The sequence below is a fragment of the Melitaea cinxia genome, chromosome 27 (genome assembly GCF_905220565.1).
Source record: "Melitaea cinxia chromosome 27, ilMelCinx1.1, whole genome shotgun sequence".
NCBI lineage: Eukaryota > Metazoa > Arthropoda > Insecta > Lepidoptera > Nymphalidae > Melitaea > Melitaea cinxia.
In genome coordinates this window covers 98,493-216,923 of record NC_059420.1, presented here as the reverse complement: position 1 = coordinate 216,923, position 118,431 = coordinate 98,493, and the positions used below count along the sequence as shown (strand labels likewise).

Below are 118,431 nucleotides of genomic sequence, written 5' to 3'. Positions count from 1 at the left end.
AATATTGACTTCAGTGCAGCCGTACAGAAGTTACGCCCGTTTAAACAATTTGACGACTCGGGCGTTTCATTTTTGACGTAAATGCACCCTTGACTCGGGGGACCTGATGAATTCGTGACAAGAGCGTTATGAAAAGTATAATCGGGCGAGGCGATCGAAAGTTGAGAGGCAGAATTAAGATGATGAAGATAGAAAGAGAGAGATTTACGTTTCGTAAGTTTTACTTACGTCGTGTGGTCTAACCGGGTGGAGCGATTTCGACAATTTTTTTTTTTTAATCGAAAGGTGGTATGTGTCAATTGGTCCCATTTAAATTTATTTGAGATCTAACAACTACTTTTCGAGTTATATCTAGTAATGCGTTTTTATTTGACGCTTTTTTCGTCAACCTACGTTGTATTATACCGCATAACTTTCTACTGGATGTACTGATTTTGATAATTCTTTTTGTGTTGGAAAGAGGATATCCCTCATGGAAACCGGGATATGATGATGGGATCATAGAGAAATCGAGCGAAACTCTCGAAAATCCGCATAACTTTTTACTGGGTGTACCGATTTTGATAATTTTTAATTTAATCGTAAGCTGATGTTTATCGTGTGGTCACATTTAAATTTCATCGAGATCTCATTACAACTTTTAGAGTAATCTTTGATAATGCGTAATTACTTGACTATTTTTTCGTCTACCTCCGTTGTATTACTTGACGATATAATTTAAGTCTGTTTTTCTTCGTTTGCCTGCAAACACAATTATATTATTTGACACCTATACGTGACGATAACGAACGTTTCGGCGATTTATTTTTGAAGTTAAGTTCTATAGGAGTAAACTACTAGCTATGTAGAAAACTCTTAAACTATATACATAGATTTCGATGACACGGGCATGGTATGTAAATACGTATGTAATTATAAATTTCTCAAGAGAAATAATCTGAATTCCCTCCGAGGCAGTTATTCAAGTATTCACGGCATTTGTCTCGTTGAATAATGAAGTGAAAGTGTCCGCCTCACCTCGCGAATAAGCTGCCCATTAGCTGCGGTAACAACGCGAACATTATTTAACATGGGTTGCCGAGCCTAATTGTACAATCAGGTCATAACGCTTTCGACTGCGTTTTGAAGACTACTAAATATAACAAATTATTTTACTTATTACTAGCTGCTCGAACAGACTTCGTAGTGTCAAAAGTTAATGGTAAAAAAAAAATTGTTGTTTGTGTTTCTGTATTAAAACCTTCCGTGGGTCTTAAGGAACATACAAAAAAAAAAAAAAAAAAAAAATAACTAATTGTCAAATTGGTCGAGCCATTCTCGAGTTATTCGCTTAGCAACATTCACTTTTATTTATATAGATTTATAGAGATTAATCGTAGGTACTTCTACCGTACATTACAAAGATGTAATTTTTAGTGTAATTAGTACAAGCTTTTTTAAAAATAATATTACAGTAATCTTCTAAGAATTATTCAAAATAGGTATAATAATTGTTTGCTCGTAAACGAAAGAAAACCGACTTCAATTACAAAATACAACGTAGGTAGACGAAAAAATATTCAAGTGAATACGGGTTATCAAAGATTACTCAAAAAGTAGTCATAAGATCTCGATTAAATGGGACGAGACAAGAATCAGTTTTCGATTAAAACAAGAATCATCAAAATCGGTACACCCGGTGAAAAATTATGCGGTATAATACAACGTAGGTCGACGAAAAAATAGTCAAGTAAATGCGCGTTATCAAAGTGATCATATCTCGATCAAATTTTAATCTTTTAAAGTTCTGAGGTACCATACTTTAAAAAAATACAGTCGAATTGAGAACCTTCTCCTTTTTGGAAGTCAGTTAGAAAATAAATCGTACATAATATTATGCATTTTAACATTTCAAAACCAAAACGCAATTTTACTAGAATATTTATAAATAATGAAACATCGCCTTTCTTGCGTTGTGCAAATAAAATTCATTTATATTGCAAACACTCCGCATCGTTAACTTTTATTTTTAAACAAATTTGTTTTTGAATACAAAGTCGCAAATTAGCCGCCATTTTACTCGATTATGTTGTAGTCAATTTGTGCAACTGGGTTATATTAAAAGTGTCAAATTATAAGAAAAACTAGCTGCTGCCCACGACGTCGTCTGCGTGAACGCTATACAACACCAAAAATACCTTTTTTTCTTCTTTTTTTTTAATTATGATATGGGCTTACTCTTGACCTCAGTCTAACTCTAGAGCACAGACGAGGTCGAAGATGAAGCGAGTTCGCCCAGAAGAAGCCTGTTCATTCGCGCTTTAAACATGTTCGGGTTGTATGAACTCGGAAATACAGACGCCGGCAGGGAATTCCATTCCTTGGCTGTGCGCATTAAAAAAGATGATTCGAAGCGCTTTGTACGTATTGTTACGAACACACAAAGAAACTAGCGCCATCTAGTTTCTACCATTGAAACCACACAAAGACAGCGATAGCATAAAACTCTACTCAATACTAGATGGCGTTAGAGGAACTACTGTGGAACTCTATAGAAGTATAGTCTCGAAAACCGGGTACATGCGCGAACTTTCCAGAATGGTCTGGGCCTCGTGTCGGCCGATATAAATAGCCGCAGGTAGGCGAGCGAGTTCAGTTCAGTTTGAGCGATCTTCAAGGCGACTTCAAAGTGAAAACTCATAGATGGCGCTGCTTTAAAATTGTCTTTTCTACTTATATTAGTTTTAGTTTAGGCTTAGTTACTTATATTGCGTGATTTTTATAGTGTAAAGCTAGCTTATATAGCATGATTATCAACATAATAACAACAACATTCAAATAATTATGCGTCTTTAGATTACACGTTGTTACAGAATGCGTTGAGGAAATAAAGGTTCACTGCTCGTTCCCGGTAGGCGGTGCGTGATAATATGTAGCCTATATGTTGACCCGACTTCTTAATAATATTCGTGCCAAATTTGAAGTAAATCCGTGCAGTACTTTTTGAGTTTATCCCGGACATACATACAGACAAACAGACAAAAATTCTAAAAACTATATTTTTGGCTTCGGTATCAATTGTAGATCACACCCCAAGTATTCTTTTAAAAAAATATTCAATGTACAGTTTTGACTTTCCTACCATTTTATTATATGTATAGATAATGTAACATTTTTTGTCTATATTTTTATATAGGTAAAAACTAGCGGTACCCACAACTTTCTGTGCCTGGAATTTCGATCTTGTAGCTTTTATCTTAAGCTGAATAAAACAATAAGTATGAAAATTCATCTTTCTAGCGATGGGATGAAGATCTATAGGAATTTCAGTTGGAGTCCAGTTCTGAAAAATATGAGACCGAGATGCTTTAGCATCCAATTTTTTTGTTGACCTTTTACAACTTAAAACCAATTTAGGGGTTAAATAAAAATTATAACTAAAGATTTTTTTAATATTCTTTTTTTCATAAGCGGGATCTACCTTTCGACCACTCTTACGACTCTGCGGTCACCAACTCGCCTGCCCAGCGTGGTGACCATGTGGTGACTATAGGTAACACATATGAGTACATGCCATTTTTTGACGCGAACTTGTGGAGGCCTATGTTCAGCAGTGGACTGCGGTAGGCTGAAGTGATGATGATGATGATGATTGTATGTTCTTAAAAGCTTTATAGAAAAGTAACAATAAAAGCGCGAATCTTCGTTCCATCCATGAATAAATATATCTTTTATTATACTCTAGATAATTTGACAATGACTTCGTTGAATTAACTGACTGCAACTATAATGATTTACTACAAAAAAACGAATACTCTCCTCTCTGTCGTATTCATTAGTTAAAGCGAGAAAACTTGAAAGTGACATTTTTAGTATAGCTATCTTCACACTACACTTCATGCGTCATGTTGGCAGCATTATAATAACAATGGGTGGGGCATTGGCTCTTAACAGCGCTACATCGCTTTGGAATAAAACTGGTATCTTACTTCGAAACTTTGCTTGATAAAATGAAGCACTGACAGCGTTGAAATACCGAATGAAGACAAGTTGTGTAAAGTTTTTTTATAAAGCTTACGTATTGTATAGTATTGTGGCCCGGATGAGGCACTTCGTTGCCTTTTATATTATACAAATTGCAATATTTAGTCATTTTCGGTAGTGTTAGTTAGATTGCAGTTAAATGTAAAAAGTTCTGATTCGTTTATGAAGTGAAATCCAAGTAAAGTTTAAATGCTCGGTAGTGCGTAACACCGCAACGAGATAATCGCTGATTCACATTAATTATGTGAACATCTGAAGTGCGCGATAACACGCCCTGCCTTTTACGCTCGGTCACCTTAAGCTAATCCGTGTCGAATCGTGAAAAATAAATGAGATTGTACATGTGTCTAATATAAAATCAATACTCGGAACGACACGAGATTTAAATTTGCCATTTTCTGTTTGCCATCGCTCTTTAGTTTCCCGGGAGATATTGTTTTATAGCCCACTAATTACTCATAGCGAGTTTTGAGTAATCATAAAATAATTCTCATTTGAAATTCACCTCGGTTTGGCGGTCGTTTTTGAAATCGAGACGTAAAGGTTCCGCTAGGGCGCGCTTCCTCCTTCCGTGACGTTGGCGCGCTTGCGTCGCGCTCAGTCCGCGCGAGCTTCGCGTCGTTGCAGTCGTCTCCAAAACAATAGTGCAGGGCTCCATCCGGAGTCCCTGAATCACATTTTAAAGAGTATATCGCGGAGTGACAGTGACGCAGTGCAGTGATTTTGTGGTTTTGTGGTGCGTTCGAGGTGCAAGGAAGCGGGCGATACGGCCCGCAGCGGCGCGGATCGATACGGTGTGGTATGGCGCAGCAAGTATGAGCCAGGGGGGCTCGAGACGGCCCTACTCGCGCGGGGGCCCGCGCTGGCACCCGCGCTACAAGGACTACTGGGATTACGAACAAAACTACAGGTTCGTGGTCGTAACGAAATTTTTTCACATTTTTCTTAAATGACGTGAGCGAACGTGACTTAGAAGCTGCTTCGTTATAGTTATTTTCTGACTCAGTCGCTGTTATCAAGTCGAACCGTCGCATACTGAACGCTGATACACGTGATGGCATGTCTCACCATGGACGCCCGCGGACGTGTTTTATCTTTCATGCCTACCTCCTATCTCGAGAGCTGGCAAATAGCACAACTGTATACATGTTTACAAGTCATGTTCGTGTTTTGTGTTTGCTTCGTAGCCTCTTGCAAGAAATGACGTGCAAATATTCCCATATTCATCAACGTGTATAGGAAACATACATATATGTAACTGTGCACTGTTATCAATGCCTAATAAATACTAAATATTCTTAATGTGTCCAGTCCAATATAATATAATCATTATTTGATAGTTAAATAATCAAAATTTCTATTCAATTCTAGTTAGGTATGTCAAAAACTATATAATTGTCGTAAAATCCTTATTTGTCTGAAAGAGTTCTTGTAAGCAATCTCATTTGTATCTCTCAAACACTCGTAATGATTACTTCGTAACATTTCTACTTTGTAATGATAAAAAACAAATGAATGTAAACATGTTGTGCCTTTAAAATTTAAATCAATGATTTAAAATGTTACTGACAATGATTTTGCATGCTTTATGAAATAAAATAAAATAGTGTTAAAAATAAAAACCCTTCCTCTTGTTAACTGTTCAAATTATAGAGGAAAGATAATATATTTTTACCCGACTGCCAAGGAAGGGTTATGTTTTTCGCGCGTATCTTGTATGTATGTATGTTTGTATGTAATATTCTTTACTACCTCATATTTCCAGAACCACTGAACGGATTTACATAATTGAGGTATCGTTAGGTTCGTCTTAGCTGCCCATGTGTTCTTAGATAGGTGGCATTAAAAAAAATCAAACATGGCGGCTGCGCGAAGCCATTGTAGTTAATGAAAAAAAAATTTTTTTTCTTGAATACTCCAATATGGGTATCAAATTGAAGGGCACAATACAAGGATTTTAAAAATGTATATCATGATTATTATTACCGTAATACTAATAAAGAAATACAATATTAAAGTTTAAAAAATGTGGATTTTGCTCTTTCCCATGCCTATGCCATGCCAAACTCGCCTCCTAGGCGACGATCAACTTCGGATTGTAGCCTTTCTAATAAAATACAATGGTTAAAAAAAACATACAATTAAAATTACAAATAAAAATTAATAAATGTCACACCAATTTACAATTACATTAATAAAATCAATAACAAATACATAATACCAAATACAAACAAATAATTTTAATAATAACTTCATTATATTAAAACTAATAGTTGTTGACTTAAGCAGTCACCTATTTGCTAAAGGTCAGGCTTACGTTGCTTTGAGCAGAGTGAGATCTTTCTCCGGGCTTGCTATCAGTTCTCTTGACCCTAAAAAATTACTTAATCAACCACATGATGTTAAACTGTTTTAATGAATTGAACCGATTACGTAATTTGTCTGACTAAAAACATAAATAAATTTTTTTTTAATTATTATTTTATAATTTAAAAAAACTGTGTAATTAATTAAAAAAAAATATGAATTATGTTTTGCATGTAATTTTGTCGATTATGTAAAACTATTGTACCTAATTAGTGGAAACTTTTTTGTATGCATTTAATATTATTTAAATAAAAAAGAAACTAAAAAAAAGGAAAATAAATAATTAAAAAAAAACCTATCCTAAAATCTCTTTAATTTCTGAATCAAACATCATCTTATACACGTGTCCACAAAAATATGATTTTCAACAGATTTGAGTATGTGTATGTAGAGGGGTCTGATAATAAAAAAAAAATCTTTTACTTAAATATATAAAATATCTCTCTAAAAATAAATTATTTAGTCATATAAAATAATCTTACTATATAAATAAGAATATGTGTACACAATACATATGTGTACACATGTACATATGTGTACACATGTACATATGTGTACACATGTACTAAGTTACTGTATTAAATTTAATAATTGTTATAAGAGTAAAGAATTACACTATGGTCACCTAATTTTTTTTGTCTATAATTGTTACAACAAGGAAAACTAAAAAAAAATCTTAGTATTCTGGAAAAATATTGGCTTCTATTTAAAATACTTGTGGCAAGGCGTGACACTGCATTCAGGATATGAATTGTGCTACAAATCTGATCATAGCAAACGGCTGATCACATACAGATAAAACTAAAAAGTTAATATGACCTGTGAAGTTTACAGGGTCAGTTTGTAATTTCAAATTTTATAGTAATTATCACCCGAAACAGTAGCTTAGGCGTGTAGCTGTTGAACTGATTACATAAAAATAAAATGTGTAATAGTGGATGGAGTGAGAGGCTATTATCATGAGGAAAAAATTAAAATTTCAAATTGAGCAACTCTTCCGCGGCTTTATTATTTGACTCATTCAAATGTGGAGCTCCGTTATGTAAATCTGTTTTGTGATATGACTTTAAAATGTTAATGTTTTGGTGTATTAAGGGTACCTAATTTTGGTCGTTGAATTTTGTGCTAATTAAATGGTAAATGTTTAGTCTCTCTATCAACTGCATTAACAAGTTCATTGTCAATTATGTGACATCGCACGTTAGCTGTGATCTTCAATTTGACAACTACTTGCTGTATTTACGTCTCTTCTTTTTACTGTTTGATTACTGCAGGGGTGTGTTTTCCACATCTAAACTCTAAAGCAAAGATTGAGCGATTATAAACATAGAAACAATATTTGATGTGCATATGAGTAAATTATTGAAAAAAAGTGTGGGGGGGGGCACACACTGAAAACTTAAATTTTTGGGTTGACAATGAACATGTCAAACACCTCTATATAAATTATAAAAGAACCTTCACTACTACTATTCAGTTGTCTGTTACCTAAAATAAAGGCAAGTCCCTTACCTTAGGAGCAGATGACCTTTAGTGTATCAATCACGTTTTAGCTTGTAACAGCCCACCGTTGGAAGGATTAGTGTATGTTAAAAGTATTTATTTGTAAGCAATGTGGTCTTTGTAGGTCTCCCCACCGTGCCTCGGAGAGCACATTGAGCCGTAGGTCCCGGTTGTTATCATGTACACCCGATAGCGATCGTTACTCATAGTAGGGAATATATCCGCCGACCCGCATTGGAGCAGCGTGGTGGATTAAGCTTTGACCCTTCTCCTACATGGGGACGGCAACTTTTGTTGTCAATGCTGTTTTAACTACAATACAATAACAGTATTTTTTTTTTTGTTTATGGTAAGCGATTACCGTAGCTTATAGACACCTGCAACACCAGAAGCATCGCAAGTGCGTTGCTGACCCAATCCCCAATCCCCCCAGGAGCTCCGGTCACCTTACTCACCAACAGGAACACAATACTGCTTGAAAACAGTATTATTTAGCTGTGATCTTCTGTAAGGTCGAGGAACTTTCCCAGCCGGGTTGCTCCATATTTCGAACTGGAAATTTTTTGTCACAAATTGTATGGTACTGACGTCAAAATTGTATCTATATTGATACTGGCCGTGATGCTGTATTCCACAAAGGAATGGTTTGTAAGTGAACATTATTTTAAAACAAATTGATGATTAATTTTGGAAAGTCGCCGTTTTGGACTCCCGAATCCTTTACCTGATTCAAATAAACTGTAACGCCTGAAAATTCATGCATTGTTGCTATGATGACTAGTAGGTACTTTAAATTGTATGAGTATGGCTTCCCATATAAAATGAAATGTTTCATTAGTATTACAAAATATTATGCAATAATAAATACAATAAACTATTACGAACTTTTCCTGTTCAATTTCAACTCGCGCTTAGTTTATGTCAATATTCACAATTAATTCGATTCCAGTAATTTTTTTTTATTTACGGCATTTCAAGATCTTGGAATCTCGAGACAAATAGGTCACCAAAAATCGTAGACTTCGATTTTGCGGGATGATACTTTTGAAAACAACCGATTTTAATTACATCGACAAGTAATACAACGTAAGTAGACGAAAAAAGTTAACAAACGCACTAGTCGTCACTACGATTTATATATATATATATATATTCTATTTTTTTGGAAGAGTCCTAAATAGTAAACAAATATGGCGTACTTCCGACCACAGACAATAAAGTAATATTGTAAGTATAGTAAAGTGACATAAAGAGCAAATGAATGAACAATATTAATAAGCCATAGACGAAAGTAAAATAAATTTCATGTTCAAATATTTAACGCTAACATATTGCTAAAATTGTTTCAAAACCTAATAATATATTGAATATTTTTCTAAGAATTAGTAGAGGTACAGAATTACGAAAAAAAAAAAAAAATATTAATCCAGCATCGAGCTTAAAAGGCAACAAATTTATTTTTCGTTTATGTAAAATGGTCGGTAAAAAAGACGTCAAAAAATAAACAACAAATTAAAATTCACAATTTTTCTCATACTAAAGTCCCACAAAATTTTCCTGTGAACTACAATAAACTTTTATGCCACTGCTATGTGCTTTTATATTATACGAGCTGCTGCCCGCGACGTCGTCTGCGTGAATGCTATACAGCACCAAAAAATGCTTACGATTATACCTTTTAAAATAACTACTTTACCCGTTTCTTCTTTACATTTCATATCTACAGAAAAATCTCATAGATGGCGCTGCTTTGAAATTGTCTTTATACTACTTATATTCATTTAATTATGTTTATCGGCCTAAGTTATTTATATTGCGTGATTTATATACTGTGAAGCTAGCTTATAGCATGTTTATCAACATAATAACAACATTCAAATATGCGTCGTTAGATTACACGTTGTTACAGAATGCGTTGAGGAAATAAAGGTTCACTGCTCGTTTCCCGTAGGTGATAGCATGATAATTTGTAGCCTATATGCTGACCCGACTTCTTAATAATATTCGTGCCAAATTTGAAGTAAATCCATGCGGTACTTTTTGAGTTTATCCCGGACATACATACAGACAAACAGACAAAAATTCTAAAAACTATATTTTTGGCTTCGGTATCGATTGTAGATCACACCCCAAGTATTCTTATAAAAAATATTCAATGTTCAGTTTTGACTTTCCTACCATTTTATTATATGTATAGATGGAATAGCGTTAAAAATGTTCAGAGTGAAATTGATATTCAGAAATATTCATAATATAAAATAAAACCTTTACAATAAACAATTTACTATAAAAAATTGACATTTATTATATTTTGTCAGCATTTCTTACGCTCAACATAAATAAATAAAAAAACAATATCTAAAACATATTAACAAATCGCTTTACATTGTTTTATAACTTACTATCAAATTATGATTCGTGAAAATTTAAAATATAAGTAAAAAACACGGCCCATTTTATCGCTCATACCGTTCATTCTCTTATACTCATTCACCTCTAAAAATATTATGACCACATCCCTATTTGCGTCACAAAAAAGATATTAAAATGTCGTTTTCGAAAATATTAATTATCTGTACGCTCGAAATCCGTATTTTAATAATTTTTATGTGCTTAAAATGATAAATTGATATTTGTTTTTAGTGAAATAAACAGTAAATGGAGTTTTACAAGTGTCCGTAAGTTAATGTGCTGTGAAAGTGAGTGATAAATGCGGAAAAAACGTGAATTACGATTGACAGGGGTTTGTTTACCAAATAAGACTTTTCCAAAAAAAAAACGGAAAATATATATATATATATATATATGTATATATATACGGTTGAATTGAGTAACCTCCTCTTTTTTTGGAGTCGGTTAAAAGGCATCTTCGCATTGCCAGAGCAAAATACAAGAATATTTGTCTACCCTCGGTTACAACACGTGGCTGCAACTCCAGTGTAATACACTAGCAGTGCAAAGCCGTGCGATTTAGCTAGTATGTGACATGTGGAGAGTACGCAGCGTCCCAATATAATCCAATTAATTCGCTCAAGAAAATCACCGAGTAGGGCCGTGGCTCGGTCCTCGCACATCCGCGTGCCACTATATTTAGGACGGGGCGTTGAACCCAAAGGTTGTTACCTGCGCGCGCGCGGACTCGGTACACTCGGAAAAAACGTTACCTGAGTCACCACCTTCGCTGCTTTTTTCTTTTTTTAAATCGGCGATATTTTCATTTTACACATGAACTCGTTCGCCTGCTACTCTCCTAGTTTTATGGAATCGTATGTCTTGTGATAGAATCTCGTTAAACTCTATTGTCTTCATCAAACTCACATTCCTTTAGTCAATTAAGAAAATAACAACAATCATATAAATTTTTCATTAGAAATTCACGATTTGAAGAAAGTCAGAAATTCTGAGATACTTGTATACTTGTCTATAAATAATTTTTGTTATTTTAGATTCAAATTAATCCACCGCTTTACGGAAAAATAACGAACTATCTTTCAAAATTTTAAATCATGTTTTATTCTCTTTATTGTGATATTCTAAAAATAAAACAGTGTACGGTGTAAAAGTAATCCTACGTGCCGAGCTTAATGAGTCAAGCTCCAATAGTTTAGACTCAGACAGGCAGCAACCCAGAACAAGTTATCATGACACATCAAACCTATGGAAATCTACTGCTGAGCGTACCCTTCCCCAAGCTCGCTCTAAACCCAGTTATCTCCAATCCTCAGTTAGCCTCTGACATCATCATCTTATATCGTCAGTCCATCGTTCCGGGGGCGTCTCTCGTGTGTTTGCCAACACGCGGTCTCTACTCCAGGACACCTCACCTCCAGCGGCCGTCGGTCTGGCGACTCACGTAATCAGCCACTTCAACTTGCTGATTCTACGGGCTATCTCGGTCACTTTCATTCTCTTGTGGATGATTATCCATCATTCCTGATTGTATCTGTAGGAGAATCACCGAGGATAGTCCTTTTTAGTATGTTGAGTGACTGATTTTGTATACTACCCAAACCTAGTATTAACATCATGTATTTATTAATATAGACAGTGCACAGACGTGTAGGTACGTGGAGGCATTCCGTGATGGTTGCAGTTTATTTTGAAATCATAAAACTTGTTCAACGTTTTGTTCTGGCACATCTTCAGAACTATTAAAATGGTTTTCGACGAATTCTAAAACAAGCAAATAGTGTGTTATAGGAAAGCGAGATATCCCTCGTGGTTCTACTTCGTTAAATGATGCTGGTGCTGGAATTGTCAGTTTTTCGTCTTGTTGTTGCCTATAGTGTCCGTGTAAATTTAGGAATAAGATACACCTACCTACCCTACGTTTAATTCAAGATTATTACTTATTTACATACGAAGTTTAAGCGCAATCGTTTCCGTATTTTTTGTATCTTTGTCGATCATAAAGTCAAAAGCATTGTATTGATTGGAATTAAATTGTTTTTTTTTTTGTTATGCATTTTATGTCCACATCTGGTAGACTCAATTGTACATACATACTTTACACTTTGTACTTTCATCATCATCATTACAGCCTATACAGTCCACTGCTGGACATAGGCCTCCACAAGTTTACGCCAAAAATAACGTGAACTCATGTGTTTTACCATTACCATAATCATCACGCTGGGCAGGCGGGTTGGTGACCGCAGTACTGGCTTTGTCGCACCGAAGACGCTGCTGCCCGTGTTCGGCCTGTGTATTTCAAAGCCAGCAGTTAGATGGTTATCCCGTCATCGCGTCGGCCGGCTTTTTAAGTTCCAAGGTGGTAGCGGAACTGTGTTATCCCTTAGTCGCCTCTTACGACGCCCACGGGAAGAGAGGGGGTGGCTATATTCTTTTTTATTCGTAGCCACACAGTACACTGTGTACTTACTTTATCTAATATATAAAATTCTCGTTTCGCGGTGTTTGTAGTAAAACTCCTCCGAAATGGCTTGACCGATTTTCATGAAATTTTATGTGCATATCGGGTAGGTCTGAGAATCGAACAACATCTATTTTTCATTACCCTAAGTTATAGGGGGGGGGATTGGAGGGGTTAATAAAATATATGGCAAAACAACGTTTGCGGGGTCAGCTAGTATATCTATATTAAACTATTGTGGTCGGTATTGTGGACTAATATTAAAAAAAAAGAAAAAAAAATTGCCTTGATTTGAGTATCTATATGTGTGCAACCAATGAGTGGAAATTTTATATGTGTCGGTTTTTTAAACTCATTTTTTTTACTACTTTGCGTTCAGTTTCTACAGAGTAAACCAGCTTATTGGGGGGCTAATCTTTCACCTCTCAGACTCCTCCACAAACTCGTTCAACACGCTTAACCCCTTCGGTGTTCAAAAAATCATAAAAAAATTAAAAATTATGGTTAGGTGATCCCTCGATGGAAGTCATAATAAAGTTAGTTACTTAAAGGATAAGGGCTGCCCGTACGCTTGTAGAGTTTCCTGTGTGTGTGTGTGCCCGTGTGTCGTCGGCCAGGTGTCGCCAGGCGCAGACACCTCGCGGGTTCAGTGACACCTCTTTTTTTATTGTATTCTTTTAATTAAACACTCGACGAGATCTAGTCTATTTTCGTTCTCATCGCTTTTTGCTGCGATTCGCGAGTTTTGCATTTATATTGCTAATTTTTTATGACGCCAGATAGCTATACATATATAAGACATTAGTTGACTACTTAAAATTGGAACCGGAAAATTATACAATGTGTTGTTCTGAAACAACAAAGATTTTATAATATATAATATATGATAACGTGAACTCATGTGTTTTGCCCATAGTCACCACGCTGGGCAGGCGGGTTGGTGACCGCAGGGCTGGCTTTGTCGCACCGAAGACGCTGATGCCCATCTTCGGCCTGTGTATTTCAAAACTAGCAGTTAGATGGTTATCCCGCCACCGGTCGGCTTTTTAAGTTCCAAGGTGGTAGCGGAACTGTGTTATCCCTTAGTCGCCTCTTACGACACCCACGGGAAGAGAGGGGGTGGCTATATTCTTTAGTACCGTAGCCACACAGTACAGTTAAGAATTATATTCCTTACTAAACTATCTATCTATACTATTATGGCCTTTTGTACCTTATGATATTTTGTTACAATCAATCTGATATGTATTATTTCTGTATTAGTGTGCAATAAAGTATTGTTATGTTATAAAGCTGAAAAGTCCTTTTTGTGTTGGATAGTCCATTTACCGAGGTAGGTTACAGACTATGTCATATTTATTATCGCCTTATAATAACTACAACACACGCTTGACTTGTGGAATAAGCTGGTGAATGCGTGACGAGATACAAAAGTTAAGAACGGGCGAGGTGCACTTGACAGGGAGATATTTATTTTATTTTATTTATTAACTTTATTAAGATGCATGTAAGAATATAAAATACAATTACTAATAATAAGACGCCACATGAACTCATTCGAGTTTTACAGGACATCAGTATTGTCGACATTATCACCAGGTAATTAGGTACATAATATATTCGACTTAATGTTCAAGTACAAATATATAAAATATAAGTTGTTATACAATATAATTGTAAGTTAGTGAATATAGAAAGAGCCACCCCCTCTCTTCCCGTGGGTGTCGTAAGAGGCGACTAAGGGATAACACAGTTCCACTACCACCTTGGAACTAATAAAGCCGACCGATGGCGGGATAACCATCCAACTGCTGGCTTTGAAATACACAGGCCGAAGATGGGCAGCAGCGTCTTCGGTGCGACAAAGCCAGCCCGCCTGCCAGCGTGGTGACTATGGGCAAAACACATGAGTTCGCGCTATTTTTGGTGTGAACTTGTGGAGGTCTGTGTCCAGCAGTGTCCGGCAGTGGTGTGATAGGCTGAAATAATGAATATAGAAAGAGAGAGTTACGTTTCGTTAGTTTTACTTCAGTCGTGTGGTCTAAAGCACACGACTTTTATTTTTAATATTGATAAAGGATGTAAGTAACCGCAAAAAGCGTCTATGTGGGTAAAAGTATCAATTTATAGTCTGTAGGGGTTGACCACCTGCGTCCCACAGGTGGTGTGCGGTGTGCGGTGAGCCAGGCGGTGTTACGTAGGTGGTACCTTTGTAGTAATAACGTGTGGTATCTTCCTTCCTTTTAAGTTGAATAGTTTTCACGAAAAAAAACCCCTGTACTTATCATGCTGAGTAAAAAGAGAGGATGTGAGGTATACGACTACGACTATTAACTTAACGTGGCTATGAATATTATATATTGTTGGGCTTGTTAATTGAAAGACTTCACTTTTACGTTTTCAGCCTGTAATATCCCACTACTGGGCATAGGCCTCTTTCCCCATGTAGGAGAAGGATCAGAGCTTAATCCACCACGCTGCTCCAATGCGGGTTGGCGGATATATTCCCTACTGTGAGTAACGATCGCTATCAGGTGTACATGATAACAACCGGGACTGACGGCTTAACGTGCTCTCCGAGGCACGGTGGGGAGACCCACAAGGACTGCACAAACACCCAGACCACGGCAAACACCTGTATGGCCAATACAAATGTTTGTCATGTGCGGGGATCGAACCCGCAACCGCTAGCGCAACAGGTATAATCCATGGCTGTAACCGCTGCGCCAACGCGGCGTCTTCACTTTTAAATAATTTAATTTAAATACGAAGAAGTTACGAAATGTAATGATAACAATGAGACGTAGGTATGAACTGAACAATTATTACTAAAATCCTCTTCTAAAATAGTCATAGTCACAGGTATTTTTTAGCAAGGAGCTAATTCTTGTACATGACATTCATATATACCAACATTGTACGAAGCAAGTCGCTCATTAACCTATTTGCGAATTAGCGAATTTATTAAATAAATTGGTTATTAAATATAATAATTATTCAGTACGTTTCGATCTATCAAGGCGATCGCGCGTGCTCGCACACCGGGTCATTTGATCATAATCAAGAGATCAATAAATTAATTTATTTTAATTAATTGTGATTCGGGTTTATTTCCTATTAGCAAGTGAAAAGTTGTAGAGTCAATCAAGGACGCTACAAACATATATTTAAATTTATTAATGAGTAGAATATTTGTTATACGATAAACGTTAAACAATTAGTACATTGATTGTAAATGAGAACTATATCCTAACACCAAATACATACAAAACAAAAATTGTATACAACTAGGTCGGCAAACGAGCGTACAGCTCACCTGATGGTAAGCGATCACTACCGTAGCCTATAGACGCGTTGCCGGCTTAAATGCGACTCTTTCCAGCAGTTCTGGCTATTTACTCACCACAGGAACACAACACTGCTTGAAACCAGTATTATTTAGCTGTGATCTTCTGTAAGGTCGCGGCATTTCTGCTGCAGCTCATTTGGAGCAGGATATTTTCTGCTGTGGCCTGCCTGAGTTATTAGATTGTTAACTTTTCATATTACTTATATATGATTACTTATTAACAAGTTTTAGACTTTTTTATAACCGAAATATTAAGATTAGAGGCAATAAACGAAAAAAATAAATAAAGTATAAATAAATAAAAAATACTCTGTATTGTATTAAATATTTAAATTACCTTTTTCCTAAGAGACTGTAGCACATGGGGAGATTGCTGGCTAGTAGACCCTTTTTATAGTCAAATTCAAATGATAGTCTGTAATATACGACTGCTAGGCATAGGTTTCTTTCCCCATGTAGGAGAAGGATCAGAGCTTAATCCACTACACTGCTCCAATGCAAGTTGGCGGATGTGTTCCTTACTATGAGTAACGAGTGCTATTACGTATTTATGATAACAATTGGGACCGACGACTTAACGAGCTCTTTGAGACAAAAATCCAAACCGGTAAGAAATATTTGTACAAATACTAAATATCCATCGCGAGCGGGAATTGAAGTCCCGAACCGTTGGTGTTTAGGCGACACTGTTACACCAGAGCGGTTGTTATAATTGTGTTTGCTCGCAAACGAAAAAAAAACCGACTTCAATTACATCGACATGTAATACAACGTAGATCGACGAAAAAATAGTCAAGCAACTACGCGTTATTAAAGATTACTCAAAAAATAGTTATCAGATCTCGATGAAATTTATATGTGACCACATGATAAACATCAGCTTTCGATTAAATTAAAAATTATCAAAATCGGTACACCCAGTAAAAAGTTATTAGGGATTTTCGAGAGTTTCCCTCGATTCCTCTGGGATCCCATCATCAGATCCTAGTTTCCTTATCACGGTACCAAACTAGCGATATCCCCTTTCCAACAAAAAAAGAATTATCAAAATCGGTACATCCAGTAGAAAGTTATGCGGAATAATACAACGTAGGTCGACGAAAAAAGCGTCAAGTAAAAACACATTATTAGATATAACTCGAAAAGTAGTTGTTAGATCTCAAATAAATTTAAATGGGACCAATTGGCACACACCACCTTTCGATTAAAACAAAATTTGTCGAAATCGGTCCACGCGGGCAAAAGTTCTGATGTAACATACATAAAAAAAAAAAAAAAAAAAAAATACAGTCGAATTGAGAACCTCCTCCTTTTTTGGAAGTCGGTTAAAAAAACGAATTGAGCGGTTGGAAAATATTTAATTATATCTAACATTGCCAAAAGTTGTGCAACAAAAATGTCTGAGTATTAAGATTTCTGAAATTGTAAAAACCTCCGGGCTAATGTGCTTTCCAAACAGGGACATATCCCATGTCCCATCCATCCCATGGTAACCCGACGGCAACCCTATTTGAGTGGTTTCTGTGATTTTACTTGAGGTTGGAAGGAAATTTCGTTGCTTTAGCGACTAGACTACCTCTTGGGCTCTTGTATATCTTCTCTTTTAATTTATCAGTTATCTCATATTAAATCATACTGCGAGTGTAAGTAATAACATGTATGCTCAGAAGCCAGAACAAGTGCTTATTTCAAAGTACGCGGTATTGTTTCTAATATGAAACTGTTGATTACTGTTTTTGTTGTTTTGTGTTTGTAATTGTGCAAGGAGTCGTCGGTTCGGTTGTTATCATTGCATCTGATAGCGATCATTATTCACAGAAGGTAAAATATTTGCCATCACCCAGTTGAGCAGCGTGATGGATTAATTCTCAGCCTTCGTCTATATGGAGAAAAATTCTTTGCCCAACTCTGGGACGTCTGCATTCTGTCCCATTCAATCATTTTAATATGTACCTACTATATCTAGCAGTGTCTTCGTCACAGTTATTTGGCGACTCATCTTGGAAGTAGCCAATAAATTCCCTAATATATCCCTAATATAGCCAAGTTCCCCACACCGCCATAACCAATCACAGAGCATCACACCTAAGCGTGACTCAAGCGATTGTCTATCTGACACTCCCATAAGAATTCGTCACCGCCACAAAAGCACCATAATAATATTTTTTCCCATGCTTCACGTTAATCCCTACGGCAGAAGTGTTAGAGGCGAAATCGTGTAACAAAATATGAACGTCGCAATACGGTAGAAACTCGAAGTGATGCAAAAAACCAGATCCACAGGGTACCTTCACTGGGCGTGTTAGAATTTAGACTTTATTCTCTTGAGGTAAAGCTGATTTCTCTTCAGCTGATTCGCGAGTGAGATAGGAATGTTTTTTGTCTCGCTCGCACAGCAGGTAACTCAAGCTCGCGAGCGAAGGGACCAAATCGTTGTTCTTGAGACAGATCGACACTTTTGGGCAATGTCTGCAGTTTTGGACTTGATTTTTATATTTATATTGCTTACTAGGTTTCTGCTGGCAGCTTCGTTTGCGTGGATTATACGGTTTTGGTAACATTTTCCCCTACTAAAATAATATTCTCGTAAAACGTTTTTAAAATCGATTCAGTACATTTTGAGTTAATTGAAAGACGAAAGTTATTTTCCGTGGTATAAGTAAAATACGGCTGATAAAAATATTTTAAATGCTGGTATTGTCTACATTTCAGCCATCTCAAATGACTCAAACAAAGAACGAGTGGAAAAATAAACTATTAATGAATTTCATTGAAGAAAAAAAAAACAGAGTGGCCCAAAACTTTTCTACGCCACTGTATATATAATATGTAGATAGTATCTTTCACCTAATCGTTTTATTTCTTAGCCATTAAACTTCCATAAACAGACCACTCAAATCCTTACTGGATGACTAGCCCGTTGGCGCAGTTTGTAGTGACCCTGCTTTCTGCTCCGAGGGTTGTGGGTTCGATTCCCACCCCGAGCCTGGGTGTAATATAAATATTTATTTATATATTTATATATGTATTATTTATAAGTATGTTTATCGAAAAAAAATGTAGCTATATACCAGTCGGCTGTAACCTATAACACAAGCATTAAGTTGCTTACTTTAGGAACAGACGACCGTGTGTTTATTGTGTAAATATTTATTTATTTATTTATTTAGAATATATTCCAACAAGAGTGACACTCATTGGAATCGTAATCCAATTGTTTATCAGTGACATTTTTTAAAAAGTTTGTAATTTCATTAGTACACTTTAGCATCATCGGATCATTATGATACTGTTGAATTATTAGTGTAATAAAGCTTATCAAAAATATTAGGCAATATATTCAAAAGTAAATATAAATCTCTGAAATCATATCTATGGCAAAAAATAAAAATAAAAAATAAATATCTTACACACACACACACATACACAGTCGTCTGTTCCTAGGTAAGCAACTTAATGCTTGTGTTACAGGTAACGGCAGACTGCTATAGCTAAATATTTTTTGATAACTATACATGGAAATAATACATATATGTATATAGATATATAAATACAAATATTACACCCAGACTCAGGAGGGATCGATTCCCGTAAATCTAGTTAGTGCAGTAACAGATGACTGATATAGCTACATTTTCTTTTACGATATATACACGGCCGGGCAGAAATCGAAATCACAACCCGCGGAGCAGAAAGCAGGTCCACTACAAACTGCGCCACCGGTCTAGTCGTCAATCACTTGAATATTGATCTTTCTTTGATTAATTCAATCACGAAAACTTCAACAGATGAACGAAAGACAAAATCATTCAAAAATTATTTTGAGACCAATCTATTATATAATATCAATACCACTATCGATCGATATGATGAAGTACAAAATTTATATATTTTAGTTTTTTTTTCCTATTTGCATGATTGTACATTTGTACTACGTCAAAAAAAAAAAAAGTTAAACTGAACTTCGATAAACACTAATTACAGCCTATTTTTGCTCGTAATTTAGGCTATAAGCCATCACGTTATCATACAAACGGAGCAGCGGTCAGACCGGTCGGGGTGGTTTTTTTTAAAAAATACAATTCGGTTCAGAATGTAAATTTTTCTCGTCGACAGACCGTTACCGTTTCTGGGAAGCGGGTTCGCGGTTCATTTAGTAATGCTCTCGAATCGGCTCCCTTCACCGACTCGATGACTTTCGTCGAAATTTATAAACGGAATCACGGTAAATGGGAGATTATTAAAATACTAGCTGCGTCATGCGGTTTCGTCCACGTAATTTCCGATCCCGTGGTAATTGTCGCGATAAAAAGACTATCTCCAGCTATCGACGTACCAAGTTACATTAAAATCGGTCTGGAGTTTTTGCATATTTATAATAGTAGTTATTAAAATATATGTACACATTTTTGGTTAATTTATATATATACATATATGTATATGTATATATATGATGACAATTTTAAAGTAAGAGTTTTGAAATCATGTTCAAGGCGCGATGGGACAGACTCCCCAGGGTCTACACTCAGTTCAAAAGCTTTTAATATACATATGAAATATGAATTGATATAAACACAAACATCTTCCACGAGTGGGTACTCCGTTCATTATTACACCAGACACACACGGTTGTCTGTTTCTAAGGATACATGATGCCTGCGAAATCGTATCAAAAAAAAAAGTGCCAAGTGCGAGACGGACTCGCGCACCGAGGGTTCCGTACGAAAATTATTAAATTATTTTTATTACACGATATAACTAAAAATTTACGCTTTTCGCAATTTTTCCTTTATCTGTGATGTAAGACGTTGCATCGTACCAAATTTTAACATTATGAGTTCGCGGGAAGTAGGTACCTTTTAGGTTTTAATTCTCTTGCGAGTGTCGAAAATTTGCAACATAAACGGCGGTATCTTTTGATTGCGGTGACTTAGAAGTTTGATATTTTCACAGCATAGCAGTAGACTTGAGTATTTGATGTGAATTTCAGCTTGATACCTCCACGTGTTCCTGAATAAAAGGGTCTTGATCCTAGAGGGGTTCCGTTGTTAACCTGATGAGGTACGGAACTCTAAAAATAATGGTGAGCAGTGACGCCGAGAGTGAGGTTTTACCGCTAAACGTCTCTTAAGAGATAGGCGTAAATATATTGTAAATGTTACGGTAATCTCTTAAAGGGGTGAAACCAGTCGCTTGTCAAAACTGATACGCACACTTTTTTTATATACAACTAGGTCGGCAAACAAGCGTACGGCTCACCTGATGGTAAGTGATTACTGTAGCTCATAGACGTCTGCAACACCAGAAGTATCGCAAGCACGTTGCCGACCCTATCCCCCTCCCAGGAGCTCTATTATTTAAATTGAATAATATACATTGAACAGTATTATTTATCTGTGGTCTTCTGTGAGGTCGATGTACTTCCTACGAATGAATCCTATGTTAATCGAACGAATGTGCACCTTCGTACCGATACTCGGGTTGAGAAAAGAATCCATAATCCTAAAGCATAAATCAGTAGAAGAAACCTTTGACAACTGCGCCATTCGGTCAACCATTTGGTAATATAGAAATATCAAATTGATATTCAGTCAGTGTAGAGTCACATGAATTCCCTTTTACTAAAGACACGTGGGATTCATGGGTTCGCCTGAATTTGATTCATGAAACGTTTCATTTCGCTTACGAACTCCTCAATTTAGAACGTCATTTCAGAATATCAACCAGTCGTAACCGAAACCAACCGTTTTCTTAATAATTAAAAATTAGTGACAACCATTTAAAATTGGGACGAAGTTCCTTATGGGGCGTTGCGGAAGGGTACACCCTAGCCGGCAAAAAATGTCCGTAACGTTAAAATAAACGTAAGATTTTTATGTATAGTCTATGTATGATGGCTATACAGTGTCTAATAGTGTACATGGTGACTGATAATATTATTGCAGTTATAAGATAATAACAGTGAGTAAGATAGTAACAGTGTTAAGATAATTTTGTAAAGTAGTTTTTTGATTTTTATCTATACAAAAAAACCATAATAAAAAATGTTTACCCCAATAATTATTTCCCTTACTTCGAATAGAACTTGAATTTTTTTTTATATGTCACTAGGTCGGCATACATGCGTACGGCTCACCTGATGGTAAGCGATTACCGTAGCTTATAGACGCCTGCAACACCAGAAGCATCGTGAGCGCGTTGCCGACCCCATCCCCAATCCCCCCAGGAGCTCTGGTCACCTTACTCACCAACAGGAACACAACACTGCTTGAAAGCAGTATTATTTATCTGTGATCTTCTGTAAGGTCGAGGTACTACCCCCGTCGGGCTGCTTCATATTTTTATATTATAATAAGGAACTTCGTTCCTATCTGCTGTCCCACGACACCACGAGGTTTTTCGTTGAATTACAGCGATGGTGTCATTTCGCGAAAGGATTGTGTGCGATTGCAAATTTGAAAGTTTCAAGTTTGTGATCCGCAGTGAAAGTATCGGTCGGTGTCTACTTGAGTGTGAAGTGGCGCTGCTGTTTCAATAAGTAGATGGGACTCATACGATACTGGTACTGCCCCGCGGTTTCGTTCGCTTCATTTACGATGCGATATATCGTACACCAGGAACGTCAAAGATCAATTGAGACTTGAGTATGAATGATGAATGAATCTTTGTCTCTGTAGTGGTTTTCACCGCCATGACCTGCTTTGGGTTGTGGGTTCGATTCCCGCCCCGCCCCGTACCTGTATATTTATCGAAAAAAAAATTATGTAGCTATACCAGCCAGCTGTTAGTGTATTAACCAGCTTACTTTAGGAACAGATGACCGTGTGTGTATGTTAAAGATAAATTATTATTTTTTGTGTGAAAAGCGACAAGCAACTCTCATTGATATATACATATATCACTAGACGACCTTCGCGGTTCCACCCGCGATAATTTTTATGGCGAAATAAATAACTACACCATAATCAGGTCAGCTGATAGCTCTTATCAACTGAATACCAAACTATGATTACAGATGCAGATTTAGAAGGTAATTTTCAAAACTAGTCCAATTAACTTCTTGCCAATTACGATATACGATAACATTGAAACCTAAACGCGTTTGTATTAGACTACTTATATGCTAATTATGCCCCCTTACTGTACATGTAAATTTACATTGACATGTGCAGTAAGGGGGCATCCATTAATTGCGTGAGCTCAGAATGGGGGGGGGGTCCAATGAAATCTCACCAACTCATAACAAATCAGATATCGCTTGAAATTTAAACGAGACAACCCTGCAAGCACTAACTTTGAAATAAATAAATAAACTGTGCTTGACCACACGACTCAAGTAAAACTTACAAAACTTACAAACTCTCTCTTTCTATCTTCACTAACTTATATCTCCAGACTTGCTTTTCTGGACGAATATATATATATATATACTAGCTGACCCCGCAAACGTTTTGCCATATATTTTATTAACCTTTGCAATCCCCCCCCCCCCCCCTATAACTTAGGGGAATGAAAAATAGATGTTGGCTAATTCTCAGACCTACCCAATTTGCACACTAAATTTCATAATATTTTATTAACCCTCTTAACCCCCCCTCCTTATAACTTGGGGGTAGGAAAAATAGATGTTGTTCGATTCTCACACCTACCCGATATGCACACAAAATTTCATGAGAATCGGTCAAGCCATTTTAGAGGAGTTTAACTACAAACACCGCGACACGAGAACTTTATATATATATATATATATATATATATATATATACATACATATATATATATACAGGGTGGTCCAATGGGTGACGTCCAAAAATTTTTTTTGGATTGCTGACATCTGGAGGTATTCGAAAATACCCCATGTATGTTCTGCGATTTTTCGTAGTTTAGGAGATATGATTTTTTTTCATATTTTTAAAAAATTTCGACCTAACTATTAAAAAAAATTTTTTTCGTTATGAATTAAGCCATTTTCTTTATTTTTATTTTTTGTGTCTTAGTCCTTATGAGTTGTACTCTCATAGATAAAATACCTAGCTTCCTACTATTAATAAAAAATATTAAAAATTCGGATCGAAAATAAATAATTTGGGTTTGAGCGAGTCGGAGTTCAATTTTGAACTTTTAATAAAAAAAAACGAAAAAGTTTTATGACTTTTTAGTAATTTCAAAAACTGCCTGAGACCTTCAGCTTTGATTATAATACAAAAAAAGTGGTACTTAATGGGCCTATTTTAGCCGTAAACTGCCTTTAAATGTACAGGGCCGTAAAATATCCGAAATTAATCAATTATTTTAAAAGCACCTATTGTTCATTTCTAAGGTAAATTAGGTTGGTTGTGTTTGATATAATTACCATTCAGTGATACTATCCAAGGCGAGTGGCTTTCTGCCGAACAATGTTGGAAAGAACTGAGTGGGATCCTAATTTTTTCAAAAAAATTCTATGGACAGACGAATCGCGATTCGAAAGGACTGGAGTCTTTAATATCCATAATTACCATAGTTGGGCCATTGAAAACCCACACATGACAAGATCAACAAACTTCCAAGTACGATTTAGTCTAAATTTGTGGTTGGGAATTGTAAACGGGACACTTATAGGACCTTTCGAATTGCCAAGTAAATTAAATGGAGCCCAATATTTAGAGTTCTTACAAAACAATTTAGACGATTTGTTGTAGGATGTAGACTTGCAAACTAGAAGGAGAATAATTTTTCAGAATGATGGGGCTCCTTGCCACTATACAAGAACAGTACGAGACCACCTGAATCAACGATTCCCCAGAAGGTGGATTGGGCGTGGCGGGCCGATTCCGTGGCCTGCACGCTCACCAGACCTTAACCCCATTGACTTTTTTCTCTGGGGATATTATAAAGAGGTGGTTTACGGACGCGAAATAAACACGGAAGCAGAGCTGCGCGATAATAGTAGTTTTAGTAGACTACAACAAAATTTTTTAGAACGTTGTAGATTGTGTATTGAAGCTGAAGGAAAACATTTTGAAAATTTGCTTTAAATAAAAATCAGTCACAACTGTTTTAATTGTTTTATTTATTATGAATAGTAATTATATCAAACACAACCAACCTAATTTACCTTAGAAATGAACAATAGGTGCTTTTAAAATAATTGATTAATTTTGGATATTTTACGGCCCTGTTCATTTAAAGGCAGTTTACGGCTAAAATAGGCCCATTAAGTACCACTTTTTTTGTATTATAATCAAAGCTGAAGGTCTCAGGCAGTTTTTGAAATTACTAAAAAGTCATGAAACTTTTTCGTTTTTTTTATTAAAAGTTCAAAATTGAACTCCGACTCGCTCAAACCCAAATTATTTATTTTCGATCTGAATTTTTAATAACTTTTATTAATAGTAGGAAGCTAGGTATTTTATCTATGAGAGTACAACTCATAAGGACTAAGACACAAAAAATAAAAATAAAGAAAATGGCTTAATTCATAACGAAAAAAATTTTTTTTAATAGTTAGGTCGAAAATTTTTAAAAATATGAAAAAAAATCATATCTCCTAAACTACGAAAAATCGCAGAACATACATGGGGTATTTTCGAATACCTCCAGATGTCAGCAATCCAAAAAAAATTTTTGGACGTCACCCGTTGGACCACCCTGTATATACTTATATGAAGACTTATGTCAAACAAATATTTCCACAGGGATTAAATTAAGAAATTACCACACAATAAAGGCCTAACACCTATAAGGCCCCCGGTATGGAAAAAAAAAATGTAGCTATTTGATTCGTCTATTTACCATTTGATATGGTATTAATCTTTATCTTAGACTAGTGAGCCTTTTTTGTGTCTATTTAGACAGTCGATCTGAAGGAGTAAACTTCAGTCGTGCGTCGGAGCTGACACACACACACTTTTTTTCTGTTCCTGAATTATTTGATATGGATTTTGATTTGGTATAATTTGTTTTATCAGAATTCTTAAAACTGACATAGTTTAGGAAAAAATAAGTTGTAACAAAAATATGGACATGTCTGAATTAAATTATTGTTATTATTATTATTTATAATCGTCAGACGTCACCATATGACGTCAGCACATGATAGCAGGCAAAAGCAGTCTCGTGCTCGATTTCCTAAACATGTTTCGCGTGTGTGATGTTTATATGTACCGGATGACATACGGCATATCTATCTGTGCTTGCAATTAACTGATACCCGTTCTGGCTTAGTGGCGTGTATAGAAGTGTCGACGGTCGCGGGCTCGATCCCACTCGAGACATTTGTATTTGTATAAATATCTTTTTCTAGTCTTAAGTGTATGACCTTGCAACACCACCGTGCCTCGGCGAGAACGTAAAACTGTCGATCGCGGTTGTTTTCATAGAAATTACTACACCTAAGCTAGGTCCATATAGTCCAAAAACAACTCGCAAGCAAAACGAATCGTTTTTGAATATACGAACGGTAGTTTATAGGTATGACTAGTATACTCTGTGGTACGTTATTACTCATAGATTACGCTTCAGCCTGTAATATCCCACTGCTGGGCATTGGCCTTTTTCCCCATGTAGGAGAAGGATCAGAGCTTAATCCACCACGCTGCTCCACACCATACATCATGAGTCATAGATTTATCACTGTAAAAATAAAAGCCTTTACTTTCCTAGTATTGCCGACCAGTCATGCGGTAATTCCGTCATGTAAATATATACTTAATAATTAAATAATAAATAAATATCCTATAACATATATACACACACGGTCGTCTGTTCCTATGGTAAGCAACTTAATGCTTGTTATAGCTAACAGCCGTCTGACCGACTTATATGTAGCTTTTTTTGATTAATATAAATAATACATATTAATTATATAAATAAATAAATACAAATATGACACCTATTACATATTTATTATTATTGACGACGCGTTGGCGCAAAGGTCACAGTACTGGATTGTGGCTGTTGTGCTGGCGGTTGCGGGTTTGATCCCCGCACATGACAAATATTTGTACGAGTATGTGGGTCTCCCCACCGTGCCTCGGAGAGGACGTTAAGCCGCCAGTCCCGGTTGTTATCATGTACACCTGATAGCGATCGTTACTCATAGTAGGGAACATATCCGCCAACCCGCATTGGAACAGCGTGGTAGATTCAGCTCTGATCCTTCTCCTACATAGGGAAAGAGGCCTATGCCCAGCTGTGGGATATTACAGGCTGAAGCGAAACAGCCAGAGATCCTGGGAAGGGTCGGGGGTGGGGTCGGCAACGGGATGCGATGCGATGGTGTTGCAATCGCTTACCATCAGCTGGGCAATGCGCTCGTTTGCCGACCTAGTCCTATAATAAAAAAATAATACTCAAGTAGCTAATCATTGACGAATGCCACCATATCTCTGCGATTAATTCGATGGTCTATCTCTCGCTTGTGATCGTACCGGAAGTGCTGACGAGGCCGCGGCCGCGAATTTAATTCCTATTTTCCGCGAATATTATCTTGTATCGTGTACTCTAATGATGTTCGTGATTCTTACTTCATGGAAACTTTGTTCTAGGAGTGAAAGAGGCGGGGAGGTAACATGGACTTTGAAGGTTACTTTAAGGTCTGTATTGAGATGCTTTTTGTTTCTTGAAATAAGAGGAGGTTCTCAATGAGATTGTAATTTTTATGTGCCTTACCTCATAACTTTTTACTGGGTATACGTACTTACCAATTTTGATGATCGATGTCGGATAAGTGAAAGTGTTACGCAAAGGCGAGGTATATCTAATAACGCGTATTTAACTTGACTATTTTTTAGTCTACTTACGTCGTATTACTGGTCGATGTAATTGAAGTAGTTTTTTTTCGTTTTTGAGCAATAAATATATATTATACATATACTAGCTGACTCGGCAAACGTTGTCTTGCCGCTGAACGCTATTTAAAAATAGGGGTTGGTGGTAGAAGGGTGAAAATTTAGGGTTGTATGTATTTTTTAACGCCAAATCATAATAAAATAAAAAAAATAATTTATCTAAAAATAAAAAAATAAAATTTTGGGGTGGACTACCTTTAACATTTAGGGGCATGAAAAATAGATGTTGTTCGATTCTCAGACCTACCCAATATGCACACAAAATGTCATGACAATTGGTCAAGCCAAACACCGCGACACGAGCATTTTACATATTAGATTGAATTTTTAGTTTATATATTTGTCTTATATTATGTTTTATTTGTTGCTGAGAACCAGAATGTGTGGCGTGATTGAGGAGCCCTATTCCCAGCAGTGGACTGCGATAGGCTAATGCAATACTTTGTCTCATAAGAGCGAAAGAATAACTATAGACGTAGGTATATAAGTGCGGCGTAATATTTTTTAAAATGGATACGAACACAATTTTGTCTTCCAAGAAATATGTATCAGAGATTTTCTGTAAATGTACGTGTGATTCAAAACCATATAATTAGATATAATTAGAGCTTATCAATTTCGTTTTAAAATTACCTTGAGCTTAACCTTAACCTAAAGAAAGAGTGGGTTAAGGCGCTCAGCAGATAACTCGACCAATTACAAATGTAAGAATATCGACTTGAAGTTATACAATTTGTAGCTGTGACTCGCTATTTTAGCATTTTAAATAATCTACGTTTTTCTGAGAACAGTTTCTAAGAAACACATTTTTAACAATTATATAAAAAAACTTAAATTTATGCATTTTTTTTATAAATTGGGTCGATTTTCAGGATTCCTCTAAGTCCTAAGGGTTGTAGCTTTGATTCCGACTCTGGTTGTAATATTCATATATGTGAGATGTATATTTAGACCAATTTGTGTATCAGTCAGATGTCACTTTTTTTATGTCACTAGGTCGGCAAACAAGCGTACGGCTCACCTGATGGTAAGCGATTACCGTAGCTTATAGACACCTGCAACACCAGAAGCATCGCAAGCGCGTTGCCGACCCAATCGCCAATCCCCCCCGGGAGCTCTGGTCACCTTACTCACTAACAAGAACACAATACTGCTTGAAAACAGTATTATTTTGCTGTAATCTCCTGTAAGGTCGAGGTACTACCCCAGTCGGGCTGCTCCATATTTTGAGCTGGAAATTCCTGCTGTGCCCTACAAACATTAAACACAGGCCTTAAGTTCCCCAACTTAGCAACAGACGACCGTCTTTATATGTTTGAGATATATTTATATATCAGTCCTCTGATAGTTTCCTGCGCCGAACATTCACCGTGGCACGTTGCGTGTTGCCAGCGACGCGCAGACAAAGCGCCGGCCTTGTAACACTTGCGGCTACCTGCGACACGGTTACCGCAGCCTCCGAGCCACGGCCCGAAATGTGGCCGACGATAATGATATACTAATGGTGGTTTTTATGGAGAAGGGACCCGTGTATTTCAAAATTATTCAAGTAGGCCTCGAAGGGCCTGTTTATTTATATTGGAATGTAACACTTCTTTTTGCATGTGGGAAAGTATTTATTAAGATTAAGTTTACGTTATTGTGTAATTACTAGTTAGTGTTAACAATTACTGGTGATCCTAATTAAATAAATAAATAAATAAAGCATGTTTCTTTCGTCAATTTACAAATTATAATTATATTATTACTAGCTGACCTCGCACACGTTGTTTTGCCCCCCCCCCCCCCCATATCTTAGGGGTATGAAACATAGATGTTGAACGATTCTCAGACCTACCCGATATGCTCACAAAATTTAATAAAAACCGGTCCAACCGTTTCGGAGGAGTATTGTAACTAACATTTTGACACGAGAATTTCATATGTAAGATTAAAAAAAAAGTAATTGTGACATTATTTTAATTTATCCCTGCAAAAATATTATCAAGCTACTACTTGATACTTAAGTATAACTACATATTCAAAAAACAGATATAAATATGTACGAATTTTAATTTTTGTGTTACCCACACATTAGGAATTCTAAACATTTCCGCCAATCCCCGCTGGAGCGGTCAATTTTTGATATGATATTTAAAAAAAAAAACATAAATCTTAGGGTGGTCCTGAAAACCAGTGTTAGGACTAACAGTCCTAACTTAAACTGAGGTCACACCTTTTTGTGAGGCATGCTGCGAACTTATATAAATAATGTCTTAGTTAAATACTTTTAATCGATAAGTTTATATTGTATTTTTTTTTGTTTTGTTTTACTTTTGCATCCTCTTTTGTTTTTAGTCCTTGTTGCAAATTATGTACAATGTGTTTTATTTTATATCATTTTAAGCTGATGCAGTGTGTTTCACAAATAAATTTATTATTATTATTATTATTATTATTATAAAAATAAAAAATAAAATGTAGGGGGTCGTCTATTAATAGCCCCCCTACACCTCTCTTGATATGTGGTGAGGTCGTAGACTATAAACATCACATTTATTAAGTATTTTTTGGTTATGTACTTTATATTGAAATTTTCAGAATCTTATCTATCGACATATCCGCCAACCCGCATTTGAGTAGCGTGATGGATTAAGCTCTGATCCTTCTCCCACATGGAGAAAGAGGCCTATGCCTAGCAGTGGGGCGTTACAGGCGGAATTGTATATTGTATATCGGAATCAGATGATGAAGAGTAAACCTTACACGCTTACCCTTCGTCATCTTGTTCATGATTGACTAGCCCGTTGGCGCATTTTGTAGTGACCCTGCTCTCTGCTCTGAGGGTTGTGGGTTCGATTCCCACCCCAAGTCTGGGTGTAATATAAATATTTATTTATATATTTATATATGCATTATTTATAAGTATGTTTATCAAAAAAAAAAAAATGTAGCTGCTATAGGTCGGCTGTTACCTATAACACAAGCATTAAGTTGCTTACTTTAGGAACAGACGACCGTGTGTGTATTTGTGTATATTTATTTATTATTTATTTATTTATATTGGCGTATGTTATATTCTGATTTAATTTAGGAAAATTATGCATCGTGATAAAAACGTCCAGACAGACATTAATCATCATCATCTTCCTGCCCTTATACCACTTATGTAGGGTCGGCACAACATGTTTTCCTCATCCATTCCTCTCTATTATTCGTCACTTCAGACATTAATTATGTTGGTTATTCGTTTGGTTTAGGAATAGTGACAAATAAACTCACGTGATATCACATTACAGAAGATACACCTGCTTGTATTATTTCGTTTTGGAGTAAAACTTTTTTATAATAAAAGATCTTGATCAAATTTAAAAGGAACAATTGGCAAGCAGCAAATTTTGATTAAAAAAAAAGGATCATGGAAAGTTATGAGGTAACAAGCATAAAAGGAGACAATCAGAATAAGAGCCTTCTACTTCTTTTTAAGTTAAACTTTGGAATCGTGATTTGAAATTCGATGAAACGAAAATGCGTCACGATAAAGAAAGAAACGCATAAATGCATAAGAGAGATAAAGATAGAATACGTTAATGCACAAAACGCGTAAGTGACGCGTTTTGCATCGCGCTTGCGACCTTCGCGATACCGTGATTATCGTCTATAGAACGAATCGAAACGACCTACCTTCCTACGACTTTTCAGAGGTTTCACTTCTGCTGTGTGTGCATTCCACACACACACGCACACACACACACACACACACACCTTTTTCCTTTCAAGCTTCACGTATGCATATAGACAACCCCTACTTACTATTATTAGGGCCTTATTTGAAATTTTAATTTTGATTACACGTACAGATAAGCATTAGTAGTAGTCGTAGCCAAATAACGGAAGCGACTCGTACGCTCCGACCCAACTATAAAGTGACGCAAGCGGAATTTCCTGCTGCGCGGACGCCGGTACAAAGGCTCGGAGCGTTTCGTTTCAAAAACGTTGATTGTTCCATTGAGGCCGCTTGTGAAACGGACCTTCACCGACTTGGGTACCCTTGACCGTGCCGGAGACTTGCGACGGTTCGATTGTGATTAACTGCAGCCTCAATGTTTTCTTTGTGTGTCGTGGTGGTTCTATTGAGGACTGGTATCTCTGAGTTTCTCATCGGCTTAATTTGTTAAAATTTCAGGGAAACTAACCAGTATTTCTGTGCTTCTCGTGAATCGTAATCGAAATTTATTAGGTGCTCGATTGTGAAGAGAGTGTGAGACTAGTTACATGTATCAGTGCAAAATTTTGCGACATATACCTATATAATATATATACATCCCTTCGATTTTTATTCTTCTTAAAAGAAAAAGTCAATGTCATAGTGGGGTGCTTAGACACTTTTATATTATAATTTTAACTTGCTACAACTTGTAGTATTGACCATCACTTATGATAAACAATTTTATTTATATCGATATACGATTGTGTTAATCTAACTAGTACCGCTAATTCCTAAATATTCGAACGAAGGAAAAGGCTTTGAAATGAAACTTTTTCAGGCGAATGAGGGTAAAATTTTTACAGATGAAACGACGGTGGAACGGCAATCGAAAGCTTTAGATTTGTACAAATATAAAAGAGACTTAAAAATTAGTTTGCCAAATAAGTTTCACTTCTGACATGTGCACTTTGTACGCACGCACTTTTTTTTATAACATTAGTATAGAAAAGATACAATTTCTGCTTATTCGACAACTTAGCGACCTTCGACCTGAGGCGCGTCACCTTGCCCTTAATAACTCACCGGCCGCCCTTAATATTCAAACAGCGAAATCGTAGCGAAGTCAATTGTTTACAACGGGTATGTATTTAAAACAATATTTTAAGAATTTTAGTTTATTTATATGAAGTATCTTATCTCAGAAACTAATCAGATGTCCTAATATCCAAATGACCAAGACACAATTTCCGCTTAATGGAATCGCTATGTGTGTGAACATTTACGTTATTTATTCTAAGTTTTCTAATGCATTCTGTAAGGTTCTTCGGAGCTAAAAATTGAGAATTCTCCCCAGTAAAAATTCGATTTCTCAGCAAAAACTTGATGGTTATTCTAACTTCACGAGAACAATTCGCAAAACAAAATTAAGTCAGTCTGTCGTCTGTCGGGTCAGTTAGAAGTAGGTGAAGTAGCGGGGATTTCACAGTCGTATGTTCCACTTTCCCGTAATTCTGTGTTCTGAAGCCCATTTTCGTCGATCAGATTTCTCAATATGTACGGAACAATGGTGTTGTTGCAACAGATGGACGTATGAATGGAATGGCTTACACAGTTAAGGCTTTTCAAGGTTCGGCAGCCAGTTGGAGTAAATAAATATATAGACGCCTTACACTCAACGGACCCCACTAAGTTTTACTTCACTGTCAGGCATCAGGTGACACACAAAATAAATAAGCTTAAACGCAAGGATCTCTTGCCGATTGTTACATTAAAAAAAATGAAATATTTCCTATTTGAATACAACCTGTAAAAGTAAACTAAATTAAGACTAGGTGAATAGCATTCAGTAATATTATAATGTAACTACAATAATGTGTCTGTGCACCTCCTCTAATGTCTATGGACAACAGTAAATATTTAAACATTAGGCGGTGCTGTCTATTCACTTAACCCCATAACAAAGATACTAAACCCAAAATTTCTCAAATAAGAAAAACAAAACTCTAAAATCATAATACGACAAACTTGTCTTTCAACGTTTTAAAATACGGTATGATGAGGCTGTAAGTACCTTTTTGCTCACGTTTTCCAACTAGTACATGACCGGATTAAAAAAAAAGCACACGCTTACATCACTAATGCTACAAGATGCATTTTAAAGAAAATTGAAAAAAAAAACTACTTTCAAAATTCACAGAAGTTGCCAAGAATACCAAGCGTTGATTCGTATGCCAAGATTCACTCATTGTTGTCATTTGGATTTAAATAATTATACATTGTTGTTTACGGCTTATTACATGCAATAATATAGTGAGTTGTTGCAAGGAGACCAATCGAAGGTTAATCTGCAACGCTGTTTCATTGTGGGTTGACGGATACATATGAGACGGACTCAACTGTGTCTCAACTAGTAGGGATATTAGATGTCAAGCTCATTTATATGGGAAGATTGGATATTTGAATTATAGATGGGAAACTATATAGGATCATAAATAATTTGCTGTGTGGTTACGGCAGTAAAGAATACGAGTATAGCCACCCGTGGGTGTCGTAAAAGGCGACTGAGGGATAACACAGTTACACTACCACCTTGATACTTCTAAAGCTAATCGATGGCGGGATAACCATCACACTGGTGGCTTTGAAATACACAGGCCGAAAATGGGCAGCGTCTTCGGTGCGACAAAGCCAGCCCTGGGGTCGCCAACCCACCTGCCCAGCGTGGTGAATATGGGCAACACATATGAGTTAGCCCGTCGGGGAAGTACCTCAAAGTTATAGAAGATTACAAGCTAAATAATATTTCTCTTAAATAGTAATGTGATCCTGTAGTGAGTAAGGTGACTATAGCTCCTGGTTTGGAGTAGGGTCGGCAACGCCGGGCGACACGACCCCACATGCCTGAGAGGTGGCCTTGTTGTGAGCGAGGCCACCCCCACCATTGTGCCGGGGCCCGGAGGTATCTTACAGGCCTACCGCCGGGGCAAGGTGGCGAATGCTACCGCGACCCCATCTCGCCCCACCCAGGCGGACGACTGCTCACACGTGGTGATTTTTTTAGTCAGTAGGAGTCTGACGTAACCATCTGGCGTCCCCGCGCCGGAGGGTATCCATGATGGATTTTTCCCCACGTACAAAAAAGGGTCGGCAATAACGCGCCCGCGATGCTTACCGCGTGTCATCAGAAAGGCCGTATGCTTGTTTGCCAACCTAATCATATATAAAAAAGCGTCGTTCACGCATTACCATATGTAATACTTTTCAATGTTCTTCACAGTAGTGAATGATAACGAAAGCGACGAATTTGCATCAATTTTAATAAAAACTTTCTCCGCGCATTCGATGGAACCGCGCCGTGCGCTCCATCAACGAATAACACCAGTGACCCACTTTGAGCCATGTGCTATTAAATTCCTCAGGCCTCTGGTGTTAGTCTGTATAATATTTGGAATTTATATAAAAATATCCATTTAAACATTCTAAGGAAAACCTTAAAATGCCGTATTATTGTTTTCTGTGTTTCTGTAATATCAAAGAGTCTGATATTGTTACTGATTGCGTAATCTTTTTGACAGAATGTAGTGAAGTTAACAGTTATACGTTTTATGTGGAATAGGTTCCAGCGGCAGGACCATTTTTAGCAAATAATTAGCAATAATTTGGCTACAAATTGTCTTACATAATTGTGTTTGCTCGCAAACGAAAAAACTGACTTCAATTACATCGACAAGTAATGCAACGTAAGTAGACGAAAAAAAAATTAACAAACGCACTAGTCGTCGTCACTACGATTTTTGAGGAGTCCCCTCGATTTCTCTAGGATTCCATCATCAGACCCTGGTTTCCTTATCATGTTACCACCATTGGGATATCTACTTTCCAACAACAACAAAAAAAGAATTATCAAAAATCGGTTCATAAACGACGAAGTTATCCCCGAACATACATAAAAATATATTTATACGGTCAAATTGAGTAACCTCCCCTTTTTTTGAAGTTGGTTAAAATTTAGTTCTTTCTTTTGACTTTATGCTGCTAGCTTAATGAGCTGCTAGCTTACTCCTCCCACTTGTGTACATGGACCTTAAACGAACTGAAGAATGAACATGGAACTTAGAAAAACTGGCCCAATCGCCCGAGTAGCCTCGAAGATATCGCTGTACACAGTAAAAAACAAATTTCCTCCATTTATACCCAACCTTGATGTTTAAATGGTTAAAATTATGCATAAAAATGTTAGCGTGATTGTGGATCGTCGATCAAAGATGTCGGTGTCGGTGCACTGACGTGTTTGTGAACGTCAGAACACAGTTTGAATGAAAGAGAAATTTTCATTTGTGATACACGTAAGTACTAGTAAAAAATTATGAGGTTGCACACATAAAAAATACAGTCGAATTAGATATTTCTCCTTTTTTTGACCGCCTATCATCTTTGCACAGGTATTAAGTTGCCATCCATAGGAACACGTGGGAGGACAGTGTGTGTGTTACATATATAAACATATACGCGCTTCAGCTTGTAATATCCCATTGCTGGGCATATGCCTCTTTCCCCATGTAGGAGAATCCGCCTTAATCCACCACGCTGCTCCAATGCGGGTTGGCGGATATATTCCCTACTATGAGTAACGATCGCAAGCAGGTATACATACATACACACGGCGTGGAGACCCACAAGGTAAAATACATATATAATACATATATAAGATATGTATATCTTTATGTATTTTACCTTGTGTGTACACATAGGTGGTATATTAAGATAAACGATAATCGTTTTCAATAGATGTAATTACTCGCGCACTCGGCAGTGGGCGGCCGCATCCGAGGCGTCAGCTATAGTGTGTGATTATTGCTCAATTGAGTGAATCACCCGCTCTTTAGTAGGTGCTAATGTGGCGAGCGGCGCTCGTACAGCTTAGCACTTATGCTTTTCAATGCACTATAGACGAGTCGCCTTTCATTCTCATTGACAAGGAAACGGTGTAACTAAATTTATAGTAAAAGATTTTTTTTAAAGTGTAACTGCGCTGTTTCTTTACGATTCTTTACTGTAGAAAATATCTTCTGAATCGGTTGTACCATTTTAACCGTAATTAATTTATTAAGACGAATACCTAATTATCTAGGTATATTACATATAATAAAATGGTAGGAAAGTCAAAACTGTACATTGAATATTTTTTTAAAAGAATATTTGGGGTGTGATCGACAATCGATACCAAAGCCAAAATATAGTTTTTAGAATTTTTGTTTGTTTGTCTGTTAGTCTGTATGTATATCCGGAATAAACTCAAAAAGTACTGCATGGACTTACTTCAAATTTGGCACGAATATTATTAGGAAGTCGGGTCAACATATAGGCTACATATTATCACGTGAGCAGTGAACCTTTATTTCCTCAACGCATTCTGTAACAACGTGTAATCTAACGACGCATATTTGAATGTCGTTGTTATTATGTTAATAACCATGCTATATAAGCTAACTTCACACTATAAATAAAGATATTCTGTAGTAGGTATATTTAGTATCAGCATTGCACCCGTGCGAAGCCGGGGCGGGTCGCTAGTAATTTGTAAAATGAAGATTCAAAAGCGCTTTCGAAGCCTACTTGAATACCTATAGTAATGTTTTTTCAAGTATTTGAATTGATCAAATACAGATTAGATTAGTTAGCAGTTTTACACTTCAGTCATTAATAGTAATAGAAGCCTATGACTCAATGGTTTCACTGAAATGGTTTCACTCACTCCTAGCGTGTCGATGTTATACAACGCTGTTATAATTGACATCGATTGCGCGATGACTGCGCTGTTATCGCTAATTACTACCAGGCTCGCAGAACTTGCGTCTCGATGAAAGTAGTTTTAGCGTATCACTTTATTAACCGACTTCAAAAAATGGGGAGTTTCTTAATTTGACTGTGTTTTTGTGTGTTTCCTCATAACTGTTTACTGGGTGTAGTTTCGACTACCCTGTTATTTTTCGATCTAAATTGATGTCTGATCATTTTCGTCTGTGAGCAAGCACAATAATAATTATCGGCCTATTTATATAATCAGAATTATTCACTTTAATTGTTCGAGTGAGTTGCATTTATCTCTGTGAGGGGTGTAAACACTGCGACCTCCATTTAACGATAATCTCGTAAAGTCCTCGTTATAAATAACGCAAGGTGAGGGAAGAGACGTAGTGGCATAGTGGCTAAGATATAGGGGTCTTGAATGTTACTGGATTAAATATCATCATCATCATTTCATCATTTAAGCCTATTACAGTCCACTGCTGGATATAGGCCTTCTCAAGTTCGCGCCAAAAATGGAGTGAACTCATGTGTTTTGCCCATGGTTTTAAATACCGGTAGATTATTTTGAATATATAACTAGGCCGGCAAACAAGCGTACGGTTCACCTGGTGGTAAGCGATTAACGTAGTGTATAGACGTCTGCAACACCAGAAGCATCGCAGGCGCGTTGCTGACCCTATCTCCTATTCCCCCCAGGAGCTCGTGTTACCTTACTCACCAATAGGAACACAACACTGCTTGAAGACAGTATTATTTAGCTGCGATCTTCAGTAAGGTCGATGTACTAGCCCAGCCGGGGTGTTCCATGTTATGAGCAGGAAGTTTCCTGCTGTGGGAGGCCATCATTAGATTTTTAAATGTTAAATTTTGTTATAAATTCATAGTCATGACATTTAGGCATCAGGAAATGTCATAATTTGAAAGTAATCTTCTGAACTTTTTTCCGCTAAAAGCAATAGTGCTGTATGATAAATTAATTTTTCCCAAATTCTCCAAAACTTCTTACTTAATATACGATATTAATCCATCATTAAATTTGATTGATTTTTGGTTTAAAATCTCAATATTTAAATTGACCATACCTTTGGTGTTTTATTTTTAAAAATGGTATTGTGGCGTATCCACATACATATATAGACTTTTTGTTCCTACGATTTATTTTTGTGTTACCCACACATTAGGAAATTCTAAACAATTTTTTAATATCATATCAAAAATCGACCGTTCCAGCGGGGATCGAACCTGCATCTCCGACATACCGTGTCGGTGCTTTAGCCAATTAAGCTATGGAACGATGTACCCGCTAGATCTAAATTTTTGATATGATGATTTTATATTCAGTCTAAGCGACCGTGGCGCCGTGTTGGACGTGCCATATGCATCGTTAAAAATTGTTTAGACTTTTTGTATGGAAATAATAATAAAACCTCATTTCTTGTTTCTATTTTTTTTATAAACATATTTTTCGATCGATGTCAAGAATTGGTATTTCGAATTCTTCTTTATAATTTATTTTGTACAATTTATCAATTCTATTTTATATTTTACGTTGTTTTGGTATTATATTGTCTAGTTTGCTATTTGAACATTGTTTTTTATATTATTATAAAGAGTCGGTGGAGATAGCGAAGATCTTATCATTACTTCAATTCAACTTCAACCGTTAATTAGCTTATTTGCTAAACTATGAACTGAACTAAGTATGGACAAATTAGTCACTATTTAAATTAATAATTACTATTGAATATTAAGTGTTACAATCCATGGATTGTACCTGTTGCGCTGGCGGTTGAGGGTTCGATCCCCGCACATGACAAATATTTGTATTGGCCATACAGGTGTTTGCCTTGGTCTGGGTGTTTGTGCAGTCCTTGTGGGTCTGTTGGTCCCGGTTATGTACACCTGATAGTGATCGTTACTCATAGTCGGGAATATATCCGCCAACCCGCATTGGAGCAGCGATTGGATTAAGTTCTGATCCTTCTCCTACATGGGGAAAGAGGCCTATGCCTAGTAATGGGATATTACAGGCTGAAGCGAATATTAAGTGTTGTGTTAACTATCAGGAGTAGAACCTTGAAAATAAAAATTTCGCATCTGAAAATAATGGTGAAAATGTCGGCAGACAATCAGCTCGCTCCGTGAGAGCGGGGCGGGAGACAAAGGCGTTGTTTCAGCGTCCGCTTCCGACGGCATTGTCTGCCCGATATTAAAACTGACGTCTTGCTAGAGAGCGCCGCGGTTTTGTCTTTTTCGATCTTCCGGGGATAATTTAGCGGAAAGCTCTTTTCTAAGCATTAAAATGTTTTTGGTGGTACAATAAATTACTAAATTAAAATAAATAATTAAACATGAATGATATATGTATAATAGTTTGAATTGGTAAATAATTGTGAAAATGTATATGTTCACTACGCACGTTGTCTGTTCCTAAGCTATACAATTTAATATCGTGTCACTGATATGCTTTTTTTTAAACCATTGTACATATACGTAAAAGTAGTAAGTTTGTCCGCGACTTGTAAATCTTTGTAACTTGGTAACGGATTTTGATGCGGTTTTCTTTAGTAAATAGAGTGATTCCGGAGAAAGATTTATATGTATCACACACACACATCAGTCTATCGCAGTCCACTGCTGGATATACGCCCCCACAAGTTCGGGCCAAAAATGGCGTGAACTCAAGTTTTGCCCATAGTCACCACGCTGGGCAGACGGGTTGGTGACCGCAGGGCTGGCTTTGTCGCACCGAAGACGCCGCTGCCTGCTTTCGGTCTGTGTATCTCAAAGCCAGCAGTTTGATGGTTATCCCGCCATCGCGTCGGTCGGCTTTTTAAGTTCCAAGGTGGTAGTGGAATCGTGTTATCCCTTAGTCGCCTCTTACGACACCCACGGAACCACGTATTAATTAATAATAATATAACAATATAGATTAAAAAGGTAAAAAATTGCGTCACTTCACTGTCATTGTTACAACTGTTATGGTGTAGTACTACGAGCAGTTGTCCTAATTTAGGACACCTAAAGCTGCCGATCGCGGGATCGATACGATTTTTGCTCGACAAATAAAAAATATCTATCAGACAAAGTTTTACTTACTATAACTTTACGTTACCAGTAAAATCTACTCTCATTAGCTCCAGTATAACAAAGCTGGAAAAACTAATCACAATTAATATATTCATCAACGAGATGCGAAGGGACTCAACAATGCTGTACCGTCTCCAGAGGCGCTCGTAAAGTAGCATCTATTATTGTTTACGATTCAAACACTCATTCGACCAATCTTAACGTCCTACATATAAGAGCTAAAATCGTTTAACCACTCCCCAGTACCAATGACTCATGATATGATATTCTTCTAACGTTTTACTTCAAGCAAAAATATACCTTATTATTATATGGTACTAGAGCTCAATTTTCTTTACAACTATTTTGTGGAATTGTTGTCAAGGCTAACATACAAGTCTGAACCGTATTTCTGAAGAAATAAGGTAGGTTTTGTGTAATGAGGTTTCGTATGTATTTGTCGGTAGTTTGCAAACATTGTGACGTCACGCACACACGTGCAAGCCTTACACGTGCCCACGTATAATTAGCTCGGGCGCGTGTGTGTGTAGGTTATCTCGTTTTCGTTGGAGCGCGGAAATTGATTGATAGAAACGTTGAGTGGATGTGTGTGTTGGGTATGGAGTTCGGTGGCTGAGTGTGGTTGGGAGTGTTAAGAGGCAGTTGGTTCTAGGAAGTAATGTTGATATGGTTTCACTTCTTATCTATCTTAAATATAATTAATTAATGTGTGATATGCGGGTACTTTTAAATTCGTTTTTAACCAACTTCCAAAAAAGTTTTTCAGTTCGATTGTATTTTTTAATGTTACCTCAATTTTTTTACTGGGTGTACCGATTTTGATTATTTTTTTTTATTCGAAAGTTGGAGATTGTCATGTGATCCTATATTTAAATGTGAGTGAGATTTGATGAGAATTTATTTACGTTATCTCGACTAATGTGTTGGACTTTACTTCTAATATATAAAATTGTCGTGTCGCGGTGTTTGTAGTTAAACTCCTCCGAAACGGCTAGACCAATTCTTATAAAATTTTGTGTGCAGATTGGGTAGGTCTGAGAATCGAACAACATCTATTTTTGATCCCTCTAATTTATAGGGGGGGGGGGGATAAGGGAGTTAATAACATATATGGCAAAACAACGTTTGCGGGGTCAGCTGGTGTCAATATAAATTGGAATTGGTTCTTTCTTTAAGAGCAAACAAAAATATATGTAAAATGTTTATGGTAACGTTTACATGATGTTTATAACCCTATTAAAGAAACTTTACCTACCTTTATGTCTACTTAATCTGTCGTAGATCTAACGCGATGTTTGTAGCCTTTCCAAGTAAACTATATAGTTACTAGCTGACTCGGCAAACGTCGTCTTGTCGCTGAACGCTATTTAAATTTATTTTTAATTTAGGGTGAAAATTTAGGGTTGTATGTATTTTTCGACGCTAAATCATAATAAAATAAAAAATAAATAATTTATCTAAAAATTGAAAAAAAATTGTTTTGGGGTGGACTACCCTTAACATTTAGGAGGATGAAAAATAGATGTTGTTCGATTCTCAGACCTACCCGATATGCACGCAAAATTTCATGAGAATCGGTCAAGCCGTTTCGGAGGACTTTAACTACAAACACCGCGACACGAGAATTTTATATATTAGGTACCTACTTCAAGGTGTACAGAGAATAAGTCACGTTCTAATGAATAAATCTGATGAACGTTATAAAAATATGGACAAATGCAGGCCGAATTCCCATTTGGTCTGGATTGGTCCATATTTTTATAAGGTTTACGGGATTTATTCCATAGGGCGGTACCTTAATCTTCCTTTACCATACACCTCCCCCTTGTCATAACTTCTACCTCCCTGTGAGCATCACGTCACGGATGCGTCACACTCCCCGTTCGAGTAAAAAGTAAAACTGGGACTAAACCCGGTCCATATTTGTCACATTAAGATGACTCAACTTGTAGGAATTCGAAGATTTGTTTATTCAATTAGACTTCTTAACTATTGAATATTATTTTTACAAAGTAATTATTCATATTCTCGTTAATCGCGTTTGAACTTAAACTATCAACAATGATAATATCTCCAGTCAGTAACTCAACATAACTCGTAATATAAATAAATAAATAGCTTATAAAATACACACACGGTCGTCTGTGTCTAAGGTAAGCAACTTAATGCTTGTGTTTATAGGTAACAGCCGACTGTTATAGGTAAATATTTCTTTTGATAAACATAAATGAAATACAAATATTACACCCAGATCCAGGCGGAAGTCGAATCCGCAACCCGCGGAACAGAAAGCAGGGCCACTACAAACTGCGCCAAAGGGCTAGTCTAAATGTATTATTTATGAAATTTATATGAAGTAATATCTCTAAAACTTTATTAACTTTGGATTCTCGACCTCACCGAACGATTGTTCACATTTCGGCGTGTCTTCTTCATTCCACATGATATTGACGAAATTATTTGTTTCTAACTGATAGTTACAACTACAAACCATACAACAAATAATTGAAGAAACTCATCAGTTACTCTTTTTACAAACTGTCAAAACATTACCCAAGCATTACTAACTCAGTCATATGTCCTGTTTGAACGACGGAATCGCTAAATGCGGAGTTATTTTGTAAACGTCCATATATATACCTAAGTATATATATATATATATATATATATATATATATATATATATATATATATCAGGTGTCCAAGTAAATAGCGAATGACGTCAGCGTAACTGAGGATAAAGCATTATACACATTCGTCACGACGTAAACAACCCGTGCGTGTTCTGTTGAGACGCAACACATACAAACGTAATACGGATACGCGAAGTAAAATTAATATTAAAAATTAATGTATTCAAGTAGGCTTTAAAAGTACTTCTGTATTGCCATTTTACAAATTATATTTTTGAAGTTATACTTCTTTTATCGTATTAGAGGAAAACGATGAGAATAAATTATTACGATGCGCGCGCACACCGTCACAAAAAACCGACACACTGAAGTTAGATATACAACGAAAAAGAAGTTAGCAACATGAAGTTGGCAGTATAACTTCGTACGTGCGTACATTGTACACAATCTTTTTTTAATAAAATAGCAGTATAACTTCGTCATCATTCATCATCATTACAACCTATACAGTCCACTGCTAGACATAGGCCTCCACAAGTTTACGCCAAAAATAACGTGAACTCATGTATTTTGCCCATAGTCACCACGCTGGGCAGGTGGGTTGGTGACCGCAGGGCTGGCTTTGTCGCACTTAAGACGCTGCTGCCCGTCTTCGGCCTGTGTCTTTCAAAGCCAGCGGTTAGATGGTTATCCCGTCATCGGTCGGCTTCTTAAGTTCCAATGTGGTAGTAGAACCTTGTTATCCCTTAGTCGCCTCTTACGACACCCACGGGAAGAGAGGGGGTGGCTATATTCTTTGGTACCGTAGCCACACAGCACAACTTCGTACGTGTGTACATTAGCACCCAATCTTTTTTTATATAAAATTAATCACGTTTGATGAGAAGCTATCACTGATTGGGAATGTGAATTCTGGTGAGAAGAATCGATAAAAAACTCCGCAGTTACTCTTTAAAAAAAAACAGTCATGTTTTAAAAATAGTCATGTATTTGCATGAAACTACTATAAGTAAGTTAAAATAATTCGAGACATATCAGACGAGCTTAAACAGAATGACTTTATCCCGTTGTCTTGGTGACCTTCAATCCTCATCTGATCAGCTGGCAGGTAGCTAAATTTAAGCATTATAGAAATTACTTAGTGCCTGTTTTCTGGATAAAGTTATCGGACATATAACGGTATTTAGGAGATAAAATGTATGTAATGTATTATTGTTAATGGTCTAAGTTTCGAACCTAAATCCATCTTCAACGAACTGATAATAGAAAGAAACATACTTTATAATAAATTTAGTGTGTTAGATAATATATTAAAAATGGGTTGCCTAAAAATCCTAAACTATTATTAATAATAAAAAAAAAAATTGTATCGAAATTTCATAAGGCGCGTGAGGGTAAAATTTTTACGGATGAAACGCGATAATAATAATAATAATAGCGTCACGAAGATGTGCAACGTTTTTGTCGAACAACAGAGCCACCTAGCGTGTACTATAGAAACTACAAAGGTTGTTACATTCATATCGATAGTATTACGGAACGGAAATCTAAAGCTTTAGATCTGTACAAATATAAACGAGACTTAAAAATTAGTTCGCCAAAGAAGTTTCACTTCTGACATGTGCACTTTGTACGCACGCACTTTTTAACCGACTTCCAAAAAAGGAGGAGATTCTCAATTCGACTGTATTTTTTTTTTTTTATGTATGTTACATCAGAACTTTTGACCGGGTAGACCGATTTCGACAAATTTTGTTTTAATCGAAAGGTGGTGTGTGCCAATTGGTCCTATTTAAATTTATTTGAGATCTAACAACAACTTTTCGAGTTATATCGAATAATGCGTTTTTACTTGACGCTTTTTTCGTCGACCTACGTTGTATTATACCGCATAACTTTCTACTGGATGTACCGATTTTGATAATGCTTTTTTTTTAGAAAGGAGACATCCCTAGTTTGATAAGGAAACCAGGATCTGATGATGGGATCCCAGATAAATCGAGGGAAACTCTCGAAAATCCGCAATAACTTTTTACTGGGTGTACCGATTTTGATAATTTTTAATTAAATCGAAAGCTGATGTTTATCATGTGGTCACATATACATTTTATTGAGATCTGATAACTACTTTTTGAATAATCTTTGATAACGCGTAGTTGCTTGACTATTTTTTCGTCGATCTACGTTGTATTACTTGTCGATGTAATTGAAGTCGTTTTTTTTTTCGTTTGCGAGCAAACACAATTATTTAAATTGAAAATTGCAACATTAAGATAATAAGAAAATTTTAATCTATGAAACGTACAGATTGGGTGCGTTCCACTGATCTTCTACTATATCTCTACTATGAAGTAATATTGAATGCTCGCTTATTTACAAAGTTTCGCGATTTATGTAATTAATGTATTATTACCCGCAAATTATTTTGTTGGAACGTAACAAACGCGCTTTTTGTCAAGTTCATCGACCACTATTAATTATCACAATATTCAATGAAAGTTAATTACAATTTCAGACTTTATCACCCTCGACAGAAGACATGTATTCGTCTACCTGAATCTTCTTTTGTTTTTCTAGTGGTCGTTACGGTTGAAACTCCATGGACATAATGAGTATTAAATCTCTCAACCTCATCATATGACGCTAAAAACAAGAAAACGGTCAAGTGCGAGACGGTTTATAATTATTTAATGAATATTTTTATATATTATTCGCGTTAAGAAAAAAAATAACTAATCAATGTGACACAGATTGCCATTGGCCAAGCATCGTGACTTATAACATATTAGTAAATAAGAACGCCTGTCTGAAAGGCTTACTTCGACTGGTCAGTGTGGACACGGCATTGTGATTTACTACGATTTAAATTGTCAAGGGGCGTGACTAGGCTGGGTGACAGCGATGAGTCACTATTTCCTTAACGCGAATGTACTATAATGAAAGTTTGGACTGTCTACCTACTAGTTACTAAGGGCATGTTGCACCGTTACTGTTGCTGATAGAGGCTACCTTTCTAATACGTTGATGATGATGTTATACATGTAACTTATAAAAGACTAGCGACCCACCCCGGCTTCGCACGGTTGCAAAAACTATCAGTATTCCTCTACTATATTATGCATGTATTATATACTAGCTGGTGCCCTCGACGTCGTCTGCGTGAACGCTATAAAGCACCAAAAATACCTACGATTATACCTTTTAAAATAACATTCATTTACCCGTTTCTTCTTTACATTTCATATCTATAGAAAAATCTCATAGATGGCGCTGCTTTAAAATTGTCTTGTCTACTCATATTCATTTAATTATCTTTATCGGCTTAGTTACTTATATTGCGTGATTTTTATAGTGTGAAGCTTTTGTTTTGTTTAGCTTATATAGCATGGTTATTAACATAATAACAACAACATTTAAATATGCGTCGTTACATTACACGTCGTTACAGAATGCGTTGAGGAAATAAAGGTTCACTGCTCGTTCCCGGTAGGTGATACATGATAATATGTAGCCTATATGTTGACCCGACTTCTTAATAATATACGAGCCAAATTTGAAGAAAATCCATGCGGTACTTTTCGAGTTTATCTCGGACATACATACTGTAAGGTTATGTCATCGGAGATATGAAAACGACTGGATCTATTCTAATCTGATTTATTACTGCACTCCCTCTCAAACATTACACATTATTATATAAGTACTTATTAAGGCACTCTTACGCTACTACTACATATAACATCTATATAACATTTACTTACACACTACACGCCCACCGGCAAAAAAAATAAAAATAATGGATTACATTTATTTTTATTTGAGTAAAAAGGTATATTAATTTATATAAGTATATGAATTAAAACAAAATAATTAATAATTAAAAGATATTAAACATATTAATAGGATTACATTAGTATTACAATATTGATTACATTTTTATCATTCTAAACATATGATAGTTAATTTGAAATAAAATTTAACACATTTACTTAGGTATTAAATTACATAGGTACATTTTCAATGGCAAAAGAATAAAATAAACAAATACAATAAAACAAATCATTTGGTATAATATGGTCTGGTTCTATTTTTATGTACTATTAATTCTTTACCTTTATATTGTATTTTTACATTAGGATTACAATCTTCTATTACACTATATGGTCCAATGTACAAAGGATCCAATTTGTTTACATTTTGTTCATTCTTAAGTAGTATCATGTCACCTGTATTATATGTTATAGGATTAGTATAGGAATCATATTTACATTTTCTAATTTGTTTACTGCTAATTAAATTTTTTCTTGCATCATACTGAGATTTTTGAAGTCTATATCTAAGTTGTTGCGGATAGTCTTCTGGATTATACAGAGGCGCAACATCTGATGTTAAATTACTTGGTAAATTACATATTTTTCCGAAAACGAGTTCATATGGAGTATATTTAGTTGATGTGTGTACGGTCGTGTTAAAAGCGAAGCACCAATATGGTAACCATGAACTCCAATTTTGTGGTTCATTGTCTGTTTGTATGCGAAGGAATGACATTAAATTTTTATGGGTATTTTCTAAGCTTCCTATTGACTGATGATGATACGCTGTCGAAGATATTTGATTGATTTTAAGAATTTTACACACTTCATTCATTACATTCGAAATGAACTCCGTGCCCCGATCAGATATAATGTTTCTCGGAATTCCATAGCGTAAAATAAAGTTATTAATGAAAGCTGTTGCCACTGAAATTGTATCCTTATTTCTTAACGGATAAGCTTCTACGTACTTACTAAGATCACACTGTAATGTGAGAATATATTTATAATTATCACTATCCTTACTTAAGGGCCCAACTAAATCTAAGTATATCCTATCGAAAGCCGAATGTCCCGTATCGGTAAGGACCATTGGCTCTTTAATATATTTAAAATGTTTCTGACGTTTACATTTATCGCAGCGATTTACGAAATCCGCGACATCTTTTTCCAATTTCGGCCAAAAGTAACGACGTTTTATGTTACTTATCATACGACGTATACCGGCGTGACCACTACTCGGTAGTAAGTGGTAATCATTTAATATTACACGTTTCGTATCGTGATCACTTATCACTTTTACACCTTTTAAAATATATAAACGCGGTCCGGACCAGTTAGGTGCAATGTCTATACTCTGACTTAAGTCTTTTATCAATGTGCTGTTCTCATCATTTTGTATTACATACACATTATTAATTTTTATTTTTCTACAGTAATCCGCCAACTTCCTTACAAAGGCATCTCGTGCGCATTGTAATCGGAAATATGGGTTTACTATTAAAATACCATTTGATGCATCATAATTAAATAAATTTTTATTTTGTTCTTTTAAGAACTTTAAGCTTTTCCATTGTTTTTCATTTAAAAATCTTAACTCAGTACACTCCTCTGGTTTTTTAAGCAACTCCATAACTCTTGGGTGATCAGTCCAATCGTTAGCAGTTCGCTCGGAAACCTCGGGGTTGTAACTGACATTCTCTAAACTCTTTTCATTCATTTTCTTCCTTTGAGCTCTCGTCAACACTGACACAACATGTTGATTTATTTCCTTCAATTCCTCACTAGTTATTCGGATACGTGACAACGCATCTGCAGCTACATTGTCAGTACCTTTAACATATTCTATTATATAGTCATACTCCTCTAAGAGTAAACGAAATTTTGTCAAACGACTAGATGGATTTGTTTGATTGAATAAATAAATCAACGGTTTGTGATCAGTTCTTATAATAAATTTTCTTCCGAACAGATATGGCCTAAAATACTTTACGGACCACACGATAGCGAGCAACTCTTTTTCTATCGTAGGATACCTAATTTCCGCTTTATTGAGACTACGGCTAGCAAACGCTACGGGTCTGTTGTCATTATTGCATAATACGGATCCGATTGCATATCCAGACGCATCTGTTTGTAAAATAAACGTGTTGTCGTCATCAAAATTCGGATATTGTAATATAGGTGGAGACATTAATGACTTTTTTAAAAATTCAAAAGATTTTTTACATTCATCTGACCATTCAAAGTGAACATACTTTCGACACAACCTATTAAGAGGTAAACATATTTCCGCACAATTTGGTATAAATTTTCTATAAAAATTAACGAACGCTACAAATCTTTTTGTTTCTTCAGCATTTTTTGGAACGGGATAATTTTTTATTATATTTATTTTTTCTAAATCTGGTTTTATTCCTTCAGAAGAAACAACGTGACCTAATAATTGTATTTCTTTTCTTAAGAAATCGCATTTACTCGGATTAAGTTTTAAATTAACTTTTCGCAGTCTAATTAAAATATCTATCAAATTTTTGTTATGCATTTCTAAATTTCGTCCGAAACAAATTAAATTATCTAAATAAACAAACAATTTGTCGTAAGTAAGACCTGACATAGCAATTGTCATTAACCGGGAAAAAGCACTAGGGCTAATTTTTAAACCCATAGGTAAGCGCGTCATCTGATATTGTCCAGAAGGTGTAGTAAATGCTGTGTATTTTCTACTTTCTGGTTTTAATTTTACCTGATAATAAGCTTGTGACAAATCTAACTGTGAAAAATACATTGAGCCTGACAAAGAATCCAAAATATCGTTAATATTAGGCAGAGGAAATTTATCGTCTAAAGTTCTAGAATTTAATTTTCGAAAATCTATAACAAATCTCCACTTCTTTGAATTATCATCCGATTTTTTCGGAACCAGTAAGACAGGACTCGACCACTCGCTTTTTGTTGGTTCAATTATATTTTCAGAAAGCATTTTCTTAACTTGTGTTTCAATTTCCTCACGTTGAGAAAATGGTAACCTGTACTGCTTAGTATAAACTGGGTCTGCACCTGGCTTTAGCTGTATGCTTTGATCGTAAAGGTTAGTGGTAGATAATTTATCTTTAGGCAAGTGAAAAACATCTGAAAATTTTGCACATATGTTTTGAATTGATGACGTTTCCTCGCTATTTAAATGGTCAAAATTTATAAGGTTCAATAAAATGCGCACCCTGTCTCCATCAATATTACAATCTCGTTCAAAGTTACAAATATTATAATCCGATAATAAATGTACCTCTGGTCTAAAATAATTAATATCTACTTGTGTTTCGCGTGTATTTAATATCTGTATATTAACTTGTCCATTATTCGGCCTACAAATGCTTCCAGCTATAAAAACTCCATCGCATAATTGATACGGTAAAATTACACAATCCTCGTTAAAACTAGTCTCCAATGTAAATATCTTTTCGCATCTCGGTGGAATGCTCAAAAAAAAGCTTTTATTTCCTATACAATTATTTATCATAGGTAAGTTTATAATATTGTTATTATTACTAATAGTAATCGTATTATTTTCGAAATTTAAAATAGCGTTATACTTGTTCATAAAATCTCTACCTATTATACCATCTCTAATACCAGGCAAAGTTTTCATAACATAAAACTTGTGTACGAATTCCTGATCATTTATGGTCAACGTAACGAAAACATAGCCTAACGTTTGCACTTTGCCTCCTATGCCATTTATGTAACTGCATTCCTTATGAATTGGAATGTTCCACTGTGCTACCGTGTTGTATTTCAATACGGATAATGATGCTCCGGAATCTATAAGCAAACTATATTTGGCACCTTGTATTAAAAATTCTACCGAGCTATTATTGTTACACGCATAAATGAAATGATTATCGAAAAAAACTGCAACGAATTATCTCTACGTTCTTCCGAATTAGTCTTGGTACGATGTTCGTCGTTAAAGTTCATATTATTCATGCCTGTTTCGATTACGTGTACATTATTAGTACGCGTATATGTACGTCCAGGCCTGCCGCGAATTGAACGAGTCGATCCGCGCTGCATATTAGTTTTACGATAATTTCCAGACTGATTCTGACAATAATTTTGTGGTGGCCTATTAAAAGATACTCTATTATTACCCCCATGTATATATCTATTGTTCGTACGATTTGGGCGTCCATTATCAAATTTACGGTAATTATCGCGATTTTTAAAAGAATAACCTTGGTAACCAATAAAAGCTATATCGTGCGATTGAGGACGATTGTATGACAACTCCTCGTCCTGCGCAGCTCTGATAGTATCTTTCAATGTGTCATAATTACGCGCCGATAGAATAGTACGGATTTCACGGTTTCGTAACCCGTCTATAAAACTTTTTATAGCGATTTTCTCATTTTGAGGACGTAGTATTTTATACGTATTTTGATCGCCATCCGCTTGTGCGACCGTCAAATCCACAAAAAGTTGTTCAACTTTAGACCCATACTTGTCTAAAGTCAAACCATTTTGGCTAATAAACGACAATTCTTTATGTATAGCTGTACTCGACTTTTTGGTGAGCAGATGCTGACGCATGTCTCTAATAAGCGAGTCACAACTATCATACGAAGTAGACATTCGTAGTTTTGCATTTTCGTGTAATCTCGTCTTTAAAATAAATTTAACGAGCATTTGCTTGCTTTCTATAGTGAGTGACGAGCTATACAATTCTATGGCATCTATCAAGGATTTGGTGACGTTTTCATCCCCGTTCATAATTGGTAATAAAGCGACTGCAGTTCGATAATCAAAAGACTCCATAGTTGCTTCGTTTTGAATTTCGACCGTACACTCAGCACTATAAGACTGAGAACTATATGACTTTCTACAAAATGTTTCTATCTCTATAAAAATATTTTGAATCAAATCACAGTATGATTGAATTTCTTGTAAAATATTACCACTAAATTGTTTATTTTCAATTTGTTCTGACAAAATGTTAATACATTCATCAAATTGACATTTTAATAACGTAGCTTCATTTAACTTTCGTTTTAAAATATTTGACGTTCTTCTAGCATAACTTAGCTTTGTTAAATTATCTTTAATAATTTTTAACTTGTCATATATATATTTAAGTTCATTTGCCATATCATATAAAAAAAAAAAAAAAAATATTTATATAAAATTAAAATATTACTTAATTATAAACATAAAATTAAAATAAAATCAGGCTAAAATTAGGTCCCCTCTTAATTAATTAATTTAACGATAGAACTCTCATCACTGCACTTTTCACTCAATGCTTTTTGGTTTTTATGATAACAAATCACTTACTGCTCGGGTGTCTCATACCGGCTTCCTGGTGGTGGTGCTCGGGCTCCTGGCGTTGCTGGCGGCACTCGTAGCAAACACGAGCCTCCGGCGTAAATCGTCGGAATGACCTTCTGAGGTTTTGGGCTAAAACCTCACTACGAATCCACGAATAATGGCATCTTTGGTATAGTCTATAAATAGCGTAGAGTCCCACGATACATAGTATCGTGCAAATGATGAACATTACAATGCTAATGTTCGATAAATGAAAGTCCGTCACCGAAGCCGAATTTGAAGCGCCACTGTTTTGTGTAATAAAAACGTCTTCTTTCTGAATATCTGACCGGCACATCGCGAAAATTTAATAAAACTATTAATTTTTTAAGAATTTAAAATTTCGCGACCGGACTAGGCAGCCCGTCTCGGATGGCAGGGTCGCCATGTAAGGTTATGTCATCGGAGATATGAAAACGACTGGATCTATTCTAATCTGATTTATTACTGCACTCCCTCTCAAACATTACACATTATTATATAAGTACTTATTAAGGCACTCTTACGCTACTACTACATATAACATCTATATAACATTTACTTACACACTACAATACAGACATACAGACAAAAATTCTAAAAACTATATTATTGGCTTCGATATCGATTGACGATTGTCAGTCGCTCGCTAACAGTGAAACAGTCTACGCGTACGCAAAAAAATTTCAAACTACCTACATAATTTCGATTAATTGCACAAAATGGTTAAATGTTATAAATGCAACAAAATTATTAACAAAAAAGTGCCTGGCATTCAATGTGGGGCGTGTAGTAAATGGATACACGGTTCATGTGCCGATCTCTCAAATGAACAGCTAAACGTTCTGATCACGACGGAATCAGTTGATTGGAAGTGTAAGGTTTGTAGCGGTACCAAGCCTAGGCGGTTATCTGGAATCATTCCTGATGACGACAATGATTACGTGGGGGAAAACTCGGCATTTAACCAAACACAGGAAGCCTTACGAATCATTAGGATGGAAGTTAAAGAAGTGATCAAAGATGAGCTTCAACGAACCTTGGAGTTCTATTCTGATAAGATCGATGAATACGAATGTAAGATGATTGCATACGAAAAGAATATGAAAACATTAGAGAATCATTGTACGGAACTACGCAATAATTTAAAAAATATTAACCTAAAATATGAAGTTATGGAAAATAAATTAAATCAAATCCAACAAAATCAATTAGCAAATCAACTGGATCTGTGTGGAATAGAAGAAAAAGATGATGAAAATATAAAAAATATAATACAATTAATCGCAACAAATATACATCGGAATCCAGATGATGTCATACAAGCATATAGAAAGAAGTCACGTAATACTGGCAATAGTGGCACAATGAAGAGGGATACACCAGTGATTAATGTTATTCTGAAGGACGGAACCCGAAATCTGTGGATAGAAGCCTCAAGAAAAATAAATATAACTCCTGCAGACATCGGAATGGCAGGCAGTAGAAAAATTTACTTACGGGAATCATTAACCCCCTCAACCGCATTCTTATTATGGAAGACTAAAGAAGAGCTAAGGGATTCCTTCAAATATATTTGGTGCAAAAATGGTTCTATCCTAGTGCGTAAAAATGATACAGGTAAAATAATAATGGTTAAAAATCAACAGGACATAGAAAAAATGAAAAACCAGCTTATATCAGGTACTCACTAATATCCTTTTTATTATTTTCCCTTCTTAATTGAACTTTTCAACACCTTTATTGGCTGTTTATAATTTTTCATATGTTCTAAGTTACGCTTTATTACTATGTATAACAAAAATTAAGTATACATAAAAATCCGTTTTTTATTATGGATGATGTAAATAATACCTTAATTGAATGTAACTATGATACATGGAATGATTTCGTTTACAATGTGCCTATGCACCAAAACCCTTTATTAATACTTCATGTCAATATTAGGTCTATGATTAAAAATTTTGATCAAGTAGAATATGTTATAAATAATTCTAAGTCGATAATACATTTGGTTATTTTCACCGAAGCGAATATTAAATCTCAGTTGACCCAATTATTTCAATTACCTAACTATTACTTATACTCCGAGTTACGATCTAATAAAAGGGGTGGTGGAGTGATTTTGTATGTACATCAATCCCTTACTTTTACAAGGTTCAATAATAATCCTTCGAAAGAAATGGAATACATAACGGGTGAATTAACTATAAATAAAATGAGTTGTATGGGCATATGCGCCGTGTATAGACCACCTCACACATGTAAATCTCGATTTATAGGAGAATTAACAAATATAATTAAGAACTACACACATAAAAATAATTACCTTGTAATTGGTGATATGAACATTGACTTGAAGCAGAGTAACCCTGTGACGACCTTATATCTTAATTCTTTGAGTAATTTGGGCTTTGAGTGTGCTATAAATCAATATACGCGTATAGAAAAACACGGCAGTATATTATGCAGATCGTGTATTGACCATCTATTCATCCGTAGTTATTGCAGTAACATAAATGTGTATAGCGCGGTAGTAAATATCGCACCAGCTGATCACTGCATTACCGCCTGTGCGTGGCCGATGACGTCATCCGTCGACGCGCCCGAGCACGGCCGCAGCCGATCGAGCGCTCGCGCATTTATAAATGTATTAGACAACAATAAATTGAAAAATGAACTTCGTAATATTGATTGGCGTGAATGTTTAAATACTCAGAATCCAAATGAAATCATTTCTTCAATAGAAAATAAATTTAAAAGTGCATATAACATGTGTACAACTTCAAAAAATATTAGTTTAAATAATAGGCGGAACTCGTGCAAGTGGGTTAACCAGCGATTAAAATATATGTGTTATAAGCGGGACCAATTGTATAATGTGTGGCGAAAAGATGAAAATAATTCTGCTAAAAGGTTATATTATAATATATATCGTAATAAAACCAATAAATACATTAAAAAGTTAAAAAATAAATATATTATGTCAGAGGTGTGTAGTAATTTTAAAAATCCAAGAATAATGTGGGGAATAATTAATAGGATATCCGGAAAAATCACTAGATGCATTGATGATACCTTATTAAAGTTCTTTAAATTAACCCCTTTAATATTAGCGAACAACTTTGCGAAAGAGTTCGACCTTTCAGTAAATAAAATAAAAATTAACTGTGACACTAAACTTTTAGATCCAAATTTGTACGAAATAAAACCCACTATGACCTTAAGAGTAAAACGCGCTAATCACGAAGCTGTTGCCCAAATCTTAAAACGTATCAACTTAAATAAAAGTCCAGGTTATGACGGAATCCGTGCACGCGAAATTAAATATTTATCTGATGTGCTAGTACCTGTTATATGTCACCTAATAAACCGCTGTCTGGATACAGGATTATATCCTCGCAGTCTCAAGGTCGGATTTATAAGACCCATATTCAAAAAGGGCAAGCATAATGATTACAGTAACTACCGACCCATCACTATACTGTCTTGTATCGATAAAATTATTGAAAGATTTCTAGGGGATCAAATAACATCTTTTCTGAGAAACAATCATATCATTAACCACAAACAGTATGGCTTTCAGAAAAACAGAAGCACTACTGACTTGTTAAGGGAATTTACAGATGAAATAAACTTCTATCTTAATGAAAAATATCATGTAATTACTTTATTTATAGACTTTTCAAAAGCCTTTGATATGCTAGATTTCAATACTTTATACAGTAAATTATCACAAAATGGGATTCAAGGCCCTTTACTAAATTTAATAAAAGATTATCATGCGAATCGCTTTACCACCGTTAAAGTTGCCAATTGCTATAGTAATATGTATCCAACCACAAATGGCACAGCACAGGGATCTGTAATTGGGCCAATTGAATATCTCCTCTATGTTAATGAAATGTGTAATTTGATAAAACAAGGCTCCATTTATCAATTTGCCGACGACACTTGTTTGATTGCGGCACATAGATCAGTATCTGAAGCTGAAAATATTATGCAAAACAACTATAATCTTATTTGTAAATGGGCCCACGATGTTGGGCTGGTGATTAACGCTCAAAAAACTAAATTTATACATATACATTCTTCCCATAATGTACCTATCACCTCCCCTGCTATCATGGCCCACACTCATGAATGTTTCCATAGTAGTCGCATTAGTTTGAATTGTCAATGTCCACTGTTAGAAAAAGTAAATCAACATACTTATCTCGGCATCGTTATTGATAACAGATTTAGCTGGAAGCCTCACATAGACCTCGTCTGCTCTAAATTAAGATCTCTACTTAGTAGATTGTTTATATTGAAACATAAGCTCCCATATAAAATTTGTAGAACACTGTATCTAGCCCTGGCTCAATCTGTTATCAGTTATGGACTAAGTAGCTACGGTAGGACCTATAAAACACATTTAAATAATATTTATGCTTTACAGTTACGTTTATTAAAAACCATTATTCCAAAATTTAGAAATAAATGTATCTTGAATGAAGGTGATATTTTTAAATATTGTAATGTCATGGATGTATTTACTTTGGTGAAATTCAATATCCTAAATGAAGTTAATGATCCTTCTTTATTAATCGAAAAATGTAGACCCAATACCCTAAGAAATATCCAAAACTCAAAAAAATTTGTTGTGCCGAATGCTAGGAATTTTTACGGAGCTAGAATGTTAAACACTATTATACCTGCATTTGTTAATGAACTTCCCGAAGACCTACAAGAGTTATACCTGGACAAACGCAAATATAGAAGATCACTAAAAGAACATTTACTAAAATCTTTAAGCGTTTAATAGTTACAAAATTTTGGTAATTACCTTAGTTTAAATTTAATGGCCTAACATGGTACGGTACGATAAAGATATTATATGATAATATGATATGCGACGCGGCGGCTTGTCCGGATAAGCTCTTGTGAGTTTTCGTGGCAGGCTTATGTATAAGTTTTAACTATGTGTTTTTTGTGTTTTGAACAAATAAAAAAAAAAAAAAAAAAAAAAAAGATCACATCCCAAGTATTCTTTTTAAAAAATATTCAATGTACAGTTTTGACTTTCCTACCATTTTATTATATGTATAGATATAAACCTTCCTCTGTGTTATTGTTTAGATAGGTTTCAGGATATCTTCCCCAAACTCTAAAGCAGTTCAAATGGCGAGGTACTTCAACGTTACAGCTTTCAATAAGTGGTGTATTATTGTGACGAGTAGTGTGGTCAGAGCTCCTGGTGAGTTAAATCAACTTATGTAGGCCATTTTAACCGCTTGCCATCGAGAAGGTTGCATCTTGCAGAATGCGTGCTTTGGAAGTGAATACTAATGTCCGCAGTAGCACGACCATTCTCTTTAAGGTTAGCAAAGTTATCGCTTCAGCCTGTAATATCCCACTACTGAGCACAGGCTTCTTTCCGCATGTAGGAGAAGGACCAGAGCTTAATCCACTACGCTGCTCCAATGCGGGTTGGTGGATATATTCCCTACTATGAGTACCTAACGATCGCTATCAGGTGTCCGTGTATCAGGTGTAGGTGTATGATAACAACCGGGATCGACGGCTTAACGTGCTCTCCAAGGCACGGTGGGGAGACCCACAAGGACTGCACAAACACCCAGACCACGGCAAACACCTGGCCGATGCAAATGTTTGTCATGTGCGGGGATCGAACCCGCAACCGCCAGCACAACAGGTACAATCCATGACTGTAACCGTTGCGCCAACGCGGCGCCTAGCAAAGTTATCTTCTAAATGAATTCAATGGTGGTCATCATGGGTTCCGCCCGTTGTCTGTGGGTGTGTGTCCGCCCGCTATAAGAACATTACGTCGCTATTCCTACCGTATGGGAAAGGACAAAAACACCATTATACGCACTATTCGTCGACACTTATAGTGCAATCATAATAGCAAAGTCCCACCCATTGTGACGACACCGTAGTCGGGCTTGGGTTTCGCCATATCGAACGAATTTTATGAAATAAGTACTTTGTAGAAGTTAAGAGTCAATGCAGAGAAGCCAAGTGAAGTCGGCTCCGTGTCGGCCTCGTGACGTGCACCCCTCCTCACGTGTAACCCCCACCCCCTTCGTTGTTGCTTAATAGCTGGGCGTGACGTACATAATAGTACTCCCAAGTCTCGCAACAATTAGATAACTACCCGCCATTTCTAAGTAGCTTCACTTTATTATTAACTAGATGTGCCTCTCGGTTTCACCCACGTTAATTTAAGAAAAAAGAGGAACTAAAATATTATACTTATAGTATTGAAAGAATTTTTCAAATCGGTCTAGTTCCTGAGATTAGCTCGTACAAGCAAACAAACAAACTCTTTAGGTTTATTTTATTAGTATAGATTTACCAAAAACAAATATGACTATAATTTGTAAAATCACGCGTGACGAATGATGAATCCGCCAACCCGCAGTGGGTCAGCGTGGTGGATTAAGCTCCAATCCTTCTCCTACATGGAGAAAGTGGCCTTTGTCCAGCTGTGGGATGTTACGGGTTGAATCGTGAATCGCGAAACAAAACGTAGAATCCCATATCCGTTTACTTACTTTATGTACTTGAATTTTTACATTTAGTAGTGTTCAATAGTATATAAATATTAATTGATATATAATTACGTCACAATGAAGCAGGAAAACCGCACGATAAGCGAAAGGATTAATCTAAAATCAGCCCAAAATACTCGGCCGAGCCGGTCGTGGCTTGTAGGTAAACACTGGGCCTTGCCTCTGCAGGAAGCATGCAGCCTTCCAGATAAGCTTGACACTCTGTTTACATGAAAACAGTTCCATCTACCCTACATCTAAGGCTCATTATACGATGGTGATGGCGTTCATATGCCATCTCTTTCTGACATAAAGAAATAGATGAGTGTGCGAAAGAGAGGGGTAATTGAATTGGTCGCGGTTGGGCTCATTTGGCTTTGTCACGTTTTAATACTGCAGGAGGGCTGTTGCTCTGAATTAAGACTTATTCGAAAGCTATAGGGCGTGTTTTGGGTTGAAGGTTTTTGCTAATTTATTAGTAATTTTTGTTCCGTTGCGTGATTACCAACTTTATGATCAAAATATTATGGCACAGAGTGCAGTGAAAAAATTTCTATGGTTTCGAATTCTGCTGTTATTTTTTTTTATGACTTTATGCTTAATTGTGTACGTTTTAAGGCCTATTGTTGCGTGTTTTTTTTAACAGCTCGTGGAGTTAGTAGCTGTAGTTCGATGCGATAGGGGTCCGTTTCGCCCGCAGGTGATTAGAGTTCTACCCCAAATCTAGGGTCGACGACCCTATCTCCCGTGCGAGGGTATGTCAGGCGTCGCGTTTTTGATGTTTCGTTAGACGATGTAGGCTTTATTGCAGCCAGTGTTCTTGGCGATTAATGACTAACGATGATGGTGAATACTTATGAGATGAGTGCTTAACAAGCTGTGCTTTTTGGTTTCATCTGCTTTTTTTATTAATACTTTTCTTCACACCGCTATCAACTAGATAATATTCAAAATAGTGAAATTGCATCTTGAATCCGTTGCAATAGGCAGCCTCATCGCTAACACAGGTATCTCTCCCAGGCAACTTTAAGCAAAATATTGGCGTTGCACGCGTGAACAAAGGCTTAAAATGATAATTATACAACGCGAAGGCATGTACATATCTCAAAAACATATGTGTATATTCATTTATACAAACACACATACATAAATACCTGTACATATACTTAGTACATAGGTTGAAAAAATACAGAATATAAATCTAGCCTCCGATCCTCTCCGATCCTTTACTTAATTGGAGACAGAGGCCCATGCCCAGCAGTGGGATGTTACAGGCTGAATTGTAAATCAAGCACCGGAAAATTAGTATATATATATATATACTACTCTGTAAACCTGATATATATCCAGTCATTCGAGGAACTACGATCTCTTTTTTTATTTCTGTTAAACTCCTTCACTTAACAAGGTAACAGGCTATGAAACAGCACGCTGTGACGTATGATATAAATACTACAATTGTGTTGCGTTGCGTACGTTTCACAAGGTCGAGACAGCCGCGAGGTCGCGCGGCTTCCGCGTACAGACGCCTAGCACCTTGTTATATATCTAGTTATCTACTAACTGTACGTCGCGGTTTCACCCGCGTGACTTAAAGTGCCGTGGGAATGGTGGGGTGGAATATATCCTATGTATTAGTTAAAGTTAGGAGACGTGAAGGAGTAACAAATACCATCTATTTAGTCTTACAAACTTCCGCTTTCGTAATATTGGTAGCACTGTCCTCTCAATAATTAATAACTGTATGGTGGAATTTCTGACCATAGTTTTGCGGTTTCGTTTTAACATACACTGTCAGCAGAAGTTCATTTACATTGCGTTGTGTGGCACAGGTAGATAAGAACGATTGATCGCACGTAGGTACAAGAGTACACGCATTGTTCGACTTTTTGTAGGTACCCACTTGTTTAGACGTTGTAGATACGATTAGCGGCCGGTGACTAGGCGCTATTATATGTTGGGTTATCTGTGGCTTATTAATTTTGCTAATTAAATAATAAAATACATAAATATCTTATAATAAGTTATACACATACACACACATACGGTCGTCTGTTCCTAAGGTAAGCAACTTAATGCTTGTGTTATAGATAACAGCCGACTGGTATAACTAAATATTATAAATATTTTTGGTTAGGTATACTTCTTTTTTACAATTTTATATAACTCATAATTATACTTATAATTTGTAAATAAATTTAATTTAGTTTCTATAGCTACAAATTGCTAGGAGACCATAAAAATCATCGAAATCAGTCCCAACCCAAAAGTTCTGAGAGAACACACATAGAACAAAAAAAAAAAAATACAGTCGCATTGAGAACCTCCTATTTTTTGGAGGTTGTTAAAGACGTGTTCTATCCTCCGTCACGCTGCATAACAATCCCTACCTTCAATTAAATCTTATGTCACGGAAATTGTCACAAAAAATGACGTTTTCCTCTTTCGAGACTATAAATAAAAGTGTGACGAATTCCGTCATATTTCATCAAGCTCCCCGGTCTCTTGTCACATCCTGTCTCCCACAGCGACAGTGCACACTCGTATGTACCTAACATATTTTATGATTGACGATTAGTTCGTGTTTATTCACATTGATACTTTATGATAGCTTGTCACTTGAACAGAGCCGGGAAACAGTTAGACAAACGCTCCGACGATGGCAAACATGGCCTCTGCTATTTGACATCAGCGGGCCTCAAACCTGCCACCGCCAGTCATAGTAAAACATAAGTGCATGTATTCCAGTCACGAGGATGACTAATGTCGTCAGTGACGCGTGGTGCAGTCACGTCATTTGTGTATTTTTAGTGTCGACTTTCAAAAATAAGTAAAATCGTCCTTGTTGTAATTTCGTATCGAGTTTCTAAAAGAGCCTTCGCTTTTGTATCTACATTCAGCAGCTAAATTAGATCGTTGGTGCAGTTTCTAGTGACCCCGCTTTTTGTTTTAGCGATTTTGAGTTCGATCCCGCCTCGATAATGGGTATATGTATTAAAGTATATGTATCATGAATAAGTGCATTTATTATATACAAAAAAATATGTATCTATATCGATCAGGTGCTACCTTAAAACACACGCAATAAATGGAAGATATTGTCCTCTCAGCGATAATACAGCGATACTTTAGCGATAGTTTTGTTCAATCTTTTTCTGTTCTTTTTAGCTGTATGTTTTATTATTTTGGTGTACGATGAAATTAAAGAAAATAAATAAATTTAGTATTATAAAACTACGGGATGTCGGGAGGGGAAGAGGAGTTATAATAGTTAAAAAAGGGGTCGTGATGTAGATGGGTATATTTTGTTAATACTTTTTTTTAAAAGAGATCGATGTTAGCTTCACATCACTACATAGTATAAAACAAAGTCTCTTACCGCTGTCTGTATGCCTAGATCTTTAAAACTACGCAACGGATTTTGATGCGGTTTTCTTAAGTAACTAGAGTGGTTCCAGAGGAAGGTTTATATGTATAATACATGCATAATATAGTAGAGGAACACTGTTAGTTTTAGAGGTTTCTAATGTGATGCCGTAAATAAACACATTTTTCGCGCTTAAATTGCAAATATTTATTTTTATATTTTGTATTTAGTATCAGCATTGCATCCGTGCGGAGCCGGGACGGATCGCTAGTTTAAATATAAACTTTTTTTTACTTTATTATAATTTGTAAAACGACGATTAAAAAGTGCTTGCAAGTTGGATGAAGTAATTATCGATTGTGATTATGATAGCGGCCTCACTTCAGAGGGTCAGTCCAGCTTTCACCGAGTTGCGTAACGGCGGGTCGCGCTCTCTCCGAACAGGATGCGATGGACTCTCACTTCGGTTAACTTAATTTGCCGAAATATTCTTTGTGCGTAGCGAATTATTACACACGCTGTTCCATAAACAAAAATACAAAAGACAAATTTTAAAAAGTAAAATTACTAGGTAATAATAAAAAAAATAATAAATTAAATAAAATTATTTATTAATTTGAGTCGTCAAATAATATTAATTAGACATTAGTTTGTATAACTCAAAAACTACTTGGCGAATCTAATTTAAATTAGATGGGATCACATAAGCACCATAAGCATAATAAAGGTGTTTGTGCAGTCCTTGTGGGTCTCCCCACCGTGTCTCGGAGAGCACGTTAAGCCGTCTGTCCCGGTTGTTATCATGTACACCTGATAGCGATCGTTACTCGTAGTAGGGAATATATCCGCCAACCCGCATTGGAGCAGCGTGGTAGATTAAGTTCTGATCCTTCTCCTACATGGGGAAAGATGCCTATGCCCAGTAGTGGGATATTACAGGCTGAAGCGACATAAGCACCAGCTTACAAATAAACAAATAATCATCAAAATTAGTGCATCCAGTAAAAAGTTTTAAGGTAACACTTAAAAAGATACAGCTTCCACATTTTTTTGAAGGCGTTTAATGCTAGGCCACTCATTTAGCAATGCATTGTCAACTCGTCCGCGCCTGTGGTCAATGTCATGACATTTGCTGGCGTGACGTAACACTGGTAACACTTGGCGACCGATGCGGTTTCTCCCGAGTCAGTTTCGCCTTCTAGTTGTCCTTGGAACAGGTTTATTGAATATGGTCTTCTTAGATTGAAGATCTAGAGACAATTTGATAGGATGTAGGTATACTTCAGCGGAAGGGAAAGCGGGTCTTTAAGGCCTGTTTGACCTTAATAAATAAACTAAGAAATTTTGATTTACAAGTTGAATAGAAATATCCGATAAAGTCGTAGTGGTGATCTATGATGGTGGCAGAGAAGAATATACAATACGCTATCAAAAATTCACAATTTATATATTAGAAATAATAAATAAATAAATAAATATTTATACAATACACACACGGTCGTCTGTTCCTAAAGTAAGCAACTTAATGCTTGTGTTATAGGTAACAGCCGACTGGTATAGTATATATATTTTTTCGATAAACATACTTATAAATAATACATATATAAATAAATATATATATTACACCCAGACTCGGGGTGGGAATCGAACCCACAACCTCCGGAGCAGAAAGCCCCTGCTTTCTGCTCCGAACTGCGCCAACGGGCTAGTCAAGTCAATATATATTAATACATGAAGCAAAAACTTTGTAACCCTTTTTACGAAAATTGCGCGGCGCGTTCGTTATTGATTTATTATAGGATTGAGATTTCATAATATTACCAACAATGAGAATTATGGCAAGGTATAATAACAAAAAATAAAAAATAAATATCATAAAGTATTACAAGTACCACCATACGAGTACAAGACAGGTTTATTTCAGATTTTCTCGTATTACTATAATACGTCATCATTATCATCATTACAGCCTATACAGTCCACTGCTGGACATAGGCCTCCACAAGTTTACGCCAAAAATAACCTGAACTCATGTGTTTTACTCATAATCATCACGCTGGGCAGGCGGGTTGGTGACCACAGTACTGGCTTTGTCGCACCGAAGACGCTGCTGCCCGTCTTCGGCCTGTGTATTTCAAAGCCTGAATGGTTATCCCGCCACGGGTCGGCTTTGTAAGTTCCAAGGTGGTAGCGGAACTGTGTTATCCCTTAGTCGCCTCTTACGACACCCACGGGTAGAGAGGGGGTGGCTATATTCTTTAGTACCGTAGCCACACAGTACGAGTATAATACGTATGTATAATACGTATCTAGCACGTATTAACGTGACGTCGTCATAAGGTTAACTAAACTCAAGGTCAACTTAGAGTATCGTGTTGACATTCGACCAGTTCTAATCACAAATATCGAAATTAAAAAATATATCTTTAAAAGCACTTTGAATGTTAATTTTGTAAATTAAAATTAGATTAGTGTAATAAATTACTAACTAATACCTAATTAAAAGTGAAGCCAGCACTGATTCAGAATGTAGATCCCGCAGAGAAGAATCGGCAAAAAATTAATCCGCAGTCACCCTTTAAGTAATTGTGTTTGCTCGCAAACGAAAAAAACCGACTACAATTACATCGACAAGTAATACAACGTAGACGAAAGAAATTAACAAAACGCACTAGTCGTCACTACGATCGATTTCTCTGGGATACCATCATTAGATCTTGGTTTCCTTATCATGGTACCACCTTTGGGATATCACCTTTCCAACAAAAAAAGAATTATCAAAATCGGTTCGTAAACGACGAAGTTATCCCCGAATATACATTAAAAAAAATATAGTAATAAGTAAAAGTCGGTGAAATAACTGTGTTTTAGTAGGTACAAAATTAGTAATATCTTGCATGAAATACAGCGCCACTTAGTCCACACATCTTTATCAACTATGTAATCCTGCACCGAATAATAAGCTTTATCTATTAAATTTTTTAAGAAAAACTTTATATCTATGTGGAGACAGTTGCAAAATTCTTTGTGAGATTTTATCTATACATATAATAAAATGGTAGGAAAGTCAAAACTGTACATTGAATATTTTTTTATAAGAATACTTGGGGTGTGACCGTGTGATCTACAGTCGATACCAAAGCCAAAATATAGTTTTTAGAATTTTTGTCTGTTTGTATGTCCGGGATAAACTCAAAAAGTACCGCATGGATTTACTTCAAATTTGGCACGAATATTATTAAGAAGTCGGGTCAACATATAAGCTACATAATATCATGCTATTACCTACCGGGAACGAGCAGTGAACCTTAATTTCTTCAACGCATTCTGTAACAACGCGTAATCTAACGACGCATATTTGAATGTTGTTGTTATTATGTTAATAACCATGCTATAAGCTAGCTTCACACTATCAATAAAGTCATTCTGTAGTATATTTAGTATCAGCATTGCACCCGTGCGAAGCCGGGGCGGGTCGCTAGTTATACATACGAATACCATAACCCAGAAAGGAAACAATTACTTTGCGCAGTCGGAAACATGGAGTTACAATTTTATCACTATTTCTCATGTTTATTGTTGTTCATGTCAGGGATATCACAGGCTGAATCATACAGTAAAGAATGCGAAGTAAACGAATATTGATACAAATCTAAAGCCTTAGATTTCCGTTTCAGCGCCATCGACAAAAACATTGCCGTTTCATCCGTAAAAATTTTAACCATATGCGCCTAAAGAAGTTACACTTCAAAAAATTGTAACAATTTTTATTGTTCAAATGAAAAGGGCATAATATTTTCTTGATAAAGTTATGTCTTTATTCCGTACACGCTCTTTGTTTCACATAGTTTCAACACAATGCAACGAACGCCTATTGCATCACAGTTGATATCGTGATGTTGGTAGAGTCGGTGCTACCAACGCAAACGAAATAAAACCGATGCAGCTCACATGAAAACTGCGTAATAAGTCACCGTTCTGTGAGTTCATAGTAGGATGTTATATAGCCTACGTTGCTACTGGATAGAAAATTGCAAGTCTTGTAATTTCAAAGTTGTACAGTTAAGTAATTCGAATACATATTTAACTGACTTAAATAATGAGGAGGTTCTCATTTGACTGTATATGTTTTTTATATGTTTGTTACGCGAATACTACGCCAATTGTGAATGGATTTTGATTATCTTGTTTTGTTTTGTAAGGTAGGTCTTGTTACACAAATTTTATGGTAATTGGTTTATCGCCTTTTGAATAAATCAACAAAAACAATAAACGTGTCGATGTAAATTGAAGTGAGTTTTATTCGTTTGCAAACAATCTCCATTATTACTTTACTTATCCTTTTGACCGAGTTCCGCTGACATATTACGTGTATTTCGCCAAGTTCGGTGAATTGGTCGGTTGCCAGCGACCGTGAGGAACAACCCACCGCAACCAGGCAACCAGTCGGGTCGCCGGCGGTGACGCAACTCGTGACGTCACCGCCCTCTGTGCCTTTGTCTCCGCCGAGAGATTAGGGCTGCGAGTGTTTCATTAGCGTTGCGTTGGTGTGTTGCTGGAAAATCGTTGAGTGGATGGGATGGGCTTCTAAATAGAGTTTTGGTTGTGATTGTAATTTATGGTATTCGTATTGTTTTTAGTAAACTTTTTTAACCCTTTTTTATATTACTAGGTCCGCGTTCCGCTTACCTGATGGCAAGTGGTAGTTTATAGACACCTGCAACACCAGAAGCATCACAAGCGTTGTCCTACCCCCACTCCCCCCATGAGTTCTAGTCATCACAGGAACACAGCACTACTTGACAATGTTATTTATCGTCGATCTTCTGTGAGGCACTTCCCCAGTCCGGCTGTTCCAGATTTTGAGCTGGATATTTCCCTTACTTAGTTATAATATTTTAGGCTATTAGTAGGGTTACTAAGTTTCTTAAAGAATCTTCGTAAGCCTGGCTTCTATAAAAAAAAACGATTAGTAATTTTCACGAACCGCTCTACGAAGGCAACGCGTTCAGAATTGATAGTAAAATTTAAAATGACACGGCTTTAGTTGACGTGACAACTAAATTAGTCACGGCGACTGAGAACTGAGAAGTTCAAACAGTTAATTTACATAAAATAATAGTTTTATTTAGAGCTACGAGTGTAAAATTATTACGTTCGCTCGTAAATGAAAAAAAAAACTGACTTCAATCACATCGACCGGGAGTATAACGCCGGTAGACGAAAAAATAGTCAAGTAAACACTCGTTATTATTTATAGTTCAAAAAGTACTCGTCAGGTGTCGATTAAACTAAAAAGGGACATTATAACGACATTAATCGAAAACGGTCCACCCAGTAAAAAGTTCAGAGGTAACACATAAAAAAGTACAGTCGAATTTTTTAAGGTTGGTTAAAGGGGTTGGAAAGCATTCATTAGGTCATTACTTTTTGCGGGGAAAGGTGTTGAATGCTAACGCGACGCTGCTGGTGGATACCAAGCCATGAGGACCTTCCCCACGCAAAAAAAGTCGATACTTTTTATTTTAAAGTTACTCCATGACAGTAGACAACAAAGAGACAAGGGTGCCTGTGACATCGCATTCCGTAAACCAATCAATGCATATATACATTTTTTTTTATGTCACTAGGTTGGCAAACAAGCGTACGGCTCACCTGATGGTAAGTGATTACCGTAGCTTATAGACGCCTGCAACACCAGAAGCATCGCAAGCGCGTTGCCGACCCAATCCCCAATCCCCCCAGGAGCTCTGGTCATCTTACTCACCAACAGGAACACAATACTGCTTGAAAACAGTATTATTTTGCTGTGATCTTCATATAAGATATATGAGAAAAAGTGTTATTGGGACTTTTATCAACGCAAATGGCACCCAAAACAATGATTGTCAGAATTTTTGTCTGTACGTTTGTGCACGATAATCTCAGAAACGGCTAATCCGATTGAGATGTGTTTTTTATTAATATATTGTGGCAAGCTTAGCTTAACATTTAGTGCTTGTTTCATACAAATCGATTCATAAATCAAAAAGTTATGCCAAGTTAAAGAATCACGTTGAACATGTAACGTCACTTTTCCACACGGACGAAGTTGCATGCACAGCTAGTTGCAAATAAATTTAGTTTATATGAATTTGCTTTGCTTTAAATATGAGTACTGGGCATACTGTGTAGTTTGAATGATTCAATGTCATATAATACTTTTTTTGTATGAATAATTAAGATTATAAGCTGATAGTTCCGTTTACCCACTTGGATCATATTATAAATATTTTCTCTGTCCTTTGAGGTTGTCCGTAGGAGATTGCTATAAGTAACAAGACCATCTTTGCACTTGATATTGTTAATTTCTTTAGTGTACTTCTTAAATTATCAATAATATTGTAAAGCTGAAGAGTTTGTTTGTTTGTTTGTTAAACGCGCTAATCTCAGGAACTACTGCTCCGATTTGAATAATTCTTTCAGTGTTGGATAGCCCATCATCTATACGCATATCATCACGTTATAATCAGGAGCGGAGTACTAATGAAGAATGTTTCAAAATCGGGTTTTTTTTCTAGTAACTATTCAACGTGGACGAAGTCGCGGACAATAGCTAGTCATCAATAAATCATTATATAAACAAACCTATTATTACCTTGTACTAAATAGAAAATCCGGATTTAGGAATACCCAACAACCAACTAGGAATCATCTAATTTAGGACGAATTAAACAAAATTAGGGCGAAAGGCAACCCTACGCTCTCTACACGAAACTTGTCGGGTTTCTGGTTTCATATAACCCAAGTTGTGCAGCTAAGTGTATATTTAACCGACTTAGAAAAAGATATTTTTTTTCAAGACGTTGTTTTTTTTAAAAATGTTATTTCAGAGATTTTTGGTTGTATTTTTAGTTGGTTTGGTTGTATTTTTAGTTGTATTTTTAGTTTATGAGACTGTATGTCATAATGGTAACTGCGGGGTTTCTTGCCGGTTTTCCGCTGTAAAATCTATTGTTACACAAATGGAAGTTGGCGGTTTCATTTTCAGCCTGCCTCACTTAATGATAGCGTAGCTTTCCACTGGACAAGAATGTTTAACATCGCTCCTGTGGTCGTTTGGTATCGTTCTAGCTTTTAAGTTTATTCATTAAATTATTAATTAAATTAAACAAATTTAATAATTAGAGAGTTATAATATTAATAGGCAGAAGCTCGAAGCTCCTTATCATAAAATATTAATATCAATAAATAATTCTATTCGAGAATCGAGATATAAAGAAAATAATTAATCGGGTTTTTATTTTTTATTATGATTATTTTATCGATAAAAAAAAAACTGCTTTACAAAATTATCTTAACACCTTTATTATATTTACAATGATTTATAAAAATACTAGCGACCCGCCCCGGCTTCGCACGTATGCAATGCTGATACTAAATATACTACAGAATGTCTTTATTTATAGTGTGAAGCTAGCTTATAGCATGGTTATTAACATAATAACAACAACATTCAAATATGCGTCGTTAGATTACGCGTTGTTACAGAATGCGTTGAAGAAGTAAAGGTTCACTGCTCGTTCCCCGTAGGTGATAGCGTGATAATATGTAGCCTATATGTTGACCCGACTTCTTAATAATATTCGTGCCAAATTTGAAGTAAATCCATGCGGTACTTTTTGAGTTTATCCCGGACATACATACAGACAAATAGACAAAAATTCTAAAAACTATATTTTTGGCTTCGGTATCGATTGTAGATCACAACCCAAGTATTTAAAAAAAATAATATTCAATGTACACTTTTGATTTTTCTACCATTTTTAACCGACTTCCAAAAAAGGAGGAGGTTTTAATTTCGACCGTTTTTTTTTTTTTTTTTTTTTTTTTTTTTTTTTTTTTTTTTTTATGTATGTTACATCAGAACTTTTGCCCGTGTGGACCGATTTCGACAAATTTTGTTTTAATCGAAAGGTGGTGTGTGCCAATTGGTCCCATTTAAATTTATTTGAGATCTAACAACTACTTTTCGAGTTATATCTAATAATGTGTTTTTACTTGACGCTTTTTTCGTCGACCTACGTTGTATTATACCGCATAACTTTCTACTGGATATACCGATTTTGATAATTCTTTTTTTGTTGGAAAGGGGATATCCCTAGTTTAGTACCGTGATAAGGAAACTAGGATCTGATGATGGGATCCCAGAGGAATCGAGGGAAACTCTCGAAAATCCGTAATAACTTTTTACTGGGTGTACCGATTATGATAATTTTTAATTTAATCGAAAGCTGATGTTTATCATGTGGTCACATATAAATTTTATCGAGATCTGATAACTACTTTTTGAGTAATCTTTAATAACGCGTAGTTGCTTGACTATTTTTTCGTCGATCTACGTTGTATTACTTGTCGATGTAATTGAAGTCGGTTTTTTTTTCGTTTGCGAGCAAACACAATTATATTATATGTATAGATATAATAACTATCGAATGATTTAATAATAATAGCAAACTGCAATAATAATAATAACAGTCATCACTTACACTATACATTAGACACTGTATAGCCATCATACATAGACTATACATAAAAATCTTACGCTTTTTTTAAACGTTATGGACGTTTTTCGCCGGCTAGGGCACCCCTCCGTAACGCCCTATAAGGAACTTTGTCCCAAAAATCATTCCAATAATAGAAGTATCGATAATATCAGTATATATGTGTTCCACTAGAGCAGCGATAACAGATCACGTTTAAAGAAAAGTTTTTCCGGATGCGACCGAAGCCAATTTCCGCGCGGCTGGCAACTTGTCAAGTGGGCTGTCCCCGGCTGCAGTGTCCGCAGTAGAGGGGGGGGGGATACTGCTAATTTGCTTTGTATGTAATAATATGGTGGGTGATTGTTCCCTATGAAAAAGTAGGAGCTTAAGTCATAACTCTGCCTCATCGCCGGCTGGTATATGTTTCAGGAACTTTTTCCTTTTGGAAGATTATTATCGATTTGTTTAACAGCTATTTTGAAAGATTTATGATTCTTTCATAGACCAATGTAATGGGAATTGAATGAGTTTTGGTTCTGGTTAAGATTGGTATTTGTGGCCGCTCTGAATCGATTACAATTAGTAGAACTACTTACAGGTTTTTAAGTTTTGATATTTTTGCAAATAAAAACTCTGAAAAGAATAATCTTCTCATTAGAATCTATATTTTGTTGACTCATCCTTCTGTAGCCTCACATCTGGCAGAATTAATACATTGTTATAAAATAACGGTTCATAAGTGCTTTTAATGCAAAACTACCAACGGAAATAAATAATAAAATAATATCTTATAGCTCGTTGGCGCAGTTTGTAGTGGCCCTGCTATCTGTTCCGCGGGTTGCGGATTCAATTCCCGCCTGAGTCTGGATCTAATATTTGTATTTATATATTTATATGTGAAACTATTTCTATGTATATTTATCAAAAAAAAGTCGCTTAGACCGAATATTAAATCATCATATGAAAAATTTCGATCTAGCGTTTACATCGTTCCATAGCTTAATTGACTAGAGCGCCGACACGGTAAGTCGGAGATGCAGGTTCGATCCCCGCTGGAACGGTCGATTTTTGATATGATATTAAAAAATGGTTTAAAAAAAAATAGTTATATCAGTCGGCTGTTAACTATAACACAAACATTAAGTTGCTTACCTTAGGATCAGGCGATCGTGTTTGTATGTTGTAAGGTACCAACATAAAGAATTCTAGTTTTATCTTATTTTTAAGTTTGAGTTGAAATCGACGGTTCCGCTTAAAGGCCTATGTATCGATGTTGATGATAAAAGGCCTATTGATTAACCAATGACGTTATAACCTGTTTATTTCCTATAAAGCCTATACATCAATGATGTAATGTCTTGTTGCAGCGATGGCAGCAGCGCCGGCAGCCCGAAGGAGGCGTGCGTGCAGTCGCCGCCGCCCGCGCCCGCCAAGCGACACCCGCTGCCCCACGAGCAGAGGAGGATGAGCGTCGGTGAGTCGCCATCACGTAGATACAAGCTGACCACACGCTGACCACTCACTGACCATATTGTGATATTTACCAGTAGCAGGGGGGGGAAGGATGTTGGTTAGCTGGGTCCTTGTTTTGCAGTCGTGCGTAGGCAACTGAGTTTTTTTGAAATATACATACGTAATATCTCGTGTACATTAAAAATAATTAATTTTGTTTCAACTGGTCTAGTAATGTAGCAATTGTCGACACTTTGTTAACCGACTTCAAAAAAGGAGAAGGTTTCTCAATTCGACCGTATATTATATATTTATTTATGTGTTCGCGGATAGCTTCGTCGTTTATGAACCGATTTTGAGAATTCTTTTTTTGTCGAAAAGAAGGTATCCCAAGGGTGGTACCATGATAAGGAAACCAAGATCTGATGATGGCATCCCAGAGAAATCGAGGAAACATTCGAAAATCGTAGTGAAGACGTGCGTTTGTTAATTTTGTTCGTCTACTTACGCTGTATTATTTGTCGATGTAATTGAAGTCGGTATTTCTTGTTTGCTAGCGAACACAATTTATTATTCTCAAGAAAGTCCTCTGTATGACTGCGATGTATTGAAGTGACTTAGTATTGTTGCACTTTTCGATAGATTCTTTAAAGGACTCGTGATTAAGTTTTAACCTCACGTAGATATACAATTGCTTATCATGTGCTTTTTTGAATGATAAGTAAATTAATAAAAATATAAATATAAAAATCGTGGTTTCAAGAAATAAACATTTCGTTAAAATCGCTTCCTAGACCCGGCGACTGGGAAGGTCGTTGAAATGTTACGAAAAAACTGGTTTAGCGGAAATATTGTACTTGCGTGCGGTACTGACGACTTCTGGAGACATGTGTCTCTAGGAGGATACAATAGTAGTAGAACTGTAAAGTGGGCCTGTATCGTTTAACTGAGGTAGGGCACAGCAGGAATTTCCTGCTCAAAATATGGAGCAGCCCGACTGGGGTAGTACCTCGACCTTACAGAAGATCACAGCAAAATAACACTGTTTTCAAGCAGTATTGTCTTCCTGCTGGTGAGTAAGGTGACCAGAGCTCCTGGGGGATTGGGGATTGGGTCGGCAACGCGCTTGCGATGCTTCTGGTGTTGCAGGCGTCTATAAGCTACGGTAATCGCTTACCATCAGGTGAGCCGTACGCTTGTTTGCCGACCTAGTGACAAAGAAAAAATCGTGGTGGGGTATCCTGGCAAGTTACTGATGCGCTATCATCTGTTAGCCGAAGGTTGCCGTGACCTGGATGTCATTAACATTTTACTGGTTGTACCGATGTTGATGATTTTTTTTTAATCGAAGGTTGGTGCTTGTCACGAGGTCCCATTTAAATTGAATCAAGATCTGGCGAGCACTTATCGAGTTATCTCTTATAATGCGTATTTAATTGTCTGTTCCACCGAATCTATCTCCCTATTACTTGTCGTCCTGTTGTGTGTTGATGGAATTAAAATCGGTTTTTAACCGACTTTAAAAAAGGAGGAGGTGGAGGTTACTCGATTCGACCGTATATATATTTTTATGTATTGTCGCAGATAACTTCGTCATTTATGAACCGATTTTCATAATTCTTTTTTTGTTGGAAAGCAGATGTTCCAAGGGTTGTGCCGTAATAAGGAAACCAGGGTCTGATGATGGAGTCCCAGAGAAATCGAGGAAACCCCTCGAAAATCGTAGTGACGACTAGTGCGTTTGTTAATTTTTTCGTCTACGTGATTACGTTGTATTACTTGTCAATGTAATTGAAGTCGGTTTTTTTCGTTTGCGAGCAAACATTTTAATGCTAAATGTGCCCCGCGGTTTCACCCACGTTAATTTAAGAAAAAAGAGAAACCAAAGTATTATATAGCCTATAGCCTTCCTCGATAAATGCTATCAGACAAAAAAATAAAAATTTTCTATTCGAACCAGTTGTTCCTTAGATTAGCGCGTGCAAACAAACAAACAGACAAACTCTTCAGCTTTATAATATTAGTATAGATATCTTAGCAGTGGTATGTTTTAATTGATCGTTTTTTTGTCTAACTACGTTGTATTACGACCAGCCCGTTGGCGCAGTTTGTTGTGGCCCTGCTTTCTGTGCCGCGGGTTGCGGGTATTTGTATTTGTATTTTTATATATGTTGTAAAAGGTCGATCTTGGACGGATAGATAACAATTGTGGTGAAGATATATTTATTGAGGATAGATGGAAGCTTTGACAAATTACTTAATTAAAACGTGCCGATCGCAGCGACGGGTACTGGACGACTACAATAACGACTTACAATATACCTTACACTATTATTTATAATATTACCAACATACAAATTTACATTTATATAAAAACATGACAGATTACTTATACATGGGTCACAAATAATATTGCGTTGCTTACATATGTATTTTTCTATGTATATTTATCAAAATGTATATATATATATATATATATATATATATATATATATATATATATATATATATATATATATAGTTATAACAGTCAGCTGTTACCTGCAACACAAGCATTAAGTTGCTCACCATAGGAACAGACGACCGTGTGTGTATTGTTACATGATATTTATTGATTTATTTATTATATATATTATTATTACTTGTCGATATTAATTGAAGTCAGTTTTATTCGTTTGCAAGCGAACACACTTGGTATATCTGGTTTTGTTGAACGCCTTGTATTAAGTAGTATAGCGAGTTGTCATCTGACGCGAGTGGGACAAAGTAGGGCTCCCGAGATAAACGACGTGATGGCCGGTCTCACAGTCGTCAGTCGGACCGAAATAGGCCGTTATCGGTTCTGAGTCTGACTCTGTGTTATCGCCGACGCGAGGAAGCGGACCGTTCGGGATTCTTGTACGCCTTTTTATTTGCTGCGGTTAAATAACCGGTGTTTTAAGTGTATTTATTTTGTAATTGCCTGTTTTACCGGTTACCGTTAAATCTATCTGATATGTGACGGTATCCAATAGATAAAAGTTCATAATTTCAGGCCATCACAGTCTACTACTGGACATAGGCCACCCCATGTGTTTTGCCCATAGTAACCAAGATGGGCAGGTGGGTTGGTGACTGCAGGACCGCTTTGTCGTACCGAAGACGCTGCTAGCCGGCTTCGGCTTGTATGTTTCAAAGCCAGCAGTTGGATGGTTATCCCGCTATCGGTCGGCTTTTTAAGTTCCGAGATGGTAGTGGAACTGTGTTATCCCTCAATCGCCTCTTACGACACCCATGAGAAGAGACGAGGTGGCTATATTCTTTACTACCTTATAACCACACAGCATACATAGATAAAAGTTAATGGGATATACCCGTTAATCTAATAAGTTAATTAGTCGGGGTGATACGGTACCTAATTGCCTTTTTGCCTCCCGTTGTTAAAATCTATCCGTAACTTATGTACAAGATAATTTTATTTACAACGGGCCCTTGGACTAATTGTAAACGTGACTTTTTTCGCGTTTAAACTTGTTTTGTTATGTCTGATAAATAAGGTGTAAGTGGTAGGTTGAAGGCGTGTTTTACTCGTTCTTGATGAAATTTAACCGTACGTAGATTACTATAGGCTTTATCAGCAAGTAAACATTATTTTCAGGGTTTTCATGCAGGAAAGTCACTAGACTACGTTTTTTTGATAATCTATATATATCATTACAGCCTATACAGTCCACTGCTGGACATAGGCCTCCACAAGTTTACGCCAAAAATAGCGTGAACTCATGTGTTTTGCCCATAGTCACCACGCTGGGCAGGCGGGTTGGTGACCGCAGGGCTGGCTTTGTCGCACCGAAGACGCTGCTGCCCGTCTTCGGCCTGTGTATTTTAAAGCCAGCAGTTGGATGGTTATCCCGCCGTCGTTCGGCTTTTTAAGTTCCAAGGTGTTAGCGGAACTGTGTTATCCCTTAGTCGCCGCTTACGACACCCACGGGAAGAGAGGGGGTGGCTATATTCTTTAGTACCGTCTTTATTGCACTTAAAAAAAAAACATAATTACAAGTCATTATTACCAAGAATGTTGGCAAGGGCGATCTTATAAGAGATCTCTACCAGTCTACCCATGGTGGTGAGAGATGGTGTTACAGCGGGACTCATGAGCGCATTTGTGATAAAGTGAAAAAAAAACTGAAAAAAAGGTAAAAAATAATAAAAAAAAGCCATATACTCATTTTGCAATATATACATACAAAAGTTACTGTCGAGTCCTGAAGTTTATATATAATCTTATTGTACAAGTTTTTAAATATAAACAGAGTTAGCAACGGTGGACTTATCTCTAAAAGAGATCTCTTCCAGCCAACCTGCGTTGGTGAGAAGTAATGTGATATAGCAGGCGAAGACAGTGCAGTGACACAGATGTAGCTGATATTCAGATACTTACAAATAAAAAGCTAATTAAATAATATTAATAACATTATACAAGACATACTACACATACATACGAATATAAACATCGCTACTTATATAACTATAACACGTATGTACTACACACATATTTATATAAAATACATACCTAATATAATATTATGTAATAGGAAGTAAATAATAATGAAAAATATATTACGAAATAATTTCTACTCGGTAACATCTGTGTTCGATCGTAACTTTACCTTTGGCTTCAACCGGTAATATCTCACTGCTGGACATAGGTCTCTTTCCCCACGTAGGAGAAGGATCAGAGCTTAATCCACCACGCTGATCCAATGCGGGTCGGCGGATATATTCCCTACTATGAGTAACGATCGCTATCTGGCGTACATGATAACAACCGGGACTGACGGCATAACGAGCTCTCTGAGGCACGTTGGGGAGACCCACAAAAACTGCACAAACACCCAGATCACGGCAAACATCTGTAGGTATGGCCAATAAAAATGTTTGTCCTGTTCGGGGATCGAACCCGCAACCGCCACCGCAACAGCCACAAACCAGTGCTGTGACCGTTGCGCCTGCCCTTACCTACTAGTAGGATTATTTGTATCCGTCAGTTAGCAGGCTTCGGTTTTTGTTCAAGTTACGATTTTTTTTCACCGTCAGGGTTGTTAACACGCATTTTATCGCGCTTGATTATGTTTTTTAGATGCCTGGCGTTTCGGATACTTTACGGCAACCATGGTCACGGGAGGACTTGTGTTATATATTTTGTAAAATGACGTTTCAAAACTGCTTTTGAAGGCTACTTTTTTGAAAAGAAACTTTTTTAGGCGCATATGGGTAAAATTTTTACGGATGAAAGGGCAATGTTTTGATGAAACGGCAACGTTTTGATGAAATGGCAACCTTTTTGTCGATGGCGCTGGAACGGAAATCGAAAGCTTTAGATTTGTACAAATATAAACGAGACTTCAAAATTAGTTTGCCAAAGAAGTTTCACTTCTGACATGTGCACTTTGTATGCACGCACTTTTTTGGATTGAAGTCGATTTGATTCTCTTTCTCTTTTATGTCATCTTACTACTTTAAAACGCATCAAAGGGGAGGGGGGGTGCCTAATGTATTTTAAAATGACAATAAAATCGGTAAAGCCATATAACTGAATGATATTTGTATTACATACGATGCGCGGGTCTTTGTCGAAAGTCTTACGTCGGTCGCATAACTAAACTATTATCCAATCTACGAATTACTCGGTCGATCTTTCTAGAAACGACCTACATTCATCTAACGAATAGATGTGAGGTCTGTGTCGCGAATTGCTAGTAAAGTTTATCTTGAGCATAAGTTGCTGATTGGTCTTGTCCGGAGGATTCAAAAATGTCACAGCAGCCTTTCGCAGTCCACTACTGGACATAGGCCTTCACAAGTTTACGCCAAAAATGGCGTGAACTCATGTGTTTTGCCCATAGTCACCACGCTGGGCAGGCGGGTTGGTGACCGCAGGGCTGGCTTTTTTCGCACCCAAGACGCTGCTGCCCGTCTTCGGCCTGTGTATTTCAAAGCCGCAGTTGGATGGTTATCCCGCTATCGATCGGCTTCCAAGGTGGTAGCTGTGGAATTGTATTATCCCTTAGTCTCCTCTTACGACACCCACGGGAAGAGAGGGGGTGGCTAAATTCTTTAGTGCCGTAACCACACAACATTAGAGCTTGCTTAAATTCAACTAGTAGTCATTTCGATCACTTGATGTTGGTAAAGAAAAGTATATCATAAAGTGTTATCTCTTGGATTGGAGTTGTTTGGAAAGTTGTCCTTGTTATGAAGTTGGCGCTTAGTTTCAAAGTTAGGAACTTTAAGTTTTAGCTAAGCTTAGGGTGGAGAGGAAGTTAATTGAGGCAGGGCACAGCAAGAAATACTCTGCTCAAAATTTGGAGCAGCTCGACTGGGGAAGTACCTCGGCTTTACAGAAGATCACAGCTAAATAATACTGCCCTCAAACAGTGCTGTGTTCCTGTTGGTGAGTAAGGTGACCAGACCTCCTGGGGGATTGGGGATAGGGTCAGCAACGCGCTTGAGATGCTCCTGGTGTCGCAGACATCTATACACTACGGTGTATAAAAAAAGCCCTCAAGTAGGCTTCAATAAGCTAAGAAGTAGTTTTTGATTTTATTTTGTACGCGTAGCTCACGTTAATATGTTCTGTGTCCAGGCGGCGGGGCGGGCGGTTCGCGGCGCGCTGAGCGTCGCGCCGCCGGGCCCTCGGAGCGCCGCAGAACAGGTACACTTAAGTCTTAGACCTTTCTGGTTATAGCTTGCTGAACCGAGTGGTACCTAGCCTACTGCTTTGTGCGCTTCTTTTGCATAATTAGGAAGGTTTTCGTCTGTTTAGCGTAGGGTTGTTGAATAGTGAATACTCTTAGTTGCTCTATACAATAAGTTTGTACACATCTATTGCGTTCAAAATTTATAAATAAAAGATAAGGAACTCTTTCAAACCCCTGTTGTGGTATCATCTTAAAACTTCATAAGCTACAAATTGTCAGCGCATGTGTCAAATATTTCTGTTCACAGCCTGTACCAAACCAAGAGTTTATTATCCGATGTCAAACAAGCCCTAAGGGCCTTTGTATGAAACTCATAGGTATTGATAATAATTTGTCAAGTCACCTTTATCTTTATTGACAACTCGCGCTTGAAATAAATTTAACATTTCATTCATTATTCTCGTAGTTACAAGTTATTCCTGTACCTGGTATGGAACATGATCTCTTGAAGCCTATAAATCCTTTTGAAAACAGCATTAACTTAATAAATCCTTCAATCAATACTGTGTGTACATGGGAGATATATGGAAAAAATATTATGGTGGTCTTTACGCATCCAAAACAATGATTTGTAGAATTGTGGTCTGTTTGTCAGTGCGTTTGTGCAAGCTAATCTCAGAAATGCCTTATTTAAATGTGGTTTTCACTAATATATTGTGGTAGAATTCACTTAACATTTAGTGTTTGTTCACACCCCACCGTACGTAGGACATGCGATCCTCAGTTGATATAGATATCGCAGCTTCGATCTCAGACTGCACTGCTGAGGCATTATTTTCTTTGCTGAATCTCGCAAGATCTCGAGATCGGCTAATATTTTCCGGATTTTGTTTTTCGCTTTTTAGTTCAGTTGGTTTGTTTTTAAAGTATGTTTATTAAAGAAGATCGAGTTATAGACGAACTTCACCCATCTGCTTAAAAGAAAAATAATCGCGAAAGGGGCTGCTCTAAAAATCTTGGCCAGGATATATTTAATTATCGCGTCTTCGGTGTGACAAAGCCAGCCCTGCGGTCATCAACCCGCCTGCCCAGTGTGGTGACTATGGGCAACACACATGAGTTCACGTTATTTTTGGCGTAAACTTGTGGAGGCCTATGTCCAGCAGTGGACTGTATAGGCTGTGATGATGATGATGATGATGATGATATATTTAATTTGAAATTGAAAAATTTATTTTTAAAATGCACGTACGAGCTTAAAGAATAATTTTACAATCTACCGACAGTATGAAACCTGGTACAACTACTGCGTGGCAGGTATAAACAGGTATATACGAGTATTAATTATATTGATACTAGTTACTTTCACCCAGAAGTTTAATAAATAAGTCTTACACCAAAATGAGCGCGGTTTCATTGCAAATACGATGACATAGAGTCGCCAGCTAGAAGCCTGGTTTGAATGGCTTCCGAATATACTAAAGAAGGAACTTTTTAATACAGTTGCTCAAAAAGTAGCGTATTGCAGGGACGTATAGCGTTCGGGATGTGGGCTATTACATACTCGTGCTTTTTTTTACCTTTCCCGAACTCGTGCGTTCTCTTTCCCAACTGTCAAAATAATGTCTATTAAAAAGAAAAACCAACCATGAAGTTTTTACTAAAAAAATGTATATTTCTAAAAAGAAGCTACTAATTTGTTTCAATATCAGATTTAATGATTTGATTGAATGAGTGTGGTTAGGTTTCATTTCATTTCATCTCATTAAATTTCATTTTCATTTCATATCAATAAAAAACTTCTACTGAAGACTTGCCCATACGGGCATAGTTCCCTTTGCCTACCAGAATTGGTGAAGAAAAAAAAATCTCTGCTTATATTCTACGGTTGGCGCCATTTTTCAGAAATTTTCTTTTTATTATTTTATTAAATTGCTTAATTTTTTCGCAACTGTATTAAAAATAGTCGTTCAGTACACGTGCGGAACCGTCATTGCAACTTGTTCCGACTGTTGTCGGAACTCTTTGCAATGACAGCCTTTCCACACTTGTAATGAAATATACTATTTCAGCAAGCTTTTATGTACGTGATTTATCTTTAACATACTAAAGAATATAATTATTTTATACTAAGCAGATGGGTGAAGATCCTAGCCTAGTTCGTATCTTAGCCTATTATGATTTCCTCGAATTTCGCATTCGAATAACTTTAAACTCTTCTTGCGACATGATTGCCTGGTACTCAGGTTTTATAATATGCTTACCATTTTCCCGTGGTTTCGCTTTCGTTGACTTATTTTTTTAATGGTTTTAAAATATATTTAGTAATCATGGTATTTTTCGTCTCTGCGTTTGGTATCTATTTTGAAATAAATAATTTGCTACACTGAGAAAAATCTGATCATTGATAATAAATTAATCTTTGAATTTCTTCCCATGTCTCAGTATTTTTTTTTGAATATATAAGACTAGCGCTTGACTGCGATCTCACCTGATGGTAAGTGAAGACGCAGCTTAAGATGGTGCGCGCCTCTTGATTTAAAGATACCCAAGTTATAGTTAGTTGGAAAAACGGAAGCCGGAAGGGTATTTCCAATTTTTGCGGTGCGTATTAGGAACGAGGAAGCAAAGCGTTTAGTGCGAGATCGTGGGATTTCAACCACGTAGCGGTGCAGATTCATGCGATGCCTTGCGGTTCGTTGGTAGAAAGGTGATGGTGGAACCAAATTGTTTCGTTCAAAAATATATAATAATATACGGCCTAGTTATACTCCAGAATAGAACGACGTACTTGTAGAAAACTACATAAAACGAAGCAATAACTTCTGGAAAAGCCGCAAACATACGCAATACGTAAAAATAAGCATTATTAAAAAAAAAAAACGAGTATGCTTTAGACCACACGACTGAAGTAAAACATCTTTAACAATAAGCCTGCACTGTGCCTTAGATATACGTATCTGGCTATGAGAGAAAGGGAGAAAGAAAATGTGTGCTCGCACCTCTCTCTTGCCCTGTTCGCCTCGCTCGATCACACTTTTCGTAACGCTGTCGCCGGGACTTTATCAGCTTACTCCCAAGTCAAGCGTTTGTTAAAAAGTTTCATATCAAAAAACTCGATAAAATATTTTCATTTTCATTAAATGTTTTACAGTTTAATACAATCGATATTTCTAATAACTCTTATAACTATGAGCAATAAATCTTCTAATATATAAAATTCTCGTGTCGCGGTGTTTGTAGTTAAACTCCTCCGAAACTGCTTGACCGATTCTCATGAAATTTCGTGTGCATATCGGGTAGATCTGAGAATCGAACAACATCTATTTTCATCCCCCTAAATGTTAAGGGTAGTCCACCCCTAATTTTTTTTGTAATTTTTGCATAATTTATTTATTCTTTATTTTATTATGATTTGGCGTTGAAAAATACATACAACCCTAAATTTTCACCCTTCTACGACGAACCCCTATATTTAAATAGCGTTTAGCGGCAAGACAACGTTTGCCGAGTCAGCTAGTAATTCTATTACATAATATATGTTGCTCAGCTGATTTACGTCACAGTGCCACATTATACCATACGTCCACGCCATTGTCTGCATCTTACAATGGCAGTAGAGTACAAGGCGACGCCTCAGCGCGGCGGTCCGCCTCAGTCTCACCGAGCGAGAACCACTCGTAGGATCCATGGTGCAGCGCAACTTTCGCTCTTGCGCAACGCTTATGCTAAAAGCGAGCTGGTTTCTATCGGTTCGTCGAACAACGAACCTCTCTCCTTGCGTTATGATCGCCTAGTACTTTGTTTTACATTTTTTCAAATGTTTTTCTAGATTTTCCTTACGTTTTCACCTCCTTTGATATTACAATGACTACGTATAAATATATTCTCGTGTCCACAATGTTAGTTACGATACTCGTCCGAAACGGATGGATCGATTTTTATGAAGTTTTGTGTGCATATCTATTTAAACTCCCTCATTGATTCATGATCGCCTGGTGTATTTTTAAGCTATTGCATAGCTTCCATCGCGGGCCTTGAGCGCGGGGACCGAATCCAGAAATTCCGTAACGAAAAAACCTCACGCTCCCCACTCCGACGGGCACGGAGGTGTGGCTTGAAGGCCGTGCATCGTCTAACGTCGTTTCAGTTCGGCAGTCTTCGACACGGCGTTGTGTGCGTGCGTTAAGTCGCAAACTTATGTTTCTTATTTCAGTTATCATAAACCTATAGTTTCAATGATAAATATTCCTGAATAACCAACAGCTACTGTAAGATAATAAAACCCACATCTATTGTAAAATAATAAAAATATTTTAAACAATATTAACTTTTTATTTATTTAATAAAAGAAAAAAAATTGTTTTCTTATCACCACGCTCAAAAAGTGTAACTTGAACTAATATCAAAGAAAAAGAAATACTGCAAAAATAAAATAAATAAATAATTATAATTGCATAAGTGGATACAAAATGCTATGCAATAGCTTTACCGCGGCAGTCCCCGAGTGCCACACGTCTTTTTTTTTTTGTATTTGAAAAAATTATGTCCATGGCTTTGTCATAACGACTAGTTTCGCCATAGTCGAATCGTAGTAAATTTTTGCATAAGATTTTTCCTTTTAAAATCGAAAAACGAACTGTTCATGCGTTATGATCGCCTAGTACCTACTATTTTTTTTGCATTCTCTTTAATAACCATTTTTACGTTAATAATACGAAATCTTCGTTTTGTTTTTGAGTCTATACTAAATCTTACCACTTGAACAATAAATATATAGACAGATTTATATGAAAATTTTAGAGCTATCATCAAAAATGACTATCTTATACCGAAAAAAAAAAACTAGTGTGCTTTTATACCACACGACTGAAGTAAAACTTTCTATCTTCACTAACTTATATCTCGATCTCAACTTCCGTTCGCGCCGTGTACCGCACCGAAAGTGCATCGTACCAAGAGCGTACAGACTAGAGCTTTAAATGTAGGTCTCATTCAAGACGCAAAGACCACTGACTAGCCCGTTGGCGCAGTTTGTAGTGACCCTGTTTTCTGCTCCGAGGGTTGTGGGTTCGATTCCCACCTGGAATCTGGGTGTAATATATAAATATTTATTTCTATATTTATATATGTATTATTTATAAGTATGTTTATCGAAAAAACAAAATATGTAATATGTACGATTTTATTTTTGTGTACCCACACATTAGGAATTCTAAACATTTTTGAATATCATATCAAAAACCGACACGGTCAGTCCGAGACGCGGGTTCGAATCCCGCTGGAGCGGTCAATTTTTGATATGATATTCAAAAATGTTTAAAAAAATATGTAGCTATATCAGTCGGCTGTTACCAATAACACAAGCATTAAGTTGCTTACTTTAGGAACAGACGACCGTGTGTGTATTGTGTAGATATTGATTTATTTACTTCTCCAGTCGGGCTGCTCCAGATTTCGGACAGTCATAAATAAAATCTTATAAAATCTTCATTTGGTTAAATGTTTTTCATTCGTTTCCAGAAATGCGAGTGAGTCCAGGCGCAGGCGCAGGACCCTCGGCAGAGTCGCCTCATCTGCACCACGCCGCACATCATCATCATATGGTAATGCTCTACTGACTTGACAGAAACATTCGCCACCCTCCCCTCCACAGGAAGATCAAATGTGTCAGGGGTCACACAACACACACAACTGTCCAGATACAATTAATATTTTAACCTGAAACGCTTAAATAAGTTAATCGTTCTTGATATAAGTTCGTTCGTAAGTATGTTGCAGAAGAAATTATGACTGAATTATGACTTATACACTAGTCAAAGCTCTGGTTTGTGGCCGTTGCGCTGGTGGTTGCGGGTTCAATCCCCGCACATAACAAGCATTTGCTTGGCCATACATTACATTGGCCATACAGATGTTTGCCGTGGTCTGGGTGCTTGTGCGGTCCCTATGGGTTTCCTCACCGGTTTCCGGTCCCGGTTTTCATCATTTACACCTGATGGTGATCGTTGCTCATAGTAGGGAATATATCCGCCAACCCGCATTGGAGCAGTGTGGTGGATTAAGCTCGGATCCTTCTCCTACATGGGGAAAGAGACCTATGCCCAGCAGTGGGATATTAGAGACTGAAGCGATGACTTATGGAAACTATTACCCAGATTATTTACTTATTGTAAGACCCTGGAAAAATTCCATACATCTCATAAAAATTTTGACAAATGGAGACCAAATTTTCATACCAAGTTGGGAAAGGGCTATAAGAATTTTGTCTGCATTTTTGGTGCGAACGTATGGAGGCCTATGTCCAGCAGTGGACTGCGATAGGCGGAAATAGTGATGATGATGCATGATAGGTTCGAGAAACGCAGGCAAAACCGCGCTCATCACGTAGTGTGTCTCCACGTGACACGCTCTCCTGTACACATTGTATAACTCAGATAGATGTAATTATGAACGCGTATGTGTGCTAATGTATGCAACTGTGTCGCCGACGACGGTGCAGTCTTGTGCAATTATTGTTTACGTGGTGTATCCTACTAATATACCTAATTTATAAGATTCTCGTGTCTCAATGTTAGTTACAATACTCCTCCGAAACGGCTGGACCGATTTTTATGTAATTTTCGTACCCCTAACCGTTATATAGGGTGGAGAGATTAAAGGGGTTGATAACATATGTGGCAAAACAACGTTTGCGGGGTCAGCTAGTAATATTATAAATGCGCGAGTTTGTGACTATGTATGTATGTTTGTTACTCTTTCACGCAAAAACTACTGGACCGATTTTAGTGAAACTTGGTACGTAGACAGCTGAAGATCTAGATTAACGCTTGCCACATTTTATCGCGACATTCCCATCGGAGCGGAAATTACGCAGGCGAAACCGCATGGCGCGGCTAGTGCCTTGTGTATTCATTAATATCTCTTGATGTTTATAAAATAGAGAGAAAAAGATACATGCCTCTCACTTGGAGTCTAGTTTAGAGTTAAGCTTTTACGATGCGCGCGCAAACCTTCACGAAAAACCGACACCCTGGAGTTAGCTCGTCAACGAAGAAGAAGTTAGCAATGTGAAGTCAGCTAGCCAATGAAATAATGTGCAATATATGTGAATTTGTAAAGACAGACCTTGACATATGTTGGTCATGTGTTTGACCACTGCATAAATGCGTTTTCAAATTTTATTTTGTCCTAAAGCCAGTGTTTCCCAATCTTTCAGGACACAAATCCCCTAGAGGGGGCGACGCCGCTAGAAGCGGTGGCGAGTGCTGGTTCGTCTGATGGCGAGCTGTCCAGCAAGCCAGGAGACAGTCCCACCAGGAAGAGAAGGAGGATCTCGCGCCATCTGTCCTCGGGTAAGATCTGATCTCATCATCTAGTACTCAGCTAAGGAGAGTTGATAGGTGATTATTATGCAAGCTATATACATAGATATTTGGTTATTATATTGATATTGCTATTTATAAGTTTTAGTGGCCATAGCATATAATTTGGTACATGGTTATAAATGTTGAAGATGTGTGGGCTTAGGACGTACGGCTGAGTTTGTGATAGTTGAGTAATGTATTGACTAGTGCTGAAAGCCGTGTGGTGTCGGCTGAGTAGAATAGCACCATCCCCATTCTTCCCGAGGGGGTCGTAAAAGGCGACCGAGGCATAAACCTGGCTCAAAATCATCAGGGTCCTGGAGAAGGAAAACTTCATTTGAAACCCGGAATGGGGTCTCCGTCAAGCATTCGTGGCATAGCTCTAAACTGCGAAAGACTCCTGCAGCCGAACTGGCTCCACACGTATCGACTCGTCGTTCCTGTGGGCCTAGCCAGTGAGGTCGAGAGAGTGACGCAGAGCTTAGGCAACTCTGCGTTTTCCTGAAGAGTGTCCTAGGCGACACAGTGTCTGTCTGACACTGTCTAAATCGTCTGTAATAGACGGACTAAGGCCAATGATGAGTGCTAAAATAGATTCTTTTTATTAAAATGTACATTCCGAATTTGTACAGCTTGTATTCAAAAGTGCCCTTAAAGCCTACAAATTAAAATAAAATTGATTTTGATTTTGTGAGTGCAGATCAGTATTGCTTTTGCAATTTTTCTATAGATTTTTCAAATAATACTCCTCATCCTGTCCTAACAAGTATAACCTTGTTCTCAAGTATCGACCTTCGGAACAAGCAAATGTTTTTTTATTTATATATGTCGCGTCAGCCTGTAATATTCCACTGCTGGGCATTGGCATCTTTCCCTATGTAGGAAAGGATTAGAGCTTAATCCACCACACTGCTCCATTGCGGGTTGGCGGATATATTCCCTACTATGAGTAACGATCGCTATCAGGTGTACATGATAACAGCCGGGACCGACGGCTTAACGTGCTCCGAGGCACAGTGGACAGACCCAGATGGACTTTTATAATAAATTTATATACTTATATGCATTATATTATTTCATTTGAATATATTTCAATATATAAAGCATGCAGTGAATATTTCCTCGCGCTGGTCTCTTTGTAAACAGGTTCTCATTTTAAATAGAATTATGTACATAAGCAATTGTTGTGTGGTGAATTTTAATATCAAATTTGATTTACCATTTATATAATACTAGCGACCTGCCCCGGCTTCGCACGGGTGCAGTGCTGATACTAAATATAAAATAAATATTTGCAATGTAAGTGCAGAAAAATGTGTTTACTTACGAGATTACATTAGATACCTCTAAAACTATTAGTATTCCTCTACAATGTTATGCATCTATTATACATGTAAACTTTTCTCTGGATTCACTCTATTTATTAAAGAAAACCGCATCAAAATCCTAGTTTCAAAGATCTAAGCATACAACACTATACTAATACATACAATATGATCAATATATTAATAATATTATAAAGAGGTAAAGTTTCTAACTCTGTTTGTTTGTAGGCGGTATTCTTCGAAAATACTGATCCAATCATGAAAATTCTTTCACTAACAGAAAGCTACACTATTCAGGAAAGATATAGGCTATATTTTATTGTTATTGAACAAAAAATTCAGTGAAAAATAATAGTATATGTAAATCAAGTCGGAGATGTGCGAGCGAGATGAAATCTTTTCTATATATTTGCATCACAAAAATAATTAACGCCCAACGAAGTGGAAACGGGTCGGCTAGTAGTGGGCAACTTTATGATTGTCAAAATAATCACTTATGGAGAATACAGAGAAAAATACAAATTGGTAATTTGTAGACAGGGTTTTATGATAGTTATATAAAATACAACTTGCGACCTTTGGCGGTAGTAAAACTTATGGCACAAATAAACCAGAAAGTCTAGAGTGCCTCCCAAAAGTTTTACTGTAAATAAATAGTAAGTTGGTTGCGCGTTGTTCCGAAACTGTAATATCTTACAAAAATTTATTTAAGTGACATATTTTAAAGGGCGAACTTTAATTTTCATTTTACGCCCACTCAGACATATTTTTCTAAATATTATTAATTAGAACATATCTTCTAGAATAAGTTAACGTTTTTATTGAATAAAATAGATATTTTTCCTTAGGAGATTATTTTTCTTAATGATTTTCGAAGAACGATGATTCTTCGGGATTTATTTTTTAATATTTATTTTACAAATACCCTCTTTATCCACTGGAATTTTTGTGCTAATGCCGAGGGTCTAGCCATCAATCAATCGATCAACTATAATATTGCCATCTATAAAAATACAACCTTACCCAAATTGAAGCTGATATAACAATGACTAGAATGAGATCATGGTTGCATTCATCATTACAGGACTATGTCTATACTTCGGAGGTAAAGCGCCAAAAATATATGGCCCTGTGCTTCTTCGCTTGCATCACGCAATACTATTTTTTATATTTGATTTAGTAAATTATGAGGTATTTATAATAACAAATTATTCAATTTTCGATTCCAATTTTACTGAGCCTTGGTTCTGAACTCAAAGTTTGTCTCCATGAGATGACTTTGTACTTTGTTACTATAGTTCTTTTTTCGTTGTTCGTAGTAGATTAACGAGTCTTTTGCTCTATCAGAACAATAGCCATAAACTTGTGTTATTATTACAGGCGAGAGTAACGTGTCAGTGACGGCGCCGGCGGTCGAGAGGCGGACGCCGCGACACCACTACCAGCCGCCGTGAGTACAAACATACACACACACACACAACACTAGGGAGTCTTGTCGTCAGAACTACTATGTTATTTGCAATGAAATTTTTAGTTACAATTTAATTGAGATTGGGCATAGTAGGATTTAACCTGTTAAAAATCTGGAGCGTTTCGTCTGATCACATAATACTGTTCTCGTGCTGTGTTGTGTTCCTATGGTGAATGAGGTGCCCTGGGCTGCGCCGTTAGGGTCCTGATGTTGATGGCATCCATAGGATACAACAGTCTACCATTTTGCAGCCTCAGCGGTATAAAATTTACATTTAATAAGTGTACTTAAAAGGGGAATGCCCATAGGTGGTTTCCTCCTTCCACGTCGTTGTGCCTAAACCAAATTAATATTAAAAACTAAGTTTTTAATTTTCACTAGCCATTGTAAAATACTTAGCCATAACTTCGACGGATAAGAATCCACATATTAAGCAGTAATTTATTCATTTCCGTTTTACTCGCAATTCCCAAGTATTTTTTGTTATTGACATTTGAATCTTCAGTATTGCAATTTTCGTACGAGCGAATCGACTCACCAAAATATAATCGATACACTTATATTTATTTTATTAAAATATCGAATTGGCAGTTCATAATAACATGTTAAATAATAAAGAAAATCAATTTTTATTTGATAATAATATGAGTTTATTTGATTAATCTATCTGAAAGTATCCTGTTTTAGTGTTTTGTCAATCATAATCGATTAATCAATAATCGATCTACAACTGGCAATAATGCGATATTCACTTAAAAGATATCAAATAAGTCAAATGTGTAACTATTTCGTTTTACTGTTACTGACGTACCTACTTTCGTGCTAATAAGTTCGTTTGTTATTGTGTCAGAGCTTTTTATTGTTTTCTTTCTATTTTCTTTGTCGAGTTGAGCTTCGTGTTCCTCCTAGAACTATAGAAATTGAAAATATATTTGAGACAGAGACTCTTTACTTTCGGTGTGTTTGTGAACCAAACCTATACCTATCTACGACAATGGATGTTACTCGCCGGTGTATCAATTGCTCTATGAGATTGGCGCACCAGCGCTGGCGCATGGTGGAAGATGCAACAGAGCCTATGGTGAATATTCTTCGTGTCTGGGTATCACCAACGCCGGTAAGTTAAAAGTATTAACATATTTTTATAACCTATTCAGCCTCGCAATTATTAAAAAACTCGTAGACTTTATGACTGAGGCAACTATTTCATTAGAAGAGGGAACTGAAACTACTAATTGGAGTTTACAAAGCCTTTATATTACAATATGGCGCATGCTTAGTGCTGTATTTATTTTGGACATAGTAAAAAACATTGATAATTATGCTGGGCTCCAATCCATCCAATTAATATCAGTGAGTTAGGTATTTATATGTAATAAGCTTAGTAGCTAAAAATAAACTAAGTATTAAGAATATTAATTTCTTTCTAGGTTTCTTCTAATAGTAGAATATGCTTGGAGTGCTTTGGAATGCTACAACAAGTACCCGATGGTGTACCAGCCCAATCGCCCGTGTCTGGACATAGAAATGTGTGCTTTGCTTGTGGTATATCTATTCTGCGGGCCCGCACTCATCTTGTACATCCAGACAGCCCAGAAAGGAATGTTATAATTAGTTGGACATTTCCTCATTTGGTACATATTATTTTTTGTGTATTTTTTTTACTATGATTATATGTGATTTTTTAAAACTTACATTCAGTCTCCTTTTTAATATCAACAACAATAAACAAGCATACAGCCCACCTGATGACGCATTGCCGACCCCATAATAATCTTTTCACACCCTTTTTAAACAACCTTGTTTAGTGAAAAATGTACTCTTTATGATTATCAAAGCATACCCATACATATTAAGATAAGATTTTTAGAAAATATTAGTTGTTCTAGTAATTTTTATAAATATATTGCTTAACAAATATTTTAATTTCAGGTTTCTCATCTGAATAGAGTTTGTACTGCATGCTGGCTTGCTGCTAGGAGAAATGTTCAAAAACAAACGCGGCAAGATGCCAATAGACCTATTGAAGCCTTCAATGAGGAAACTGATAATAGAGAACCACCACATATACCTGTGACGCCTCCACTTCCACATATTTCGGTCCCACAACGTCAAGAAACTGCTAGAATAATATCACAAACTTATTCACGTGTTGCAGCAACCTCAAGACATTGTATATTTTCAGGATGTGAAAATGTTGAACGTTTATTGGTACCAACTGGAGTGAAGGAAATGTTATTATGTCGCTATAGATTATACATTCCATCTTCTGCTCGTGTCTGCAGATACCATTTAGAAAATGATTGTTGGGAGCAGTTACAATCTAATATTAGGGATTTTACTGCATCACAGATGGATCACATGCTGAATATGATGGAGAGAATTAATTTAAGAACGTTGGATTTCAATAACATAAATATGATGCCACCCAATCTCTGCCAGTATTGGCTTGGAGTTACAGCTGCTCAGTTCCATGAACTTTTAGCAGAAATGCCTAGTCTGCACAATGAAGTGCCTTCTGCAAGTGTGGCATTAAGTATTTATTTGGCCAAATTGCGTACCGGTGATAGCAATGAAAGGCTCAGTTCTTTATTTGAAATGCCCCGAAGCACTTTAGAAAGAAATATGAATAAGGCAAGAAACTGCCAACAGATGGTTCCTTTACATTTAGGCCTTAATCACATGACAGTGGAAGAAGTTGCAGCTAGGAATAAAACAATTCCAGAAGGACTGTTCGGGAATCCTAATCCTTCTTCAGAAATGAGACCCGCTATTGTAATATGTGATGCTACATATGTGTACGTACAAAGCAGTAGCAACTATTTATTTCAAAAAGAGTCCTTCAGCTTACATAAACATCTTAATTTGGTGAAGCCGTTCATGATAGTTTGTTGTGATGGCCATATCCTTGATTGTTTAGGTCCATATAGAGCGAAAGTGAATGATGCTACCATTATGAGTAATGAATTTAGAAATAGTAATGGTGAAATGAGAAGATATTTTAGAGAGGGGGATATTTTTATTTTAGATAGAGGTTTCAGGGATGTAATACCTGAACTGATAGAATATGGCTATCAAGCTCATATGCCTGAGTCTTTATCAGAAGGCGAGCATCAACTTACGACACAACAAGCAAATAAGTCGAGATGTGTAACAATGTGTAGGTGGGTGGTTGAAGTGGTCAATGGTCGTCTAAAACGCGACTTCAAACTGTTTCGCCAAGAGTTTTTTAATAAAGCTGCTAAGCATTTAATGATCGATTTTCGGAACGGCTGGCCTTAACAAATAAATTGCACCCACTTATTGAAGACATACCAGAAGCAGCAGAATATTTGGCAATTGCGGTACGTAGGTTACATATAGATAATGTTCTTGCTAATACTGTAAGAATTGAAAATTATAATAGGCGAAGAGCTACGTTTGTAAGCATTGATGCTCACCACCCACATTTAGATCAGTTCCCAAGACTTAGCATAACTGATTTGAAAAGATTTGCATTAGGGACATACCAGCTCAAGCAAGCTTCTTCATATTACGGTGAGCACGTACGAACAAACGGCACTTACACAATAGAAATTAATAACGAAATTGAAGAAGATATTCCTCTTATTCTGGGCACAAATCATTTCTTACTGAGAGGGAGAATAAAGTCTCGACATATTGGTGGCAGAACTTATTATGCATATTTGTTGATAAGTAAAGATGAAAATGTTGCCAATAGTGTCGAAGCTATATCAGGTTATTGCTGCAGCTGTCTTGTGGGCAACAGAACTGTAGGTTGTTGTGCCCATGTTATGTGTGTGGTGTGGTACCTGGGGTGGGGCAGATATAATGATGTTACTGCTCCGGCCCAGTTTTTAGATGACATATTTAATGAATTCTCATTTGAAAATGAATAATTTAAATTGTTAAAATATTTCAAAATGAAAGTATTTGTTTGTTTTACACAACACAATCCCAATTGTTGATTGTTTAATCTACAAAACGATTGTAAGACTGTTTGCTAGGTGTCAAATAAATACCCCTCATACCAATTATTATTATAGAATTATATTTCAAAACAAAGTCAGTTATCTTACAAAGAATAGCACAATGTAGTATTTACTTGTTAAAAAAAATGATTTTGTATACACAAGTTGTTTTTTATTTATTGCCTCACTGTCTTATCTGAAATATTTTTGTAGGTTTCTTGGGTCATAGTTAAATGATTAAAAACACAAATTCTAAAACAACATGTGCATAAGTTATCAACCTGTGTATAAGGGAAAGTCAATATCTCTGTTGTGTCAAATATCTTCAATAATCTAGAGTATATGCAAACTGAAGCATTAACTTACTTGCATTCAGATTATATTCAAACATTTACAGATAGTTAAAACTTCAAATGTAAATAAAAATACAAAATGAAAGAAGGATAAGAAAACCACTTTTGTTGTGACTTTTTTTCATTATACCCGTCGAGCTAGAGAAACAGCGTTTTTTTTAATTAAATGTACACTAAGGAACCTACAAAATGTGGTAAATATCATCATGGCACAAAATTTTTCAAAGCGAAACTAAAGTCCATACTGCGGTGGGCATTCTCCATGTTTATTATATAAAGAAAATTATTTCTGGGTTTCTTAATGCTAATCGCTTGATGCTATATTATTCGTGGAATGTGGAGACGCACACTTGCGCCGCGGAGCGAGGCGAGCTTTCGCTTTCGAGCCGTTGCGTGTCGTGTGTCGTCTATAGCAGCGGTTCTCAACCTGTGGTATGCGTACCCCTGGGGGAACGTGGTATGATAAAATAATTATAATTAATAAATGCAAATAATAATAGTGAAATGTGTTTTATATATACATATATTTAAAATGAAATGATTCAATTAAAAAAAATACCTAAAAATGGGGGGTCGATGAAGTGTGACATTGTGTGACAAGGGGTGGGGAGAGGTACAAATTTTGTGACATCACTTTTAAAAATATAATATTTCTAATGGTTACACGATTGCAAATTAAAATAAATATTGAAACTCATGTTTTTATTTAATAAGAAGATATTATATTGAAAAATTGCAAAATACGTGACGTCACACTAGGTAGGTAAAGTAATTTATAAATGGCCGCTAATATGGAAAACTTTGTACTCAGTCTTATTACGGTTTCATTTAATTCCAGTCGCCGCGTCCGCTACGTGAGCGGCAACGGCGCGGGCGTGTGGCACGAACGGCTGCTGGAGCCGCACCCGCAGCACCCGTCGCATCCGTCGCACCCGTCGCATCCGACGCACCCGTCGCATCCCCACCCGCACCCGCACCCCCACCCTCACCCGGCGCACCTGCCGCACGCGCACCACACGCCGCTGCTCATGGACATCAACCAGGTAACACTCCGCTATAGTTATGTACGCCTGGTACTTGGTGGCCGTTCATCTATACATACAAATATGTCTTTCTGTTTTATCTGTTTACTACTAGGTATCCTTGGGCATGTGTATAGATGACTTTTTATATTTTTTGGTCATTCATGAACAATATTGAGAATAGTTTCTATCACCGTTATGATCTCCTGGTACTTTGTGGTGATTGATTTATATTCTATAATTTATATCTGTCTGTCTGTTTGTATGTTTGTTTTGTATATGTTTGTATGTATATATGTATGTACATAAACGACTCCATCCAACCCCCAGATGTCGCTTCGTGGCGCGCGCCTCAGTGCCCTCGGGGGAGGGGTGGGCTGGCCGCACCACGCGCACCATGCCCACCACGCGCACCACGCGCACCGCGACCACCCCACCAGGACGCAGGTATGTGCGCGACACCCGCACCGGCTGGTAGCTCTCGGGGGTTAGGAGTCCTGGTGCGGATCCAGGAGACAGTTCTAGACTAGTTGGCTAATGTTCCTCCTTAACTGTGTAGTCAAACGAAGTATTTTGCTGATATCTTCTATCAGGTCAAATCTCACAACGTAATATGACAGGTTTGCAAACCAGATAATTTAAATAGGCTCATAATACACACTTATTACAAACTGTAGACTATCTGTGTTAAGTAAATAGTGACTAACCGCTGTCACTTTGGTTAGCCAACCACTTTTGACTGATTAAATGGTAGGTAAATAGAACGCTTGTCTAAAGGGATTACTGTAAATGGTCAGTTTGGACTAGACGTTCTAGTTTATTATGATGGATAATCGGTCAAGGGGCGTCACTTAAGAATAGGTAAGTGACAGCTATGATTCTCTATTTTTTAAAGTGTCTAAGTGTCAGCCTGTAATATCCCACTGCTGGGCATAGGCCACTTTCCCCATGTAGGAGAAGAATCAGAGCTTAATCCACCACGCTGCTCTGATGCGGGTTGATGGATAAAGTGAATAGATTGTAATTTTGTAAAATGTTCCTGTTGACCAAATTTACCACCTAATTCTCTCCAATTTGTAAATTGTCTACCTTTTAGCAAAAGTGTTTCAAATTCTTCCTGTCCTTGTCAAGAAATCTGGATCTGCACTCGATAGGCTCGTAGAGACCCTTTTTATTATCTAAATAAAGTATTTAAGGTTATGTTAGGTCTAAAATTTTATTTTGTAGTTTTAAAAATATTTAATAAAGTTATTTGTTAAATCATTATTAAATAAATTTGGCCATTTCTGACACATATAAAATCCAAATCGCGCTCTAAATTGTAATAATGAACATTTAAAAACATTACAGGAATTCTAAAGAAGCATTTTTAATTAATTACCTAAAATATAACCTACAATTAATTTTATTTTTGTTAAATTATGTTAATTTTGTAACTATAAGCATACAGAAACAACATTCATCAAATTTAGTTTTAAATTAGAAATGGTTTACGCCAAGCACTTTGGACAAGTTTGTCTTGGTGGAAACTATTTTTATATTTCTGTAGAATTAAGTTGTTTATATAATAAGAACAATATTCAATAAGTGATATGAATTAAATATCTTGTCGCACGATTGTAAGAAGGATCGTTGTCATTTCTTGTCAATCTGGGCATAGCATAGACATTTATGAAGAATTTGTCTGGAAAATATTGTTAGGGTCGCAAGTCGATAATAGAGATAAGAGGTAGCGGAGGAATATCGTTCGTCTTACACTATTGTTACTTCTCCGGCACATTTGGCCCTGGATCTATGGTAAAGCGCGGGCGTCTGTTCTAGATGATATCTTCTGGGGCCCAAAATTTTGGCTTCATAAAAAAATCGTGACCCAAATAGAAATTAGCTAATGCCAAAGATTGGATTTTTTTTGCCGCGGTCACGAAATGTCGCGCATTATACTTTTGTGACAAATTTGTCTTAAAAGGTAGACAGAGGGCGTCACTGCCAAAATTCTGCTCCGCTCCGAAATCACCATCCAGGGCTGGATGTAGCATAGTGTAAAAATGTGTAGCCGAGCTATGTTCTTCGAGACAAACGTCGCGTGAACCGTCAAACGTGATAGTAGACTTCTTTAAGCCATTAAAAAAAACGTGATCATAAATACTTCAACGAAAATTGTTTTGAACAAAAAAGTGGAATTATATAATGTTGTTTTTATGTAATATGGTAAGAAAGCCGTTTTTGCTTTAAATATCGCGTTTCACGATTCGCGCGTCCGCGCCGCGTTCTGCGTATCGCGTGTCGCGTTCGTTGGCCGGTACCGCCGCGGAACAAGCGTGGTACAAGCGTGGCGCTGCAGGTGGCGGGCGTGGCGGCGGGCGAGCTGTGGCCGGCCGTGCTGCCCGCGCTGCCGCACGCGCACTTACGCTATCAGGTACTACTCCGCGCCCCACCCCCAACACCCCCGTACACACCCACACAACCCCGGAAACACACAGAGCTTCGTACCCACAGTGACCGAATTATTACCCAATCTTCATCTATTTTTGTAGATCTCTCTTCCAATCTCACTTTTCTAATGTTGCCAAATGCACATCCTAAAGTTCTTAACTTATCTTCTGTAATATGATTTCTAGAATTGTCCAATTTTTTTTTTCTATTCTCAAAATTTTCTTCAAATCAAATTTTTTACCCCCAAATTCCTTATTCTAAGCAGTAAACTTTTCCAACATTTCGACCAATTCCGTTTCCGATTCAACAGCCCCAGTTCAAATGCTTTTAACACGGGTAATCTGCTAAACAACAATACGCTTGACACTTCCGTCACACTTCTAAAACAAACAAACGGTCACGAGATCGCTCCAGATAACGCTTCCATCTAACACCCGAGGAGCATCACACCGGACGACCCAGCCGCGTGCATGCAATACGTTGATTTGGAATCTCTAGTACTTTCCATCGTCCCTATAGCTTCGTAGCTCATTCCGTATCGCACACCGGGGCCCAGTCTGCTATTTTAGATGTGTCAAAATCGTGTGCTCGGTGGCCGACCGCAGTCATCGTAATTGTTAGTTTTGACTAAACTGCTCTTGAGTTTTCGATGTCGTTATGATTGCATTTTGGGCATCGTGACGAAAATGTCAAAAACAGCTATTACGGTGGCAGTGACCGGTCACTATTCTGACGTTATGGCACAATTGAAATAGCAGATTTGCCCTATTCTTCCCCACAGCTATTGTGCAACGTATTCTGTATTCTGTGAGTAGAATATGCTGCTCCGTCGCTGTGTCGGAGAGTGACTTGGTGTGTTTTTGTATTTTTTTCTAAGTAAGAGATTTTAGATCAATGCACCTACTCACATCTGCACCGCTACTCCTACATAGACATTTGGTCCGCTGCAGCTTCCCTGGCCTGCGGGGTTATCAGTTAGCATCTGACGTTTAGATAGTGTCAATAAATCTTTTAATTTTATTGTACTGAGGTCTTTTTGTAAATTATTTTGTGCGTGGCTGGACCTGTGGCTTGTTGGATGTCTGATGCGACTCTATTGTACTCTAGTAGGTCATACACTTCGTGAGTTCCAACGCCGGAGTAACTTTATATATCGAAAGTCAACAGCTATGTAACCAAATCCGCAAAAATGTCGAAGATAGTTCATCTTATAAAACCAAAACCATCTTAACCTGTAATCTTTAACTGCGATAAGCTATTGGGTTTCTAAGATACAACAATGTTCTGATTTCGCTAATTTGACATATTTTGTAGATTTGGACATTTTTCTACTCAAGCTCTAAAACTTGTGCTGTAAATGAGCTCACGTCGTGGTTGCACTTGTTATGTGGTTCCATTTTCGTCCCGGTTGCAGCTTCAGGTTTCTGGTGCGTTGTATTGCTTAGTTTGTCTCCGGGCCGCCTGCTCTAGGTTAGATCGGCTGAGACCGCTACACCAGTCTCAGCGATGTCCTGCTCTTTGTTCGACGTCAACGCGCCTTGTGTCTCCCCGTACGCTTTTATCACTAACAAACCTTCCGAGTATCGCATAGCACAGGCGCTTTGAGCGATACGGTTCCAAGTGCATTCAAGTTTTGTGGCTAATGACAACTTTTTACTATAGATGTAATGTACAATTTTATTCACATCTTCATGCTATCCAATTTCCATTTCCGTTTCGTGACGGTTTACGTATCCTTGTGTGACGTCGACGTTACCTTGTTTGTTATTGACGTCCTTATGTGTGACGTTGACGTCCTCATACGTGACGTTTACTTCCTCACGTGTAATTTTGATGTCCTCGCGTGTAACGTTGTCGTCCTCAAGTGTGACGTTGACGTCCATATGTGCAACGCTGACGTATACATGTATGACGCTGACGTCTTCATGTGAGACGTTGATGTACTCTCGTGTGACGTGAAATGGAGAGTGGATCGACCACACCTGGTCTCGTAGTGAAACAACTAGAGGTCGCTCCTCGAGCTACATTGTACACGGCACGCGTTGTTCGTCACTACCGGGGCGGTCCACCAGCGCTTTCATCTACTATAGTTTGTTAACTCGATGTCTCGACCTAGCTCAGTAGTGTACATGTACACTGGTCAACTCTAGCACGGATTGATATGCATGCCCAGATTATCGATACTGTGATTGATATTGGTAACTTGCGGTGAGGAGGGTACTAGTGTTAATCTTATGTGATAATATGTAAATGTCGCTTGTAATATGTAAGCTTGCGGTTATAGCCGCGTAGTCGTACGGTGGGCGACAAAGTGTCGACTGCACTGGAACTTATTTACATAGTTTGGCCGTACTTTCTCGCCCACTGTACCTCGCATTCTAAGCTCGTTTTCTGTAAGAATTCTTTACTATTATGTACCGGACGCTGCAAGAATGACGCATTGGGCAATATTGATGTAATGATGTAGTATTTGAAGCGTGCGTCTTGCATCGTCCGACTTTCTAAGGTGAGATGGCGTGCGGGAGCGGGCTCACTAATACTCTTATTCACTCGACGTCCGAACCGGTGGTTTCGCCTCCCGTATATCTATCTACCGCTCTAGCGAACCGAAGGTCACCGGCGGTCGCAGGACTGCCGTTTACCGAACACTCGCTTGACGAAACATTTCTTTGCATCTACGACCCTACCAAGTCTCGTCCGCTACTTGTGTTTATCAAATTGCTTTACTATCCGACACCGCCTGAATTAGCGACAAGCGTAGATAGATATACCCGAGCGAGCGCGTCGGCTGTGACGTCACATCTTTTACGCGACGTCCGCTACTGAGCACCTGTCATGTTAGACATTTTTATAAAAGCTTGGCTCGTGTGATTGTGGCCCGCGCATTGCAAACTAAACCGTGTTACTCGTAGCCGATACATCCTATGTACCTGTTATGTAATTAGTTTACAGTGCGAAAGGTATATTTTTATATTATATTTATATATATTTATATAAGTAAGCAGGCGATTGGACTGTGTTACGGCTGCTAGACGCAGTGTCACTTAGCGGGTGGCGGTAGGCTGCGTAGACACGTGTGCATCACGGTTACTTTACTTTGTAATACATAGACTCAGTGCACAATGCTTGGAGACTAGGTTCCGCTCGCCGGCCACAGGCTTCATTGGCTAGACCGATCAGAGCGCACTAACATCAGTGCGGCTCGACCAATCAGAGAGCGGTTGACAGAACCATTCGGCCAATCATAGAATAGCGTTGTGCTATTCGACCAATCGGAGATAAATTTGGATCCGATTGGCTAAGCGATCGATGACGTCCGTGGCCGGCGTCGTGATTGAGTTGTCAATGTTTGATTCATGTTACACTTCCGAACCGACTTTTTTTTTGTTCCTCTTAAAATAAACACTTTTCTTAACAATCTCTGGCGCCATATGTAATGTTACTTCCTTGTTGTAAGCCGTGGCGTCGGAACTAGGTCGAAGCATGCACACGAGCTCCTTCTGTTATGTTCTGTAAATACGTCGGCGAGAGTTGCGCTGCGATGTTTACTTTACGACGAGCGGACGACGCGGCGGCCGACACTTGCCGTACTTTCATTCGCTTAGTTTAATCTTAAAATGTCTAGAAAGTAATCGAGCCTAGTTGCTGCGATGACATGACTATAGCGTTACTTGCTCTTTACCACACACTTAATGCATTACTTTTTTGTTTTAACAGTTCAATGTTATGGCCAAAGTAAAATCACTAGTCCCGGTCGACTGCGACCTCCCAAATATTTTTTTCTTTCCGTTGACTAACCCTCACGTTTAAATATATATATATTTTTTATTATTCGTGTGTCGCATGCATCGGTTACCCACGATACCCTGTGAATGTGCTCCGTGTACTTCGTGTACGATCTTATCGGTCGTTGAGTCTTCGGCCGGTCGAGGCGACGCGATCGCGGCGGTCGGCCAATGAGAGCGCGGCGTCGCGCGATCAGTGAGCGATCCGCCAGCGATCGCGACTCGTCTCACCGGTCGACGCTCTCGACGACCGCGCCACACTTTATTTACCATTTTTGCCGCTAGCAACTCAAGCTTTGGTATTTTTTGTAGATTGGTTTAAAAATAAAACATGAAAATATTTGGCTGGTCGCTTTCATTATTAGACTTGGCTGTTTCCTTCGGATATGCTCTATTTAATGTGAAGATAACACGTTTAATGGTTGTAACTGAGTCGGGTGCGGTATTAACAGGGGCGCGAATGATTCGTTGTGAGACGAGCTGCGAGATATCACCTCGTTCTAATTTATTTATTTGCTGCTTTTATATTTGACGATTATAATTGTATTTGTTTACTGTATTGTTTAATATTCAGATATAATACTGTATCTTTACTTTTATCGTTAATCTTTTAATTTAATTAATGTTTTAAATTACTGTGTTTGTCGTCGACATTTTTGTATGTGTCTATTATTTATATTTGGTTATCAAGTTTGTATATATTTATTTATACGCTTGTATTCATTTGACACGAACGAGACGAATATCTTCAAAGCTTCGATCAATCAACAGGCGCCAGCTACTTTGTGTTCTGGTTGAAGGATTTTTTTTTTTTGATTTCAGGAAGTCGATTACGTTACATTGAAATTGTACATCAATATTATGCATACTAAGAACTTATTCTTTTGAAACTTTTCATGTAATGCAATCGACTTCGACTCTGAACGATCGCGGCGATAGAGCGATTGAAATATTAACTCGGGAGTCGTTTGCGTTCTTATTGCGATTTGAAAATTCGATAATTTTGTCTTATTCTTAATCATATTTATATTTTTTCTACAATTTATTCTATAACTTTAAACGTAAAATTGTTATTTTCTATTTGATTAAAAATCATTCGCAAATGGCTAACCGATCGCAATGAGACGCAACGCCGTCGCTCGGTGCCGCCCGGTCGCGCGGGTGCTGACGCAAGGCTCGTGTGCAGATGGGCGGCGTGTACCCCGGCCTGCAGTACCACGGCAGCTTCGCGCCGCCGCCCCCCCCGCGCGGGCCCTTCGCCTCCCCGCCGCACCCGCACACGCACTACATCGCCAACTCGCAGGTCAGTCCTTGTGGCTCGAGGTTCCAATGTGAACCGACGCCGAATACACTCCGACTGTGGTAAAAGTTTTTTATTTTTATTTTTTATAACTAAGTTGGCAAACAAGCGTACGGCTCACCTGATGGTAAGAGATTACCGTAGCTTATAGACGGAAGCATCGCAAGCGCGTTGCCGACCCAATCTCCAATCCCCCCAGGAGCTCCGGTCACCTTACTCACCAACAGGAACACAATACTGCTTGAAAACAGTATTATTTAGCTGTGATCTTCTGTAAGGTCAAGGTACTACCCCAGTCGGGCTGCTCCATAATTTGAGCAGGAAATTCCCGCTGCGCCCTACCAGGCCAGTACCAGGGTTGTCGGATTATGATTATTTGTGGTTGATGTTCGTTCTCTCGGTGCGGGCAGCGCGCGGAGGGCGGGCGGCTGGAGGTGCTGGGCGGCGGCGACGGCGCGCTGTCCCCGCTGCAGCCCGCGCCCGACCTGCACCACGCGCCGCTGCTGCTCGCCGCTGAGGTACGCACCTTACCATCACTCATCACCTCTACAGACGTTTGAAGATTTAAAGATGTCATGGGGATCGGTCTAATACTTTGGATTGAATCATTGCAACAGCTCTGAAGTGCTAAGACATTTCAAAATAAATCTGACTAGTATCCTACAATTTGTATATTGATGTTCAACATCAAACATAATCCAAATTAGATTTCCTAGTGTATCGAATTTATTTTCTAGTGCCTTTTTTTGAATATCATATCGAAAATTGACCGCTCCAGCGGGGATCGAACCCGCGTCTCCGACTAACCGTGTCGACGCTCTAACCAATTAAGCTATGGAACGATGTACCCGTTAGATCGAAATTTTTTACATGATGATTTTATTTTCGGTTTAAACGAATCATCCTGTCAAAAATTTCGATCTAACGGGTACATCGTTCCATAGCTTAATTGGCTAGAGCGCCGACACGGTTAGTCGGAGACGCGGGTTCGATCCCCGCTGGAGCGGTCAATTTTTGATATGATATTCAAAAATGTTTAGAATTCCTAATGTGTGGGTAACACGAAAATAAAAAATCGTACATATTCTACTGCCTTTATCTAAATTGTCTTTTCCTATCTTACAAAAGCGTTGACTTTCTTTCAAATGAAGAAACGGATTCGTTTATTCTATGATTGATATATATTAGGAATAAAAGTGGACTTAATATTGATCCTTGCGGTATACCATTGCAATATTGATTCTTAACACGTAGTTGTAATAATGTCTAATTCGTGAGTTAATTAACGAATATCCGCAGTGGTCATGGAAAAGCGTTAGTAGCGAGTTCGATACGCGTTCATGACAAATGACATACAAAAAAGGTAATACAGGTGTTTTTCTCATAGAGATCCTGAGTTAGTGTTTTTTATTACTACTGCCAATTGCAGTATTTGTTAATAATTAATGTATGTGTATTCCATTATCAGGCGCGGGGCACTCCCCTGGAACTGATGGCGCCGCACCACGCGCGGCACGCGCTGTCCCACCATCACCATGTGAGTACTGTAGCTATAATTTGTTATACTAAGTGAAAAATTATGATGGTTCTTCTTTCCCACTAAAACCTCTGAACCATTTACAACAAAGAGCGCGAAAGAAAACTATATCTAAATGTTTGTAACACGTTTTGAAGATCTAAGCTTCTCGATTTATTGTGAAAATGTTTGTTTAAATTTGTTTCCGGCTTAAATGAGGTTACAATAAAATAAAATATAACTGCTCAATAGATAATTCCTGAGAATCTATACATATAATAAAATGGTAGGAAAGTCAAAACTGTACATTGAATTATTTTTTTAAAACAATACTTGGGGTGTGATCTAAAATCGATATCGAAGCAAAAAATATAGTTTTTAGAATTTTTGTCTGTTTGTCTGTATGTATGTCCGGGATAAACTCAAAAAGTACTGCATGGATTTCCTTCAAATTTGGCACGAATATTATTAAGAAGTCGGGTCAACATATAGGCTACAAAATATCACGCTATCACCTACAGAGAACGAGCAGTGAACCTTTATTTCTTCAACGCATTCTGTAACGTGCAATCTAACGACGCATATTTGAATGTTGTTATTATGTTAATAACCATGCTATATAAGCTAGCTTTACACTATAAAAATCACGCAATATAAGTAACTAAGCCCATAAACATAATTAAATGAATATAAGTAGACAAGACAATTTTAAAGCAGCGCCATCTATGAGGTATTTCTGTACATATGAAACGTAAAGAAGAAACGGGTAAATAAATGTTATTTTAAAAGGTATAGTCGTAGGTATTTTTGGTGCTGTATAGCGTTCACGCAGACGACGTCGCGGGCCGCAGCTAGTATTTTTTATAATTATAAAGTAAGAATAGACGTATATCTAGTATCCTCCGTGTACAGCAGCGGCGCAGCGGCGGCGGGGTGAGCGTGGGCGTGGGCGGCGGGGTGGGCGTGGGCGTGGGCGTGGGCGTGGTGGGCGCCGGCTCGCGCGCCGCGCGGCCCTACGTGCGCGCCGCGCCGCGCTGGGCCGCGCACCCGCACGTGCACCACATCCACGCGCAGGTGAGCGATGACCTGGCCACCGATTGGCCGAATATTTAAGTCGATACTACACCTGGGTTCAAACGGATGTGGGTATAATTACTGTAAGAAATAAATCAATAAATTACGTCATTGGATTTTCACGATTATTGCACTCCGTCCCTTGTCACACAATGTCACACTTCGTAGACCCTCCCCTCTTAACATGTGACGTAATTTATGGTTAGTCTCTAGTTTGTATCTATTGTTAATACATGTTTACTTTATAAATAACTAGCTATGTGATTAAGATGCTATATTAATATGTACAATTAGGCCGTAATACAGCACGTTGTATTCATGTCACAGGGCGGCGGCGGGCTGGTGTCTGCGGCGTTGCCGGCACAGCTGCACGTGGCGTCCCCACTGTCACTACCACCTCCACCGCCTACCTACCAGGTCACTTGCCACACTTATAATCTACATATCTTTCTATCGGCTCCAGCACAAAACTCGGAACAAACAGTCTGCAGAAAAAAAAAGATTAGTAACTGACCGTTTCTGGTGTTGGTGCAGGTGTCTATTGTGGGATGGAACCTATCTGCCCAAAGTTGTCCCGAAAATGTAATACAGAAGAACAACTCTTTGGTACATTTAGTGGATTACTTTGATCTTCGCTTCAATATGGGCTGTAATTATGAACATCACAACTGTAGTTGCAAAAAGGAAGAAGAGAACTCGCTTAAGCCTGTGATATCCCACTACTGGGCATAGGTCTCTTTCCCCATGTAGGAGAAGGATCAGAGCTTAATCCACCACGTTGCTCTAATGCGGGTTATATTCCCTACTATGAGTAACGATCGCTATCAGGTGTACATGATAATAACCAGGACTGACGGCTTAACGTGCTTTCCGAGGCACGGTGAGGTGACCCACAAGGACTGCACAAACACCCAGACCACGGCCAACACCTATACGGCCAATACAAATGTTCGTCATGTACGGGGATCGAACCCTTAACCGCCAGCGCAACAGGTACAATCCATGGCTGTAACCGTTGCGCCAACGCCCCGCAACGCCAAGTAGAAAACTACAAAATTAATTTATTTTCGATTGTCAACTTTGGTCGATACAATGTAGTATGAAAGTGTCTCGAGTGTCTCACGGCGCCGTCCCCCGCCAGGTGTTCCTCAACCTGCTGGCCATGTTCCCGCTGTCGCCGTACGCGGAGGCGCGCGACGAGGCCGGCGACTCGCCCGAGACGGAGAACTACGAGGCGCTGCTGTCGCTCGCCGAGCGCCTCGGGGAGGCCAAGCCGCGCGGCCTGGCGCGCCACGAGATCGAGCTGCTGCCCTCCTACAAGTACTCCGAGCAGACGCACCAGGGTGAGTGGGGGGGCTGTGTAGGAGATCGGTGCGGGGAAAACTGGGCGAGAGGTCTAGCTTTATCTGTTGAAGGCACAAGAGGAGGATCGAAATTCGACTTTATTGTTTTGCGTTTCTTGACGCGGCTCTTTACTAGATGCACCGATTTTCATAACTTTTTGTATTTGAAAGCTTTGAAAATTTACGAGATCTGACTTGTAGTTTTTGAGTTATCCCTAATAATACATAGTTCAATACTCTTTTTTTATCAGTTGTCGATGTAAATTGATGTAAATCTTTTTTATTTTGTTTGAGAACAACACTACGGTTACGTATAAGACCGATCGATACCGGAACGAGGGTTGTTCGTTGGCATGAAACAGTAGACCCGTACGCCCGAGTAACGCCGCTGTGTGTTGCAGGCGAGCAGACGTCGTGCGTGGTGTGCATGTGCGAGTTCGAGGCGCGCCAGACGCTGCGCGTGCTGCCGTGCGCGCACGAGTTCCACGCCAAGTGCGTCGACAAGTGGCTGCGGGTGAGTGCCCCCGCCCCCACACCCCCCACCACACCACCGCTCGCTACTGTAGGGTTCGGCGTACTACGCTATAATTCACCGCACTACACTGCTACATACCGTTACGCTACCACACAGAACATGGGACCTCCTTCAGTATCCCATAATACTTCATTGCTAATTTCTTTCATCACAATAATATCACTCAAAGTCGTCGAGGTAGGCCTCAGAAGGATATATCCTGCTTGAAATCTAGAACAATCAAGAATAGCCCATCTAGGGAAACACTTGAACTCTCAACCTCAAAAAGATCATAGCTGAATAATACTACCCTCAAGTTGCGTGTTCTTGTGGTGAGTAAGGTTTCCAGAGCCCCTGGACACGCGCTTGCGATGCTTCTGGTGTTGCAGCCGTCTATAAGCTACGGTAACCGCTAACCGACTGTGCATGGGGGTGTACGCCACTTGATCTGACAGTTTACGCTTGCGCTTCAGTCTGCAACATCCCATTACTGGGCATAGGCCTCTTTCCCCATGTAGGAGAAGGATCAGAACTTAATCCACCACGCTGCTCCAATGCGGGTTGGCGGACATATTCTTTACTATGAGTAACGATCGCTATCAGGTGTACGTGATAACAACCGGGACCGACGGCTTAACATGCTCTCCGAGGCACGGTGGGGAGACCCACAAGGACTGCACAAACACCCAGACCACGGCAAACACCTGTATAGCCAATACAAATATTTGTCATGTACGGGGATCGAACCCGCAACCGCCAGCGCAACAAACACAATCCGTCGCTGTGACCATTGCGCCAACGCGGCGTCATATGACAGTTTAGCTAAACCCTATTAATTGCACAATATATTCAATTACATCCCCGTTGGTTCCAGTCAAACCGGACGTGTCCGATATGCAGAGGCAACGCGTCGGAGTACTTCAGCAACTCGGAGTGACACGAGTGACGTCAGAGCCGGGCCGCGTACAATCCGCGTGTGTGTGAGCTTTAGTCTATTAACCTCGAGCGCAAATTCCATAATTTAGTCGTTAGGTAAACGAGTAATCGATAATTTTAGTTCTTATCCTCCCGTGTAATTCAAAGTTACCCGAAGCCGCCGTGCGCGGCGCTAGTGTTCGTGTGTGGATATCGATACGGGAGTGGTTAACGGTAGGTCCGTCGGACGCGTCCGTTGCGCTCGGGACGTCACGTCACGCCGGCGTCGACGTTCTGGACGTCGCTGTGACGCGGACGTCGGGACGCCGACGTCGCGAGCGCCGTGCATTTTTATTGTTTCGCTTTTTAACGAGTGATTAAGTGTTTTCCTTAGTGTCGTTTTCGTATCGTCGGAACGTCTGGTGTGCAATGTGCGTAGTGGAGTGCGGGAGGAGTGTTCCGCTTCGGATCGAATGAATCGTGTAACAAGACTGTCGGTGTCCTCCCGCGGTTATAAGCAATAATAGTCGCCGTGCAATAAGTGTGTGCGTCTACCGTGTATCCTGCGTAGACTTGTAAATAGTATTCCTCGAGCTGATCGTGTGACCGCTCTCACTTGACCAAATCCTCTCTTCTGTTACCTGTGAGCTTTGAATGAAGTGAGAGCTTCCGCTTTAGTTTTAGACGGTGTCGGGTCGCGCTCGTAGACATCACGTCCTGTGTATTACTTGGAACTAACAAGTTCGGTCGGTTCGCGCTTCCGTAGCGCAGTATGATGATTGTAAATGTGTCGAAAAATCGAAATCAGCTGAAGTGACAACGAATGTTCATAATAGTTTCATTGTTACGTTTTCTACTAACTGTTGTGTTTGCAGCGTGTTACGATTTCAGTGTGACTACCTTCAATTCTTGTACTCAACTAATCTCAGAAGTAGCGATAAAATATGTGAGCTGAGTGGCCAAAACCTTGAAAACGTCAGGCGTCTAAACGATAACCGCCACTTCCACTCATCTACCACCTGTAACAGTTTTGTACACATTCAGGCAATTTGTACACATTCAGGCAATTTAGCAATTTACATTTGTTCCCAACTTATTCCATTAAATTGTTAAATTAGTAAATATGTACTTTTTAAATGTCCAGTTAGACTGGACTTAGAGGGTCCCTAAGGAATTTAAGCACTATTTAGAATTAAAATATCCAAAAAAAAATGTGTAATAAATTTCTCGGCGAAAAATTTCCAAAGTTGAAAAGATTAGCCCAACAGTGGGACTGCAATTGTAACACGTCGCAACAGGTCGGCGGTCTGGGGACCGAGGTGTCGGTGTGTGGCTTCCATTACTTAGTGTTTACGTTAGTCTAGACTAATATTACGTTGTTAGTTGCCTTAGATACGGACGAGACGGGGGCGTCGCGCGAGTTCTATAACATTAGACGATCCCACAGTACACGCATTCAAGAATATAAATGAATTTTCAAGATTTTTTTGTACTATCAAGCAAATGATCAAAAAATCAAAGTATTGTTAATCTGTTGAAAGTTAGGTAAAAGAATAAATACTTAATAAATTAGGTTTGAAAGAACACTATCTTATTGACAAAGTTGACGCTGGAAAAGATGCAGTCATAAAATTATGTTATTTAAAATTTTTGTCTTGTAAACAAACTAGGAGTTAATTTCCTTTATCGGGGCCACAGCGTGTCCTTTTACAGCCTATGTTACTTCTGGATAAGTAACTTTCTAATGCTGAATAAATTGTTAAAAACAATTCCGTACTTTCAGAATTTATCATTTGATTATAAAGTCCTAATTCTTGTCTCATAATATTTTTTATAGATTTTCAAATTATCAGTAGTTTCGTGTGGCGTCCCCCTCGTCTTTCTGTCGCAGTGCCATGTACGTCTACGGTGTTCGTATTAGCTGGTGGTCGAGACCTTTACTTTTCATATTATTAAGCTTAACAAGGTGTGCCGGGCGGTTTCACTCGCCTTTTTCATTTTTAAGTTTACAATTTTATCAAATATTTTTTTTCCTTAAATTAAACTGGGTATTATAGATTAGCGTGAACAAACAAACAAATTAAATACCTTACACTATAGACATAACCTAAAAACCGTAACAGTACTGATGTATCACCATTGTAACCCATCGGTAAATGAAATATAGTACTGGGCAGTAATATCGTGTTCCAATAGGCTTTTAAGCCCGATTTCTATATCAAAAAACGATTCGTTTCAATCGCGTGTCGTTTAGTTTCGAAACGGCGTATAAGTTATGGGTTTTGTGTGCAAATCGTCAACTGATCTTTTGATCAATGTCACTCAGAGGTCATTCCCAAATCTCATATTTTCCGTAACTTGGACCGCACTGGTCTAACCCAGTTTCTTTTTTGTGTGACATTTGCAAAATAATTTTAGCTTTTTGGCACCATTGATAATTCCATAATTACTAATAATTGTATATTTTCTGGAGGATATTTTTGGGTATACTTATATAAATAGTTGCATGTCTGAAATTGGAGTAACAATTGAGTGTTGTGTAACGCGGCCACCAGTTTGAAACATTTTCACTATATTTTACTGTTTTAGCGGATTTGAGGACGTTTCTGTATCACTAATTAATAATTTGATTATTATTTTTTTAGAAATCATATGCAAAATACCAAAATTTTGAAGCATGGTTATATGGAGGGTAGTCGAAAATACAAATTAAAGGGTTTATTCAATTATATATTCTTTAGCAAATAAATACAATATATAATAAATTAACAAAATGATCCATTCATGGGATGCTTCTGGTGTTGCCGGCATCTTTAGACTACGGACACCACTTACCATCAGGACTGTAGGTTTGTTCATCACTCCAGCGGCATGAGATCCTAACCATAATAAATAAGTAACTTTTGATGACTCTGCTTATTCAATACAAACTCAAATTCATCTTAGAAGAACAAAATTGTACTTTATATTATTAGTATATATAATATTTTTAGGCTATAATACAGCATGCTGTGCATGTTATGTCGTCTAATATCAGAGCTGTACACATATTACAGTGGCGCCCTCACATCCGTTTCCTGTTATATCTTAATAGTTCAGTTAGGATTTTTACTTTTATTGCATTTGGGGCTTTCTTAGTAAATTTGTTACTTATTTTCCTTAGACTTCGTCATAGTTATGTCGAGTCATGCGGTTTTACTTTGTATATTTTTAACGCATAATAAAAACTTAGTTGGGTTGCTCGACTTAAGTCGTTCAGGGACCTCGTCTGTAGGAACATCGATCACTCAAATGTACAGTCAATCGAAATTAACTTCATTTGTTCTGCATGGAGAATTTAATATTATTTTTCATAATTTTGTTATAATATAATATAAATTAAATTTTGTTTATCAATGCTATCAATATTATTATTTTGTTTACTACGGAGATTCAAAATCGAGAAAGTATTTAAAATGTATTTAAAATGTCAATAAAATTAACATTTGTACGAACACTAACGGTCGGCTTCAATGTTCTATCGATCTCTGAATTTGATTTTTAGAGATATACTTTTAACGTAAGCTCCGTACATGTATGAGTATTCGTATGGAGATTTTTAACAGTTGACAATAACAGAGATGATAGAATATTGATAATGGCTATAAATAAGTTGATTCAATTTTATGTTCGTTAAAGGCAATATCATGTACGGTTAAATTAGGTTTGATTTGAAATTTATAATTTTAAAGATAATATTGTTACAGGGGCGCTCAAGTGTTGCATGAACTTTACAAATTAAAAATAATAACAAAATAAATTTTATCAATTCTCTGTACCACGTAATTATTATGTGATGTTTGACCGCTCATTGTGATGTTAAAGGTACATTAACACCTGGTTGCTATATTGAAAATCGTTTCGTTTTGCTTACGGACCGTTGAAATTGAAATGTAACTTGTTCAATTTTTTTATTTGATTGAGCCTGTGACATTCCACAGCTCAGCATAGCCCTCTTCTCAATGTAGGAGGAGGGTAGGTCGGTGTGTTGTTCTAAATTATAATAATAATAACTGTTCGTAAGCAAAACGAATCGTTTTGTAAATATAGGAACTCGGTTTAAACCTGTATTGTTGCCCGTTATTATCAATTATTTTGTGTTAACCTTTGTTTTTTTTTTAATTATCAAAGAATGTAAATCTATTAATATTAGTCTTTACGTTCATCCTAACGAAGTTTTATTTTATTTTTTATTTTGTATCGTTGCTGTAATTATTAGTTCAATTTTTTAATTTACTTAAAATTGTGCCTTATTTCGGAACACGTTAAGTTTAATTTCGTTTAAGTTTCTTAGGTTAGAGGCGAAATTATGTATGGCTTTTGTTTTATCTGTTACAATGGAACTGTACACAGCATCCAACAGAGACCGTAGTGTCTCTTGCACGTTTATTATTTGTAAATTTTCGAAACTGTGATTTGTTCAGAGCTGTCAGCTCGACGTCCCGTCACAAGCTGTCAGTTTAATGGAAATGTCAGAGCTGTCAGCTCGATGTCTTGTCACAAGCTGTCAGTTTAACTGAAACGTCAGAGCTGTCAGCTCGCCGTCCCGTCAGAGGCTGGCAGCTGTCAACGTCGCCAGCCATTTACCAAAGTACCGTGTAATGTACAGCGCCGGCCTTCGGGCGCGCTGCATCCGCCTCGTTGTGCTCAGTCGTTTTTATTTGTATTAAATGCACTGCTAATTAATTTACCTTTTTATTTTATTTTTCATTTATTTCATCCCTTATTGCACCCTTTTAATTTTACTTTTGTTTAATGATAAATAATAGAAATATCAAAAAAGACAATCGACATCGAGGTAATACTGAAACGTTAAAATTTTTAAGGTATGTTGTTACTGAGATTAATAACCTTTGCTTCATTGATTATCTGTTTAGTACTTTTTGCACACACACACACAAAACAGACAAATTCTAAAAAGTATTGTGTCGGAGCTGCATAAGCAAGACACAAAAATAATTAGTATTTCGAAAGAGTAGTCATAATTGTTAATTGACTTTCCTATGATTCTGCAGTTACTTGTCAAACTACCGCAGCTCTAATTGTAAGTCTTGTACATATCAAAATTCTAAAAACGTCAATATAACTAAAAATTTATTTATTAAAGTGTGGTATTTAATTGCAAATCAAAAATATTCATTTTGTAGTAGGAACAAATCCCAATTCGAAGCAAAAATTGGTTGTCTGTAAAGCTGGTTTACGGACGATAGTTTAACGTGACAACGTCATAACATCTCCTCGGACGCACAGGCCAATGAGTCATCCTTTTTCGTGCGTGCAGCTAGCGTTCATCGGTTTATTGGATGTTGTCACGTCAAAAATACAGATTGCACAGCAAGATAATTACATCAAAATATCATCGTTTTAGCGACAGCTTGTCTTCGTGGCTAATCACTATTTATTTAAAAGTGCAGCTTTCTTATGACCGTATATCTAATAATGACTAGCACACAGGAAATTTATTGCATCATTATTTTATAAAACAAAGTATTTTACGATAAATTTGGATGATACCAGTAGTGCCACAATATTATCTGATATATGGGTCATCTTCGACCGAGATGTAGCGTGACATAAGCCATCATTTTAGGTTTCTCGCCATAAATACTTTATAAAATACACCTGACTTCTGCTAACCAGAGACAAGCTCCAGTAACGGTCAAAGGCGTTACCATGGAGCTCGCAAATCTGACTTTAGCTATCAAATTAAAAAATGGTGAAAACTTTTGACGTAACATGAGTGTATATTTATAATAAACTAAAATAACAACTAATTACATATTTCCTTTAAAAAAAAAACTATAAAATAATACAAAATAGCGCAAGATGTATCAAACGTGCGCTTTTCAAAAGCCGCCTGGCGGACTCTTTACTGACATGGAAAATGAATGCCATATTATGGCATGTCATAAACTGACATCACAATTATATAACTTGAGGTGTGACGCGTGATGGTGATCCAGTAATTATTCTATTCCAGGACTAAACATTGTATATGGTAGAGCTAGATGATATAACTTCGCTAGGGCTACGAGATTCTGTAAAATATTATGTATAGAGAGTGATCAACTGATCATGTAGGCATTATTTTTTTTAATCATGAAACGCTCATCGTTGACGGCTGCCGAATTTACAATTATATATTAATAGCACTGCATTTCTAAATATCTTCGTATCCCCGTTTTTGTGACTTGTGATTAATTTCAATTTTAACAAAAAATAATATGTGCAGTCGTTGTTTCGAGAAATAAACATGGCGGATGTAAATGTCAATGTCAAATATTAACTTTTTAAATTTAGAGCCTGTATCACCAATGGTTAACGATATTTGACGGATGACAGTATACGACAGTAAAAAGTTTTGGATCATTTTTCTTTTTTACCATCAAATTCTACATATTTATGAGATATCTCTAGTCTCATTATTAATCTTATAGTTGCAGTTTGTTAATAGAGGAGAAACAGGTCCTACTGGCCTATTTTACCTTCCGCTGTCAAAGTATTTGTCTCGTCATCTGTCAAATAGCGTTATCCAAAACTTGCGAAATAGGCCATTATAAAAATTAATTTTAATTAATTGTAGAGTTTTACATTGAATTGAAATGAATGGTAAGTGACGCGCTTAGATAATGTCGCCAAACTCGAATAAGTCACCGGCAGCCGTCCAGGCACCGCTTTCTACGAGATCAGTCCATGTAGAGTAGCGCGATGTACATAGTCGTGTAAGATAGTGATCATATGAATATTTTTGCATGACTTTAATATAAATGCTCGCGTGTAGCGAGCTACCTTCTGTCGTTCCGCTTCGTCCAGACGTCCGCCCCGTCCTCGCTACTAACCGGTTATGACTGGTCCGCACTGAGCTAGTTTCAGCTAGTTTGAATTAGTTTAAGCTAGTCTGATACAGTCGCTTCTTTTTTGTTTTGGAGAGTACATTTTTCGTTTAGTCCTAATTGAATTTTAAGAAAAAAATTATTTCTATTAGCTAGCTAGACATCACTGGTCTAGTCCTCGGCCAAGAAACGAAAGATATTCAACTACTAGTTCAGTGCAACCCAGTCTAGACTCCTCGGCCTGCTTCCTCGAATCTAAATAAAGCAGGTAGTAAGTGTTTAGATAAGTAAAATTTATAAATGACAAGAAATAATTAATTATTGTAATGCACATACGTACGTCTGGAGGCGTCGCGGCGCGTTCCATGCAATAATTTTTCTATACGAATTAATTACGGCGATATTTAACGTAGTGGTAGTAGAGTGTTGTACATACCGCGTCCTCTTGGGTCGACGGAGGGGGGGGGGGGGGGGGGTTACCGGGACGCGCTTGAGACACTGCTTGTTGTCTAGTGGATTGGCGTAGCCGACGTTGTTTCTAACGGGGAAGGAAGTCTTGTATGTAGGTTTTGTGTGTGACAGTTTTTATGAAAGAAAAAACTGTGTTTATTAATTTTTTAAATAAAAAATGTTTGTGAATTTCTATATTTCTCAAACGTACAGATTATTAAATTATTAAGAATAATTAACTTATTTTTCCTTGGCTACGCTAATGATTGCTGTTCAATTCGGAATGAATTTATATTATAAAAGTAAATAAATGAATACTTTGTGTAAAGCGTTACTATTTTCTTAACGATATAGCGAAGAGTTAACATGGCGTGTATGTTCCAGTAGGCTTGTGGTTGTGTCGGCACTGGTGCGTGGTCGTAGGTGTAAGTTGCTCATGTTGGCCTTTACATCTAGTGTGTAACTGAGAGTATCGGAGCGGGGTCGGATCAGGAGGTAGGCCCTGCCTAAATGGGTGGAAGTACTCATTATTTTTTTAATTAATATGTTTTTTACTTGTATGTTTTACGTATTTAAGTGAATAAGTGTAAAAACATCTTTTTTAAAATTAAAAAAAAATATAAATATGTTAGTACAAATATTGTGATTGTTTAAACAACTGTATAAAAAGCTTAATTTTTTTTTTATTCCCTTGTATTAAAAAGCCCCTGACCTGATGCCCTGTATTACCCTTATCCGGCCCTGCTTCGGAGATAGAGTTTAGCTTGTGTTGAAATTCTTATAAAACGTTTCAATTAGACGATAGGCGTTATCTTAAAATTGGAAACTTCTGCTGAAGAGAGCGAACGAGTCGACAGAACGTAGAACATTGTTACGAAATACAAATTGTAATTACTGTCATGGACACCGTTCTGCCTCTCCAGTCGAAGTCTACTTCGTATGAAAGCTACCTCCTCGCGTCAGCGTGAAAACACCAAACTTGAATTTAATATTATAGTACAATAATGAGTTTTATATTGCTCGGGAACGCTCTGACATTGTTGGCACAAGGTGAAATGACTCAGTCGGTCGCACGAAACTTTTTCACCTAACTGAACTTGCCCAAATGAAACGCATTTTTGTTACCAACGTTGTAATAATAATAGATAGCGGTATTTAGTGTCCAAGTTATACTAATTTGTAACCAATAACTTGCTTATTTATGTTCGATCGCCATTAGTAGTTACCTGATTTAGCAGAATAGCGTCTCCGTTGTTTTAGTAATCTTTTGTGATTTCACACCTTTTTGTGTAAAAAATATGTATTTGCAATGTGGTAGATATACAGTTATGCTAGAATAATAGTTATGTAATCAATCAGTTCAGTGTAATATTTTTGTTTTGATAGCTATTCATCATAATGCAGATTGTGAAGTTGAGGATGGTGCGAATATGCGTCTGCAAAATATTATTGAAATTTCGAACTAATTACTATTGCCATAATATAATTCTCACAAGAAGAAACATGTTTTGCACGATGCTTGACTAAATATCTTCTCCAAATATGTAATAATAGAGGTGAAATTAGGGCAATGTACCGCCGTGCGACCGGCGAAGAGTTAACAAAGCCAGCCCGCTGCCACTTAGCGGTGTCTTAGTCTGAAGTATACGAAGAGAGCCTTGAATATATTATTTCAAATACTATAGTCTTCTTTCACCCCCGTCTTTTATAATTAGCGTTTAATATTAACTTGATTGTAACGCTCGATGGAAAAACTTTTATAAACCTCATATATTGGTCTGCATTTGTCCATGTTTTAATGAGGTTTATGAGATTGGTTCACAGAGCTGCGCTGTTCGGACTCTGAAACCGAAGGGCTGTGAGGTCTTCGCGAATTTATGTCTCTAAACAGATACATATCCTTAACTAACTCAAGTAGAAACGCTTTGACGCTCAGAGGTTCCAGAGTATCGTACAATATAACTTTTGGTTAATTTCAAGATTTTGTACAATTTAGAAGAATTCAGAATTATAAATGTTATCCGACGTATCATTATACAAATCTAATCATTTACGTTTTACAAGCGATCAATAAATGGATTTAATAATAATGTGTTTTAGATATTTTGTTTATCAGTGTGTTTTAAATGCTTTTTCACAACAGTACGAAGGAGATGGGCGAAATTCTGTTTAACTTTGGGCTCCAGAAAATCTTGTGCATTATTTTCAATTGTTTCGTAATTTATTTTGGATTTTTATGAGATACAATAATTATTAGTTTCTTTTTGTATTTGTCAATTGAATAATTAAATGTACAATATGCAAAGAGTTTTGATCAATATCTTAGTTGAGTTGTTGTTTTTATGTGGTGTACCCAAACCAAATGTAAATGAATCGGTTATTCAAAAATCCTTTGTTTCTTTATTTACTATAATAACAAGTCTGTCCTACAAACGTTACTCAACTGTGCCCATTACCTTCGCGTTGAAATGTATTAAAACCACAGGACCAAGTTTAAGAATTTTAAAAATATTTTTGTCTTTGTACCAGTCCGTCATCTAAGCAACACTGTCACAGATGTGATATTGTTTAGAGTATAAGAACTCTTAGATTTTTAGCTTATTTGACAATATTCAGTATAATTTGATTTCGATAAATGTGTAATCGTCTGTAAGGTGATAGTGATGCATCAAGTCCTCTGTTACCGGTATCGATATTATTTGCTTGAACACGTGTATTAGTGATGTAACTGTCGATAACGCTTGTTTACACAACGGCGCTGTCGCCGGCTGTCGAGAGCTCAGTGTGACCCTCGCTGTGCAACACTACTGCAAATAAACTTACTTTGAATAGCAGCTTTGAATTTTTATTGACGATAAACACCCCTTCAAGTGTTAAGAAAAGTATATTATAATGCATTCAGCCCGGAACATCCCACTGCTGGGCATAGGCCTCTTTCTCCATGTAGGAGAAGGATTGGAGCTCAATCAACTACGCTTCTCCACTGCGGATGTTCCCTTCTATGAGTAACGATCGCTATCATGTATTTATGATAACAACCGGGACCGACGACTTAACGTGCTCTCCGAAGCATGGTGGAGTGACCCACAAGGATAGATATCCAAACCGGAAATAAATATTTGTATAAATACAAATATCCATCCCGAGCGGGAATCGAACCCGCAAACCGTCGGTGTCTTGGGCGGATACGCGTACCACTACACCAAAGCGATTCCACCTAAAAGAATTATTTAGGTTCTCTGTAGGTCACCCAAACAGAAACTAACCCAGTGAGTCCAAATACGATACGTCAGTTGTAAGTTTTGGAAGAATTGTGTTCTCTGCAGGGATCCGGTCAAGGTATCTAATTATATAAATAAAGGTATGTAGTTGTTATTTTAACGATTTCAAACAAAAAAAAACCTACTTTAATTACATTGACAGGTACCTAATGTCGATTAAAAACAGAATTATGGAAATCGATCCATCCAATATAATTTTGAGATCTTCTTGTCGAATTGAAAATCTCTTCCTTTTTTGGAAGTCAGTTAAAAATAAATAAAATAAAACAGTAAAGCGAAAAATTAAATAACATTTTATGAATATAATATCAATTTCACAAAGCTACCACAAAAATGAAAAGTAACTAAGTCTTATAACAAATAAATCTTTTTCCATTCTGTTCTGTTCTAGACTGTTAACAGACGCTACAAAAGGTATTATTGTTTTGAATTTTTGTAAGTTTGAAGATTGAAATAAGATAGTTCTGTAAATAGTTCAAGGGATTTCAGGTTTATCTACACTAATACTATAAAGAGGAAAGATTTGTTTGTT

General features: G+C 37.3%; 2 protein-coding genes across 2 annotated transcripts; both read left to right on the top strand.

The window, feature by feature from the left end:
- The first annotated feature begins 4,628 nt into the window (after positions 1 to 4,628).
- LOC123667188 (E3 ubiquitin-protein ligase Arkadia-like) lies at positions 4,629 to 108,828 on the top strand. Its single transcript, XM_045601154.1, has 16 exons — positions 4,629 to 4,933; positions 72,143 to 72,249; positions 78,853 to 78,921; positions 84,431 to 84,513; positions 86,127 to 86,262; positions 88,980 to 89,049; positions 94,233 to 94,437; positions 94,747 to 94,863; positions 101,821 to 101,937; positions 102,345 to 102,452; positions 103,403 to 103,471; positions 104,366 to 104,524; positions 104,852 to 104,941; positions 105,666 to 105,867; positions 106,269 to 106,381; positions 107,256 to 108,828. Exons 1-16 carry the CDS (start codon positions 4,839 to 4,841, stop codon positions 107,316 to 107,318), a joined length of 1,803 nt encoding a protein of 600 aa, XP_045457110.1. The 5' UTR covers positions 4,629 to 4,838; the 3' UTR covers positions 107,319 to 108,828.
- LOC123667189 lies at positions 90,026 to 90,764 on the top strand. The gene is made up of 2 exons (XM_045601155.1): positions 90,026 to 90,187; positions 90,501 to 90,764. Exons 1-2 carry the CDS (start codon positions 90,065 to 90,067, stop codon positions 90,738 to 90,740), a joined length of 363 nt encoding a protein of 120 aa, XP_045457111.1. The 5' UTR covers positions 90,026 to 90,064; the 3' UTR covers positions 90,741 to 90,764.
- Positions 108,829 to 118,431: the final 9,603 nt, after the last annotated feature.

What these genes read in the sequence shown, in the direction of transcription:
- LOC123667189 (XM_045601155.1), top strand. Translation starts at nt 90,065, where the DNA reads ATGGATGTTACTCGCCGGTGTATCAATTGCTCTATGAGATTGGCGCAC. An exon ending in TCTGGGTATCACCAACGCCG is followed by an intron (nt 90,188 to 90,500) that starts GTAAGTTAAAAG and finishes ATTTCTTTCTAG; the next exon opens with GTTTCTTCTAATAGTAGAAT.
- LOC123667188 (XM_045601154.1), top strand. Translation starts at nt 4,839, where the DNA reads ATGAGCCAGGGGGGCTCGAGACGGCCCTACTCGCGCGGGGGCCCGCGC. An exon ending in GCAGAGGAGGATGAGCGTCG is followed by an intron (nt 72,250 to 78,852) that starts GTGAGTCGCCAT and finishes TTCTGTGTCCAG; the next exon opens with GCGGCGGGGCGGGCGGTTCG. An exon ending in CTCCGAGCAGACGCACCAGG is followed by an intron (nt 105,868 to 106,268) that starts GTGAGTGGGGGG and finishes TGTGTGTTGCAG; the next exon opens with GCGAGCAGACGTCGTGCGTG.